The sequence below is a fragment of the Nicotiana sylvestris genome, chromosome 3 (genome assembly GCF_000393655.2).
Source record: "Nicotiana sylvestris chromosome 3, ASM39365v2, whole genome shotgun sequence".
NCBI classification, from domain to species: domain Eukaryota; kingdom Viridiplantae; phylum Streptophyta; class Magnoliopsida; order Solanales; family Solanaceae; genus Nicotiana; species Nicotiana sylvestris.
This window is the reverse complement of record NC_091059.1, coordinates 198,068,416-198,212,594: the sequence shown is the minus strand read 5'-3', so window position 1 is coordinate 198,212,594 and position 144,179 is coordinate 198,068,416. Positions and strand designations below refer to the sequence as shown.

Below are 144,179 nucleotides of genomic sequence, written 5' to 3'. Positions count from 1 at the left end.
TGATCTAGATAAGATTTTTATAATTCATGTACCATAGTCTAGTTTAGCTTTTTTGTATTTCCTTTGAAGTAAGGTGTAATAAGGAGGTCAGCAAGCAGTAAAAACAGCACGAAGCAGCAGTAACATCACAGTCCCACGGTAGTCCCAGCTACCCAAAACTTCCCGAACTACATTGACCTGATTCCTTTATAGCCAAGGATATGTAGGAAACCTTTGAAGCAGAGGTTCGGTCAAATCTTTCAAAAAATGCTTCCCACGGAGTATTCGAACGGGCAAAAATCGCTCGTGTCCGCTCACTTTATCTTTGTACGAAAACTCTTCAAGTTTCCGCACAAAGAGGGGCAGCTGTGAGCACGTAATTTTTGCCTTACGAAAAACTACTCCAAAATAAATCAAAAAATAAAATAAATTTCTTTTACTGTGTAATTTTTGAATTTGGCGTGGTGTTAAATGTTTGTGTTATGTCCGTAAATGTTTATTTTTGTCAAAATAAATCAAAAAATAAAGTAAAATACATATTGCATGCATATAGGATGCATTTAAGAGATAATTTAAATAAAATCGCAAAAAATACGCATTGGTTCTATTTTAAATGTTTCACTATGTAATTGATGTTTTTGCCTATGTGTTAAATAATTGTTATAGAGTAATTAATATATTTTTGTGAAGTTAAAATGGTTTTATAATTTTTAAATTAGAAAATGAATTAATTAAAAAATAAAATAAAGAAAACATACTAGTAAAAGATTGGACCTGGATTAAAATCCAGGCCCAAATCAAATTACCCCCCCACAGCCCAATCCAAACAGCCTGTCCGGTCCAATTCAAAGCCAAGACCAAACGACGACGTTTGGTCACACTTTATCAAGACCGTTGGATCAAAGAGAACCAACGGCTGAGATCCCACGAACCGTAATCCATAGCCCGTACCCGATCCGATACCCGGTTCAACCCGTCCCCCCAGCTTAAACCAAACGACATCGTTTGGTTAAGTGAATAAATCCTGACCTTTCATCCTACTAGATCTAATGGTCAACATCAACCCACCCCGTCCCTATATAAGCCCATAATCCTTACCCTGGCCCCCTAACTAAACCCCCCCTCTCTACTGTTCATCATCAACTTCCTCAGACCCACCCCTAACCCTAGCCGCCCTAGAATCCCACCGCCTGAAACCCGGCGGCATCAACGCCGCCAGTCACCAAAATAACACCCTAGAACCCCCTGAACATCCTCTACACAAATCTGACCTTAGTTTCCTTCGAATCAGAACCCAACTCTTCGAATACTAAATCGAAGGTGGGTCTGAAAACTCAAACCTTTCTAATGGCTTCCAAAATAACACCATAGTACCCCCTAGCATGCCTCGTTATGGATCTGAAGTTTGTTTGGCTCGAATCAGTTCCGAGCTTCTCGAATCTTCTTTTGAAGATTCGGACCAAACAAGAACAAACTCAGATCTGTTCTAAACTGACACCAAATGACCCCTAGGCTACCCTCACCCGTGTTTTGTATTTGGTCCCCCCCCCCCCCCGAATCTGACCAAAAATGGTTAAGTCCCAAATCGAACCTTCAAAAACCCTAGAAATACCAGACTTTTGGATTTTTGCCCAAATTAGATAAAGATTGAGGTTTAATCGACCTTAGTCGAAGTATTTTCAGTGGAAAATACTTCGACTAAGGTCTGTTTGATTTCAAACAAAGTCCGAATCCAAGTTGAGTCCGAGTCGGAATAAAATTGAAGGATTCAAAGGTATTTTTTCTGTTTCTTATGTGTATTCTACATGTATTCTATGTTTGTTTCATTAGTCTGTTTAATTTTTCATGATTTTCTAGTCAATTCTGTTATACTGTCTCATACTCGTCTATTTGATCAGAATTATACTATTGTTTCTGTTGTTTATGAATGTTCATAATATGTGTAATCGACTCGATTAAGTTCGTCGATTAGTTGTTTTGTAAATTCTTATTGCCATTAATGCTGTTTGTAATACCCTGTTTATCTGTTTGGAATTGTTTATTGTCATTGAACTCAGTCAATTAGTTCTTCCCAATTAATTGATTCTCGTTTAATAATTCAGAAAGTTTGTCAATAGTGTGTATATATTGTTTTCTGAACAGGGCATTGTCAGTATATTGACAATGCTCCTGTGTATGTTTGATCTTGATTCAATGTTTAAGTCCAGTCTGAATTGTTATAATGATTTCATTGATATGTTGTTATGATGTTAGTTCTGAATTCAGTGTAATTTTACAAATGTTGATTAGATGTAATTGTGTTAGAAGGTTACATTCTTAGTTAGGATTCAGTCCAAAACTTTAGGATTGGTTATAGCTGCTTAAACAGATTTTAAAATCTGTATTGTTAGATTCTGAATTTAAGGCAGTAATAACAGTAATTACAGTAGGAAATCTGGGACATTTTCTGGGATAAAACAGTAAGGGTAATGTGACATAATAGTGGGCTGAAAGTGGTTTGTTAATGATTTTAATTTAATAGGATAGTGGGAAACAAAGGGTAATGGGCTGCTGAAAAACAGGATAATAGCACTCAATAGGATTTAAAGTATTCAAAAGTAGTTTTAATGAAAACTTTTTGATTTTAAAAGGAGAAAAGGGTCTAAGAAGCACTAAAAGAGTATAGGACCAGCCCTGTATAAATACAGGGAGCTGGACTGATTTAAGGGACAGACTTGAGTAGATTTTAAAGAGAGAAAAAGAGAGTGTGAAATTGGGGAAGCAAACAGATTTTTAAGATCAGATTTTAGAGAGAGAGTTTGAAAAGAAAGACAAGTTGAGATCTAATTTTTGAAGGCATTAGAGAGAAATCTGAAAATAGAGAGAGATACATTGAGAAAAATCAGAAATAAAAATCTGAAAAAAGAGGAAGCGAACAGAAAAGAAACAAAAAAAAATGAGAATACACACCTATACGCACAATCTGAAACAGATATAGAAACATGAAAGAAAATCAGAAACATACTTTTCTTTGGATCTGTCCGGGTCTGTTTGTTTGATATTACTTGGATTAAATCTGAAAGTTTTCCCAAAAATTCTGTTACTGTGCATCTGGGCTCCTCGGATCCTATTATTGTTCAAATATGCTGAACGCTGATATATTCTGCTGACTTTGTTGTTGCTATTACTGCTGAAATTTACTCCTTCTACCTCCATTTCCAGGTACATACCTTTTAAACTCATGTTGTGAAAAGCTTCAACACGGCAAATAAATGAAGTTTTGGAGTTATAATTCTGCTTTCTATTCATCTAAGTCCTGTAGTTTAAATTTCAGTTTTATTTCGTGTTGGTTAACTAGTAGTGAATTCAATACGATGGCTATAAGTTAATTGTCTTGTTTTGAAATTCGTATAAAAGTTTGTAATAATGTTGTCCATTTCGAAATCTCATTAGTATAGTTATATTTGAATTGTCAAAATAGAGAACATGGCAGAAAGTTAGCCATTATTTAAACTTTATGGTATTGTTAGTTAGGTATAGCATAATATGGAAATATCAAGGAAAAATACGTTATCAGTTTATTTTATTAGTTAAGTTAGTTGTTGTCTAAAGCTAGATGATATTGGTTGCAATTTACTCTATATTTTGGCATAACAATGGTTATGTTTATAATCAATAGTTGAAAGATGCATTAGTAAAATCCGCTATGTTCACAATGTCAAAATATGGCAAATAATGTTGTATGCAATATCATTTTATTAAGTTAACAGGTAGATTTGTTCTCTTTATTAATAACAAATGGCTTAGGAATTTATATAATGCGAAAGTTTGTGTTTAGCAATAATTCACATAGATTGAGAACAAAAAATTAGTTTGATTAAGTATATCTTGAATTCAATCAATAGCAATCAATCAAAATAATTAGGCCTATTAGATTAGGAACAAGCAATGTGGAAAGAGATTAGATTTATAATGTGTAACAAGTTTAACACTGTAAAAATAACATTTGTTGCAAATAAAATAACGAGAATTCTTCGAAAATATCATTTCCTTTCAAGAATTGAATTTTTTAAAGATTCATGAGCTATTCACCTTTTGAGTATACATATGTTGTATTTTTTTTAAAAAAAAGTGTTAATCATATGTTTATTCCTTTCTTTGGATTTGAATAGCTTGGAGGAATATAATTCATACGCGAAAAAAAATATAATTCGCAATAAACATTTAATAAATTGTGAATTCTTTTCAAGAATTTAAGGGTACCTTAAATGGAGATTTATCATGATAAAATGTATATATATAATAAACAATTTGTGGAAAATCCATAATACCATTACAAATATTTTGCGCGATTAGGGATGCGTTCGCGTAACCTGATTATATTTTTAAAAGCAAATTCGGATTATGCGTTCGCGCAATTTCGATCAAATATTTAATAAAAGGGATTTATCCAAGGATGTTAAAATAATTTCATATGACCCGAAATGTGCAGATCACTGTTTAATCATACAAGGGCGACGGTGTTTTTAATGTTATTTCTAACTTCGAACACATGATTTTTTTTTAATAAAAATATAAAAAATATTATCAACTTTTTGTGTACACGTATGCGTGACACGATTCTCTGCAATTATAAAAGGTATATAATACGAATATACGTACACGTAATTCGTTTATATAATTGTAAACAATAAATAAAATCGGTAACAAAATCATGCAATAAAAATGTATTTAGTAAAATCAAGATAATTAAGCCAAGAATAAAAACAGTTGAGCGACCGTGCTAGAACCACGGAATTCGGAAATGCCTAACACCTTCTTCCGGATTAACAGAATTCCTTACTCAGGATTTCTGGTTCGTAGAATAATAAACAGAGTCATATTCTCCTCGATTCAGGGATTAAAACTGGTGACTTGGGACGCCTTAAAATTCCCAGGTGGCGACTCTGAAACAAATAAACAAATCCTGTTTCGACTGTCCTTCAATTGGAAAAAACTCCCCACGCGCGGGCGCGGTAAAATGGAGGTGCGACACCAGGTGCCGGTCTCGCCCCCAGGTTTGGGGCGTGACACCAAACAGGAGGAATCCCGAATTTTGGTGCGAGTTTCACAACGATCACGGTCACAAAATGGCATATTGCAGATTATTACAAGGTGAAGTTGAACATCTATTAAAGCAAGGGTATTTAATAGAATTGTTTAGTGAAAAGGGAAAACAGGCATATATGAAGAATAGGCAAGAACCGTCGAAACCTCCATAACCAAATATAGCGGCTAAAGTCAAAAGTGGAGGAGAGAGATCAATGGCGTAACATACAAGGCAACAAAGAAGGTGACAAAAATCATAGTCACCTACGGGAAGTGTCACGACCCTAAACCTGGACCCGGCCGTGATGGCGCCACTCGTGAAGACAAGGCCAGCCAACTATTTCCCATTCGATGTGAAAATTGTTAAACAACAATAAAATAGCCTAAAACATGATTAATAATATGAAGTAGCAGATAATACCAATAAAAATGCGGAAGTACAACCCAACACAGCCCTAACCGGGGTGTCACTAGTCATGAACATCTATATAACCTAATGCAAGTCTGAAGAGTCTAAAAACTATTACAAATGTCTAAAGAGAGATAGAAAAGACAAAGAGGGAGAAACACGGGACTACAGATGTCAAGCAGCTACCTCGTAAACTCTGAATGTCCGTCGGGAGCTCTCAACTCGCACTGGCAGGATCCGCAATGCCTGAATCTGCACACAGGGGTGCAGGGAGTAAAGTGAGTACTCCAACTCAATGAGTAACAAATATAAATAACGATTGAAAGTAAGAAAACATATAAGGCACAATGCATTCTATAATGAAGCAGTAAAACCATTTAAAAACAGTAAATCAGTGCAGGATAGGTTAAATTCTTTAACGTAAATGTAGTTTCATGAAAAGCCTTTTTCAATGATTAAGCAGGTAATTAACAGTCAATTATGAAAAATAAACACATAAAGGCTCGCCCCTCGGGCACAGTATCAACAAATCCGCCCCTCGGGCAACATCTTAGAACAGTACTAGCCCCTCGGGCAATCACATAGAAGAATACCAGCCCCTCGGGCTCAATCTCACATCACAGTGGGTATCTGCGCTCATTGGGGATGTGTAGACTCCTGGAGGGGCCCCTTACGACCTAATCGCAATATCAAGCCATCTCATGGCATCATCACTAGGCCCTCGGCCTCATATCAATCAAGCCACCTCGTGGCGTACATATTTCAGGCCCTCGGCCTCATAATCAGTATCAAATGTTTTCTCACAACATAGGCCCCGGCCTTACTCTGTCAAGAATCCTTACAAGCCACTCGGGCAGTAGGAAAACATGTTTTCCAGCCCAAAATATCATTTAAAATATCATATAAGTTTTAAAACAAAGTAAACTTGTTTGAGTACAAAAAACAGTGAAATATAACATGACTGAGTTCAAGTATAAAGTCAAAACAGTGAGGAAGTATCAGTAAAAATCCCCGAAGGGTTCAAATAGTTGGCACACGGCCCAAATATGGCATTCAGCCGAAATAATGATGATAACAAATAGATTTCAGTTAAATACGCGGTAAAAAGATCAATCGAGACGGACCAAGTCACAATCCCCAATAGTGCACGACCCCACGCTCATCATCTAGCGTGTGCCTCACCTCAATATAGCACTACGATGTGCAATCCGGGGTTTCAAACCCTCAGAACATCATTTACAATAATTACTCACCTTGAACCGGTCAAATCTCTAACTCACAACACCTTTGCCCCTCGAATCGGCCTCCACGCGCATCGAATCTATCCAAAATTAGAACAAGGGCGTCAAAATATGCTAAGGGAACGAAGCCCAAACGAAAACAATCAATAAAGGACACAAAAACCCGACCCCCGGGCCCGTGTCTCGGAATTCAAAAATTTTTACATCAATAGATTCCTTATCTCCCCACGAGTTCATACATATCAAAAGTTCTCAAATCCGACCCCAAATGATCCTTCAAATCCCCAATTAAATAGCTAAATTTTCAAGCCCTAGTTCTTCAATTTTTGGGTTAATTTCCATAATTTTCTAGGTGAAATTCACATAATAATCGAGTTTTAAGTCCAAGAATTACTCTATGCGAACGCATGAAATCCCCCGCGAACGTGATGCCCAGGCAACTAACTCTATGCGATCGCGGACTGCCAACTGTGTTCGCAATGAACAAAAAATCCAGCCAAGACCCCAGGCCCACTTAACTCTAACCGTGTTCCAATCATCAAAACACCTCAAATAACATCAAATCACCCAAAACACATCGGATTCAAGCGAAACTTTCTAAAATCTTCCGAATTCAGCTTTTGATCAAAAACCCAACCAAACCACGTCCGAATGACCTGAAATTTTGCACACACATCCCAAATGACACGACGGAGCTACTGCAACTCTCAAAATTCCATTCTAACCCCTATAAAAATCTCTCTTACCAATCGAAAATCTCCAAAATATCAACTTCGCCAATTCAAGCCTAAATCTACTCCGAAACTCCAAAACTCATTCTGATCACACTCCTAAGTCCCAAATTACCTCCCGAAGCTAACCAAACCACCGGAACTCATATCCGAGCCTTCAAACACATAAGTCAACATCCGTTGACTTTTCCAACTTAAACTTTCTTAAAAGAGACTAAGTGTCTCAAACCTTACCAAATTCTTTCTAAACCCTAACCAATCTACCTGATACCACAAAACACGGATAACAAAGCATAAAGAAGCAGAAATGGGGGAAATGGAGCGGTAACTCATGAGACGATTAGCCGGGTTGTCACATTCTCCCCAACTTAAACAAATGTTCGTCCTTGAACGAGTTAAGAAGCATACCTGAAGCCTCAAACAGGTGAGGATATCTGCTCCGCATCTCCCGCTCGGTCTCCCAGGTAGCCTCCTTCACGGGCCAACCTCTCCACTGCACAGTCACTGAAGTTATATACTTTGACCTCAACTTACGAACCTGACGACCCAAAATAGCTACTGGCTCCACATCATATGTCAAATCATCATCCAACTGAACCGTGCTGAAATCCAGAACATGAGATGGATCCCCAATATACTTTCGAAGCATAGAAACATGAAATACCGGATGTACACTTGACAAGATGGGTGGCAAAGCAAGCTCATAAGCCACCTCCCCAATCCTCTAGAGCACCTCAAAAGGTCTAATGAACTGCAGACTCAATTTCCCTTTCTTCCCAATCTCATAACACCCTTCATGGGCGAAACCTTCAACAGAACCTTCTCGCCAACCACGTGTCGCGCCCCATTTTTCTTGCGAAATCGGGTTTATGACACTTGGGAGGACAACTCGTTCCCTTTTGGGAACTGGGTTTAAATTGAAGAGTCGCCACCTAATGATTAAAGTGCATTAGGACACTAAGAAGAGTTTGATTTAGGAAAACTAGAGATTGGGTAAGGCCTTAAAATTATCCTAAAGGGAAGGTGTTAGTCACCCTTCAAGATCCACTAGTGTGGTTCCCAGCCATGCTACAATTGTGACTTTAAGAAACAAGTAGGTAAGTAGAAGTCTCAAATAAAGGGGAGGGTTCACATAATAGTTGCAAATAGATTAAAGTTTAAAGGAACAAAAAGAATCTGAATTTTTGAAGAAAACGGTTCGAAAATTCTGAAAGTAATGAAAATAAACAATTAAAGGGAGGGGGGTCCTAGGTTTAAAAATAATATGGATCACCCCACACAACATCCGGTAATCACTCCTCAAAGAAGGGCTACATGAGATGTTATCGTGTGGTCATCATATACATATCTACCCTTTCCCACCCCGTTAAGGTATTAAAGCGCGGAATGGTTTAGTTACTTATTGCATGCTATTACCCGCCACATTCTTATCAGTCCCGGAGGTACTTGGGACTACTAATCCTAAAAGGGGAAGGGGGTATGAGGTTTTGCAGTTTTAAAAGGACAAAATTCTAAGGCCACAACCAAAACATGTATAGCAAGTATTGGGGAAAACACATAAACAGGTATGGCTCAAATAAACCTCCTCAAATCAAAGAAAGCATATAGTTTAGCATGTCTTACACGTACTGATTAGGGTTTAATTAAAACTTAAAAGGCTAAAGCAGGCTGATTTATCATATATTTTCAGATAAGAAGTCCGAATTAGACCTTCCCGCTAGTTGTAATTAACAAAAAAAGTGCAGTCATAATTTTTATCCTAAGGCTTGCCTAAGTGTTAGAAGAAACCTATAGGCATGATATCTACTGGTTTCAGAAAATATGAAGTGTACTGATTTTCGAAGAGGTCGTCAGTTATTCAGGGAAGACGAGTTTTGACAAAAGATTTTTCAGATGTTAGACAATGATATTGCCGATTTTAGACTTATAGGTGAACGAAAACGTTTCATACTAAGTTGTTAATTCCTATAGGCAAGCTTTCTAGGCGTTGTTGACTTTAAAAACATTGTTATTGACATGCAGAAATCCTATAGGCAAGTCATCTATATGTAGTTAGTTATTTAACTCCTATAAACAGGTTTGCCTAATGACAGATGCACATGCAAATTGCAGGAAGTCCTATAGGTATATTATCTGCAGAATTTCAGAAATGACTTATGGACATGGTTTCTATATAATACAAAAGTGCAGAAAACTATAGACATAGTATCTATATGAAATACAGAAGTACAAAAATATAATAATTCCCTATGAACATGATATCTACCCTTTTGCATGCATGATTCCCTCCCTTTCACTAGCCATCCCCGATAGTTATTACAAGTTATTACAGCCCGGAATGAAATAAGAAAAGTAAAATTAAAAGTACAACCAAGGGGAGCCTAATTCAGACTCCATGTCCGAAATATGAGATGAACCAACTCTAAAGATCATGATCCAAAGTCTTTCTCTCATCTTTGGATGTGTCAGAGTTCCCTAAGAGCCTCATATGGACTCCGGGCAGTGCTCACACCCAAATGTTACCAGATTAAGAACATAGTGAAGTGTGGAAGGGTCAACCCTCAAGTGTTCAAGTTCAGAGGGAACTCAAGGTCCCAAGGTTGGGCTCACAAGAGGGGGCAGAACCTAGAAGCTAGGAGAGAGTGCAAGTGCAGAAGGGAAAAGGGAACAACTTAAAAATCAGTGCATATAGGGGTATAGAGGAGTAGGGAATTTGCAAGAACACAAGAGAAGCAGGCTGATGGGCATACCCAGCAATGGGATATGCTGGCACACCCTCCAGCCTGTTAGAGGTTAGGACCTCACTGGTTCAGAACTCAAGCCATGGGAAACAACTCATGTTGCCATACCCTAAGTCACCACTTACAAACACATAGGGGTAATGGGGTAGGGAGCAAAGATTCACAGTAGAAACAGGCAGTAGATCATAGGCATGTTTAGTAAAATATTGAACTCTACATAAGCAGTAAGGTAGCCATGGATATAAAAACTTTAAGTAAACACATTGGAGTGATGTTGAAACTAAAATTAGGACATTGCAGTTCTAGAGAAAACAAACAAAGAGAAAGCAGTAGTCTTGTAAAGCCAAAGTGCAAACGAGCAATCAGAATGTTATAAGTTTAGAAGAGAATTGTGAAGTCTGAAGTGTAGAAGTATTGAGTTGAAGGTGTCCTAAAGTGCAGAAGGGTCGTGCCCTTTTATAGTGCAGAAAGCAAGTAGAAATAGGTAAGAAAATAGTTTGGAAATCAATTACACAAGGTCTCCCTTTAAATAGGGGATTCTGATTTCAAACGGGCAAAATAATTAAGGAAAGGGGTCAATCAAACACTTTTCTAGAGCAGTACAAAAGGAGTAAATACATAGAGGTTTATTTAAAGACAAAGTCTTGATAGTACACGGTTTGTGCAAATAAAGGAAAGGAAATCAGTTAACAGCTAGTAAATCAGAAATTGAGGATTTCGTATGAATGAACCAGGTCAGAAAGATGGGAAGGATTTCGACTTAAGGAAAATCAGTACCAATCAATTAAACTTATTATAAGGAATTCTGAGTCAATCACAAGTTGGAAAATCATTTTGAAGAAAGATTCTGAATATATAAAAGCACACAGACACGTTAAACATGAAGAAATTTGTCATGCTATTCAATAAAAGAGTCAAGTGTAGGAGAATCAGAATTGTGCGCAAACAAAAGAAGTTCACACTTAGTTCATAGACCCAGAAATAAGTCTGAAAGAGTCAAGGGTCCTCAAACATAACCCTAGTTTGATCATATGACCAAACTCGGAGGAAACCCCCAAATTCTAGGGTTTCCGACGCGAGTCAAATATAGAGATGAGGAGGCAACAGGCTCAGAGATTTCTTTTCAGAATCTCATGAGAAGACAAGCAAATACAAATAACATTCAAAGAAGACAGAGTGTAGGAGCATAATGAGAGAATAGTCACGACAGTAGAAGAAACGTGTTTAAGAAAACCTTTTCGAAGGGACTTAAACAGAGTTCAGTAGAAGAGAAAGCAATAACACTTAAGAATACAATAGGAGATATAGCAGAAGAATGTACTTTCCAGAAGGAACTTAGCCAAGGTTCAGAAGAGAAAAAAACTGGTATAACACTTAAGAAAACCGTAGAAGAAACGTGTTTAAAGAGGTCATTTAAAAGAACTCAGACAAAGTTCAGTAGAAGGCACACAAAACTTAAGAACTCAGTAGGAAATACATATAGTAGAAGAACAAAAATATTGGAAAAGCCTAGCAAAAGATCATATAGGAAAACACAGCAAGATAAATATGCGAGCATGGTACAAAACACAGTAGAAAAACAAAGCACAAAAGAACATGTATAGCATAAGAAAGCAGTAGAAGCACATGCGTGACAAATACACACAAAGAAAGGAAAAGAAGAGTCGGAGAAACATTTTAAGCTTTTTCAGAAATCCTAAATCGGAAAGAAGTAATTTTTTTGAAAGAAAAATTAGGGAAAACGTTTAAAAGAAAAAAATCAGAGAAAACCTCGAATAGCTTAAGGTTTCAAAGGAACCCTAAAACAAGAAAGGCTTTGAAAAGGTTCGATCTGAGTCGGGGAGGTTAGAACCATGCTCAAAACATCATTATATGCCGGAGCAAAACCGGCAAGGGCCATAGAACCTTGGATCTGTAGAGATCTGAACGGACACCTTCGAGGTCAGACCTAGGACCTTCGAATACCAAGTGCTTGAGAGTAGAGGGGGTTGAGTTTAGGCCATCCATGGCTTGAGAGGCTATGGATTCCGGTGATCTTGAGGTAGAAGACAATGAGAGAGGCTAGGGTTTCGAGAGAGTTTGAGAGGAGAGGGATTTCAGAGGCAGCTGATAGAAGAGAATGAGGGGATTAGGGTAGTCATTGGGGAATTATAAAGGTAAGGAATGATCGTGGCCGTTGATCAAAATGATTAACGGCCTGGATTAAAGAGAGGGTCGGGCGGATCGGATAAGCAGGTCAAGGGTCGGGTTAAATTGAAATTGGGCTGGGTAATTTATTTGAAATTGGGTTATTTGGGGGATCAATTTGGGCTATAATTGAAACAAAATGGGGCTATATTTTAAATAGCTAGTTTTTCCCTTTTTATTTTATAAAAAATAGTAACATGATTTCTGAAAATAAATTAAAGGTACTAAATTAATTAATAATATATAAATATTATATTAAAATGATGGAACCAATTTTATAATTATACGCGCAATAAAATCTTAAAATAGGCTAAAATTGCAATTAAATACAATTTAACTTTTAAAATACTAAATAAATTTACAAAAATGTGCAAAAATTACCTTCACTATATTTTGGTATAAATATGAGAATAAAATAAGTTATTCACCAAAAATGATGATTTTGGGAATAATTATTAGTTTTTGTATTGCTAAAATAGGGAAACAAATTGATTTAAAAAATCTTTAAAATTGGGAAAAATCTAAAACACTTAGGCATACTTATATATGCATACATGTACTATTTTGAAAGCATTTTGTATATAAAACATATACAGAAAAAAAATTGGGTATCAACAGTTGCCCCTCTTTACCCGGGAATGATGAAAGAGTAGTTGGGTAAAGATATGATGGTCAATTTGACCGAACGAAATGGTTTGAAGAATCTGACCATGCTCTAGTTCCTGAGCTGCCTACATATCCCCGGTCTTACAGGAATTAGGCCATATGTATTTCAGGATCCGTCAGCGGAATATGCCGATGGAGATTTTTTTCAAGAACGGGCGAGATGCTATATCATGGATGATAGGGTAGCCAATGCATCAGCAAATTCATTCTGGACCCTGGGGACATGCTGGAACTCTATCTTTGTGAACCTCTTTCTCAACTCCTGTACATGATGTAGATAAGGGAGTATCTTGGAGTTCTTGGTTGCCCATTCTTCTCGGACCTGATGTATAAGCAAATCTGAATCCCCGATCACTAGAAACTCTTGGACGTTCATGTCAATGGCCATTTTGAGTCCCCAAGATGCAGGCCTCGTACTCAGCCATGTTGTTGGTGCAAGGGAATCTGAGTTTGATAGACATCGGATAATGCTGACCGGTTTCTGATACTAGGACTGCTCCTATGCCAACTCCTTTGAAATTTGTTGCTCCATCAAAAAACATTCTCCAACCATCATAGGATTCTACAATGTCTTCTCCTATGAATGACACCTCTTCGTCAGGAAAATACGTCTTTAAGGGTTTGTATTCTCCGTCCACGGGATTCTCGGTAAGATGATCTGCCAAAGCTTGTACCTTGATTGCTTTCTAAGTTACGTAGACAATGTCGAATTCACTCAACAAGATTTGCCACTTGGCTATCTTGCTTGTGGGCATGGGCTTCTGAATGATGAACTTCAAACGTATCCATCCTTGATATGAGATACGTGGTATAGGCACAGAAATAGTACCTCAACTTCTGAGCTACCCAAGTCAGAGCACAACAGGTGCATTCTAACAGAGAATACCGGGCCTCGTACGGGGTGAACTTCTTGCTAAGATAGTAGATGTCCTGCTCCTTCCTCCTCGTTTCATCATGTTGCCCAAGAACACAACCGAACGCTCCATCTAGCACTACAAGGTAGAGTAATAGGGGTCTACCTGGTTCGGGGGGGAACAAAACTGGCAGTGTTGACAGGTACTCCTTGATTCTGTCGAAGGCCCATTGGCAGTCATCAGTCCATCTGGTAGCAGCGTCCTTCTTCAACATCTTAAAAATTGGCTCACAGATGACAGTATATTGAGCTATGAATCGGCTGATGTAGTTGAGTCTCCCTAGGAAACTCATCACGTCCTTCTTGTTCTTTGGCGGTGGAAATTATTGAATGGATTTAACCTTTGATGGATCTAGTTCTATTCCTCGGCGACTTACAATGAACCCAAGTAGTTTTCTGGCAGGAACCCCAAATGCACATTTCGCGGGATTCAATTTCAGGTTGTACCTTCTTAGTTTGTTGAAGAACTTCCTCAAATCTTCCATATGATCAGTGGCTTTCTTGGTTTTGATGATGACATCATCTACATACACCTCGATCTCCCTATGTATCTTATCATGGAAAATGGTAGTCATGGCCCTCATGTAGGTGGCCCCTGCATTTTTTAGGCCGAACGATATCATCTTGTAACAGTACATTCCCCACAGCATAATGAAAGTCGTTTTCTCAGCATCTTCTTCATCCATCCAGATCTGATGATACCCAGCGAAACAATTCACGAATGACTGCAATTCATGTTTGGCGCAATTGTCGATCAAGATGTGTATGTTTGGCACAGGGAAGTTGTCTTTCGGACTGGCCCTGTTGAGATCCCGGTAGTCGACACAAACTTTGACCTTCCCATCCTTCTTTGGTACTGGCACAATGTTGGCTAACCATGTTGGGTATTCCACTACCCTGAGAACCTTGGCTTTGACTTGCTTAGTGACTTCTTCCTTGATTTTCAGACTCATGTCAGGCTTAAACTTGCTGAGCTTTTGCTTTACCGGCGGACATGTTGGATTGGTTGGCAGTTTGTGAGCCACAATAGATGTACTCAGACCAGTCATGTCATCATACGACCAAGCGAATATGTCTTCATATTCCCTTAGAAATTCTGTGTATTCCTTCTTTTCTGATGGCGATAAGTGGACATTGATTCTCGTTTCTTTGACGTTTTCTGCATCTCCCAGGTTAACAATCTTGGTCTCATCCAGGTTAGACTTAGGCCTGTTCTCAAAATTTTCAACCTCTTTAACAATCTCTTCTGGTATGTCATCTTCCTCTGAATCTATGTCTGTTTGTTGCGTTGTCTTGTTGCATGTCACAGTCATTAGTTCATCAAGATAAGTAATAGTAATGTTGTATGAGTAAAGTAATGAGAGAAAAATAATAAGAGTAAGATATATAGGGAAAATTGAAATGTTTTGCTAAATTCCATAACTGTTTTGAATATTGAAGATCTTATTGCGAAAATTCAAAAAATGCGAAAGGAAAATCAACTAGTAAAAATGAAATATAGTGCATGATGCTTTGTTTAGCCTTGCTACCCCGAGGCTTTCCGGGCTCTGGTGGTTCTGATGGTCCAATTGTTGAGGCATGATCCTCGGCTTACAGCCTGTATGGAAGGGCCTTCCTCCCCCTTCTCATTAAAGATGACACAACAATCCATGCCATCATCTTGCACGAATAAATTCCTCATTGCTGTCAGTGTTTCCTCTTCTTCCGACTCATATATAACATCGGCTAGCTGGAAAGTCTATTCCAAATGGGGTATCGGCTGTTCCAGTGGGTAGTAAGGGCTGCACCATGGTGGCCACCAGTTGTTGAACTCTTCCCAAGTGTACTCGTATCCCAGACCGAAAGTGGTGCCATGCTTCTTCAGCTTGATAGGCTTGGCGATTCCTTGGAGGTTCTTGCCAAGTCCCTTGCCAGGTTCATATCCGCTCCCGTTCAATATGCTTTCGATTTTGTTGTCCCACCATTTGTCCTTATCAACCGCGTTGACTCGCTCGATGTGGTAATAGGTCTCTTCGCCTATCTTTCTTCTACCTTCGATCGCTGGGATGGTTTGGCGACTGTATATGGGATTGCTACTGTCGCCGTGAATGATCACCTCTTGGTGATTCCACTCAAACTTCACAGCCTAATGTAGGGTCGATGCTACAGCCCCAGCGGCATGAATCCAAGGTTGTCCCAAAATCAAGTTGTAAGATGTCGGAACGTCTATTACTTGAAATTCAACATCAAACCAAGTAGGCCCCATCTACAAACACAAGCTAATTTCCCCAATAGTGGACCTTTGGGAACCGTCGAAAGCTTTGACATTGATGGCCCTGTCCTTGATCTCATGCAGCCCTTTTCCCAATGTTCTGAGTGTTATCGACAGACAAATGTTGAGGTTGGACCCACCGTCAATCAGGATTTTGGTGATGAAATAATCCTCGCATTGCACAGTGATGTGCAACGCCTTGTTGTGACTCAACCCTTATGGTGGCAACTCATCTTCATGAAAAGTGATCTTGTGACTCTCCAATACCTGCCCTACCATGTTTTCCATTTCTCCTCCAGTGATGTTGCTCGGTACATATGCCTCACTCAGCACCTTCAACAAGGCGTTCTTATGTACGTCGAAACTTTGCAGCAAAACTAAAATAGAAATCTGTGCTGGTGTTTTGTTCAGCTGATCAATGAATGAGTATTCCTTGGCTTGTATCTTTCTCCAGAGATCATCGGGCCCAGTTTCAGTGATGTTCGGCCAACCAGAGGCCTGCTTACTCGACTCAGCTAAATGCTCTGGAGTATAAACCCTGCCGGTTCTTACCATACCCTGTGCTGCAACTGTTTCCCCGAATTTAGCTTTCCCTTTCTTTCTTGCCTCGGCTGTGTAGTCCCAAGGGATGGCCTTTGTATGGAATGGTGTTATAGCCAACACTGCTACTGGAATAGGCGCCTTTACCCCAAACGGAGCATGTATTTTGGAGGGTAAAACCGTAACTTCAAACGACGCGGGTGTGTTTGCTGGAGACCCGAACTCGACCTTAATAGGTGTTGGCGTCTTTGTAGGGGAGGGCGCTTCAAACTCAAGTGGTATGGACATATTCACCTCGGTGTCCCCAGAAGGCTGGATCTGAACTACAATCGGATTAAGGGTGAGTGTCAGTTTCTTTGGATCGTCACTTTCCGCGATCAAACCGATTGATCCCTTGGGGTCCCAATCATCTTCTATCTCAATCATGTGAACGCCTCCACCCTTGTCGTCGGGTAGAGGGTTGTTGCGGACATTTTGAGCAGGCTCCTTTGCCATAATAATCTTGTTATCAATTAGTGCCTGGATCTTGTCTTTTAGAGAACGACATTCATCAATGGTATGCCATTTCATACTGGAATGGTATGCACAGGATTTATTTGGATTGACCCATTGTGAAGGGTTTTCAGGGGTTATAGCAGGGATGGGGATGACATAACCAGTGGCTTTGAGCCTTTCATACAGCTGGTCAATTGGTTCAGCAATGGTGGTATATAGTTTGGGAGGTCTGCGGTCGAAATTCGGTCGGGGTCTAGGAAAGTTTTGGCGAGTGGGAGGCGATTGATAGTGAGAGGCTTGAGAATTGTAGGCTTGGTAGACATGTGCGGGTTGGGAATATCTGTATGAAGTAGGTTGATATGAGGGAGGTGGAGGTGATTGGTAAATAGGTGGTGGAGTTTGGTAAGAGGGCGAGGGTGCTTGGTAATTTAGAGTAGGTTGATATGTGAGTGGAGGCATCGGGTAGGTTTGGTATTTGATAGGGGATTTGGTTCTTTGTGCAACCATTAAGGCACTCACGTCAATTTTCTTGGACGTGACACCGGACTGTAGAGCCTTGTTAGTAGCCTGCAAGGCTTTAAAGTTTGTGACTATACCACTTTTTATGCCTTCCTTGATCCTCTCACCTAGCTTGACGATGTCGGAAAATTTCTGGCTTTCAATCAACATCAACCTTTCATAGTACTGTGGTTCTTGAGCTCGGACGAAAAACCTGTTCATTTATTCTTCTTCTAAAGTCGGTCTGACCTTAGCAGCTTCTGATCTCCAGCGAGTAGCATACTCACGGAATGTCTCCGCGGGTTTCTTCTTTAGGTTCTGGATATAGAACACATCTAGCGCATTTTCTGTGTTGAACCTGAACTTGTCCATGAAATCGGATGTCATGCTTACCCAGTTTGACCACTTCTTCGGATCTTGGCTAATGTACCAAGACAGAGCATCTCCCTTCAGACTCCTCATGAAAAGTTTCATGCAGATCCTTTCATCCTTTCCTACTCTGACTAGCTTGTCGCAGTATGTTCTCAAATGAACTCTCAGATCTCCTATACCATCGAACATCTCAAACTTCGGAGGTTTGTACCCCTAGGGCAATTCAACATCGGGATGTATGCAGATATCTTCATAGTTTAGCCCCTCAATTCCTTTGCTTCCTTCGATGCCCTGAATTCGGCTAGTCAACTTCTTAAGCTCTTCAGCCAGACTCTTGATGAGTGAGTCTTTATCATCAGACTTGGGTGTGATTGAAATGGGTTGGGTGGAGTGTGGCATGGTTTCCACGTAGATGGGGGTGTTAAGAGTGTGGAAATGGTCATTTGTGGAGTTCACCGGTTCTGGGATGAGCAGTGGAGTATTGTTGAAACTATGACAGGTGTTGCAGTGGTGGTGAGGAGCGGGATGGTTTTGTGATTTTGGGATATTTTGTGGAGGTGTGGGGTTATAAGCGTTAGGAAAATTGACATATGGGGTGGTGAGGGAAAATGATAAGCTTGCCAAGTTTCGGACCTGATCAAGTTCCTCCTGAAATTTCAACAGCTTTTGCTCGAGTTGGGACGCACTTTCTTTGGAGACCTGAGTACTGTGAGTGACCTCTACCCGTTTAGTTGAGTTGTTCAGATCCTCCATCTTTTCTTTGTTGTTGTTTTTGATAGGACTTGGAGGAGGAGTGGGTGGAGGGCTCTTTGATCTTGTAGAATATGATGACGATGCCAGAGTGCATGAACTAACCTTGAGGGAGGGGAATAAATAAGCAAAAAATAAAAACAAAAAGGTAACGAGTAAGTGAGGATTATAACAAAAAATGTTGTGATATTTAAACACATAGTGCAAGAATGTAAATCGTGTTCTAATTTTGGGAACCTCTTTGTGCCCGAGGTAGGCCTAGTGATAAATTGATTTGGAGAACTTAGAATGCTAAATTCCTCATTTTATTGATAAAAAGTAGACGAATCCCAAAACGACGCTAAATAATAGGAAATAAAATGTCACTAGTGGCCATGGGCCTCATAAAACGAAAAGTAAACTCCTATCTACTTGATCCCAGAAGGACCTTCCTCAGGTTGAATGTTATTGTTGATCAAATCCTCCAGTTCACGTAGTAGAAATGCCTTTGCCATGTGTTCTCCTTCGTTTCCTTCAGCGTTCTGGCAGTCGGTGACTCTCTTCCTCACTTTTCCTTCCAATTCCAGCAGATTGTACTCCAGATATTCCAACTTTTCGCTAGCTTTGGCGGCCCTCTCTTTCCACTCGTTGATTTGGTCATTTGATGGAAGACTCCTCCACCAATCTAACAAGAGTGGAGGCGTGCTAATCATACCAAAACTGGGGACCTCGTGCCTCATTTTCTGCAAAACAAACAAGGTTAGGCCCTTATCCCCCACCAGACTCGACTATTTAATACCAACAATTAGCATAAAAGCATTTAGTTCTCCAAATAAATGCACAAAACGTGATAGTGTCCGTTTGAATTTTTGGGAAACCAAGTGGACTTTTGATAAGGCTATCTTACAGAGTCATTATGCGGACAACATAACTGACTCGGCTAGGTTTGACATAACTAACTGGTACCCTTGAGCAGACAACTCAAGAGGGAAAGGCACAGAACCGTCAACTACACCATTAATCGACTAGTTTTACCGCAAATACGTCTCTGCCGGATTTAAAGGGTGAAAATATCAGAAGAGCGCAACCACTCATTATAAGTGTTGCTATGGTATTTGTTTGGCATAAGTGGAATATGATGTTGAAAACATGTTTATGCAATGATTAAACAAGTTGTCACATATTTGCACGTTCATAAAGTAATAATTACAATAATTTAAAACAGTAATAAAGGAGTGCAATAAAGGAAAGCAGTAAAAGAAACAAGAGACAAGTTAGTTTTTTGCAGTAGAAGAGGGAATTAAATGCTTAATGGTATTAAACAAATAAGGCACATAAGAAATGTAAAGTCACAATAATAGCTTGAAATGGTAGAAGCCTAAAAGATATCCCCCAGCAGAGTCGACATGCTGCCGAGCCCCCTTTTTCTCACGAAATCGGGTTTATGACACTTGGGAGGACAACTCGTTCCCTTTTGGGAATTGGGTTTAAATTGAAGAGTCGCCACCAAATGATTAAAGTGCACTAGGACACTAAGAAGAGTTTGATTTAGGAAAACCAGAGATTGGGTAAGGGCTTGAAATTATCCCGAAGGGAAAGTGTTAGGCACCCCTCAGGATCCATTAGTGTGATTCCCGGCCATGCTACAATTGTGAATTTAAGAAACAAGTAGGCTAGTATAAGTCTCAAATAAAGAGGGGGGTTTCTCGTAATAGTTGCAAATAGATTAAAGTTTAAAGGAACAAAAAAAAGCTGAATTTTTGAGGAAAATAGTTTGAAAATTCTGAAAGTAATGAAAATAAACAATTAAAGGGAGAGGGGTCCTAGGTTTAAAAATAATATGGATCACCCCACACAACATCCGACAATCACTCCTCAAAGAGGGGCTACACGAGATGTTATCGTGTGGTCATCATATCCATATCTACCCTTTCCCACCCCGTTAAGGTATTAAAGCGCGAAATGGTTTCGTTACTTATTGCATGCTATTACCCGCTCCATTCTTATCAGTCCCGGAGGTACTTGGGACTACTAATCCTAAAAGGGGAAGGGGGTATGAGGTTTTGCAGTTTTAAAAGGGCAAATTCTAAGGCGACAACCAAAACATGTATAGCAAGTATTGGGGAAAACACATAAACAGGTATAGCTCAAATAAACCTCCTCAAATCAAAGAAAGCATATAGTTTAGCATGTCTTACACGTACTGATTAGGGTCTGATTAAAACTTAAAAGGCTAAAGCAGGCTGATTTATCATATATTTTCAGATAAGAAGTCCGAATTAGACAAGCTCGCTGGTTGTAATTAACAAAAAACTGGTGCAGTCATAACTTTTATCCTAAAGCTTGCCTAAGTGTTAGACGAAACCTTTAGGCATGATATCTACTGGTTTCAGAAAGATGAAGTGTACTGATTTTCGAAGAGGCCGTCAGTTATTCAGGGAAGACGAGTTTTGACAAAAGATTTTGCAGATGTTAGACAATGATATTGCCGATTTTAGACTTATAGGTGAACGAAAATGTTTCATACTAAATTGTTAATTCCTATACGCATGCTTTCTAGGCGTTGTTGACTTTAAAAACATTGTTATTGACATGCAGAAATCCTATAGGCAAGTCATCTATATGCAGTTAGTTATTTAACTCCTATAAACAGGTTTGACTAATGACAGATGCACATGCAAATTGCAGGAAATCCTATAGGCATATTATCTGCAGAATTTCAGAAATGACTTATGGACATGGTCTCTATATAATACAGAAGTGCAGAAACCTATAAACATAGTATCTATATAAAATGCAGAAGTACAGAAATATAATAATTCCCTATGAACATGATATCTACCCTTTTGCATGCATGATTCCCTCTATTTTCACTAGCCATCCCCGATAGTTATTACAAGTTATTACTGCCCAGAATGAAATAAGAAAAGCAAAATTAAAAGTAAAACTAAGGGGAGCCTAATTCAGACTCCATGTCCGAAATATGAGATGAACCAACTCTAAAGATCATGATTCAAAGCCTTTCTCTCATCTTTGGATGTGTCAGAGTTCCCTAAGAGCCTCATATGGACTCCGGGCAGTGCTCACACCCAAATGTTACCAGATTAAGAACATAGTGCAGTGTGGAAGGGCCAGCCCTCAAGTGTCCAAGTTCATAGGGAACTCAAGGTCCCAAGGGAGGGCTCACAAAAGGGGGGCAGAACCTAGAAGCTAGGAGAGAGTGCAAGTGCAGAAGGGAAAAGGGAACAACTTAAAAATCAGTGCATATAGGGGTATAGAGGAGTAGGGAATTTGCAAGAACACAAGAGAAACATGCTGATGGGCATACCCAGCAATGGGATATGCTGGCACACCCTCCAGCCTGTTAGAGGTTAGGACCTCACTGGTTCAGAACTCAAGCCATGGGCAACAAATCATGTTGTCATGCCCTAAGTCACCACTTACAAACACATAGGGGTAATGGGGTAGGGAGCAATGATTCACAGTAGAAACAGGCAGTAGATCATAGGCATGTTAAGTAAAATATTGAACTCTACATAAGCAGTTAGGTAGCCATGGATATAAAAACTTTAAGTAAACACATTAGGGTGATATTGAAACTAAAATTAGGACATACCAGTTTTAGAGAAAACATACAAAGAGAAAGCAGTAGTCTTGTAAAGCCAAAGTGCAAATGAGCAATCAAAATGTTATGAGTTTAGAAGAGAATTGTGAAGTCTGAAGTGTAGAAGTATTGAATTAAAGGTGTCCTAAAGTGCAGAAGGGTCATGCCCTTTTATAGTGAAGAAAGCAAGTAGAAATAGGTAAGAAAATAGTTTGGAAATCAATTACACAAGGTCTCCCTTTAAATAGGGGATTCTGATTTCAAACGGGCAAAATAATTAAGGAAAGGGGTCAATCAAACACTTTTCTAGAGCAGTACAAAAGGAGTAAATACATAGAGGTTTATTTAAAGACAAAGTCTTGATAGTACACGGTTTGTGCAAATAAAGGAAAGGAAATCAGTTAACAGCTAGTAAATCAGAAATTGAGGATTTCGTATGAATGAACCAGGTCAGAAAGATGGGAAGGATTTCGACTTAAGGAAAATCAGTACCAATCAATTAAACTTATTATAAGGAATTCTGAGTCAATCACAAGTTGGAAAACCATTTTGAAGAAATATTCCTCGTATATAAAAGCACACAAACACGTTAAACATGAAAAAATTTGTCATGTTATTCAATAGAAGAGTCTAGTGTAGGAGAATCAGAATTGTGTGTAAACAAAAGAAGTTCACACTTAGTTCATAGACCTAGAAATAAGTCTGAAAGAGTCAAGGGTCCTCAAACATAACCCTAGTTTGATCATATGACCAAACTCGGAGGAAACCCCCAAATTCTAGGGTTTTCAACTCGAGTCAAATATAGAGATGAGGAGGCAACAGGCTCAGAGATTTCTTTTCAGAATCTCATGAGAATACAAGCAAATACAAATAACATTCAAAGCAGACAGAGTGTAGGAGCATAATGAGAGAATAGTCACGATAGTAGAAGAAATATGTTTAAGAAAACCTTTTAGAAGGGACTTAAACAGAGTTCAGTAGAAGAGAAAGCAATAACACTTAAGAACACAATAGGAGATATAGCATAAGAAAGTACTTTTCAGAAGGAACTTAGCCAAGGTTCGGAAGAGAAAAGAGCTGGTATAACACTTAAGAAAACCGTAGAAGAAACGTGTTTAAAGAGGTCATTTAAAAGAACTCAGACAAAGTTCAGTAGAAGGCACACAAAACTTAAGAACTCAGTAGGAAATACATACAGTAGAAGAACAAAAATACCGGAAAAGCCTAGCAAAAGATCATATAGGAAAACACAACAAGATAAACATGCGAGCATGGTACAAAACACAGTAGAAAAATAAAGCACAGAAGAACATGTATAGCATAAGAAAGTAGTAGAAGCACAGCGTGATAAATACACACAAAGAAAGGAAAAGAAGAGTCGAAGAAATATTTTAAGCTTTTTCAGAAACCCTAAATCGGAAAGAAGTAATTTTTTTTTAAAGAAAAATTGGGGAAAACGTTTAAAAACTCAAGTAGAGATCTAAGGATAAAAATCAGAGAAAACCTCGAATAGCTTAGGGTTTCAGAGGAACCCTAAAACGAGAAAGGCTTTGAAAAGGTTCGATCTGAGTCGGAGAGGTTAGAACCATGCTCAAAACATCATTATACGCCGGAGCAAAACCGGCAAGGGCCATAGAACCATGGATCTGTAGAGATCTGAACATACACCTTCAAGGTCAGACCTAGGACCTTCGAATACCAAGTGTTTGAGAGCAGAGGGAGATGAGTTTAGGCCATCTATGGCTTGAGAGGCTATGGATTCCGATGAGCTTGAGGTAGAAGACAGTGAGAGAGGCTAGGGTTTCGAGAGAGTTTGAGAGGAGCGGGATTTCAGAGGTAGCTGATAGAAGAGAATGAGGAGATTAGGGTAGTCATTAGGGAATTAAAAAGTTAAGGAATGATCATGGTTGTTGATCAAAATGATCAACGGCTTGGATTAAAGAGAGGGTCGGGCGGATCGGATAAGCGGGTCGGGTTAAATTTAAATTGGGCTGGGTAATTTGGGATTTGAAATTGGGTTATTTGGGGGATCAATTTGGGTTATAATTGAAACAAAATGGGGTTATATTTTAAATAGCCAGTTTTTCCTTTTTTATTTTATAAAAAATAGTAACATGATTTCTGAAAATAAATTAAAGGTACTAAATTAATTAATAATATATAGATATTATATTAAAAATGCTGGAACCAATTTTATAATTATACATGCAATTAAATCTTAAAATAGGCTAAAATTGCAATTAAATGCAATTTAACTTTTAAAATACTAAATAAATTTACAAAAATGTGCAAAAATTAACTTAGCTATATTTTGGTATAAATCTAAGAATAAAATAAGTTATTCACCAAAAATGATGATTTTGGAAATAATTATTAGTTTTTGTATTGCTAAAATAGGGCAATAAATTGATTTAAGAAATCTTTAAAAATTGGGAAAAATGCTAAAACACTTAGGCATACTTATATATGCATACATATACTATTTTTAAAGCATTTTGTATATAAAAAATATACAGGAAAAAATTGGGTATCAACACCATGTAGGACACATCTCGAACCTTCCTATCAGCATAACTTTTTTGCCTTGACTGCGTTGTTCGAAGCCTCTCCTGAATAACCTTCACCTTTTCTAAAGCTTCCTACACCAAATCAGTCCCCAATAACCTAGCCTCACCGGGATCGAACCAACTAACTGGAGATCTACACCACCTTCCATACAAAGCCTCATATGAAGTCATCTGAATACTCGACTGGTAACTGTTGTTATAAGCAAACTCTGCAAGCGGTAGAAACTGATCCCATGACACTCCAAAATCAATGACATAAGCACGCAACATGTCCTCCAATATCTTAATAGTACGCTCGGACTGCCCGTCCGTCTGAGGATGAAAAGATGTGCTCAACTCAATCTGAGTACCCATCTCTCGCTATACAGACCTCCAAAACTGCGATGTAAACTGTGTGCCCCTATCTGAAATGATGGAAAGTGGGACACCATGTAAACGAACAATCTCCCAGATATAGATCTCTACCAACCGCTCTGAAGAATAGGTAGTACACACAAGAATGAAGTGTGCGGACTTGGTCAGCCGATCCACAATCACCCAAATAGCATCGAACTTCCTCAAAGTTTGTGGAAGTCCAACAACAAAGTCCATAGTGATCCTCTCCCAATTCCACTCAGGAATATCCATCTGCGGAAGCAAGCCACCCGATCTCTGATGCTCATATTTCACCTGCTGACAATTGAGACACCGAGCTATAGATCTCACAATGTCTTTCTCCATCTTCTCCACCAATAGTGCTACGTCAAATCATGATACATCTTTGAGGCACCAGGATGAATGGAATACCGCGAGCTATGGGCCTCCTCCAGAATCAACTCCCGAAGCCCATTTTGGGAACACAAATCCGGCCTTGCATCCTCAACACCCCATCATCATCGATGGTCACATCTCTAGCATCATCATGCTGAACTCTGTCCCTAAGGACAAGCAAATACAGATCATCATACTTGCGCTCTTTGATGCGATCATATAAGGAAGACCGAGAAACCACACAAGCCAATACCCGACTGGGCTCCGAAACATCTAATCTCACGAACCGATTGGCCAACACCTGAACATCAACTGCAAGAGGTCTCTCCCCAACTGGAATATATGCCAAACTCCCCATACTCATTGCCTTCTGGCTCAAGGCATCGGCCACCACATTGGCCTTTCCCAGATGGTACAATATAGTGATGTCATAATCCTTAAGTAACTCTAACCATCTCTGCTACCTCAAATTAAGATCCTTTTGCTTGAACAAATGTTGAGGACTGCGATGATCAGTGAACACCTCACAAGATACGCCATACAAGTAATGCCTCCATATCTTCAATGCGTGAACTATGGCAGCCAACTCCAAATCATGAATGGGGTAGTTCTTCCCATGGGGCTTCGACTGACGAGAAGCATAAGCAATAACTCTACCCTCTTGCATCAAAACGCAACCAATACCGACTCTTGAAGCATCATAATACATGGTATATGAACCTGAAGCTGATGGCAAAACCAACACTGGAGATGTGGTCAAAGCTGTCTTGAGCTTCTGAAAGTTCTCCTCACACTCGTCCGACCATACAATTGAAGAACCCTTCTAAGTCAACTTAGTCAAGGGCGATGCGATATATGAGAATCCCTGAATAAACTAGCGATAATAGCCAGCCAAACCAAGAAAGCTGTGAATATCTGTAGCTGAGGATGGTCTAGGCTAACTCTGAACCGCCTCGACCTTCTTCGGATCAACCTGAATACCCTCGCTGGACACCACGTGCCCCAAGAAAGCCACTGAACTTAGCCAAAACTCACACTTGGAGAATTTTGCATAAAGCTTCTCCTCCCTCAATCTCTGTAACACAACTCTCAAATGCTCTACGTGCTCCTCCTGACTACGCGAGTACACCAGAATATCATTAATGAAGACAATCACGAACGAATCAAGATAAGGCCGGAACACGCTGTTCATCAAATGCATGAACGCTTCTAGGGCATTGGTCAGCCCAAAAGGCATCACCAAGAACTCATAATGACCATATCGGGTCCTGAAAGCCGTCTTAAGAATATCTGAATCCCTGATCTTCAACTGGTGATAACCTGAACGGAGATCAATCTTGGAGAACACCCTTGCTCCTTGGAGCTGGTCGAATAAATCATCAATGCGAGGCATGGGATACTTGTTCTTAATTGTTACCTTGTTCAATTACCTATAATCAATGCACATTCTCATTGTGCCATCCTTCTTCTTCACAAACAGAATTGGCACACCCCAAGGTGACACACCAGGCCGAATGAACCCCTTATCAAGAAGTTCCTGAAGCTGCTCCTTTAACTCTTTCAACTCCGCTGGTGCCATACGATATGGTGGAATAGAAATGGGCTGAGTGTCCGGCACCAGCTCAATACCAAAATCAATATCCCTATCTGGTGGCATGCCCGGCAGGTCTGCAGGAAACACATCGGGAAAATCCCTCACAACTGGAACTGAATTAATATTGGGAGTCTCAGCACTTACATCCCTCACAAACGCTAGATACGAAAGACAACCATTCCCAACCATACGTTGGGCCTTCAAGAAAGAGATCACTCTACTAGGAACATAATCAGTCACAACTCGCCACTCGATCCGTGACACACTCGGCATAGCCAATGTGATTGTCTTAGCATGACAGTCTAGAATAGCACGACATGGAGATAGTCAATCCATGCCCAAAATGACATCGAAATCCACCATACTCAATAATAACATATCCACTCGGGTCTCCAGACCCCTAATAGTCACCACAAATGACCGGTACACATGGTCTACAACGATAGTATTGCCTACCGGGGTAGATACATGAATAGGTAAAGCAAGAAACTAATGAGGCATACCCAAATAATGAGCAAAGTATGATGGCACATAAGAAAATGTGGAATCGGGATCAAATAATACAGAGGCATCTCTATGGCAGACTAAAACAATATCTGTAATAACAGCATCTGAAGCAATAGCATCGGGTCTACCTGGAAGTGCATAAAAACGGGCCTGACCGCCTCCTGATCGACCCCTCCTGGGATGGCCTCTAGCTGACTGACCTCCACCCCTAGCTGGCTGGGCGGGTGGTGGTGAAATAATTGGCACTGAAGCCGATGACTGACCCCTCAGCTGGGATAAACTAGCAAAACAACGAGGACACTACCTCTACATGTGGCCCAACTCTCCACACTTATAACAACTCACGATATTCCGTGATTCTCATACAACTACGAAGCATAACATAACCTTTTCCTTTACTTGATCCATCTTTGATCTCAAATCTTTGTAAGTCATAACTGATTCTCTCGAACGCTTCAACCTGGAACCAACATAGCACATAATCGAGCAATCAACTAATCAATAGCAGACTCCCCCACTTGGCTCTAAGCCTTAGATCAAAACACACAGTAACTCATTATGTATATACTCTATTACTACCATAATACCACAGTGAGATTAAACTCAATCCCTCATAAGCTTGTGAAACACAGACCATATGGTACTTTAACTCTTGTGCAAATCTCGCATTCACTCTCATAATAGTTAAACCCACTCTCTTAAGCAACCCAAATTTAAATTGCAACACATATATTTCCCTGGTAACAAAGATATTCCAATAAATGACACAAGGGATTACGCAAACTTCAGAATAATTCGTAGGAGTTAACCTCACCTGCTTTGCCTCAAAACTAACATTTCTGTATATCTTCCACCGTCATAAACATTACACAGTCACTTAAACTTCTTGAGTCTGAACTCAGACCGCAACATGAAATCTACTCCACTCCCAACTAGGAAACATGGAAAGATTCTTCACACACCCATAACTCGAGGCTATAACTCAAATCAAGATGAAATCGAGTACCTAATAGTCCTTCTATCCTCCAGCAGACCCTTCTCGTCACTTCCAAATCACATGAATACATCTCGTAGTCTCATCACACTCCTCGCGTAACTATCCAGTCATCACCTCCCTTAATAGGGACACAACAGAACATGTGGATCCAGAAACACGCACTCACTAAATCAACAGCTCAAGGCTCAAGCTATAGACGAAAATTCGGCCTCGAGTCCTCCAGACTGACCCAACATCAACGCACAGAGATAACATCTCACCCTTCGATTAGGGAATCACAAGCCATCGATGTATATCCGATACCAAGCGCTCATGCGTGCATATGAACGCGTGGAAGGAATTTCAAGAGTTGCTTTTCAAGCTGAATCAAGGACGCACGATAAGAATTTCAAGAATGCGAAATTTTTTTCCTAAAGGTTTTGAAGCCTCTCGAGGATAAATACAGACATCTCTATACCGATCCGCCAGACTCTACTAAACCTGCTCATGACTCGTGAGACCTATGTAACCTAGGCTCTGATACCAACTTATCACGACCCTAAACCCGGACCCAGTCGTGATGGTGCCTCTCGTGAAGACAAGGACAACTAACTATTCCCCATTCGATGTTAAAACCGTTAAAAACAATAAAATAGCCTAAAACATGATTAATAATAAGAAGTAGTAGATAATACCAATAACAATGCGGAAGTACAACCCAACACAGCCCTAACCGGGGTGTCACTAGCCATGCGCATCTATATAACCTAATGCAAGTCTGAAGAGTCTACAAATTATTACAAATGTCTGAAGAGAGATAGAAAAGATATAGAGGGAGAAACACGGGACTGCGGACGTCAAGAAACTACCTCATGAACTCCGAATGTCCGCCGGGAGCTCTGAACACGCACTGGCAAGATCCACAACACCTGAATCTGCACACAAGGGTGCAGGGAGTAAAGTGAGTACTCCAACTTAGTGAGTAACAAATGTAAATAACGACTGAAAGTAAGAAAATATGTAAGGCACGAGGTATTCTATAATGAAGCAGTAAAACCATTTAAAAATAGTAAATCAGTGCAGGATAGGTGAAATTCTTTAACTCAAATGTAGTTTCATGAAAAGCCTTTTTCAATGATTAAGTAGGTAATTGACAGTCAATTATGAAAAATAAACACATAAAGGCTCGCCCCTCGAGCATAGTATCAACAAATTCGCCCATCGATCAACATCTCAGAATAGTACCAGCCCCTTGGGTAATCACATAGAACAATATCAGCCCCTCGGGCTCAATCTCACATCACAATGGGTACTCGCACTCACTGGGGGTGTGCAGACTCCTGGAGGGGCCCCTTACGGCCCAAGCACAATATCAAGCCACCTCGTGGCATCATCACTAGGCCCTCGGCATCATATCAATCAAGTCACCTCGTGGCGTACATATCTCAGGCCTTCGGCCTCATAATCAGTATCAAATGTTTTCTCACCACATAGACCATCGGCCTTAATCAGTCAAAAATCCTCACAAGCCGCTCGGGCAATAGTAAAATAGTGTTTCTCAGCCCAAACATCGTTTAAAATATCATTTAAGTATTAAAACTGAGTAAACATGGCTGAATATGAAAACAGTGGAAAAATAACATGACTTAGTTCAAGTATAAAGTCAAAATAGTGACGAAATACCAGTAAAAATCATCGAAGGGTTCAAATAGTTGGCACAAAGCCCAAATATGGCATTCAGACCAAATAATGATGATAACAAATAGATTTTAGTTAAATACGCGATAAAAACATCAATCGGGACGGACCAAGTCACAATCCCCAATAGTGTACAACCCCACGCTCGTCATCCAGCGTGGGCCTCACCTCAGTATAGCACTACGATGTGCAATCCTGGGTTTAAAACCCTCAGAACATCATTTACAATCATTAGTCACCTTGAACCAGTCAAATCTCTAACTCGCGACACCTTTGCCCCTTGAATCGGACTCCACGCGCGTCGAATCTATCCAAAATCAGAACAAAGGCGTTAAAATATGCTAAGGGAACAAAGCCCAAGCAAAAATAATCAGTAAAGGACACAAATCCCAAAATTACCAAAACCCGACCCCCGGGACCACATCTCAGAATTCGAAAAATTTTACATCAATAGATTCCTTATCTCCCCACGAGTTCATACATATAAAAAGTTCTCAAATCCGACCCTAAATGGTCCTTCAGATCACCAATTAAAGGTCTAAATTTCCAAGCCCTAGTTCTTCAATTTTTGGCTTAATTTTCATGATTTTCTAGGTGGAATTCACATAATAATCGAGTTTTAAGTCCAACAATCTTACCTTCAAGTTATTCCCCTTGAATCCCTCTTCAATCATCTTCAAAAAGCTCCAAAAATGACCAACTATGGAGGAAATAAACCCCACATTCGCGGACAAGACGACCTTTTAAACCTTCTGCCCAGGCCTAGTTTCCTTCATCACGATCGCGGGAAAACCTTCGCAATCGCGAAGCACAAAAACTCAGCTCCCAAAAATTACTCTATGCGAACGCATGAAATCCCCTATGAACACGATGCCCAAGAAACTAACTCTATGCGATCGCAGACTGCCAACCGCGTTCGCAATGAACAAAAAATCCAGTCAAGACCCCAGGTCCACTTAACTCGATGCGAATGCGACCACCTCCCCGCGTTCGCGATGATCCAGCTCCTTACACTATGCGATCGCAACTCCTCCTTCGCAAATGCATAGAATAAAATGGACTGCCCCTCAAAAAGCTCTACGCGATCGCAGGAACCCCTACGCGATCGCAAAGAAGGATTCTCTGCAACAGCTGAACCTGCAATTCTACAACATCACTAAGGCATGAAATGGTCCGATTGACCATCCGAAACTCAACTGAGGCCCCCGGGACCTCAACCAAAGGCACCAACATATCCTAAAACCTTATTCAAACTTGTTTCAATCATCAAAATACCTCAAATAACATCAAATCACCCAAAACACATCGGATTCAAGCCAAACTTTCTAAAATCTTCCGAATTTTGCTTTTGATCAAAAACCCAACCAAACCACGTCCGAATGACCTGAAATTTTGCACACACATCCCAAATGAGACAACGGAGCTAGTGCAACTCTCGAAATTCCATTCCGACCCCTATATCAAAATCTCGTCTACCAACCGAAAATCACCAAAATATCAACTTCGCCAATTCAAGCCTAAATCTACTCCGAACCTCCAAAACTCATTCCGATCACACTCCTAAGTCCCAAATCATCTCCCATAGCTAACCGAACCACCAAAACTCACATCCGATCCCTCTAACACCTAAGTCAACATCCGGTTGACGTTTCTAACTTAAACTTCCTTAAAAGAAACTAAGTGTCTCAAACCTTACCAAATCCTTTCCAAACCTTAACCAATATACCTGATACCACAAGACACGGATAACAAAGCATAAAGAAGCAGAAATGGGGGAAACAGAGTGGTAACTCATGAGACAACTGGCCAGGTCATCACAGGAAGCGAGTCCGTCAAGTTTTGGAAGAAGACAATATAACATTTGATGATGCAGATGGCGTGCTGACCCCACACAATGATGCACTGGTAATACTTTACTTGTACATGACACTAATGTAAAGCGAGTTTTGATTGATCTATGTAGTTTTGTGAATATCATTCTATTGAGAGTGGTGAACGAGATGCAAGCCAATGATAAGTTGATACCCAAGGCATGAACCTTGTCTAGTTTTGACAACTCAACTGTCGTAACAAAAGGGGAAATAATACTCACCACATTCACAGAAGGAGTAGTCAAAGATACCAAATTTCAAGTGATAGAAACGGATATGGCTTACAATATGATTCTCGGCAGACCATGGATTCACGAAATGGATGTTGTTCCATCTACACTGCATTAAGTTTCCTTCACAATGGGGAATACGGCAAATCCGTGGTGACCAACAGACTTCTCGAAGTAGTAACTCTGTGGCAAACTCAAGCGCAAAAAGCGATGAAAAATACCAATTACAGAATTCAGTCGAGGATGTGCAACACAAGCCTCAACTGTAGACGGGCAAACAAATGTAGACTCGAGGCCTGATACTATTCAATACCCAAAAGAAAATGAAAACATCAAAACAACAATAAAGGAACTAGAAGCTGTGGTACTATTTGTACATTGACCAGACAGAAAAGTCTACATTAGAACCAACCCCAGCCCGGAGATGAAATGTAAGTTAATTGAATTTTTAAAAGCTAACGCAGATTGTTTTGCTTGGTTGCATTTAGATATGACATGTATACCACTGTAGGTAATGACCCATAAACTGAATGAAGGCCCAACATATCCACCTGTCAAACAAAAGAAAAGGAAGCAAGGTTCTTTCAAGAATCAGGTGATTCAGGATGAGGTACAAAAGCTTTTAAAAATCGTGTCTATCCGCGAGGTAAAATATCCAGATTGGTTGGATACTGTAGTAGTGCCTAAAAAGAATTGTAAGTGGCGAGTTTGTGTAGACTATACTGATCTAAATAAAGCTTTCCCTAAAGATTCTTTTCCATTACCGCACATAGATCAACTAATTGATTCTACTGCAAGACATGAATTATTAAGTTTTTTTAGATGCCTATTGTCACGACCCAAACTGGAGGGCCATGACTAGCACCCGGCCATACTTGCCGAGCACCAACATACATTTTATCTAACCTTCGTTATTATCTTTTAGGGCTGACGAGATCAATATAAATAGTAGACATGGATCATGGACAACCAATAATAAAAGATGATGGCATGAACATACATAACATGGGATGACCAGACAATCAAGAAACTATATATAAGGTACGAGCTACCACGCTACCATGAAAGACTATACAACAAAAATCAGCCGACAAGGCATACCAAACTATACATGAGTCGACACCTATCTATGAGCCTCTAAAGGAACATAAATGCTGCAACATTTCCGGAACAAGGCCCCGACATACCTATAATGTCTATAACAAAAATGCATACCAAGACCACGACAAGTCCGAAGAAAGAATCTCGCCAATCACTGCTGAAGTGGACAACCTACTATGGGGGAGGGGCTACACCTACCTGTCTATCAGGACCTACAACATGGCATACAGCGTCCACAAATAAAAAGATATCAGCACGAATAAAGTACTGAGTATGTAAGGTAAGGAAACATAAGTACGAATAGTAATGTAAGCAGAGATAGAGAATATACAACCTGTAACATCTGGGTACCTCTGAGGGATACTGACATGAAATGCATGATACATACATATATATATATATATATATATATATATATATATATATATATATATATATATATATATATATATATATATATACATAAACTTTTAAAACATACGCCTCTGTACACATTATTAGGACTAACTCTTCATCATGAATCTTATAAGAATCAGGAAGTACCAACAACATTGATAACATAAGAATAAGAGAAGCAACATCAACTTTAATTGCTCCATAAGAAGGGAAACAATGTAAGTACTACTAGCTTCTAAGAGTGGAGTATCTTTGGAAGCTCGTTCATTATGTTAGGTACAATCAGAGTCGTGCAAAAGAAGGAAAGGTATAGCCTCACATACCTTGTATATTCTTCCCAACCTCAATCCATGCAATTTCACGACTCCTTAGTCTACAATAAGAGAAATGACACTACCGTTATCGTTTAGGCGTCGTAACTATTATGTATCGAACACAACCTATTTTACGAGGAAACGGGCAGCACCTCCCCTATTTATATGAATTCTCACAAGTCAAAACAATCATCAAACAGCCAAAACAACATCAATAATAATCATATTGAGCCTCCCAAAATAGTCCACCAACCAACAACACTACTACCAAGCCTTTCGATATATATTTCACAAGTTCTAGCTTCAACGACTTAGCCGAAACTTGGATAATATCAAATACATGTAGAGTAAGAGGTTACTTAACTTTAAACAGAAAGAACAACTCCAAGTTGACCTTAATTCTCCACGAAATATCCTTCCAATGCTGCCACAAGAACAAGGAAGCGAAACTAGCAATCAATTAGGGTTTTTCGGCACTAGAATCATTTTAGAAGACTTGAAATCACCTAGGGTTGATATTAAAAACTTGAGAAAGTATTTACAGAACATAAACCCCTGAAAAAAACCTCCCACACGAGCTGGAACAACACAAAAATGAGCAACATCAAGAAGAACAAGAAACTTACTAGCGCCACGAGATTCCCGACACTTGATTTGTGTTGTTTGCCCTTTGTTTGGGTCTTGGATCATTAGAGAAAATTGAGAGGATATTTTTAGGTTTCTAAGGTCAGAATATACTGGAAAACAATGACTTAAAATGGGTTGGAGGCATCATATATATATATATATATATATATATATATATATATATATCCAAATGTCTTAAACCGCCTAAGTGGGCCCCATAGAGAGGTGTTTGGCGCAGTCTCACAAAAATGTGAATATCTCTCTACTCCAAGATTGTATCGACAAACGGTTTAATGCGTTGAAAACTAGACTCATAGATATTCAATTTTGTGGGTATATCACCCCGTAATTTCAAGTAAATTGGGAGAAAATTTTAGTAATATTTGACCTAATGTTTAAGTAAATTATGAACCTAAGTTGTGACAACTTTTGTCGGACTTTGTTTTCATAACTCGTTTCACTTCAAGACTTATGATACGGATATTATATGATTCAAATACCTTAAAACACAACTTCTTGATTATATTAAGCTTCTGTAGGTTTACCCGAAAATACGGGTTACAACATCCTTGATTCGTTTAACTTTTAATACCTGTTAACCACCCTTATACACCCTTGTATCATACAAGACCAATGGGATTAACTTCTTACCATCTTAAAGATAATCTCTTCATGTATTTACGTTGACTACATTACGGCATGAACTAACATACATGAATATAGGTTGTAACACCCTCCCCCCCTTTAGGAACATTCGTCCTCGAATGTAACGATTTATGGGGAGTCTAAATCATCGTGGATTCCAACAGAAATTTCCGTTCGAGTTTCCCCTATAATATGGACACTAGCCAAACTTGCAAGCAGTCAAACCCAATGTATTGCCTCATTAGGCTACACAAAGCATTATGGATATGTACATTATCTTCATATCACCATTTTATATTAAGGAAGAGTATTCTCAAGTTATTGTTTACCTCATAGAGCTGTTTCACCTTATAATGTATCCGGCGTTCCACCGGCATCCTTGTTATCTTCATTCTGGGATAGGTAAGGGTATTTAGACTTCATATCCTCTTCTACTTCCCATGTCATTTTTTCCATATTCTTGTTCCTCCACAATACTTTAACGGAAGCTACATCTTTTGTTCTCAGCTTGTGGACTTGTCGATCTAATATAGCCACTGGCACTTCTTCATATGATAGATCCTCTGTAACTTGTACATTTTTAATAGGGATGACCCGAGAAGGGCCTCCAATACATTTTCTCAACATAGATACATGGAATACCAGGTGGACAAATTCCAATTCGAATGGCAATTCTAACTCATAAGCAACCTGTCCAATTCGTTGAAGAATTTTATACGGCCCGATATACTGCGGACTCAACTTACCTTTCTTCCCGAAATGCATAGCACCCTTCATTGGTGAGATCCTCAGGAAAACCCAATCACCAACTTCAAACTCCAGATCACGACGTCGGACATCGAAAGAAGACTTTTGCCTGCTTTGTGCCGTCCTCAATCGCTCATGTATCACTTTCACCTTCTCAATGGCTTGGTGAATCTAATCTGGTCCATATAATTCTGTTTCACCGACTCCAAACCATCCAACTAGTGATCTACATCTTCTCCGGTATAGTGCCTCATATGGGGCCATTTTAAGACTAGAATGGTAGCTATTATTATAGACGAATTCTATGAGTGGAAGATGGTCATCCCAATTCCCCTTGAAATCTAGAACACATGCCCGTAGCATATCTTCAAGTGTTTGAATGGTACGTTCAGCCTGTTCGTCAGTCTGTGAATGAAATGCAGTGCTGAGATTCACTTGTGTGCCTAAACCCTTCTGAAAATACCTCCAAAAGTTAGCTATAAATTGAGCTCCTCGATCTGATATAATAGATACTGGTACACCATGAATCCTAATAATCTCCTTGATATACAACTTCGCATAATCTTCAGCCGTGTAAGTTGTCTTAAATGGAAAAAAAATGGTCACATTTTGTAAGTTGATCAACTATCACCCAGATGGAGTCAAACATATGATAAAAGTGAGGTAATCCAATAATGAAGTCCATATTAATCACCTCCCATTTCTAGGTCGGAATCTCTATATTTTGAAGCAATCCACGGGGTTTCTAATGTTCGATCTTTACTTGTTGATAATTAGGATTCTGGGCTACAAATTCTACAATAGATTTCCTCATGTTATCCCACCAATACTGCTCATTGACATCATGATACATCTTTGTCGAGCCGGGATGGATGGAATATTGAGATTGATGAATATCATTCATAATCTTCTCTCGTAACCCTACCATATTAGGCACAAATAATCGACCCTGGTATCTCAGTGACCCATCTCCTCCAATCTCAAAAGTCATAATTTTACACTGCTGAATGCTCTCTCTCAATCTTACTAAGGTAGGATCTTAGTATTGTCATGCTTTTACCTCAGCTACCAATGATGATTATGTTGTATTCTATACAGTAACACCTCCGTCATCAGAGTCCAACAATATGATTCTCATATTGGCAAGCTGATGAAGCTCTTTAGTCAACCCTTGTCTACCTACCTCAATGTGTACTAAGCTTCCCATTGACTTATGACTAAGAGCGTCTGGCACAATATTGGCTTTACCGGGTTGGTATAATATCTCGACATCGTAATCTTTCAGTAATTCAAGCCACACATGCTGCCTCAAATTCAACTCCTTCCGCTTGAAGATGTATTGTAAACTCTTGTGATCTGTGTAGATGTCAACATGGACGCAGTATAAGTAGTGTTGCCATATCTTCAAAGCATATTTTACTGCAGCCAATTCCAAATCATGGGTCAGGTAATTCTTTTCATGCTTCTTCAATTGTCTTGATACATAAGCAATCACCTTCCCACGTTGTATCAATACGCACCCCAAACTTATACCTGAGGCATCACAATATACCACATAACCTTCTGTTCCTTCTGGGAGAGTGAGCACTGGCGTGGATGTCAATCGATTCTTTAGCTCCTGAAAACTTCGTTCACAAGCATCAGACCACTGAAACATAGTAGCTTTTTGTATTAACTTAGTCAATGGTGCTGATATAGAGGAAAACCCTTCTTAAAATCACCTATAATATCCTGCTAGCTCCAAGAAGATGTGGACTTCTGATGGTATTGTATGTCACGGCCAATTATTTACTGCATCGATCTTCTGAGTGTCGATACTAATACCCTCGTCATATACCACATGGCCAAGGAATGCTACTGATGTCATGCCCCAATCCTTGGGGATGCAACCAGTGTGCAACCGAGCAAACCCGGTCGAGCAAGCATATCTAGCCTTTCTTAACCAACTCATTCTATATCCGAAGAAGTAATACATTACCAATTATTAAACGTGGGAGAAAGAGTTGTTATATAAATGCATAAACATTGCTAGTTAGATTCTTACTTAAATACAACATGCCATAGTTAAGTTTCCACAAGTACATACAGTTGACAGTCTAGTGAAGAAAAGTTTCAAAATACAATGTGATCCTATGACCACTCTGGCACCCATACATGACCCACATAAACGTCTACGGAGCCTCAAAGGATACAAAAGACCAAAATGACAATGCTAGCAACAAGGCCCCGGCTATACCTCAAAATATGGAAATTTACACAAAAGAAGAACTACAAAACCCCTAGGAGAAATGGGGGCTCACCAAGACAGTTCTGAAGAAAGAAAAAGAGCACCACTATCTGCAATCGGCACTATCAGCAACGGAACCACCTACATCTATTCAAAGAAGTAGCACCCCCAGCAAAAGGGACGTTAGTACTGTCGAATATTACTAGTATGTATGGCAAACACAATTCTTAATAGGATAAACAGTGAACAAATAGAAGGCAGTTATAACTGTTTACCGTGAAAATGGTAACAACAATTAAATTTGTAAATAGGATTAAAAATGCGTGATCTATTTTTATGCTAGTTGTTAGAGCAGATGGTGCTAAAAATATGAAGTTAAACAATGAAATGCATGCTAAAACGAGATAGTGATCAGACCGAGGGGCTTACAGCCCTGGCTTCGGACTGGTCGATGGGAGACCTCGGGGTCGATACCTGGGCTCGATCTCGAGCTATCGGGGGTAGTCAGGAATGGGATAACAGTTAAGATATGATTAAACAAGTCTCTTTATGGCCAATACCAAGTAATAAATAAAGAACAAGTAGGAGAAAATTGAATGCCAAAGTGGCCTCAAGCCAATAAGAATGAGCGAGTTAGAGAGAAAAGGGAGAGAGAGATATAGAGAGATATTATTGATCTTGTGGAGAAATGGTTGGAGCAACATCAGTCCCTTACAAAATAGCGAGGGTTCCCTTTATATAGGAGGGGAACTCGGCTATAGTACAACATGCATTAATTACAAAGTATGGAGATGGGACAGCTAGACGCGACGCTTCGGCATAGGCTCTGGATAGGCCGGCTTTGTCAGACTTAGCTGCATGCCTTGGAAGCTTCCTCTTCTTTCATGGCCTTGACCTTCGTCTTCTTTGAGTCAAGTCTTCTTCGAGTCGAGCCTTGACGAGCCCCAAGGAAGGGTACTCGGTCGTGGCTCCCCGCCTTCGGGGTCTCGAGACATTCTTCCAAAATGACTTGATAGAAAGAAATTAAGTCCTCTAATTTCGCCGCATACAGATAGTCTCCGCGTTTCCCAGAATGAAGCGATGGGAAATGATTCTGACACTTGATTTCTCGAGCTTCTTACGGTGACATCATGCCAATGATGCAACCCGTGGCGCGAGCTTTTGTGGCAACCGGGGTATCCCATGGACTTGTGCATTTTGACTTCATTCAATGCACTGCTGATTCCCATTATCCAAGGTGAATGTACCGCCGTCGATTCAATTTTTCAAGAATGCAGTAATTGCATCCACCGGTCAATCTTCCAAAGCCTCGATGACCATGTCGTTACCCCCTATAAATGGGGGTGCCTTGGCGTTGTTTTTCCTATCCCAGTACCTTCATTGGCTGACTTGCCCATTTCTTCTTATCATCTTCTTCTATCTTCGAACATCATGCTTGGGGCTCATGGCCTCAAGGCCATTTGGCGGAATTCTCGTAGATCATGTTGTGGGATTTTGCCGGGGCTTCCCCTTGTCGAGCATAATCACGTTGTCATGTCACTGCTATGGTTGTTGATATGTTTGCCGTTGCTATTGCTGTTGTCCCGAGATGATGACGGACGGGGAGTCAGTCTTCCCCTTATGTAGACACTCATTCAGACTATGCACCGCTGCTCACTCTCCCACCTAGGCCTGGTGTGGCACTTCATCCCTTGGGTTTTTCCTTTTCCAAGGGATAAAATGGCACTACCAGCCGTTGAGGCTGGGGCCCGCCGAATCTTCAACCTTTGGCTTTGGCGGGCCATGTCTCTTATCTCTGCCTCCTCTGCATCCCTTGTTTTTCCTCTTCTCCATCTTTTTCCTCATCGGGAACCCCCCGGGGGATTGAGCTGGGAACCTAGAGGAGGAGGCGGTCAAATGAATCACACTCGAGGATGTGCACTCAAGGGGGCAATGCTCGAGAAGCCCTCAATGCCATCATTTAATTCGAGGCGGTACCTGGTCTTATGGTTTACCTTTCTCAAAAGAAAAATAAGCGCGCAAAGCTCCGATCATGAAAGCTCTAAGAGATCTTGAGGCATCACCTGAGCATAAGGAAACCCCTCAATAGAAGTCTATCCACTATGCTTTGAAAGGTTATCTACATCAAGTTCAAAGCAGGCCCCCAGATACCCGAAGCCGACCCTCGCTCAAGATACCACTCTCTGAAGCTCCAAAAACTCAACATACTATCTCCATGCAGCTCGGAGGTCCCGACAGCCCGAGCCTATCAGGTCAATTCAGGCTTGGTCCGGGGTACGACGATGGGCTCAAAAAAGAGCCATGTCAATCGGCAGAAGATCAAAAAGAGCACTCGCGTCCGAATTTGACATCAGCAGTTAACAACAAAGGGAAAAATTTGTACCGTGAAAATGGTAACAACAATTAAATTTGTAAATGGGATTCTAAAAATATGTGATCTATACCGAGAGTATTTGGTGAAGGGATCCCTACCGAGAGTATGCTGAAACTTCCTTTTCTAGAGCATGAGTTGTTGAAAGATATTCTTTATTGCTCGGCATAAATATATATATTGTTACATCATTATGAGCTCGGCCTGTGCGGGTGTGGCTCCTTGGACCATTTGGTTCGGTACATCATTTCCTATTGAAACTCAGTCTGCCGTTCCCCGGACCTTCCAAGCGGATGGCGCCCTCAAAAGAGGATCGTCGCTCGTTGTTTGACCGTAGAAGAAAGCCTATGATTTTATCGGACCCTCCTCTAGAGGTACGTTGCTCCGCTAATAACCTTGCTGGCGAGACCCTCCTCGGGGTAGAAGTCCGGCCAAGGGGAAAGAGCGCGACGGGTTCTGTTAAGGCCTTGGGATCTCTAGGTAGAGTTAGAACTTCTGAATGTCCTAGCCAATTGTTTGCATACAGGTTAGTGAAAAAATAACAAAGGAATGAAGCAGATCTTCCTTACTGCGGGATGTGTAAGCGATGTTTCGAGGTTTTGTATGTTCCTGCCGTTTCGAGGTGCGAGCTCTAGTACAGCCCTCCGCTATGTTTACTCGGGCTTGGTTGAAGATGTGGTTCGCTTACCCTTTGGCTCTTTCGAGAATGGAGATGTTGGTGCTGGCGGTGTGTTGTGCGATGCAGAATTTCCACTTGCCACGTGTTGCTTCCTGCCGATGGTTTTAATTCCATCCCTTGTGTGGAATTCGTCCCCTTTTGGTGAAGTGGGGACGGCTCTATCCTCAGGCTATGCGCCCGAGGTCGTCTGAATAAGGCGTTCGTGCCTTGCGCCTCCTTTGATGACATGGAGCTCGGCATTCCTGTTTGGCCGGTCATGCTGTGCAGCGGGGAATGGTCTTTCCCCCTTATTGTAATGATCGCCATTTGGAGTTCGTCAAGGATTTGGGAGATGGTTATGTTTTGACCCGTCGGTCCGACAGTGTTGATCGAGTCACCTGAACTCATGAGAACATGTATTATCAAAAATGGATCGATTATGGAAGAAAGATACCAGTACATCATCGCGAGATCGAGACGAGGTCTTGGTATCTTTTTGCTGACTGTAGGGGCGTCCCTGGAGGTATACCCCCAGGCCTACCTTTCTCCGGTGCCGATAAATTTTGCTCTCCTTTTTACAAGTTCTTGGAAAGGGTCGTCGTTCCTCCATCACCGTGGTGGTGCGCTATGGCCAACTTGTTTCATTCCCCATGGATGCCTTTCGTACTGGGGACCAATCTTGAATTCGATCACTTGCCAGTTCTCGGTGGCAATTTTTACGGAGTGACTTAGCGTCTTTCCTTTGGAGCTGGTAGCTACCTTTGGCCTTGCCGCTGCACTTGCTATGTAGTTCGAGCACCAAGCTGCGATTTCTGTGGGGGGAATTTGATCAAATTGGTCCGAGCCATTTGACGTCCCCGGTTTCGCCAATGGCGAGCATGATGTTGGTTATAGCGAAGTGGAAATTGTACTCTGGTGGGCGAGGCGCCCTTGCCGTCCATGCGTCCTCATCGACTCTGGTTTTGTTTACGATTCTTTGAGGATATTGCCCTCGAGCCATTCTTCGGTCGTTGTGAGGTAGATTGCATCTTGGGGCGTTCCTCCTGTCTGCGACGCACAGGTGGTACCTTGCTCTGTTTGGTTTCTTCGTTAGGAGCCTGTTTGGGTAAGTTAAGCCCGAGGAGGCTCCCAGACGGGCATCCTTGACCCTGGTTTGCGACTGAGGCCCGGTACGGGCATCCGACCAGGTCTTGACTGGGTATCAATCAAGCTTTGTTTGAACTACCCTGAAATCGTCGGGCTCGGTTTGTTGAGGCTTTGAGTGATGGCATGTATCGCCTAGTCATCCGAGACAGGGGGTAATCCCTTTTGTTCCATCGGGGAACGAGGTGTGAATCCCTATAACATTTCATTCTCCCTTTGCTCGGCTCTGATGCATCGGGCTTTCTCGCCGTCATTTGGATAGCACTGGCGTATGCCTTTATGAAGGAGTCTGACGGTACGGTAGGCGAGTTTATGGGATCGGACGCTAGGTTGTGACGCCACATCACGGTCCATGTCAAGAATGTTTCCCAGAACCTCTTTAATAAGAAGATCTCCATCTCATCATCTTTTGGGTCGTTGCCTTTTCCTGCGCATGTATGGGAGGTGATGTGTTCGTTAGGATTTGAGGTCCCGCTATACTTAGGGAGTTCCGGCATTCTAAACTTCTTTGGGATGGGCTTCGGAGCCGCTTCCTCAGGGAATGGCCTTTGTATGAACTTCTTTGAGTCCGATTCAATCCTTTTGGAGAGATCCCCAAGATTCTTTGCTATGGCAGGGTCGGCTACCAATCCGTTATTGCTTGACCTCTCGGGCATTTGCTCAGTGGGGAAACCACTTCCGGTGCTGCTGTGCTGGGAGTCCCCGGGTCACTTTGTAACTGATCAATGGCCAACTGTTGTACCTACAACATTTCAAGAACAACATGAAGACTAACTTCCTGTTCTTCCCGGGCTGGGGTTCTTTGGGCTTCCTGTCGGTCGCTATGTCGTACACTCCTGTCGGTGTGCGAGGTTTCGTCGAACTGCTGTGTGTCCTGTGAATCTGCGTCTGCTGGAATTGGTCCGGGCACGTCATTGGGATTTTACGGTTGTGTTACGGCAGCCGGAACAATAACATCAACAAGTACTTCACATGATTACAAGGAAAACACCAAATAAGGTTCACATGGTTCCAGTTAAGTCTTTCCATTCCTTTAGGTTAATATTCTTTAGTGCCGAGTGCTATAACCCGTAATGCCACCGTGATTTTACACTGAGTCCGGTCTCAGCCCGACCAGCTAGGCCATCCCAAGTGAGACATATCCAAATCCATAATGATAACCAGAAATCCAATATAAATGCCACCATATGTATAGCATGGCATCCGATCTCGGCCCTATCGGCTAAGCCATCTCACTTGGGACATAACCTCTTTCAATTATTCCTTAGTTCACATTTCTTTCCATTTTTCCATTATATGGCACCACACACCTCTTTTATTAGTTTATTTCTTGGCACTTGGATACATTGTTACAAGTCAAGTCTTCCCCTTATTTATTCGTGCATATAGCTTCATTATCCATGTCGATAAGGGGTTATCATATAAGGTATGCACACATAAGGAAAGATAAGAACACTTGGAGAACATAATCACATTTTCAACTATCATGATTTCAGAGTAAACACATAGAACAATTTTGGAACAAAAGTCTATCAACCAAACACATTAATGCAATCCATCTAGTATGATCAATCCGAAACTCACGCCAACTATTCGGACACCAAGAATTCAACACTAAGAAGAAGAGTATTAGCCTTACATACCTCAATGGAGATTTTTCTTAAATTCTTACATAAATTCCAGAACTCTTAGTCACTTCGATCTATTTCATGAGAATTACAAGTTGAACCAACAATTAGAGAGATAATCGAGATTCTAGCTCACTTGAGCACATTATCAAACACTAAGTGTGAATTATGAATTTTTAAGGTCTTTTTGTGGAAAAAGTTCTATCATCCTACACCTATTTGTTACATTATTAACTCACAATCTCCTCATACTCTTTTATCATACATGCATGCAAGACAATCAACCCTTATACCCATGAACTCATTTGTTAATTACTTATTTTAGTAGAAATTTCGAAATCGAATGTTAGAGCACAAGTTCTTACCTCTTAGGATGAAGGCCTAGTAACTTTTCTTGATATTCTTCAAGGATTTGGGCAAGGATTGAGTAGAAGCTTGGTGAGGATCACTTTCTCCCTCTAGAACTCTTGCTCTCACTCTAAGTGTAGTAGATATTAGCTTAAAAGGGTCTAATGGGGTATTTTAATGGAATGGGGTCATGTTTTAAAAGTTAGAAAATAGGAGCCCCGACTAGATCTGCGGTCGCATATGCGACCCCATAACTGATATGCGGCTCGCAAAAGGGACCGCAAAAGTGACCCACAGACCTGGATACTCTGCCCGGGTATGCGACCAATATGCGGTCCGCATACCTGTTTTACGGTCGCATAATGCACCGCAGAACTACCCTATGCAAAATCCCAAGGAGGTTACGCGACGACTATGCGGCCCGCATATCGATTATGGATCGCATAATTGGCCGCATAGTTGTCCTCAATTTTACCAACATACTGACTCACTCTATGGCAGATATGCGGCCCGCATTATTATTATGCAGCCGCATAATGGGCCGCAGAAACGCGCTCTTTTGAAAAATAATTTTTCTTAATTTTTTAATGCACAGATCAATCCAAATGGTCCTAACACATATTCTTAATTGTCACTACGATATTTTAGATTTTTGAGTAGAAATATCACGGGGCCTTACATCCTCCCCCACTTAAGATCATTCATCCTCGAATGAGGAATAAGGTTCACTTATCAGCACCTTATGCAACTTCAGCTCCACACCACATACCAACAACCCCCAAATTTGGCTAAAACTTTAGATTCCCGAAAATTTTGCCAGAGTTTCCTTTGTATTTAGGCCTATCCTCTTGCCAGAGATCCCCCGAAACACATCTTAACAACATATATATGATCAAATAGCATGACAGAACGCATAACAACATCAGTTGAGGCCTCATGAAGTATATGTAGCTAGAAAGGAATGTCTTCATATTAATTGAACAAGTAACAAAAAGATTTAAGGGAAACAACTTCATAGAACTATCACCTGGTTATTCAAACAGATGGGGGTACTTCTCTTTCATTTCATTCTCAGCTTCCCAAGTAGCTTCTTTGACTTGTTGATTTCTCCATAATACCTTTATGGATGCAATCTCTTTATTCCTCAACTTCCGGACCTGTCTATCAAGAATAGCAACCGGGACCTCCTCATATGACAACTCTTCACTAACCTTAATGGTCTCAACCGACACAATAGAGGACGGATCTCCAACTACCTTTTTCAACATGGACACATGGAATACCGGGTGCATTTGCGATATTTCAGGTGGCATCTCGAGCTTGTACGCTACCTGACCTATCCTATGAATGATTCTATATGGTCCGACATACCTCGGGTTCAATTTTCCTCTCTTCCCAAACCGCATGATACCCTTCATGGGGGATACCTTAAAGAACACCTAATAATCTTCCTTGAACTCTAAGTCTCTGTGACAAAAATCCGAATAGGATTTCTGTCGACTCTGAACAGTTTTCAACCACTCTTTTATAATTTTAACCTTCTCCATAGCCTGATGCACAAGTTCTGGTCCTATCAGCTTGGCTTCTCCAACCTCGAACCACCCAATCGGCGACCTACATCTCCTACCATACAATGCCTCAAACGACGCTATCTGAATACTGGCATGGAAGCTGTTATTGTAAGAAAATTCTATAAGTGGCAAATGATCATCCCAGCAACCTTTGAAGTCAAGCACACAAGCACGCAACATTTCCTCAAGTGTCTGAATAGTCCGCTCTGCTTGCCCGTCAGTCTGTGGATGGAAAGCTGTACTGAGATTTACCTGTGTACCCAAACCTTGCTGAAACTTCTTCCAGAAATTAGATGTGAACTGGGCCCCCCGATCGAAAATGATGGAAACGGGAGTGCCATGAAGCTTGACTATTTCCTTGATATACAATTGAGCATATTATTCCGCAATGTCGGTGGATTTAACTGGTAAGATGTGCCGATTTCAGGAATCGATCCAAGATTACCAAATTGAGTCGAACTTACGTGGAGTGCGCGGTAATCCCACCAAAAAATCCATATTGATCATTTCCCATTTCTATATTGGAATTTCTATACTCTGAGCTAACCCATCGGGCCTTTGATGTTCGGCCTTCACTTGTTGACAGTTTGAACATTTTGCCATAAAGTCTGCTACACCCCTCTTCATGTCATTCCACCAGTAAACTTCCTTGAGGTCATGATACATTTTCATAGAACCTGGGTGTACGGAATACCTAGAAGTGTAGGTTTCTGCCATGATTCTTTCTCGAAGACCATCCACGTTTGGAACACATAGTCGCCCCTGGTATCGCAATGTATCGTCTTCCATGCCAAGAGAAAAAGTTATAGTCTTGTGTTTTTGAATCCCTTCCTTCAGCTATGCCAACACCGGATTGTTGTATTGCTTTTCTTTGAACTCCGCCACAAGCGATGATTCCGCCATGTTCCGCACAATCACTCCCCCTTCACTAGAGTCCACAAGACGAACTCCCAAACTGGCCAACTGGTGAACCTTTCTGGACAAGGGCCTTTGACCTACTTCCAAGTGAGCCAAACTGCCCATATATTTCCGACTAAGAGCATCCGCGACCATATTAGCTTTCCCGGGATGGTATAGAATGTCGATGTCATAATCTTTGAGTAACTCAAGCCACCTTCCTTGCCTCAAGTTCGATTCCTTCTGTTTGAAAATGTATTGAAGTCTCTTGTGGTCTGTGAATACATCCACATGGACTTCATACAGGTAATGACGCCAGATTTTCAATGCAAAAACCACCGCCGTCAGCTCTAAGTCGTGAGTTGGGTTGTTCTTTTCATGATTCTTAAGTTTCCTTGAAGCATAAGCTATAACCATACCATGTTGCATTAATACACACCCAAGACCGATCCTTGAAGCATCGCAATACACCACAAACCCTTCTGTACCATCTGGCAGGGCCAACACCAGCGTCGAAGTCAATCTTGACTTCAATTCTTGAAAACTCCTTTCACAAGCATCGGTCCACTGGAACTTGGCCGCTTTATGCGTCAATTTGGTCAATGGAGATGTAAAAGTGGAGAATCCCTCCACGAACCTCCTATAATACCAAGTCAAACCCAAGAAACAGCGAATCTCCGTAGGAGTGGTAGGTCTAGGCCAATCCTTTACCGTTGCGATCTTTTGAGGTCTACCTTAATTCTTTCTCTGGAGATGACATGCCCTAGAAATGTAACAGATTCAAGCCAAATTCACATTTTGAGAATTTTGCATACAATTGGTGCTGATGAAGAGTCAGCAAAACTGCCCTGAGGTAGTCGGTGTGATCCTCCCGATTCCGTGAATACACAAGGATGTCGTCAATGAATACTATCACAAAGGAGTCAAGAAACGGCTTGAAGACTCGGTTCATAAGATCCATGAAAGTTGTCGGGGCATTTGTTAGCCCGAAAGACATTACCATAAACTCAAAATGCCCATACCAGGTTCTACAAGCTGTTTTCGGAATATCCTGCTCTTATATCTTCAATTGATCATACCTGGACCGCAAATCAATTTTGGAGAAGAACTTAGCACCTTGCAATTGATCAAACAAATCATCTATTCTTGGCAATGGGTACTTATTTTTGATTGTGACTTTGTTGAGTTGCCGGTAGTCAATACACATCCGCAGCGACCCATCTTTCTTTCTGACAAAGAGAACCAGTGCACCCCAAGGCGACACACTCGGTCGGATGAAACCCTTTTCTAGCAGATCCTTCAGTTGTTCCTTCAGCTCATTTAATTCTTCTGATGCCATTCTATAAAGTGGAATGGATATAGGTTGGGTGTCTGGAATCAGATCAATCCCAAAATTAATCTCCCTATCTGGAGGAATACTAGGGAGCTCGTCTGGAAACACATCGGGGAATTCATTCATAATTGGCACAGATTCAAGGGTAGGCACCTCAGCAGTGGTGTCTGCAACTCGGACCAAATGATAAATGCACCTCTTCCTGATCATCTTTGTGGCCTTAAGGTAAGAAATAAACCTACCTTTTGGTATCACATTATTCCCCTCCCACTCAACAGCTGGCTCGTTAGGAAACTCAAGCCTCATGATCCTAGTTCGACAATCGAGTTTGGCAAAGCATGAATAAAGCCAATCCATTCCCATTATTATATCAAAATCATTCATTCCCAGTTCAATAAGATCGGTCATGGTATCTCGGCAACGCACCATGACAACACAATCCCTATAAACTCGTGCGGCCGTAATAGACTTGCCAATCGGAGTAGATACGGAGAACGGCTCATGAAGCTATTCCTGTTCTATCCCGAAGCTTGTAGCAACATAAGGAGTAACATAGGATAAAGAAGACCCAGGATCAATAAGAGCATATACATCATGAGATTGAACAATCAATATACCTGTAACAATATCTGGGGAGGCCTCTGCACTCTAACGACCACTCATAGCATAGAACCGACTTGGTCCTCCCGAACTCTGTGCACCACCCCTAGCTGCACCCCGCCCGGTGGGTGTTGGAGAGCCTCGAGTTGGAGGGTGTGCTGAAGATGTAGCAACTGTAAGACTAGATGACTGAGTTATGCCTCTGCCTGCCCCCTGGCGGGATGCACGGCAATCCCTCTGAATATGGCATCTCATCCCGCATTCGTAGCATACTGGCATGTCTAGATAGCAGAATCCTGAATGTATCCTCCCACATTTAGGGTATAGGGCCCTCTACCGCTGCTGGGATCTTTCTCCCAATTGGCCCTGATGGTGGGACCCCCTACTGCCCTGGCTGGGCCTAAAGCGGTTCCCCTGCTGCTGACTGTGCACTGATGGCGGGGCACTGGCTGAAGACTGAGCATAAAACTGGGATAGCCCTGATGATCCTCCCCGAAAAGCTTATCTCCCGCCTCTGAATGAATCCCCAAGGTTGCCCACTGATCAGGCCCTGCAATTACCTTCTTGTTCCATCCTGTACTTTAACTTTTGAGCCTCGGTAGCTTGGGAAAAGGCCACCATCCTTCCATAGTTCATGTCAGAATTTAGAGTAGTTGTGGCAGCTTCATTAATAACCAAAGGGCTGAGGCCCTGCACAAATTGATGCACCCTAGCCTCCATAGTCGGCATCATGTGAACAGCATACTTTGATAGGCGCATGAATAGGGGTGTGCATTCGATTTATCGATTCGATTTTCACCCTTATCGATAATTACTTATCGATTTGTACATATTCTTATCGTTATCGTTTCAATAAGGTTTCGATTTTTTCAATTTTGATTTATCGCTTTTTGGGGCTTATCGATTCGGTTATCGATTACACCAATAAGAAAATTTGCGGGATTCCACGGAAATTATATTGATATAAACACGCCTAACTAATATGGACAAAAATAAGCTAAAATAAGACAAACACCATTTATAACATAAAAATTGTGTCAACAAGCACATGCAACGAAACTAAAGTAAGGGATCAAATGTATGCCACCAACACTCCAACGGTAAAAAAATAAATAAAAATACATCATCACGGCTAATTCTATTTTCCATTAATTTGAACTTCATTCCCTTGAGCTTTAAATATGATCATTTCTTAAATGTGGTAGATGAAATAATAGGGTTAGGGACTTAGGGTTAAGGAAAGGGTATTATAGAATAAGGGTAAATATATATATATATATATATATATATTGGAATATATATATATTTAGTATATCTTATCGGTTTATCAATAAACGATAACCGAAGAGGATAAAATTGAAATCGAAATCGATAACTCAATAAGGAAATTTCGAAATCGATAAACCGATAACAAATAGTCGATTCAATTTATCGATAAACCGATTCGAATGCACACCTCTACGCACGAACTACATATGATACTCCCACACACTCTTACTACCCTGTTTAAGGGTCTCAAACTCCGCAGCACAGGCTGACTTAGTCTCGGGAGGCAGGAAATGTTCTATGAAGGCATCCACAAACTCACTCCATCTCGTTGGAGGGATCCCCTCCTCACGGGAATCCTCCGACATCTCAAACCAGGAATATGCCACCCCTTTCAGACGATAGGAAGCCAACTCCACTCCCTCTGTCTCAGTAGTACGCATAACTCAGAGAGTCTTATGCATCTCATCAATGAAATCATGAGGGTCTGCTTCGGGATCAGTAACTATGAACACTAGAGGGTCTAACTGAAGGAACCTGTTTACACTAGAACTAGAAGAATACCTTTGCAAGCCAAATGAGGTGGTTGCAGCATTTGACCTGTGCGCCTGAGAAGCCACTAACTAAGTCAGCATCTGGATAGCTCCTCTAAGATTCCCATCAGAAATACCGGAACCAGAAACTGAGACTGGGAGTGGAGCAGGTGTATCGGCGGGAGGGATGGTGGTACCCTCCAAGGAACTGGGGTAGTCTGCTCTAAAGTAGAAGAACCAGGCAGAGTGATAGCAGGGTGATTGTCCTCACCCGCAATACCGAGTAAGGGACCTTCAGCCACTCCTGAGGTGGCATTGGCTTCTTGGCGAATTCTCACTTTCTTCTTAGGTGCCATTTACTAAAAGATAGAACAATGCACGAGTTAGAGGAAAGCACCCTCACATACCGCTTTAACGCACGATATAGAACAATAATGAAGGGTATTATTCCTATATGTCCAAGTAGCCCACTACTTATAGATGTGGTCGACAACACACTGATAAGAAGGGATCTACTATACACGGCTCTGAGACATCCTAGGACACTTTTAAAACCTTAGGCTTTGATACCAAGTTTGTCACACCATAATCCTCGGGGAGCGCGACCGGTGCGCAACCGAGCAAACCCGGTCAAGCAAGCATATCTATCCTTTCTTAACCAACGCATTCTATATATAGACAAGTAATGCATTACCAATTATTAAACGTGGGAAAGATAGTTGTTATATAAATGCATAAACATTGCTAGTTAGATTCTTACTTAAATACAACATGCAATAGTTAAGTTTCTAAAAGTACATACAGTTGACAGTCTAGTGGAGAAAAGTTTCAAAATACAATGTGATCCTATGACCACCCCGGCACCCATACATGACCCACATAAACGTCTACGGAGCCTATAAGGATACAAAAGACCAAAATGACAATGCCGGCAATAAGGCCCTGGCTATACCTCAAAATATAGAAATTTACACAAAAGAAGAACTACAAAACCCCTGGGAGAAATGGGGGCTCACCAAGAAAGCTGTGAAGAGAGAAAAAGAGCACCACTATCTACGATCGACACTATCAACAACGGAACCACCTACATCCATTGAAACATGTAGCGCCCCCGATAAAAGGGACGTTAGTACTGTCGAATAGTACTAGTATGTAAGGCAAACACAATTCTTAATAGGATGAACAATGAACAAATAGAAAGAAGTTATAACATCAACAAGTACTTTACAAGATTACAAGGAAAACACCAAATAAGGTTCACATGGTTCCAGTTAAGTCTTTCCATTCCTTTAGGTTAATATTCTTTAGTGCCAAGTCCCATAACCCGTAATGCCACCGTGATTTTACACGGAGTTCGGTCTCGGCCCGACCGGCTAAGCCATCCCAAGTGATACATATCCAAATCCATTATGATAATCAGAAATCCAATGTAAATGCCACCATGTATACATCATGGCGTCCGATCTTGGCCCGATCGGCTAAGCCATCTCACTTGGGACATAACCTCGTTCAATTATTCCTTAGTTCACATTTCTTTCCATTTTTCCATTACATGTCACCACACAACTCTTTATTAGTTTATTTCTTGGAACTTGGATACATTGTTACAATTCAAGTCTTCCCCTTATTTATTAGTTCATATAGCTTCATCATCCATGTCGATAAGGGGTTATCATATAAGGCATGCACACATAAGGAAAGATAAGAACACTTGGAGAACATAACCACATTTTCAACTATCATAATTTCAGAGTAAACATATAGAACAATTTTGGAACAAAAGTCTGTCATCCAAACACATTAATGCAATCCATCTAGTATGATCAATCCGGAACTCACGCAAACTATTCGGACACCAAGAATTCAACACTAAAAAGAAGAGAGTTAGCCTTACATACCTCAATAGAGCTTTTTCTTAAATTATTACATAAATTCTAGAACTCTTAGCCACTTCGATCTATTTCATGAGAATTACAAGTTGAACCAACAATTAGAGAGATAATCGAGATTCTAGCTCACTTGAGCACATTATCAAACACTAAGTGTGAATTATGAATTTTAAGGTCTTTTGTGGAAAAAGTTCTATCATCCTACATTAGCTCACAATCCCCCCATACCCTTTTATCATACATGTATGCAAGACAATCAACCCTTATTCTCATGAACCCATTTGTTAATTACTTATTTTAGTAGGAATTTCGAAATCGAATGTTAGAGCACAAGTTCTTACCTCTTAGGATGAAAGCCTAGTAACTTTTCTTGATAATCTTCAAGGATTTGGGCAAGGATTGAGTAGAATCTTGGTGAGGATCACTTTCTCCCTCTAGAACTCTTGCTTTCACTCTAAGTGTAGTAGATATTAGCTTAAAAGGATCTAATAGGGTATTTTAACAGAATGGGGTCGGGTTTTAAAAGTTAGAAAATAGGAGCCCCGACTCGATGCATAACTGATATGTAGCCTGCAAAAGGGACCGCAAAAATGGCCCTCAGACCTAGATACTCTGCCTGGGTATGCGACCAATATGTGGTCCGCATACCTGTTCTGCGGTCGCATAATGCACTGTAGAACTGCCCTATGCAAAATCCCAAGGAGGTTATGCGATGACTATGCGGCCCGCATATCAATTATGCGATCGCATAATTGTCCGTATAGTTTTCCTCAATTTCGCCAACATACTGACTCACTCTTCGGTAGATATGCGGCCTGCATTGTTATTATACGGCCGAATAATGGGCCGCAGAAATGCGCTCTTTGAAAAACATTTTTCCTTAACTTTTTAATACACAGATCAATCCAAAAGGTCCTAACACATATTCTTAATTGGCACTACGAGATTTCGTGTTTTTGAGTAGAAATTTCACGGGGCCTTACAACTGAGTTCAGCTAGAATTCACATTTGGAGATCTTATATAACTTATATCATGAAGCATCTATAATACTATCCGCAAGTGGCCTGCATGTTCCGCCTCCGAACGAGAATACACCAAAATGTCATCAATGAATACGATCATGAACACATCAAGATAGGGCTTGAATACAGTATTTGCGAGATCCATAAAAGCTGCTGTGGAATTTGTTAGCCCGAACGACATCACCAAAAACTCAAAGTGCCCATATCTTGTCCGAACGAAGGCCGTTTTTGGAATATCCTTCTCCTTAACCCTCATCTGATGATACCCTGAACATAAGTCAATCTAAGAAGAATACCTGGCACACTGGAGTTGGTCAAATAGGTCATCAATCCTTGAAAGTGGATACTTGTTCTTTATAGTAAACTTATTCAACTATCGATAATCGATACACATCCTTAATGACTCGTCTTTCTTCCGTACGAACAAAACTGGCACACCCCAAGGTGAAGTGTTAGGCCTAATGAAGCCCTTATCCAGCAAGTCCTTCAACTGCGCCTTTAACTCTCGCAACTCTGCCAGTGCCATCCTGTATGGAGGAATAGATATGGGTTCAGTGTTAGGAAACACATCAATGTTAAACTCAATCTCCCTTTCAGGTGGAAGGCCTAGGAGTTCATCTGGGAAAACATCTGGAAATTCATTGACCACGGGGATTGATTGTAAAGTAGGGTGCTTTGACTCCGCACCCCTAACGCGAACGCGATGATAAATGTAACCTTTTGAGATCATCTTCATTGCTTTAAGATAGGAAATAAACCTACCTTTCGGCGTCGCAATGTTCCCCTTCCATTAAATGATGGGTTCACCAGGAAACTAAAACCTAACCATCTTTGTATGACAGTCAACATTTGCATAGCATGAGGCCAACCAGTCCATTTCCATTATCACATCGAAATTAACCATTTCTAACTCAAAAAAAAATTTTGAGGTTTGACGACTACAAATCATCACAGTGCAACCTCTATATACCCTTCTAACAATCATAGAATCTCTTATCGGAGTAGATACCACAAGGGGTTTACTTATCAATTCAGGTTCAACGCCAAAATTATTAGCCACAAAGGGTGTAACATATGATAATGTAGATCCCGGATCAATCAGCGCATATACATCATAAGAAAACACAGATAATATACTTGTAACAACATCTGGATATGACTCAAGATCTTGTCGACCTACTAGAGCATAGGTTCGATTTTGAGCACCACTCAAACTCGGCATTACACCTCTACCTCTACCATGACCTGTCGACTGTTGAAAATAATGTGTTGGAGGTCGAACTGATGAGGAAGAACCAGACACAGATCCAATTGGCTGAGCCATACCACCACCTCCTCTGTTAGGACAATCCCGCATCACATGGTCAGGTTGTCCGCAAGAATAGCACGCATCAAAACCTCGACGGCACAGTCCAAAGTAGGCCTTGCCACACTAATCACAATGTGGTATTGGGGGTCTCGTCTAACTAGTATCCTTGTGATATTGCGAGCCTGATGCCCGCAAACTCTGACCCGGACCAGAATAGGCAAATCAATCATATCGAGGCCTCTAAAACTTTGGAGGATCACTAGCTACAGGTGGCATCGAACACCTCGAATACTGGGGCCTGACACTACCTCTGAAGTCATCAGAATACCCTGCAAATCTCGCCCTCTTATTCTGGCCCCTATCCTGCTCCATATCTGCCCTTTGCTTGCACTTAGATCCTCTAGGGTCTGGGCATAAGCCTGAATACGGAAAATATCCATGCCCTCCACCAAGGAGGCTATCGTGCACTTATTTATCAGATGTGGTCCTAACCTGTTCACGAACATATGCACCCTATCACTCATCTCAGTCACTATATGAGGAGCATATCTTGCTAAAGAATCAAATTGCATACTATACTCTCGCACACTCATATTACCTTGTCTAAGGTTCAGGAACTTATCAGCTCTAGCTCGTCGTATCTCAACTGGCAAATAGTGATGAAGAAAGGCCTCACAAAATTCCTTCCACATAGCTGGAGGGGCATTCGGACCCCTGGATCTCTCTCAACTATCATACCAGAAAGCTGCTAAATCCCGTAACTGATAAGAAACCAACTCTACTGCTTCTGTATCAGCAACATGCATAACCTGTAGTGTACAATGAACCTGATCAATAAAAGTTTGTGACTCCTCCTTGGGGTCTAATCCGGTAAACATTGGAGGGTATAGATTATTAAAATCATGAACTCTCATACTAGTCGGTTTATCAACAACACTGGTATTCTGCCTCTGAGCCTGAGCAGCTACCAAGCTAGTCTACAACCACACTGCACTCCGCATATCCTGGTCTGTAGTGCCAGACGGAGGAATTGGTGGTGCTGGGTGCCTCCTAATATCCTCTAGAGGAGACAGAGTAGATGAGATATAAGACGACATCTCACTCTAAGCTTCATTTTGGCCTGCTCTAACTTGAGGCACCTGACTGGTACCCTCTCCCGCAGCGTATGAAGCTGCCTACTAATCGCTTGCTTCCTAGTCGAAGGAATCACTGAAAGAAAACAAGGTGAATATTAAAGACGAACACTTACGACTCAACTCTACGTACGATCTAGATTCAGGAAGAAGGTAACAACCCTAGATGTCATGTAGCCTCCTGATTATAAATGTGGCACGCTACACATCCATAATCAAGACTCTACTAGACATGGCTCATAGACAACCCTTAGGATAGACTTGCTTTGATACCAAGTTAAAACCCAAACTGGAGGGCCATGACTAGCACCTAGCCATACTTGCCGAGTACCAACGTACATTTTATCTAACATTCTTTATTATCTTTTAGGGCTGACGAGATCAATATAAATGGTAGACATGGATCATGGACGACCAACAATAAAAGATGATGGCATGAACATACATAACATGGGATGACCAGACAATCAAGAAACTATATATAAGGTACGAGCTACCACGCTACCATGAAAGACTATACAACAAAAATCAACCAACAAGGCATACCAAACTATACATGAGTTGACACTTGTCTATGAGCCTCTAAAGGAACATAAGTGCTACAACATTGCCAGAACAGGGCCCTGACATACCCATAGTGTCTATAACAAAAATGCATACCAAGATCACGGCAAGTCCGAAGAAAGGATCTCGCCAATCACCGCCGAATTGGACAGCCTACTATGGTGGGGGAGTTGCACCTGACTGTCTACTAGGACCTGTTGTACAACATCCAACATCCACAAATAAAAGGACGTCAGTACGAATAAAGTACTAAGTATGTAAGGCAGGGAACCATAAGTATGAACAGTAATGTAAGCAAGGATAGAGAATATACAACCTGTAACATCTGGGTACCTCTAAGGGCTATTGACATGAAATGCATGATACATATGTATATATACATAAACTTTTAAAACATAGGCCTATATGGGCATCATCATCATCATATCGTACCTCGGCCATAATAGGCTCGGTAAAAACATATTCGGCCATAATAAGGCTCGATAGAATTGTACCCGGCCATGTGGAGCTCGGTAAAACCCAACTGATTAGTGGTTTCACAATAGGTGACGTACTTGGCCGTCTATAGCGCAACTCAGTAGAGTAAAATAGATACATATAGATACATATATATATATATAGATACATATATATATAGATACATATATATATACATATATATATATATAGATACATATATATATATATATATATATATGGAGCTCGGTAAAACCCAACTGATTAGTGGTTTCACAATAGGTGACGTACCTGGCCGTCTATAGCGCAGCTCAGTAGAGTAAAATAGATACATATATATATATATATACATATATATATATATATATACATATATATATATATATATATATATATATATATATATATATATATATATATATATATATATATATATAATGCATGCTGGACTCATTGGAATAATATTTTGAACCTTTCAGAGTGACGTAAGGTCGGTATCCTCTGTACACGTTATTAGGACTAACTCTTCATCGTAAATCTTACAAGAATCAAGAAGTACCAACAACATTGATAACATAAGAATAAGAGAAGCAACATCAACATCAATCGCTCCATAAGAAGTGAAACAATGTAAGTACTGCTAGCTTCTAAGAGTGGAGTATCTTTGGAAGCTCGTTCATTACGTTATGTACAATCAGAGTCGTGCAAAAGAAGGAAAGGGATAGCCTCACATACCTTGTATATTCTTCCCAACCTCAAGCTATGAAATTTCATGACTCCTAAGTCTACAATAAGAGAAATGACACTATTGTTATCGTTTAGGCGTCGTAACTATTATGTATCGAGCACAACCTATTTTACGAGGAAACGGACAACACCTTCCCCTATTTATATGAATTCCCACAAGTCAAAAAATTCACCAAACAGCCCAAACAATATCAATAATAATTATATTGAGCCTCCCAAAACAGTCCTCCAACCAACAACACTACGACCAAGCCTTTCGATATATATATTTCACAAGTTCTAGCTTCAACAACTTAGCCGCAACTTGAATAATCTTAAATACATGTAGAGTAAGAGGTTAATTACCTTTAAACAGAAATAACAACTCCAATTTGACCTTAATTCTCCATGAAATATCCCTCCAATGCTGTCACAAGAACAAGGAAGCGAAACTAGCAATCAATTAGGGTTTTTCGGCACTAGAATCACTTTAGAAGACTTGAATGGTTGATATTAAAAACTTGAGGGAGTATTTACAGAACATAAACCCCTTAAAAAAACCTCCCACACGAGCTGGAACAACACAAAAATGAGCAACAACAAGAAGAACAAGAAACTTAATAGCGTCACGGGATTCCCGACACTTGATTTGTGTTGTTTGCCCTTTGTTTGGATCTTGGATCATGAGAGAAACTTGAGATGATGTTTTTAGGGTTTTAAGGTCAGAATATACTGGGAAAAAATGACTTAAAACGGGTTTGAGACATCATATATATATATATATATATATATATATATATATATATCCAAATGTCTTAAACCGCCTAAGTGGTCCCCATAGAGAGGTGTTTGGCGCAGTCTTACGAAAATGTGAATATCTCTCTACTCCGAGATCGTATCAACAAAAAGTTTAATGCGTTGAAAACTAGACTAATAGATATTTAATTTGGTGGGTAGATCACCCCGTAATTCTAAGTAAATTGGGTGAAAAGCTTAGTAACATTTGACATAATGTTTAAGTAAAATTATGAACCTAAGTTGCGACAACTTTTGTCGACCTTTGTTTCATAACTCGTTTGACTTCAAAACTTATGATACGGATATTATATGATTCAAATACCTTAAAACACTACCTCTTTAGTATATTAAGCATCTCTAGGTTTACTCGAAAATACGGGTTACAACATCCTTGATTCGTTTAACTTCTAATACATGTTAACCAACCTTATACACCCTTGTATCATACAAGACCAATAGGATTAACTTCTTACCATCTTAAAGATAATCTCTTCATGGATTTATGTCGACTACCTTATAGCATGAACTAACGTACGTGAATATGGGTTGTAACACCTATTCAGGATATAATCATATCAAAATGGATCCTCTAGATGAGGAAAAAACTTCCTTTATTAAAGACATAGGGACTTATTGCTATAAAGTTATGCCATTAGGCCTAAAGAATGTTGGGGCCACGTACTATAGTCTAGTGACCAAAATATTACAAGAACATCTAGGAAAAACATTTGAGGTGTATATAGATGATATGCTAGTCAAATCACAACAAGCAGGGGATCATATTCAACACTTGTCAGATATATTTCAAATTCTTCGCAAATTTAACATGAAGTTAAATCCTGAGAAATGTGAATTTGGCGTGTTGGCAGGTAAGTTCTTGGGATTCCTTGTTTCTAACTGTGGTATTGAAGTAAATCCCGCGCAGATTAAGGCTATTGAAGAAATTCCGGATATACTTACAAGCAAAAAAGAAGTACAGAGGTTGACAGAAAGAATACCAGCGTTGGGGAGATTTGTTTCCAAGTCATTGGAAAAGTGTTTTAAGTTCTTTTCATCCTTAAAAAAGCAAAATCAATTCGAATGGTCTGAAGAATGTCAACAAGCGCTCAAAAATTTAAAAGCATACTTGTCAAATCCACCATTGCTAGCCAAACCAAAAGATGGGGAAAAACTACTCATCTACCTTACTGTTTCGAAAGTAGTGGTAAGTGCCGTATTAGTTCGAAAGGACCAAGGTAAACAATCTCCAATTTATTATGTTAGCAAGTCTTTACTGGATGCTGAAACTCGGTATCCTCATTTAGAAAAATATGAATTAGCATTAATTATGGCATCTAGGAAATTAAGGCCTTATTTTCAATGTCATCTTATCTCTGTAGTAACTACCTACCCCTTGCATAATATATTGCATAAACAAGAGTTATCAGGTAGGTTAGTCAAATGGGCGATAGAGCTAACTGAATATGACATCACATATCAACCTAGAACTGTAATAAAGTCACATGTTTTAGCATATTTTGTGGCAGAGTTTAGCCAAGGGATACAGGCAGGGGCAGAAAAAGAACTGCAGGTATTTAACAAGTCTAATCCAGGTACTTGGACCTTATTCCTATGGCTCATCAAATGTAAAGGGAGCAGGTTTAGGCATTGTCTTGATCCCACCTGTGTGAAAAACTATATGACAAGCCATAAAATGTCATCCTATTACTAATAATGAAGCAGAATATGAAGTTGTGATTGCTGGTCTGGAATTGGCACGAGAGCTCGAAATAGAGCAGGTCATAATCAAAAGCGATTCGCAGCTCGTGGTTAACCAAATGCAGGGGACTTATATACCTAGAGAGGCGAGGATGCAGCAATACCTGGAAAAGGCACGAGACTTGGTTAGACAATTCCAAACTTGGAAAATTACGCAGATACCAAGAGAAGAGAATTTTAAGGCAGACACTTTAGCTAATCTTGCATCCGCTGCAGAAGTAACAAATGAAGAAAATGCTTCCGTAATACATTTGTTTCATTCAGTACTTGATCAAGATAAAAACGAGTTATATTTCAATAATCTAACTTGGGATTGGAGGAACGAGATTGTCAATTTTTTGCAGTACGGAATACTATCTGAAGATAAGAAAAAGGCTCAGGCACTTCGTCAAAAGGCTGCTCGTTATTGTTTAGATCGGGGCAATTTATATCGAAAAATGTTCGGTGGCCCTCTAGCAAGATGTCTCGGACCTTCTCAAATAGAATACGTTATAAAGGAAATACACGAGGGGAATTGTGGAAATCACACCGGAGGAAAATCTTTGGTAAAAACTATAATTAGAGCAGGCTTGTGATGACCTAAAATGTCATCTTTAAATTAAATAATCATCTCGGTATTTTAAGACCTTGAAAAGTGATATCAATAATTCCTCTACTTGCGTGCGCAGTCCGTATAATTTTTCGGAGGTTTTCATGTGAAAAATGGATTAAATTGTGAATTAGAGCTGTAAAACTCAAAATATTGACTGTGTGATGACCCAAAATGTCATCTTTAAATTAAATAATCATCTCGGTATTTTAAGACCTTGAAAAGCGGTATCAATAATTCCTCTACTTGCGTGCGCAGTTCGTATAATTTTTTGGAAGGTTTTCATGTGAAAAATGGATTAAATTGTGAATTAGAGCTTTAAAACTCAACATATTGACTTTGTGATGACCCAAAATGTCATCTTTAAATTAAATAATCATCTCGGTGTTTTAAGACCTTGAAAAGCGGTATCAATAATTCCTCTACTTGCGTGCGCAGTCCGTATAATTTTCCGAAAGGTTTTCATGTGAAAAATGGATTAAATTGTGAATTAGAGCTTTAAAACTCAACTGAGTTGACTTCGGTCAATATTTTGAGAAAACGAACCCGCATCCGAGTTTTGACCATTCCAGTAATTCCGTATCGTGATTTAGGACTTGGTCATATGTCCGAAATCGAATTCGGAGGTCCCTAGATCAAATTATCGGCATTTAGCGGAATCTAGAAATCTAATGCTAAAGATTTCTTAAGTTTGACCGGAGATTTGACTTTTGAGTAAACGACCCAGGATTAGATTTTTTATGATTCCAATAGCTTCATATGGTGATTTTGGTATCGGGGTCGGAATCTAGTTCTGAAAATTTTCATAGCTTCCTTATGTCATTTATGACTTGTGTGCAAAATTTGAGGTCAATCGGACTTAATTTGATAGGTTTCGGCATCGAATATAGAAGTTGGAAGTTCTTGGTTTCATTACGCTTGAATTGGGGTGTGATTCATGGTTCTAGCATTTCTTGATGTAATTTGAGGCATTGATTAAGTTTGTGTCATATTATGGGACTTTTTAGTATACTTGGTTGGGGTCCCATGAGGCTCCGATAAATTTTGGAAGAGTTTTTGGAAGATTTTGGCGTTTTGAGCATAAACATGTAATGATCCAAAGGTCCATTTTTAGTTATAGAGATCGAAATTTGATTTCGAGACTTTTGGGATTTTGATAATGAATTATAGGAGTGATCTGAAAAGTTTGGTCTAATTTCATCAAGTCGCAATTGGGTTTTTAACGCGAAACATGAGTTAATTATTTAACGAGCGAAATGGGAATCTCACTAAGCAAATGAGCTCCGAATTGAGTTTCCATTGAAGGACTATGTTCGTATTATTATTTGTGACTCATAGGAACAAGAATCACCGAATTCCAAATTCTTATGATGGAGTTAGAGCCTTTTTAGTGAAATTAAAGACTGCTGGTGCAACATATCTGGTGTGCACCTTTAGCGACCAGATTTGACCACTTTTAGCAATGGGAATTGACTTTTAGCGACCAGAATCGGGTTTTTAATGTTGTTTCTGTTTTTTTTTAAGCCCATTTTGACCTTTTTGGTGAAAGAACACGGCTTGGGCCGATTTTTGAGCAAGAAATCATGGGAAATCTTGAGGTAAGTCACTTGTAATCATTTCTACTCCATAATATTGAATTATCATCGAATAATCCGACTAGATTACATGTTTTTGAGGTGTAAATTGAGGATTTAGGCCTAGGGATTTGAAAATAAGATTTGAAGATTTGGAGGTCGAATTGTTATCGGAATTTAGTAATTTTGGTATGGTTAGACTCGTGGTTGAATGGGTTGTCGGATTTTGTGAGTTTCGTCAGATTTCGAGACGTGGCCCACTGGCAAATTTTGGGTTAATTTCGGATTTTGTTCGAAAATTAGTGTTTTCATATGGAATTAATTCCTATAATTAGTGTTGACTTGATTGAATTAACTATGGCTAGATTCGGATCGATTGGAGGCCGATTCAAGGGGAAAAGGCATTTCAGAGTAGGGTTTTTGCTCGGATTGAGGTAAGTAATGATTGTAAATGTTGTCCTGAGGGTATGAAACCCCAGATTTCACATCGTTGTGCTACTTTGAGGTGACACACACGCTAGATGACGAGCGTGGGGTCATGCACCGTTGGGGATTGTGACTTAGTCCGTCTCGTATGACTATTAAACCACGAATTTGATTGAAAACTGTTTGATATCATTGTGTTTTGGAAAGTATTATCATATTTTGGGCTGAATGCAATATTTAGGCCTTGTGCCAACTGTTTTGAACCCTTAGAGGATATTTACTACTATTCATCATTGTTTGAACTTCATATTTGTATTTAGTCATGTTGTATTCTAATGTTTTCATAACTCAGTCATATTTACTCCGTTTTGATATTTTAAATGATATTTTAGGCTGAGCATCATGTTTACTGTTGCCCAAGTGGCATGAGAGATTTCTGACTGAGTGAGGCCGAGGGCTTGTGTTGTGAGGATATTATGGGATCGGGTTGCGCGCCACAGCAGTGTTATACTGATTCATGATTTTGAGGCCGAGGGCATGATTTGTTACGCCACAAGGTGGCTTGTTGATATAAGGTCAAGAGCCTATTTGATTATGCCACGAGATGACTTGTTATTGTGCTTGAGCCATAAGGGGCCCCTCCAGGAGTCTGTACACCCCCAGTGAGCGCGGGTACCCAGTGTGAGTGATATGATGTAGCCCGAGGGGCTGTTGTTGTATCATATTGTTGCTCGAGGGGCTGTTCTTGATCCATGTTTTGACCGAGGGACGGTTCTTGATTCATGTTATGCCCAAGGGGATGATTACGAGTGATTGTGAGGTAGCCTGAGGGATTGGTTCTGTTGATATTATGCCCGAGGGGCGGTTTATGGTACATGTTTTGCCCGAGGGGCTATTTGCATTTCTATCATTTTTACTCACTGTTTTATCACTCATTTGAAACTATTGAAAGTTGTTTTAAAAAGTTTTACTGAAATTGAGCTTGATTTACGAAGTAAATGGTTTTTGTACTGTTTTTGAGAAATATACGGTATTTGTTGTAGTGCTATGACGTGAAATTATGTGTTTTCTTACTGCTCAGCTTTCATTTACTTTTATTACTTACTGAGTTGGCGTACTCACATTACTCTTTACACCTTGTGTGCAGATTCAGGTATTTCTGAACCTGGTAATGGGTATTGATTGCTTAGTGGTAGAAGTATCGGAGTTAGCAAGGTACTTGCCCGACGTTCGCAGCCCTGCTCTTCTCCCTCTTATCTTCCTTAGACTGTTTTTAGTTTATTTTTAGACTCTTCATTATATTCAGACCCCGATGTCGAGCTGTATCTATTTCTGCACTTATTCTATTTCGCTAAATTTATACTTGTTGGGGATTTATTCTTATAAATGACTTAAATTGACTTATTAAATTATTAAAAATGAATTTGGAAATTGTGTCGGTTGGCCTTGTCTTCACGAGAGGCGTCATCATGACCGGGTCCGGTTTGTGGTCGTGACAAGGCTATTACTGGCCAAAAATGGAAGAAGAGGCGAAAAGGTTTGTGGCTAAATGTGACAAGTGCCAAAGGTATGGTAACAACATGCATCAACCAGCTGAATTATTACATCCAGTTGTTGCACCATGGCATTTTATGAAGTGGGGGATGGATATCATGGGTCCACTACCACAAGCCAAAGGTAAGGTACGATTTCTATTAGTAATCACTGACTATTTTATTAAGTGGGTAGAAGCAGGTGCCTTCAAACAAGTACGAGAAAAAGAGGGCAGAGACTTCATCTAGCGAAACATCATATGCCGGTTTGGGGTTCCAAAAGAGATCGTGTGCGATAATGGCCCTCAATTCATAGGTGCGCAAATCACAGAATTCTTCCAAAGTTGGCGAATTAAAAGGATTACTTTAAAGCCTTATCATCTCGTGACCAATGGGCAAGCTAAATCAACGAATAAAGTTATTATCAACAGCCTGAAGAAAAGACTAGAGGAATCAAAAGGCAAGTGGCCAGAGGTGCTACCTGGGATCTTGTGGGCTTACCGAACAACAGCAAAAACAAGTACGAGAGAAACATCATTCTCACTTGTGTACGACGCTAAAGCCTTAATTCCAGTTGAAATAGGGGAGCCAAGTACGAGATATACCCAAGCTATAAAAGAGTCAAATGAAGAGGAGATGCGGGTAAATCTCGATTTGCTTGAAGAAAGGAGAGAAACTGCCTTAATAAGGATGGCAGCTCAAAACAAGTTATTGAGCGATATTACAATCGGAAAGCTTGTCTCAGATACTTCAAGATTGGGGACTACGTACTCAAAAAAGTTTTTCAATCCACAAGAGCAGCCAATGCAGGAATGTTGAGTCCAAATTGGGAAGGACCTTACAAGGTTTGTGGTATCGCAGGAAAATGAGCATGTGAACTTGAAATCATGGATTGCAAGATTCTACCCTCGAGTTGGAATGATGTTCATCTGAAGAAGTACTATTTCTAAGGGAAGGAAATTCCCACGGCCAGGTATCTTCAATTACGATTTTTGTTTTTGAACTGTTAAAGTTATACTAAAAATTTTAGATGATAGGCAAAAAGCTAGCCCACATAAAATGATGAAATTGGACCTAAAAGACACACGGAAGAAACGTAATTCCTGATCTAGGGTTACAACTATTCTGGTGGAAATGTAATGGGTTAAGCAGTCTTCATCTACATTATACCTCCGAGTCCCGTATGTTTTTCCTTTTCAGAAAAAGGACCGCATGGAAAGAATAATCAAATGCTCAAGATTTCATACTTCAAAGCTCAAACACTTAGAAACTATAATATATATATATATATATATATATATATATATATATATATATATATATATATATATATATATATATATATAATCTATATAATTATATAAAGCACGGCAATATAAATCTGATGTGGCATCTCTCAAATGTCAGGGTTTCTATTTATCTCTTTCCTTAGAACTTTGCCTTTTTTAATTCCTACTGAAAAATAAGCAGTCCCTTCTTTTTGTAATTCCATCAATTACGGTAATCTGTCAAAAGGCAAAAACCCAACAGTCGTTTCTCCTTACATTCGTTTTGTAACAGACGCTCTTAATTACCGTACTTGCTTTCTCTTCAATCCTCTATGTTTTATTACTCATTATTTTTTCTCAATGGCCACATAGGAATTGTTTCTCTCAATTCTCAAGGTAAATCTGTTCTTTATGATTTTGGAATATAGTAATTCTCTTTCATATTTAGTTTGCTTTCTCTGCGTTCTACCTGCAAGATGAAGTTTTCTCTATTATGATCTATTCCCAATTTCATTATTTTAAGTTTTTGTCTTTTGTTATTCAATGAATATACTGAATTTTTTTTGTTGTTGTTGTTGTTAACTTTTGGAATATTTCACAAATTTTTTAACTATTGCTTATTGCAAGTGCTTACCAAGTTTATTCTATGAAAAAAAAATATCAAATTAACAAGGCATGTTGTGTTGACGCCTATGAAATGTTCGACAAAAAGCTCTATAGAGAGGTACAATTTCCACGGCTGCTGGACAAACCACTCAACAGATGCAGGTCGGTATTTCTTTTACACTCTTATATAGCTGCGGAGAAAAACAAAACCAACGGCCTTGAATAATTGTGGTCGTTCAATTATACAGTGTCTCTAAATGTTCATTATATAGTTTAGTCATATGGAGTTTCGATTATAAGATTTTCAACTTCCTGTTAATTCATATTTTCTTTTGATTATACTGAATTCTTGTATATTAGTATTACTATATTTGCCTATTATTATTTCATGATCTACTCTTTCATGTTCTGATTTATCAGTGACTAATGCATTTAACATATAAGCAACATTTTAATAATCAGAAAATGACTTATTTGCAGCAATATTGCAATGCTTAGAAAATTTATCTTTTTAATTTTCTCATATTCTTGCCTTTTTATCGAAGTGGTCTTTCTCTTCCTTCGATCATGTTGTTTCTGCCTTTTTGGGGGGTTTGACATTTAAATAAAGCATAAAGGTAACTTATACAGTGATCAATTTTTATACGGGTTGGGGAATAACGGAAATACCTATCTAACGGCTATTGGAATGATTGAAACTATTAAAATAAATGTGACAATTAAAGTTACAAAATCAATAGTTTCTCTTCACACCCCATTTTAACCTTAGCTTTTACTGACTATGCTTTGTGTTTACCTACCTCAATACCAATCTCTTAAGCACGTTCTCTTTTTTATGATACTTACAGCTGCCGGTATTAATTATATCATGAAAGGACTACTTCCAAAAATGATTCAGGTTAAAGAGAAAGCACATGGCAAACCTGTGGTCTATCGGCTACAAAATAATGAACGCAAGCACAGTCCTATCGAACACACTGATGAACTGAAGGACTCTGATTACAATGTTTTGGAGAAAATAAAATATTGTCAGTGACTTAGAGGAAAAGCGTTGTAGAAGAGGAGCAATAACAGAGAAGTCAACCCACTATAATTGCACACCACGATGCGGCAATATCAATCTAACTGGGACACAGATTTGTGATGCAGTTAAAATTGAGAGAATGAAGCTTGTGAAAAGAACACTTAATGGTGTGATGATATAAACAACATGCACTTACTCTTGCAAAAAATATAGTTTCAATATTTGACAAATTTAAATCAATAACTTGCTTTTCCTATAAATTTGGAGAGGCCTTCTTATCTTTTATCATACAGGATTTGACCATACTTGTCTTTCCCTTCTTCCTCTGTTTTTAGTACTCTTCTTTTTTTAAAAAAAATCACCAAAGAGAAGTTGTTTCTCTCATTCTCAAGGTAAATCTTATCTTTGTGATTTTGGAACATAGTTATTCTCTTTCATATTTAGTTTGTTTTCTCTACCTTCTATCTGCAAGATGAAAGTATCTCTATTGTTATCTACTCCCAATTTTAATATTTAGGATTTTGTCTTTTTGTTATTCAACTTCTGGAATAATTTACAAAATCTTTAACCGTTGCTTTTGATTCTTTTTGGGTATCAGACTTCTTAGTTTCCATTGTCTCTAACATTCGTTTTCAACAAAAACTTTGTGGTGGTTGATAACTTTTTCATTTGATTAGTACTAATAGATATTTAGATCTGTTATATTAGTCTTCGTGCTATGTTTGATTGTTCCTACTGTTTTTTACCTTCTATTTCGAGAAGATTTGATATTTTTGGGTTTTTTATCACTTTGTTCGATTGAAAATTGAAATTTATCTTTAACTTGGATTCCTAAGATGTCAGAGACAAACGTAAGGGCTTGAAGACACAGTCTCTGGGGTTCCACTTTCCAGGTATTTAAATAGTTCAAATTTTTTTATTTTTCACCAATCAAAATTTCATACTTCGTTAATGCTTCAGCTCCAATTTTCCTGCTTTTCTTTTTATATTTGAGTGTTTGAATAATTTAGTTGTAGCGTAATCATTATCACGACTAATTTATTATTCAAAATTCTCATGATGTCCCCATTTAGCTATCCTTGGAGCATTTTTCATCATGTAAGCATCTAAACTATCATATATCGTATATATTTTGTTAACCTTGCAATAATCAATCTGGAACATGATTTACTCACTGGTATATTTTACTCCTTTCATAGTTTGTTAATCAGTTATTTACATAATATTCTGTGAAATTGAGTCAATATTTGTTATTATTATGTGAAATTAAAGCCATAGTTATTTTTCTACCTCCAGGCAACGGAGTTTTGAAGAATTGTGTCGCCCGAAGAGATGTAGAGAATCAAACATCTATTATTTTTCTCTGAATTGTTTTCATTCTCAAGTTCATTCTTTCTGTTATCTCTAGAGTAGTTCTTCTCAACTTGACATTTTAGCTTTCACTTTCAATGATCACATTTAGAGGCTAATACTAGAACAAATGAAGTTGGCGGCAATTGTGTTAGAACCCCTTTGCTAAACGGGTTGAGTTTGAGAATAGGTAAAAATCACCAATAGATTTCTAAGGATCAACTATAGTTAGTTAGCTTGTGATTAGTTTTCTACCTGTTACGTTTATTCGTAGAGGTATATCATAGTCTAATAACTTGTGTTTGTGATTTACCAAAATCTTACAACAATGACATTTTCAGCGGAATTCAGTTTGCTAATTATTAAAAGAAGTCAGCATTCGTCTATTCTTATGGAAAGAAGATAGAAGTTCGTGTCTTTTATACATAAAAGAACTAGGTAAACTTGGCAATGAGAGAGCAAAAATCGTGTTTACCCTTTAAGATGGAAACAGAGATGGAGGCTCAGTGTGTAGCTGACTATATCTTAATAGCAGGATTTCCATAAAATTAAGTTTGGTTCCTTCTGTTCTTTAAAGTCTATTTGTAACCCGATAGGACTATCTTTTAATAATTAGTGCAGTTCATATTGTCACACGATTATCGTTTTTTAACTAAATTAATTTGACAAACTCAATAATTGTAGTTCCTTTGCTCTATTATAGTATGTTGCTTTTGTTTATCTCAAATACTGAGTATCTACCTTCCAAGAAAAAGAATTTAATATCAAATTTTTTATTTTGTTGACGTTAGTCTTTTTGAATGATTCTTTATTGCTAATTGGAACGTTTGTATATTATTTATATAAATCTAATCTTCTAATATACGATCAATAATATTTTATTTATTTGTTTCATTAGTAGTCTTAAGATGAATTTTCTGTAACTTTAAGGCGTATTAAATTAATTTTTTTATTTTATTTTAGTAGTCCTTTGAATTTTTTATACATAGATAAATCTTAAAATACTACAGAGGTATAAATTATACGGAAGTATATGTTCTAACTTCTAACTTCAAAGTTATGAACTAACGCATGAATTAAGTTTATAAAACTTTCACTAATCTTTTATAATCGCGCGAAGCGCGGAAAATTCACTAGTATATGTATAGGGAAGGCAAAGAAGACTGGAACAATTAACATTCAAGTCGAACCTAAAGTCTACTCAACAAATCTCAAGTTCGGAGCAAAGTCACGAGCCAAAAACACAAGCCCTGATTCAAAAACCTATGAAAGATACACTCGTGGATGTAAATCTTGAAGTCTTACGAATGTTTAGGTTAAAGGAAATATTTAGTTATGGGTTATAAAGAAACCCTTGGATTTTCTTTTTTACAAATTTGTTGCAAAGAAAACAGTTGCGGAAGAGTTATAGATGATACTTAAATATATGTAAGGTATTATTTAGTTCGACAAGTTCGAATGAAATAAAACTTTTCTCAAAGTTATTCCAAGAAACATGTGTGTTCCTATTTGTTATTTCGTATGTTTACACCATTATGAAGTTGAGACGTCTTCTTCATTAAGTATCGTATATAAAAGGGCCCTCTTTTATAATTCGTGCTTGATTCAAAAAGCCATGAAATAAACAAATCATTTTTAAATGAAAAAGGATAAAACAAAAACCCACATACTAAAATCAAAGTGAAAAACAAGGCCCTAAACTTAAAAAGGAAAAGGCAAGGGTAAACCACTTAGAGAGAAGAATAGAAAATCAAATCAAAGGCATCATAAAAGTTGAGCAAAAACTTTATAATATCTTAAAATAACTTAGTTGAAACTAAGTATGAACTTAGTCCTAACTTAATTGTCATTATAGAAACCCCTGAAAAGGACCGGGGTATGATGATACCAAAAAACATTACCCCCAAATGGGACCAGGGGTAAAACCATCAAGTGTTTCACCAACAAAACAATTAAAAAAAACTAGATAACTTCACAATCAAACTTTCACTATGGAGCAGGTTCTGAACCAATATTCAAGATGACGTCATTAGCAGCAGAAGGTTCAACTTGATCAGAAGGGGCTTGAACAACCACTACAGCAGGATTAACTTCAACACCATCGGGAGTATCAGCCATGGGCGAAGAACAACTTTGGGTTGCTGAGTTTTCTCAATTGTTTCCTTAATCTTTGCTACCTCAGCATCCAAGTTAAAAACTTCATGGCTTACCTCCATAAGAGTATCATGGCGCGTGTTCAAAATGGCCCAACTTACTTCAATAGCAGCCTTGTCTTTAAGAGCTTCATAATCTCTCTTCCAATGATCAATTTCATTCTTAAGCTCTTCCTTCTTGGCTAAAGCAGCATCGTAAGAAGCTTGTAAGGGGGAAAGCGAACTCTCCAAAAACTTAACCCTATCGGAAGACACTCGGAGATCTTCTTCGGCCTGGATGAGTGTTTGAACAAGCTCACCAACATAAACTTCTTTCTCATCCAATAGGGCCTTCAGACCTCTGATCTCTTCTGTAGCCTTGGAAAGTTGTTCAGCAAAAGACGACTCAAGAAGGTGTTTGTCCTTGCCCGCTTGGTTGGAAGAGGCTTTCTCAACTTTAGCTCCGCTGCCATGACTTTTATCTGCTGCTCCAAGGTACATTTGTTTTTTCTCTAAAACTTCCATCTCAAGCTGGAGACTTTCATACCGCTCTTTCCAATTATCAGCCTCAATCTGGTAATCATGCATCAACTGCTCTGTATGGGAAACCCTTTTAAATATCTCTGTGCCAATAAGATTGATCTATATAAAGAGAAAAGGATGAGATCCTAGTAAAAGGACAATTACATAAGGTAAAGAGAGAAGTCTATACCTTCAATAATGATTGCACAATGTCGTTCATCCAAGTCAAAGAACTGTGACTTTCCAGTTTTTGACTTTTCCACCGGACCTATCAAGGGTTTTAGCCATACGTCAGCCTGGCCTGACTTTTTCAGAAGATTACCATCAGCAGGAACCTCAATGGTAATTTGCTTCATTGCCCTGCTATCACTTGAAGAACCAATTTCATTACGAGAAGTATTGACAGTAGGAACAGTCGAATAAGTCATAATAGCTTCGGGCGGAGCAGAAATAGCAACGGTAGGAACATGCACATGGGATACCATTGGAACTGACATAGGAAAAGAGGCAAGAGGCGCTTCCTCATAAACCAAGTCAAAGCTTTCATTGTCAAACCCACGTGAAAAGAGGTGTTCGACAGAGTCACGAGGTGTCACAGGCATCTCTTCATCAGAACTCAATAAAATGGCTTCAACAAGCTCGGTCACAAAAACAGAACAAGGAGGAGGAGTAGCTTTGTCATCCGAAATGACACGTCTTCTAGCCCGTGGTTTACGGACTAAAGAGCTACCATCCCGCTCCTCTTCATCTTCAGAATCCTGTGGTCTGTCAGCTTTTTGTTTTCGATGAAGAACTCAAGATTATCTCCTGATCTCTTGCCAAAGAAAGTCTAGAAGCTGAGATTGACTCAACGCTCATACCTCGAATAGGAAACCCTGATAAAAAGAAGTGTTAATAAATTTTAAAGAGAGAATGAGCGAAGGAAAAAAGGAGAAAATAATTTTTTTTACCATGAGTCTTAACCTTCCAGCCAAACCTATCCGAAAGGTATTTCCAAGACCTTACTTCCATCGGAGCAACTGTTAATAATTTTTCTACCCAACTACAAAAATTGAGAATCTCTTCAACAGTTCCCATGGTAGCTAAAAAAGAAAAGTAAAACAGTCACGGGAAGTACAAACTCTTAAAAAAAAAGAGAAAGTTGAAAAGAAAACTTACGTGCAAAGTTCCACTTCTCAGGGAAGGGCATATTTTCTTCACCTACTAACCCTTTCGTGAGCAGCAACAAATCGCGCGTACCAGCCACGATCTTTATCGTCCTTGGGGATGACTAAAACCCTCTTACTCCTCGCCACCAGAGTAAACATCCCATGACGGAATAATTTAGGAGAATAGAGGTAGATTAGATGGTAGAATGTGAAAGGCAATTGAGCCAGATTAGGCAAATACCTTAAACATGCAACAACCCTCCATACAATAGGGCTAATTTGTCCTAAACACACATTGAAGAAGCGGCAAAATTCAATAATGACTGGATCAATAGAAAGTCTAAAGTCTAATGTAAAGGGATACGTATACACAAAAGAAAAGCCAGCTTTAAAAGAGGTGATCCTTTGATTTGCGTTGGGGATCAGAATTGAGAAATCAAACTTCCAATGACAATCTCTACAAAGAATAGAGATCAAACCTTCAGTAATTTGTGAAGGATAAAAATCAACACGATCATGAGAGGACATAGAGGAAACTTGGTTTCTAATCGACTCTCTGTCAGTATAAAAAGAAAGCTCGGCAGGGATAATCTCGTCTACTGTAGGTTCAAGCATTGGATCACTGGAATCCCTACTTCTAGCAGAAGACCTATGAGAAAGAGAAGGTCTAGTTCTAGAAGACGATGGAGGAGTAGGACTAGGTTGAGAAGAAGAACCTCGAACGGAAACTGACCCTAAGCTACACAACCTACCACATCTCCTTCTTCTAGTAGGAGCAGGAGAAAGTTCATCTATAATAAGAACCTTTTGAAGACCAGGGTTTGAGGAAGACATAGTTGTACGAATAAGTAAAAAGGATTGAATGGCAAAATATGGAAAAAGAATTCGTGAAAGAAAAGACAAAGGATATATTTATACTTGGAAGCAACCGTCAAACAAAAAAGTTATGATGGAAACGTCATTATGAAAACTGTCACTTGGTGATTGATGCAACCGTAAAAAAGCCCTAAAAGGCGCTGAGGAATTATAGAACCAATCATAGGGCACCACGTGTCACACGTATTAAATGGAAGTGACATACAAAACGTCAGTTCAGAAGAAGGTATAATGATATATGGGAAACGGCGGCAAAAATTTCCGCTTTAATGAGATCCACTTCCCAAATATTCAATTGCTGAATAAATGGCAAGTGGGGGGACTATCTGTATAGGGAAAAATCAATATAACACTTGGAATTAATTATGTGGCTGACATGGCAAGACACGTGGAATATTAGAAGAGTGACAGCTGACAAAGAGTACTTAAAGAGACGCGAGTCTTAATAGATACGAGCAAAGTATCTAAAGTACAAGAAGGAACGGTCACTCGGGTCTCTTCATAATTTGAAGAGACACTGGTGGAATGAACCAAGACAGCAAAAAGTGCATATTCGTAATATCTTCATTTAGTGAGCATAAATGATAGAAAACGTTATAGAATCTTCACAAAACAGTTACGATTGCCAATTATAACATTTTATTAATGTCATTAAATGCTCATAATGGCTCTATTATGAGAGGAAAGAAACGGTGTACTTAGAAATAACTATAAAAGGGAGGGAAATAATATTTGTATGGACATACTGATTATTATTGGAATATACTTATTTACATTGCTTTATATTACTTGCTCGGCTACTTCTCAGTCTAATTTTTCCTTTCTCGTAACACAATTATTTCTTTATTTGATTATCAGTAACCCGAGTTCTTCTAAAAATAAGCTTTGACCGAAATTTTTATTTTCTGGTTAAACACTAATTTTATTCAGCACGGTATGGGCGAAATATCCTTAAGGACAATGTCTTTGACACGCCTCAAGCTAAACCTTTTATTCTCCATAATCATTCAATTTTTTCCAACAATACTAATATCTAACAGCACAAAATGTTAAAACTCAGCTACGTACAATAATAATTACCGATTTGGTCAAAAAGAAATTGTAGAAATACCCCATTTACGTAGCTCAAAGTGGCACATATATTAGTAGTTGGTTTTGGTTCTAACAATTTGTGAAGGGAAACGGCTGCCAACTGATCTGAAACTAATATAACAGCAATTTACGAACTATTTTTTTTAGATAAAATCTTGCAGTGTACAATATAACCAGAGTGAGACATTTTTAACTCAGGCCTTGGTCACGCTTCGCATCAAATACATGATTTTGATTCGTGCATTTCAATGTTGTTGAAAAATTTAGCCAGTGTAATAAATGGATAAATTATTTAGACAATTAATGGGTTCTCATAGATTCAAATAATCCTCCTCCACTCCTCAAGGTGTGGGCGTGTGACTTCCCAATATCTACGTATAGAAGTTTTTTGTGAACGTAAACCAGATGCATAATTAATCTTGGGTTGTTCAATATTAGAGTATATATAACCTTAAGTTCTGAAGGCACAAAGTGTCGATATGTCCGAGTGGTTAAGGAGACAGACTCGAAATCTGTTGGGCTTTGCCTGCGCAGGTTCAAATCCTGCTGTCGACGCTCTTCATTTTCCCCCCTCAACCATCTTCTATCCACATTTTTTTCTCCTTTCAATAAGAACCTCTTTTCTTTCCTCTTTGGTTAATCTCAGCTTTTCCTCTATTTTGCGCTGCAGTGGCATCAATATGGGAAAATAAAAACTATGATCCATTACCTTTGACAATAGGTTTTAAATAGTCACTTAACTATCACCTTAACAATTTTGGTTCTTTAAATTTGTCATAAGTGATCACTTTTGATCTCTGTTAAATATTTATCTACCTATTTCTTTTTAAAATTAATCGAAAATGTAAAAGTTCAAAATATTTCACGAGAACTCTATTTGGAAGTGCAATTTTTGCAGTTTATGTTATTTTTGGTCTATTTATGGAGTATGAAGAAGCTTTTTGAGGTGTAATTTTTGTTATTTTTGGTCTATTTTTTGTGTCTAATGTAGCTTTTTGTGTTTCAGTTTGGGCGATATTAATCATACTTTCTAGTGTTTCTGGTTAGATCTTTTTCTCCATAGCTCGACAAAATTTTAGAATCAAAATTTGGTAAATATCTAGTGGAGACCAAAAGTGCTTACTTTAGTCTTGACACTAATCCGGATTCGCGCCGGAAAATCCCACATTGAGGATAAAGCGCTCCCTAACAGAAAACATAATCCGCGCCGGAAAGTCCCAGGGGTAAATGCTCGGTTAATGTACAAGAAAGTAGATATGAAGAATGCTTAGTTTTTGGACAAGAAACTATGCTTTGTTTATGGACAGGAAAGTGCCTATTAACGCTAGTAGCAGCTATTGTTATCTTTATACGAGTCTTACACCTCCGAGATGTAAATTCAAAAAATATTAGTTGCAAAAAAAAAAAAAAAAAATCCCCTTGAAGAAAGACCTCTAATTTTAGCATAACGTCAAGAACTTGGTAATGTATTTTTCATTAGAATCAAAGTTCAGCTGCATCATCACTGGTAAAAGATATTAAGGAAGGGCACAAAAACAATGTATACTAGTGTTAAAATTTACATGTACAATGGATAATGAAAAGAAAATCTAATTTCGTTCTCAAATTTGAGAATCTAATTTTTCCCCAAAACTACACGAGACAATCTTTGTAATTGTGCATCAACCTCATTAGCCAAATCATCTTTCCCAAACCTTTTAAAACCCCTCCTTAAAACCTTAGCTACATATTCATCAATTTCAATTCCAGAACCCCATCCACTCCTTTTCATCAATTCATAAACTCTAACAGTTGATTCAACTTGTTCACCTTCAATCAACGCCCTCACTAATCTCACCAGCGCCTTATCATCAACCTGAATTTTATCCTCTTTCTCCAAATCACAAATCAAATCACCAATATGTTCGGTCAAACCTGTTCTGGTCAAAGCTAAAACCATATCAGCGTAAAGACCCAAATCGGGAACGCTGCATTCAGATTGAACGGCTGGGAAAACTTTGACGGCTAAATCGGTAAGGTCCTGTCGTAAGAGCTCTTTGAAGGCGGCGATAAGATCTGCTTTGATGAGACGAGAGAGGGTTTTGGAAATTTGAGCTTCAATTTGGGACGGGTCGGTTCTTTGGGCTCGTTTTAGAGCTTGAATTGCTTGGATTGCTTCAATGCTCAGTATTCGACCCTTGACTAGAGGTCCACGGTTGCTTCTGGGGCCGCCACATCGCACTGAGAATTGTCTTGTGGTGGTAGATTTCAATGGACGGGTTACTGAAGAATGTGGTAAAATGAAGTTGAGGTTTGTGGATACAGAGGACGCCATGAATGCGATTACCTTACTGGTACAAGTGGGTAAAACTGTGAATAGGTTATGAAGTAACGGGTCTCAGAAACCCGCATTAGTTTTATTTTGGTTACAGTTTGGTCCCTATAGTTTATATATCCTACATTTATACACTCGAGTTTTTTTTGAGGGGGGGGGGGGGTTAAATTTTGTTTAAAGTTATTTTAAGCCACTGAAAATTTTCTAATTTCAGGTGTGTTTGGTACGAACTTTTCCATTTTTTTAATGTTTGGTTGGCTTTCCTTATGAACCTATTTTACTCCAATTGGAGGAAAATGTTTTTCTTACCAAGAAAAGGAACATTTTTCAAAACTCCTACTCAATCTTCCCTACCGTCACCAACCCACCCCACCCTCTCTCTCCAAAAAAGGTTTTTTTTTTCTTTTTCAAATTTCAGTTTTTCCGTTATCACTCACCCTACTATCCCACCCTCCAACTCCCGCAAAAAAAATATATTTTTTACCTTATTTTTTTGCTATTTCAAATTTCTATGTTTTCGTTTTTCTGTACCACCCACCCCCTCCCCCCACCACCACCACCACACAACCTTTTTTTTGTAATTTCAAATTATTTTTTTTCCGTTTTTCTGCACCCCCTCCCCCTCAGGAAAATATATTTTTCAGTTTTAGTTTTTTTGTTTATCGGTTTAAAGGTTCAAAATTTTACAAGTTCCAAAGTTATGAGTTCGGAGGTTTATGTGTTTGGAACTTTACGGGTTTATAAATTATAAAGTTTACAGGTTCGAAATTTCGCGGTTTCGAAAGTTTGGCGATTCCAAAGTTTATGAAATTTGTGGGGTTCGGAAGGTTGTTGGTTTGAAAGTTTATGGCTTCATGTTTATTATATCTAAATTATCTACGAATACTCTTGAGAAGTCATTTTCTTCTTTAATTTGTGTACCAAACACCGGAAAATAAATAAGATTACTACTTGTTTTTCAAGAAAATATTTTCCACGTAAAACATTTTTCGTTATACCAAACACACCCTCAGACAGATCATTTTTAATCAAATAGACCTTCAACGTTAAGAACATAAGATTAAACTCAGATAGCTAGTCTATTCTGAGCTGAAGTACGTAAAATGATAAAAAAGGATGTATCTTGATCATAGTTGAGCTTCGAGTCTTTTTTTGTTTTGGTTCCATGTTTGAATATAATAAGTTGAAAGAATCTCTTAATTTCTAAGTTGGATTGCGCATGGATTAGTGGAAACAAAATAAATATGCCTAAGAATGAATAAATGATAAGGTAAATTTTAATTATACGAATTAGAATACCATAAACTCAAGTATTTGACTTAACTTGAATCCTTTTTATCAATGATCATTCAAATTCAACGAAAAAATCGATAGAATCAACGAAAGAATCAGATAAAGAATATAAATAACTTCCAAGAAAAATGTTACTTAGAGCCCGTTTGGCCGAGCTGTCAATATCTGCTTATTTTTTAAAAAAAGTACTTTTTCCGAAAGTACTTTAAAAAAAAAATATTATGTTTGACCAATTCATTTAAGTATTTTTTTGTGACATTTGATAAACAAATTATGTTTGGCCAATCTTTCTAAAATGTGCTTTTGAGTGTCAAATTACCAAAAAGGACAATACAAAGGTCTTATTATTATTTTAAAGAGAAAATAAACTTAAATATTTATCGTAAGATACTTTTATTATTTTTTATTTAATTTAATTAAAATATGAAACGTAAAGTAAACATATATATTAAAGATTTAAATCAATTTTACATATATAGTTATACCAAAGCATATAATATTATCTTGTATAATTACTTATTGTTACATGATGATTTGAATAATCAAAATACAACATTCAATATGTAGAAGTCTATTCCACAAATTACTATATATTGATAATCCACCATGAATAATAAATAAAGTCACTTACATATGATAACATTTCTCAATAATTTCATGTCTACTTTCATCACACAACGCCTCTATATTAGTAGAAGACTTGTCTTGCATTTATAAAGGAATACCAGAAGGCTCATCTCGTTCCTCGGTCTCTGCAGTATGTCTTTATTAGCATAATAGTTGAATTTCTTATAATATTGTCGGATGAAATTATGTATAGTCATGATAGTTATAACTAGATGATTTTGAGTGTCAAACTTGAAAGATGACATTTAGCGTAAACTAGAAATATAATTTTAAATATATTAAAAAAATTTGTTTTCTAAAAAAGAAGAAGTTATGTATGGTTTAATTCAAATTGAAAAGAGTAACTAATTATTAATAACATATAATGTATAATTTCAGTTTTTAAGAATTTAAATTAACAAAGAAATTAATTATTACTTAACCTAACTAACTTTGTACTAAATTGCCAACTGATCTATTCTGAGGCTATCACTTGGTTTAATGTGGATGCATTTTCTTCTTCTTTTAATAATAATATAGATAGATTATGCGATACTATTGTAAATTTATTACCTATTTGTAGGTATGTAGGCATGCAAATTTTATTGAATATAAATTCAATAAAATAATTTGGACCATTTTAAATATATTAGTCCAAATAAATATTATGGGCTACCATAATTAAATTAATGATATAAGTCCAATATATATGGATTAAATAAATAAGTCTTAATCCATTGGGTTAGCCCATTTAATTGGGCTAAAAGTGATGAGCCCACTTCATTAAACCCAAGATGCCATCTTCTTAGAGGCTCAATTTGATGCTACGTGTCAAATGATGTGGCACGCCAAGTCAAGCGGAAGAGCCAATAGGATCATGCCACGTGTCAAAATGACAAGGCATGCCTAGTCACACTAAAATGCCCATAAAATCGCGCCACGTGTGCAAGTGACATGTTCTGGCCAATCAAATGCAGTCATGTCACACTTCCATTTGATTGGTCAGAAAGAGTTTGTTCTTATTACAACTCTTCTCTTCCACAACTATAAATAGGGGTCTTCATAACCCAGAAAAGACACCAGAAGTTATAACAAGAAGCAAGAAAGAGCTCGTGGATCAAACGCTGCAAATTCCTCCACCAGTTTCAGGCTTCAAGTTCAAGTTAAAGAAATCAAGTGCAAGTCCAAGAACGAAGAACAAATCAAGGTCAAGTTCAAGCTCAAGAACAAGATTATCGTTCGAGGCAACAAATACATATTCAAGATCAAGCTCAAAGGCCCTTGAATTTATTTACTATTGAAAAGAAGAATCAGAGGATTCATAGAGATTGTAACACTCAAATATTCGAAATAAAATACTACGATTGTTGCGATATTTTTCGATCTTGATTTTATTTTCTCGACGCAAATTTATTGTCTATAAATTCTGGCATGCCCAGTGGGACGATCTCTACCTCTCATCTCAACTTTTCAGTCACCAAAGTTCAAGAACATTGAAATGGCTTCGAAGAAAATCAACTCCAAATCAACATCCACCAAGGCTGCTAACTCCAGGTTCTATGCTGATGTGGAAAGCATCATCGATGTCACCTTTGGAAGCTTCGGACCAGTTATGAGGAGCAAAACAAGCTTTTTAGGGCAATAAGCACCCCAAGTGTCGTCTGCATCAACCCCTGTTTTCGGATCTTCATCCTCAAAAGGAGCAAAATCTTCCACAAATGCATCTGAAGGAGGAAGCGATGTTACTGAAAAGATCAAGAAAACTCTTGCTCTGCTTGACCTCTCCGGCTCCAAGCACTCTGCTATGAAGGAAGATGATGATGTTTCAAGCGATGGATCCTCCCCACTTACACCACATAGCGTGACCCAGTCAAGGATCAATCTGTGTGAAAATCCATGCTATTCTCCATCATCGACGATAATCATGCAAGCCATGGTGACAAACACTTCATTTATGGAGGAGCAGCTGGCAAACTTGATGGAAGCAATCACTGGCTTGACCAAATGCATGCAAAATCAAGAGGCTAGAATTGACAAGCTAACAGACAGGGTGGGAATCTTGATGGAAGAAGAATCTACCCATGCACCCGGCAAGCTCCCAGAAGTTCTAGAGAGTGACTCTCCCCCAAGACAAGCAGCATCCACTAAGGCTATCCCTGTCTCATCTGAAGGGATGATTCCAATCGATCAACTGAAGGAGTTCATCGAAGGAACCATTAAGAACAAATATGAAGTTGCTGCCAAATCCTCCCTTACATATGCAAAGTCGTACACTGCAAGGGTCGATATGTTGAAGATGCCTGCTGGCTATCAACCTCCGAAGTTTCAACAGTTTGATGGTAAAGGTAACCCAAAGCAACATATTGCGCACTTCGTTGAGACGTGCAACAATGCTGGGACTTATGGAGATTACCTCATCAAGCAGTTTGTTTGCTCGCTAAAAGGAAATGCTTTTGACTGGTACACGGACCTCGAGGCTGGATCTATCGACAGTTGGGATCAACTAGAGCAATAGTTCCTCAATCGCTTTTATAGCACAAGACGCACGGTGAGTATGATAGAGCTCACAAATACTCGTCAATGAAAGGGGGAACCAGTTATCGACTTTATCAATCGTTGGAGGAACGCAAGCCTCAACTGCAAAGACAGGCTTAGTGAAGCTTCAGGCATAGAGATGTGCATCCAAGGCATGCATTAGGGATTGCGCTACATCTTGCAAGGTATCAAGCCTAGCACATTTGAAGAACTTGCAACTCGTGCCTATGACATGGAATTGAGCATGGCTTCCACTGGAAATGAAAGGCTACCCATCTATGAACCTCGAAAAGTGAGTGACAAGCAAGAAGTCAGGAAGTGGGGCAAGTTCGTACCCAAGTCTGAAAGCAAAGAAGCTATGAATATCAATACATCACTTGTGAAGTTCACGACGAAGGAGAGCAAGAAGCAGAGTATGAAATCCACTTTGTTTCAAGATAAGCCAAGTGGGAAGTTGACTCTAAAAGAAATGCAGGAAAAAGAGTACCCATTCCTGGATTCTAATGTGCCAGCCATTTTTGAAGAACTCCTCGAGTTAAATCTCATTGAGCTTCCGGAGATGAAGCGACCAAATGAAGTTGGGAAAATAAATGACCCGAACTACTGCAAATATCACCGACTTGTAAGCCACCCTCTGGAGAAGTGTTTTGTCTTCAAGGATAAAGTCATGGACTTGGCTCGCGAAAAGAAGATCATGCTTGAAGATGAGAAAGCAAGCACAAACCAAATCTCTATCACCTTTGGCTCACTCAGTCTGGATGACTTATGTGGTTTTAAAGAATGTAAAGATGAAGAATTACTAGAGAGCGACAAAGCTGAAGTCAATCAACCTGATGACGATGAAGGTTGGACATTAGTGACTCGTCGTAGGCACCACAAAAAGAGCCCTAAAAAGAATCAATAGAACAACCAACAAGGAAGATGATGGTAAAAAGACCAACGAAAAAGAATCCAGTTAGGCATTTGAAGAAGGCAAAAGTGGAGATGCACCATCCTCAAAAGCCACGAAATCCAGTGACATTGGAGGAGTTTTTACCAAGTTGGTTCCGCACGAAGATTTCCCATGAGGGCATTGATGTCTCTTGTTGCCATGCTGACAAAGGGGAAGAAAAGATTGATGACCTACCGTTGGCACCACCTTCGGAAAAGCCCATTGAGTCTTTTCCTCAAGAATTTAATGCTTGTGAGGAAAAGGTCACGTTCACAAATGACGATCTTTTGCTAGGTGACACTCCTTATAACCGCCCATTGTACCTGGTTGGCTATATGCGCGATGAAAGGGTAAATCGAATTTTGGTTGATGGAGGATCCTCAGTGAACATTTTGCCAATCCATACTGTGAAAGAACTTGGTATTCCCATGAACGAACTCTCAGAAAGTCGGGTGATAATCCAAGGATTCAACCAAGGGGGGCAAAGAGCCATAAGCGCGATCAGGCTGGGAATCACTATTGAAAATATGCGATCAAGTGCATGGCTGCATGTGATCGACGCAAAGACTTCATACAATGTTTTGCTTGGGAGGCCTTGGATACATGAGAATAAAGTTGTTCCATCTACCTACCATCAATGTTTGAAATACTACGAGGGCGAAGTCGAGAAAACGGTAGTTGCTGATGATGAGCCATTCACCGACGCTGAGTCACACTTCGCCGATGCAAAGTTCTACTTGAAGAACCGCATTGTGAAGGAGCTGAAAGTTGATGATGGTATGAAAAGCAAGAATGACGAACCCATAACTAAAAGAGCTGAGGTGACTATTGGTAAAGACAAAGTTGTTACTGAGGAGATACCCGCCAACATGAATAAATCTCATAAAGGGGGTATTGCGTCTTATGGAAAGAAAGTAAGTCCCGCGCTCCAATATATCCCTAAAAGGAAGAAAGATGAGGGCGAATCATATAATATCCAAACCAAGACGCTAAGGGAGTTAACTCTTCCGGTAAAACGAATTGAGGCAGTAAAGTTGCCCTCAAAGTTGCTTGCAGGGTTTGTAGCCCATAATCGTTTGCAGAATGTGGCACTCCCTACAAAGCGAACAGATGAAGGTTTTGATCCTAACGCTTACAAGCTATTTGCAAAAGTTGGATACAATCCCAATGAGCTGTCAAAGTTAGGGAAGCTCCCATCAGAAGCTGCAACGAGGCAACCCCGTGAAGGTCTGGGATACAAGCAACCGTCACCAGTGTGCATCTCAATAAGAAGGGCAAGTAGCAATTATATCACTGTAGAAGACGAATCTGCCGCTTCCAATATGCCTTCTGTCTTTGATCGGCTTGGAAAATCAACTGTGAGAACTTCTGTATTTGAGAGATTGGGTCCATTAAAGAAGGGGAATAAATTCCAGAGAAATCATCGAAATACAAGAACACCCGCTTCAACCAAAATTCAGGAGATTTCTAAGGATTTCCAAAGTTTGGTTCCTTCCAGAATGAGGAAACAAACAAAACTGATGGTTTCATGTGAAGAAGTACTGAAGGTAAAGCCATATACTGTGGTCTACACTAAGAAACGTAACGAAGATGAAGAAAGTGTAGGTTCTTCGTATCATATCACTGTACAAGGCGAGAATGGTGTTTCGTCTTTGATGGAAGATAATGTGGAATTGGAGGATGTTTCGCCATGTTATCACATATCCTTCAATGATGGGGACCCTCAAGAAGATGAAGATGCGAAAGATGATCCACCTGAACTTGAAGAAGGAGTGAAGACGACAGTCGATGCCTTAAAAGAAGTTAACCTTGGCACCGATGAGGAACCAAGACCCACCTACCTAAGTGCTTTACTAGAAGCTGATGAAGAGAGCACTTATATTGAGTTACTCAAAGAATTCAGGGATGTCTTTGCTTGGAGTTACAAAGAGATGCCTGGCTTGGACTCGAAAGTAGCAGTCCATCACCTTGCAGTCAGAAATGGTGCTCTCCCTATTAAACAAGCTCAAAGGCGTTTTAGGCCAGACTTGGTTCCCTTGATTAAAACTGAAGTTAACAAACTCATTGAAGCTAGATTTATTCGGGAAGTTAAATACCCAACATGGATTTCAAGTATTGTCCCTGTAAGGAAGAAGAATGGCCAAATTCGAGTATGCGTTGACTTCAGGGACCTCAATAATGCATGTCCCAAAGATGAATTCCCGCTTCCTATTCCAGAGCTGATGATCGATGCTACTACTGGTTACGAGGCAATGTCTTTCATGGATGGTTCGTCGGGCTATAACCAAATTCGTATGGCACCAAAAGATGAAGAGCTTACTGCATTTCGCACCCCTAAGGGTATTTATTGCTACAAGGTAATGCCTTTTGGCTTGAAGAATGCTGGTGCTACTTACCAAAGGGCTATGCAGAATATTTTTGACGATCTTCTCCACAAGAATGTTGAATGCTATGTTGACGAATTGGTGGTGAAATCAAGAGAGAAGGGTGACCACATGAAAGACTTGAGGATGGTATTTGAATTGCTCCGGAGGTACCAACTTAGGATGAATCCGTTGAAATGTGCCTTTGGAGTTACTTCTGGAAAGTTCCTTGGTTTCATTGTCCGGCATCGAGGGATCAAAATTGATCAAGCCAAAGTGGATGCCATTTTGAAAATGCCTGAGCCTCGAGATATCCATGAATTGAAGAGTCTGCAAGGAAAGCTAGCATACCTTAGAAAATTCATATCAAACCTGGCTAGGAGGTGCCAACCATTTAGTCACCTCATGAAGAAAGGTGTTTCTTTCAAGTGGGATCAAGCTTGTAGCAATGCCTTCGAAAGTATCAAAACCTACTTGATGAAGCCTCCAGTTTTAGCAGCTCCTATACCAGGAAAGCCATTGATACTATACATTGCGGCGCAGGAAAGGTCTGTTGGAGCATTATTGGCCCAAGAAAATAGTGAGGGGAAAGAAAACTCTCTTTACTACTTGAGCAGGATGATGACACCTAACGAGTTGAACTATTCGCCAATTGAAAAGTTATGTTTGGCGCTAGTCTTCTCAATTCAAAAGTTGAAGCACTACTTTCAAGCTCATGTTGTCTGTCTTGTTTCTAAAGCAAATCCCATCAAGTTCGTGATGTCAAAACCTATTCTTAGTGATCGACTAGCGAGATGGTACCTCTAATTTCAACAATTCGAGATTTTGTACATCCCTCAAAAGGCTGTAAAAGGACGAGCATTGGCAGACTTCTTGGCAGATCATCCGATACTTGATGACTGGGAGCTAACTGATGAACTACCTGATGAGGACGCAATGGTCGTTGAAGTTCAACCCCCATGGAAGATGTACTTTGATGGTGCTGCGTATCGTGGGGGAGCCGGGGCTGGCGTAGTATTTGTCACTCCTCAAGGTGAAGTCTTGCCCTACTCCTTCACCTTGACACAACTCTGTTCCAACAATGTTGCTGAATATCAAGCATTAATACTTGGGCTTGAAATGGCCGTTGATATGAAGCAATTGCAATTGCAAGTCTTTGGTGACTCCCAGTTAGTGGTCAATCAGCTTTTGGGTAGTTACGAGGTCAAGAAGCCCGAACTACGCCCATATCATGATTACACAAAAAAGTTGATGGGGTGGCTCAGCGATGTGACTATTTAGTATGTACCAAGGAAAGAAAATAAGAAGGCTGATGCTTTAGCTGCTCTAGCTTCATCATTAACCCAGCCTGACCAAGCGCAAGTTACCGTCTGCCAGAAATGGGTAGTACTGCCGCCAAATGAGGTCGAATGTGAAGAAAACGAACTCAAGCATCTTGTTGCTGTTTCTGAAGTTGAGAAAGAAGAATGGCGACAACCCATCATCGACTACTTATGCTATGGGATACTTTCAGAAAATCCGAGGAGGAGGACTGAAATCCGTCATCGTGCACTTCGCTTCCTTTACTATAAGGATACTCTATACATAAGGTCATTCGAGGGAGTACTCTTGTGATGCCTAGGAGAAGAAGAAGCTCTCCAAGCTTTGCAAGAGGCGCATTCTGGGGTATGTGGGTCACATCAGTCCGGACTAAAGCTCCACTTCCATATAAAAAGAATGGGATATTATTGGCCAACGGTGGTAAAAGATTGCTTGGACTACGCTCGAAGATGCAAGGCTTGTCAATTCCATGTGAATTTTATTCATCAACACCCAACTGTTGCATCCTGGCCATTTGACGCTTGGGGATTGGATGTTGTTGGACCACTACCAAAGTCCTCTGGTGGGCATCTATACATCTTGGCTGCAACTGACTACTTCTCAAAATGGGCTGAAGTTGTTGCTCTTAAGGAAGTAAAAAAGGAAAATGTTGCAAGTTTCATCTGAGTAAACATTATTTATCGCTTTGGCATACCTCGTTACATAATAACGGATAATGGAAAGCCATTCGATAATAGGTTGATGAACAAGATTTGTGATCTTTTTGGCTTCAAGCAACGTAACTCTTCGATGTACAATGCTGCCGCCAATGGTCTAGCTGAGGCATTCAACAAGACTCTATGCAACTTGTTAAAGAAAGTTGTCTCCAAATCCAAATGAGATTGGAATGACTGTATGGAAGAAGCTATATGGGCATATAGAACGACTCATCGCACGCCAACACAGGCGACTCCTTATTCACTTGTTTATGGAGTCGAAGCTGTCTTGCCACTTGAGCATCAAATACCTTCGTTACGACTGGCTATTCAAGAAGGGATATCTGATGAAGAAAATGCTCGACTTCGATTAGCAGAGTTAGAAGCTCTTGATGAAAAGAGATTGGAAGCTCAACAGAGTCTTAAATGTTATCAAGCTCGATTGTCTCGTGCCTTCAACAAAAGAGTTCGTCCGAGATCCTTTCAAGTAGAAGATCAAGTCCTTGCCATACGAAGACCTATAATTACTTCCCATAAACCTGTACGGAAGTTCACTTCAAAATGAGGTGGTCCATATGTTGTACAAAAGCTTATTCAAGTGGGGCTTACAAGCTGGTTGATGCAGATGTTATGAGAATCGGCCCTATCAACGGCAAGTTTTTGAAGAAGTATTATCCATGAAGTTGCAAGTCATGACGCTCCTCGACGTATGAGCCTAAACTGCAAGTCACGACGCTCCTCGACGTACGAGCCTAAACTGCAAGTCATGATGCTCCTCGACGTACAAGCCTAAACTGCAAGTCATGACGCTCCTTGACGCACGAGCCTAAATTGCATGTTACTACACTCCTAGCCCACAAGAGTATAAACTGTGTACGGCCCAAAAAAATAGTCCGCTAGGTTGAAAATCTCGAAAGAAGTGGCCTAGGCAAAAGTTAGGATGTAAAAAAAAAAGTCCGCTAGGTTGAAAATCTCGAAAGAGGCAGCCTAGGCAAATCTACCCAGTCTGAACTACGGTATGACTTGATCCTCTTCACCGAGGTACGTAAGCAGCTTAGAGTTTCATTCTAAGTTCAGTCGCATAAGTTCAAAAGATACATATTGCCCCAATTGTTGTTCGAGTGAAGTATGGAGGAATGCAAAATCAAGCTGAAATGTCATTCTCCTGTCGAACTTTGATCTCATTTGATTTAAAGGGGGCAACCCTCCTTGGTAAATTGATATCTTCAATGGGCCGATTTTAGAAGGATGTCAAATATTTGCATTGAAGTCCAGGGATTCTCTATGTCTTCAGGTTCGCCAAACCTTCAAGTTTGTTGGTCTCCAAGTTCGCCCTCTGCCTAAAAAAAGGGGAAGAGAAGCGAGGCATCAAAAGGAAACACAAGTATAAGGAAATGATTGCTTGGCGCAACATTTCAAATTCAGTGAGATTTGAACCCCAAGATATTTGTGAGAATATGGCTCTTAAATTTCTATTTATGGCAAATAATACGTCTTCCGATCTCGAGGCTTCCATATCAAGATACAAAATATTTGGTGAAGTCGCGCAAATCTGAAATTGTTGGTGTATCAGAATTTAGTCTTGACTTCGAAATATTATCTGAATGTATATGTAAGACATCAAATCTTGAATTTTGGATGTGTTATATATTTTCAAGTTAAGTTTCCAGTAGATCAAATGGTTCATGATTTCGACGTTCCTACTTCAAGATACAAAACTTTTGGCGAAGTCACGCAAATCTGAAATTTTTAACGTGGTGGAACATAAAGTTGATTTCAAAATATAATCTGGGATGATCCTGAAGTTATTTGATTGAGAAATTGGATATGTTCTAGATTTTGAAGTCTAGTTTCCAAAAAATCAAACGGTTCATAATTTTAATGTTCCTACACCAAGATATGATTTTTTTCGTGAGACTGGGCAAATCTGGAATTGATAGCGAGGTGCAATATAAAGTTGGTTTCAAAATATTCTTTGGGATGGTTCTGAAATTGTTTGATTTAGAATTTTGGATATGATCTAGATCTTGAAGTCTAGTTTTCTTGAAATCAAACGGTTTGCAATTTCGATATTTTTACACCGAGATATGAATTTTTTTGGTGAGACTGCGCAAATCTAAAATTTTCAACGTGGTGGGATCTAAAGTTGGTCCCAAAATATTATCTGGGGCGATTCTGAAGGTGCTTGATTCTGAATTTTGGATATATTTTAGATATTGAAATCTAATTTTTGAAAAAATCAAATAGTTCATTATTTGGACTCTCCCACGATAAGATATGAACCTTTCGTTACAAGTGCGTAAAGTAAAAAAAAAATATGTAACTAAAGAGAAACAATCTTATCTAAGATGAAATAAATTTCCACTAGGTCAACCTAATATAAAAAAATAAAAGAGGAGATAATGCTAACAGTTTAATCTAAACAAAATTTGTAGTTGATCAGTTCTTGACAGCTAGTCTCCAAGTTCTTCTTCTTCTCCTCCAAATTGGCCGAATCATCAACAGTCAACAAATTTATGTTGTCATATGAAGAGACCTCAGTCTCGGCAGTTGAATTTTTTTTTTCTGAATCTCTTCAACCTCTTTTTGATTCGCTTCTATAACACCTTCGAGGTTCTCCCTCTCTTGTTGTAATGTCTGCAACTTCTTCACGACTCTCTTCAATTTCTTTTCACTAGAGGAAACTTTCTTGACTTTCTCACTTGCTTCAAGTTTGAATGATTCGAGACGCTCTTTAGCTTTGGAAATCAGCTCTAGCTTCTCATCTTCACTTGTCTTATCAGCCATATTGGATCGCTCTTGGTCATATGATGCGGCAAGTTCAAAAAGATAATTCAGTAAATCTTCTAATGGAGAAAAATCCAGAATATTCGTCTTCTTCATATCCTTGAAAATCTCAATGATTTGCTCCCTATAAGATGAGAGCAATTCCCGACGAGTTTTGGAGAGCCTATTGCAAATATCCTCCCAAAGTCCCAAAATGAATTCCTTCTTGCGATTGAAAACAATGCTTTTTCCTTCAAATATAGATACCGATGTATTTATCATTGGCGAAATGCGAGTTATCTCATTTGGAGTTTGTCTTTTTAGGGATTCGTCATGAGGAAGAGATGACGCCTTTGACGATGACTTCACTTTACACGTAGGTCCTCCAATAGATTCATCACTCACTTGCGACTTGTCGCATGGGGATACCATCGGATGCCCAATGGTGTTTAACTGCATAAAGAAAAGGCAAAAAAAAAAGTAAGTAACTTATAGTGAAGCTACTCCTAAAAAAAAGAAGAGGAATGAGCGAGACGATAGTATTTTACCTCTTTGTTACAAGCTGTATGCGTTCTTGAGGGACTATCAACACTTTGAACCTCTACGATCTCTACTGGGTTAGGCCGTTTCCTTTTCCAATTATGATCTTCATTGGTACTCTAGCTTGTGTCTTGAGGAACACGCGTGTTAAATAGAAGAACTAGAGGGTGTGTCTCTATAGCTGTTGAAGTGCACACCACTTCTTTCAAAGCTGCCTTTGAGGATTTAAGCTTCATTTTTTTAGGTTGCGTAACTACTTTTGGGATTGGAGTTGATATTTTTTAACTTTTGCGAGCGTCTTTCCAACACCTTGATCTTCACCTCCTAAAGGAGTTGTAGACTTTAGCCCAACATTGTCTACCAAAGCTTGTAAGTTATTCTCAAGAAACTTCCCATGCGCTTTCTCCCACCAAGACATATAATTAGTGGAGAAAGGCTTCTCTATAGGATCTCCCGCTGGGGGAAAAACCGCACGTGACATAGATTGATATAGTGTGCAAATCCTCCAAAATCTGATTCCTTCATCTAGAGAGGTGTTGCGGATATCGTTCTCCAAAAAGCCGGGGATGTTCTGGTAAAATCCAAATTGACGACCAAACCGATGCGGGCTATATGGCTCGATGATGAATGAGTTACCATACCTCAAAGGAAGGTAATTAAAACGTAAGCTCATGAAGTAATTTGATTCCAATTCTTGAGGGGCATCGTTATCCACGTAATAATAAGGACGGGAATTGGTTAACATTGTTGGTGCCCAAACTATATCCTCCCCATTGTGGATGCGTTTTCTTCCATTCTTCTCGTCAAAGTACCTTGCAGCCCCTTCTCTTGAGTATGCCACCATCAAAGGGACAAACGGACCCTTAGCAAGTGGATAGTGGGTTTTGAAGTAATGTGCAAGCCAGCCATAAACATAATGAATGGGAAAAGAAACTTTGACCTGATCGAGTTGGGAAGAACGCGAAATCTTATTCAAACCATGATAAATACACGCTAAAACTGGGACTGCAAGGCTAATCTGTCGCCCGCCTGCCATCATGTTTGCCATCTTAAAAGTCTCACGACGAATGGAGTTTTCTACCTTGGGGAACACAAAGGCACATAGCCAAATTGATAAGAATGCCACTACATATGTCTCATCTTTCTTGTCAGACCTCACCCTAAGCTTAGAGAATATAGTTTCTTGATCACTCGACCATCTCGTCGTCTCGGGAATAACTCCGTTAGGATTATGTGTTGACTTTAGGCGTGCAGATTTCTTTTCCTTTCGCAACAGGGCAGGCCTATATATTAAAGTTTTTTTATACCAAAAACTTGTCCACTTGATGAAGGAGACCTTTTGGGTAGCACTCGTACCCTCCTTAAGATGATGAAATGCGGCAAATAAATACTCGCAAGATCGAGGAATAAATCTGACTTTTTTTTCATTCAAACCGATGAGTTCCCTTGTCTCAGGTACCACTTCTTCGTATGGAGAACCCGCAATGGGCAAACCCCCAAGGATATATAAGTCCCAAAGAGATATAGATAGCTCCCCAGTTGATGTAAGAAGTGTGTTCGTCTTGGGGAACCAAGCCTCACAAAATGCTTACAAAATGTTCGAGTTTCGATCATAAGTGAAAAGTGAGGCATAGACAGCATCGTAAATCTTTGTTGTACTCAGAATTTGTTGGCTTCCACCAAGTACGTCTTCAGCCCATTCCCAATATCTTGGGATATGATAATAATCGCCCTCGATTGTTGTTGTGTTTTCCCAATGTACTTCGCCTTGAATTATGTGACTTCCTAAGTTTGGAAGGGTGCTAGCAATATTTACATGGCGATGGATTGGCGCTTGGAGAGACCACATCTTGGATAATGGATTAGAAATCGATTTGTGTTCCAAGGTCCAGTTCTCTACATGAAGGGAGTTCCTTAGAGGAGGCCATGGGGCTGCATATCGGCCGGCTTGCGAGGTGTGAACCAAAAGCTTGGTTTGTTCTATGCCATCTTTAGTCTCGATGATGAGGTATCTAAGTTTTGAGGAAGGTGAGGTATAGTCCCTGAAATTTGCCATCTCTTCGTGCTGAAAAAAAAGAAAGAAAAAAAAATAGGGGGCATCAAAATCCGAATCAAGAATATTAGAATGGGTACAAAGATCTAAATGGATGAAATGCTCTCCAAGAATCGGGCCACATCGAGAGTAATCTCTCCAAGAATTTGGCCATTTTGAGAGTGATCTCTCCAAGAATCGGGCCATTTTGAGAGTAACCTCTCCAAGAATTGGGCCACTTTGAGAGTAATCTCTCCAAGAATCGGGCCACTTTGAGAGTAATCTCTCCAAGAATCGGGCCATTTTGAGAGTAATCTCTCCAAGAATCGGGCCATTTTGAGAGTAACCTCTCCAAGAATTGGGCCACTTTGAGAGTAATCTCTCCAAGAATCGGGTCATTTTGAGAGTAATCTCTCCAAGAATCGGGCCATTTTGAGAGTAATCTCTCCAAGAATCGGGCCATTTTGAGAGTAATCTCTCCAAGAATCGGGTCATTTTGAGAGTAATCTCTCCAAGAATTGGGCCACATTGAGAGTAATCTCTCCAAGAATCGGGCAAGGATGGATACCCATCTCCTCACACCCCAAGATTATCTTCTTCATGCGTGGATCATCTTGTTGAACAAGAACATATCTTTCTTGCTTTATCTACAAAAAGGAAAAAAGACAACAAAGAAGAAAGCACAAAAAAGAGAGAGAAGAAATTACCTTCGTGTTGATGCTTCTACGTCTACAAAACTAGATTCAAGTGGCTTGCGAAAATTGCGAATTGATGCTTAACAATTACGAGCACATAAGTTTATATAGATGTCAAAGACGGATGCTGAAACGTGAAAGTATCGATGTGGGATAGCTGCTCTGATCAGACTCCAGAAAGGATTCAAATTATAAGAGTTATTCTCCAGAGCGGAAAGGATTGCTACGATATGGTGAATATCTACTGCTTACGAGCAGATTTGGAAAAGGACTCTGAGTTATACTTAAATAAGGAAAACAACTTAGTGGGTGTATTAGTATTGGCATGTAAGACAAATCCAATTCCTTGGATGATTGCAACTTACTTACGTGGAAAAGCTGGACTATGTCTCGAAAGAACTTGTTCTTAGGCTATCAAGATGATGTCTCTATAGATTTAATATTTATCCACGTGAAAGAAGTATTTTACTTTGTTGATAACTAAAGCATCAGTTGTTTTATTAGTGCATGTGAATAGAAAAGTGAATTCCTCACTACAAATTGCAAATGCAAAAAAAAAAGGGCCACCTGCAAATTGAAATCAATAAGTTGTCATTTCATTTAAAATGAGATTTGACATACTACTTCCGAAATAATAGCAAATAAAGTTATTACTCTTTTCCTTACTTTAACGGAATGAGTCATTTTGAGCTATCCGTAAATACTTCAAGTCTAGTCTTTGACAAGTCTTGAAGTAGGGGGCATTTGTAGGCATGCAAATTTTATTGAATATAAATTCAATAAAATAATTTGGACCATTTTAAATATATTAGTCCAAATGAATATTATGGGCTACCATAATTAAATTAATGATATAAGTCCAATATATATGGATTAAATAAATAAGTCTTAATCCATTGGGCTAGCCCATTTAATTGGGGTAAAAGTGATGAGCCCACTTCATTAAGCCCAAGATGCCATCTTCCTAGAGGCTCAATTTGATGCTACGTGTCAAATGACGTGGCACGCCAAGTCAAGCGGAAGAGCCAATAGGATCATGCCACATGTCAAAAATGACAAGGCATGCCTAGTCACACTAAAATGCCAATAAAATCGCGCCACGTGTGCAAGTGACATGTTCTGGCCAATCAAATGCAGTCATGTCACACTTCCATTTGATTGGTCAGAAAGAGTTTGTTCTTATCACAACTCTTCTCTTCCACAACTATAAATAGGGGTCTTCATAACCTAGAAAAGACACCAGAAATTATAACAAGAAGCAAGAAAGAGCTCGTGGATCAAACGCTGCAAATTCCTCCACCAGTTTCAGGCTTCAAGTTCAAGTTCAAGAAATCAAGTGCAAGTCCAAGAACGAAGAACAAATCAAGGTCACGTTCAAGCTCAAGAACAAGATTATCGTTCGAGGCAACAAATACATATTCAAGATCAAGCTCAAAGGCCCTTGAATTTATTTACTATTGAAAAGAAGAATCAGAGGATTCATAGAGATTGTAACACTCAAATATTCGAAATAAAATACTACGATTGTTGCGATATTTTTCGGTCTTGATTTTATTTTCTCGACGCAAATTTATTGTCTACAAGGTAATTTTCACAAATTAAATTTGATAAATATTTTAAAGATTCGAGAACTAATAGTATATAACAGAAGAAATTATAAATGATTATTTGTAGGAAGAGAATTGATAACCCAAAAAAGGATGTAGATAATTTGCTTTAGTGTGAAAAAGAAGAAAATAAATTGGAAAGTTACAAGACATTACACAAACAAAAAATCAAAAACAAGAAAAGTCAATAAAGAATTTGGAAAGTTACAATATGATTCATGTATAGGATATCTTTAATTTTAAAAGAATGGTAAAAACTAGAAAAAAATAAAAAGAAAAAACTTAAATCAGTAAGGGATAATTTGGACAATATAAATTTATGGTAAGGATAGTTTTGTCTTGAACAAATTAATCTTTTGCTTTTTGGAAGAAGCTAAATTTTTTTGTTTCTTGCAAAAACAGAAAAATTGCTTTGGGTGCTGGCCAAAAGAACTTCTTTATCTTGACTAAGCAATTTAAATTTTTTTAAAAATACTTTTTGAGAGAAAAAATTAATTTTAACCCCCAAAAAGCTTGGCCCAAAGATGCTCTTAGTAGAAGCCAAATGAAAACTCCTGAAAATTGAGGCATGACTGGTCGATAACGGGCTTCGCGAGTTTCAATAAATCTTGAGACTTTCAACAAATGGCTCATCGTTTTTATTGTCCGAGAGACGAAAATGCCCTTTTCCCCGCAAGAAAAACATTTTTGTAAAATAACCGCCAGAATCAGGCCTGCGCTGCGTTCTCCGAGAGATTTGCCCGCCAGTAAAGACCTCCAACTTTTTTGTCTAGCATATCTCTTCGCCATTGAAATTCAGCTGAAAGCAGTTATATTAGAAGATGGATAGACAAACCCTAGCTTCATCATCGTCGTCCAACACAATCAATCCCGCACTACCGCCACTCACTACCTACAATAAGTTACTGCCTCGCTCGCACTCTCTTGCTTCATCTCATCAGGTATATCCACTTTTTTTTTTGGCTCCATCTTCTTTTGTGCGTTTATATGCTTGATTTAGCAGTTAGTACTTGCAATAAGCTAGGATTGAACTCGTGACGTGTGTGATAATGGTGTATATTTGCTGATTCGTAGTTATAGAATTGTCTACTAGAATTTTATTTACTGAGTTGGACTTACAGATTTTATATTGCAGCCACTAGGCCAGTGGTGGATGCAACATACTGATACTGGATTCATCTGAATCTAGTATTGTCAGCGTGGATCATAGACTTATGTGTAAAAATGTACCAAAATTGCAACAAATAGTATATATGAGAATCCATAACTTTTAAAATACAATGGGTTCAATACTAAAAACGTTAAAGGTTGAACCCATAAAGCTTAAATCTAGGGGTGGGCATTCGGTATTTCGGTTCGGTATTTAAGAATTTCGGTTCGGTATTTCGGTATTCGGTTTATCAATTGTGTATACCAAATACCGTACCAAATTATTTCGGTACGGTTCGGTATTTCTTATTTTGGTTAGGTATGGTTTCGGTACGGTTTCGGTTTAACCAAGACCCATTCAGATTGTTGCATTTCAGTGTCAGAACCAATTGAGGCTGGTGAATTTACACTAGTAATAGTTCTGTCACTTTCTAATGTAACTGCAGCTAAGCAAAAGCTAAAAAGGCTAAAGAAGCCATTAACAATATCCTTTTCTAGCCATCTATAAATAAATAAAAAACCATGGCCATTACTACTCAAGTGACAAGTCCACAATTATTTAAATCTTTCCAAACCAGGCCATTTTAACAAGTGCACAATTCTGTGCAACAGTGCAGTATGCACAATTCAAATTTCAAAATTCAAAGGCTCAAAGATGCAACAGATGCAGCACCTAGAGCTCATCTATTGGCTGCATTACCAATTAACAGATGCAGATGCAGCAGTCTTAACCAACAGATGCAGCAGCTTAACAAAATTAACAATAAAAACAATAAATTATCAAGGTGCAACAGATGCAGCAGTCTTAACAAAATTAGCACTTAACAGATGCAGCAACTGTAGCAGAGTTAACTTAACAGTGCAACAGTCTTAACACTTAACACTTAAACACAGTGCAACAAAAACAGTCTTAACACTTAAACATAGTGCAACAAAAATAGAGAGGGCATCCCTCAACAAAAACAGTCTTAATTCTTAAATACGGATTCCGGGAAGACGCGCTAGACAACGCTTAGTATGCTTCCTTAAACCAATTGTTCCATTCCTCTTTGGATTAACATTATAGACTTGACCACAATGCTTGCACTCTACTTTGCGAACTTCTCCGTTATCTTCTTTCACCTCAAAGTGTTCCCAAATATCGGAGCGTACTTTAGGAGCACGGGGCATGATTGCACTTGAACCTAAAAAAATATAAATCATAAGTTAGAATATTATATTTTGATGATAATAAAACAAAACTACAAAAGTATTAAGTATATCACCAAACAAATAGAGTATTAAACTTACCACTCAAGATGCAAGTTGCAACTATACATTAAACAATGGTAGTAGTGCTTCCATTATTTTCCATATCTAAAGATAATTCGACCAAATATGTCATACAAATGAAAAAGCATGATATATTATTTTGAACTAAAATACACACAAAATATTAAAGCTTACCAAGCTCGAGTTCCTCAAGATACTTCAAGTCTTCTTCAACACTAATAGGATTCTTCTCTTCTTTAAGCCAATCTTGAACACAAATAAGAGCTTGCACACATTTAGGAGTCAATGAACTCCTAAATGAATCAAGAATACGGCCACCGGTGCTAAACGCGCATTCCGACGCCACACTAGAAATTGGAATGGCCAACACATCACGAGCCAACTCCGAAAGAATAGGAAATCTAGGAGCATGTGTTTTCCACCAATTTAAGATATCAAATTTTTCACTAAAAGGCTTTTGTTCTTCACTAATGTATTTATCCAACTCCGATTTAGCACCCCCACTTCCATTGTCTTCCTTTTGTTTCTTCAAGTGAAGCTTTGTCCTTATTAAAGTTGCACTTATAACACTCCCACTAGATGTATTAGATGTGTTGTTAGATGAAGTAGAACCAGATGGAGATTGAGGACAAGATTCGGTTGAATACTTTTTAGATACTCTCCAAACAAAGAATTCATATAAGCATACACCTCAACATTTATTTTCTTCCCTTTTTCCTCCCCAAAAAGTTCTTCAAGTGCTCCCTCAACATATTCAAATTTCTTACGTGGATTCAAGACGGAAGCAATAAAAATCATTTTTTTCATCTTTTCAGGCTCGCCCCAATACTTCTTGAACTTTTCTTGCATTCGCTCAGCCATTTTTCTCAAATGCTCATCCTCACTAACTAAACGCATTTTCAAATGACAATAAAGTTCAGATACATCCTCAAAATGAGAATTACAAGTGACATAACATGAACCTGAAACTTTTTTAGTTAGCTCGTGAAATCTTGCAAGAAACTATATCACATTCCTCACATTCACCAATCATCAGATTCAAGAGGACCTGCACTACTACCATCTTCACAAAAATGAGAACATTGATAAGCAGAAAATCCATCATCAAAAAGATGCAACTTGTCAAAGGCCTTTTCAAAGTGTTGTGCCGTATCCAACATCAAATATGTGGAATTCCACCTAGTAGGAACATCCAAACACAACGTTTTGGTACATTCTACCTTTACATATGCACAACACTGTTTAAACTTTAAGGTCCTTGCAGGCGAAGATCTCACATACCTCACAATATTTCTAACACGTGTCACAGAAGCATCAAGTTCTTTCAAACCATCTTGCACAATTAGATTTAGTATATGAGCCATGCATCTCACATGAAGATGTTTACCACTCATCATATTAGTTTTCCACATATCTAACTGTTTAGACAATTCTTTGACAGTGACATCATTTGAAGAAGCATTGTCCACAGTAATAGTGAAAACCTTGTCTAATTTCCATTCAAGCAAACAATCCCTAATAGCTTTAGCCATCTCTTCACCCTTATGACTAGTGATAGGGCAAAAATTAAGTATTCTTTTATGCAACTTCCAATCCCTATCAATGAAGTGGGCTGTCAAACACATATAATTTATTCTTTGTAATGAAGTCCATGTGTCTGTTGTGAGGCAAATTTTTGGTTGTGCTTCTCTAAAAGAACTTCTTAGATTTTCCTTCAATTCACCGTAAACTTCATAACAATCCCTTGTTATTGTTCTACGAGAAGGAAGACAAAATAGTGATTGAATTTTTCTCATAAACTTCATAAAGCCTTCATTTTCTACAAAGCTAAATGGTAGTTCATCAATAACTATCATCTCAATTAAGGCCCTCCTAACCACTTTTTGATCAAATTTCCAAATTGATCCTTCATTATTTTGGCAAGATTGAAAATTTAGCAATGTTTGACTATTATCTTTAGCAATGTTAAGTGGGTATTCTTTGCATCTAAGCAAATGATTCTTCAATCCTGTTGTTCCATTCTTAGATGAATTAGCAGCATAAGCTTGTTTACAATATCGACACCGTGCTTTCCCAACCCCATTAACCTCAAATTTATCAAAATGGTTCCAAACGTCAGACCTAGGTTGCATTGCTTTCCTTTTCTTGGAATCTTGAGTATCAATGGTGTTGGTGTTACTATCTACCGTAATAGGTAAACTTTCACTTGAACCAACATCACTTACTCTACTTGTATCTGCCATCTATACAAAATTAAACAAATATAAACATAAATTAACAATCAACAAATTAAGAATCACTTACAGACTCATGTTTTGCACATTAGTAACATAAGATATAGTACCACTAATCTTAGTTTTCACAAAAGGATTCACTTTCCTATCAGAAAAACCATCCAAACAAAGAATTTGCATCCAACCATTCCACAAAATTTTAAGTCCTATGCTGATTTTTACATCAGTGTACTGTAATATCCTTACATTACCTATAAAGATGAAGATCAAATGGAACAACAACTAATTTCCTAAGTTTCCACACTGAAATTCTTTAGTGCAACTTGGGGAGGATGTGTTTTGTCCTTGAACTGAATCAAAGCACCAAAAATGAAACAAAATGGAAATAAAAAACCAAGAAAATAAATCCATGATATACCCTTTTGGATTAAAAAAAAAGATAAAACATCAATAGCAAGTCAGCAACAATAAGATTAACAAGACTAAACAAGAATGTTTTTAAGAAAAATGAAGTTTGTAGAGTTTCTTTTATTGTTTGGCCAAAATGGAGTGTGGGACCTTGTGACTTTTACATAACGGAGAATTTTCTATTCATCTTCCTTCAACTGATTGAAGACCATCAGTGGTAGAAACAAGAATCAGCCATAGTAATTGAGTGTATATGAGAAATCGCAAGTTCGCTAGAAAGTAGAAATCGCTAGAAAGTAGAAACATACCTTTGAAAATTGAAACTATCGCAAGTTCGCAATAGCAGCGTCTTCGTTTGCCCAGAATTTGTGAGGGCTGAGGAGTGTGGATCGCCTAATCGGAGCTCGGAAAGACGGAAATCGCCTAATCGGACTGAGGAATTGAGGAATCGGACCGAGGAATTGAGGAATGGAGCGTCTTCGTCTCTTCGACTCTTCGTTTGCTGCTCTGTCTAATAGCCTAACGCCCTAACCTAATGAATGATGAAAAATTAGCTTTAGACAGGGTGGGCTGGGGCTTTGGGCTTTGGGCTTGGGCGTTGGGCTGGGGAGTACACTGGGTCAATAAGAAAATTAGAAAAATGTCTTTAAAAAAATCGGTATTTCGGTATACCAAAATTTCAAATATCTAATACCGAGGACCGTACCGAAATACCAAAATACCAAAATTGCAATACCGAATTAGACCAAAATACCGAAAAAACCGAAACACCGAATTAATTCGGTTCGGTTCGGAATTCGGTTTTATGGATTTTATGCCCACCCCTACTTAAATCTTGAATCCGCCTCTGCACTAGGCCCTCGCAAACTAAAGGTAGGCTATATGCTTCATTCCTACGATTAGGGGCGTTCATAAAAATCCGAAAAACTGAACCAAACCGAAAACCAAACCAAACCGACCAAAAAAACCGATACTTTTTGGTTTGGTTTGATTTTGGTTTTGAATTTTAAAAACTGATCAAATTTAGTTTGGTTTTGGTTTTAATCAGAAAAAAACCGAACCAAACCGACTATAGGAGTAGCTATTTTAGATTTATTATTAAACCTATATATATGTATATTTCTATACAAAGTTTCAAAAATTTAATGGTAAATGTTAATAGTTTGCACTTTTAGTATAGTTCTTTACCTTTACATTCTAGTTTGATTGGTAGTTTTCTTTTGTTAAGTGTAAGAATCCATTTCTTGTTAAAATAATATATTTTTAATCGAGTCCTTAAATTATTCATCACTATTTAATTTTGATTCAATTATCATCAATATATCTTGGTAAATAATAGATTTCTCAAAGGGCAATTGATTTGATAGTGTTACGTTGAAATGTGGTCTCCGAAATATGTGTGTGATAATGTATGTTCTTATATTTAAGAAAAAACCGAAAACCCGATAAAACTCGATATAAACCGAATCGAGAAAAAACCGACTTAATTGGTTTGGTTTGGTTCTAATATTTGAAAAACCGACTTACTTGGTTTGGTTTCTTTTTAGGGAAAAACGAATCCAAACCGAACCATGAACACCCCTACCTACGATGATTACAAAGGAAAGACAATGACAAAGACATCATTTTAGGGAATAGACTAAGCCATCTTATAGAAACCTTTAATGATCTGTTAGTGTGTGTTTCTTTGTGGAAACTGTACTTCTTTAAAGCTCATTTGAATTATTATGAAAAGTATTAGTATCTACATGCACAAAGGTTTTGAAAAAACATGTAAGTGTTCCCTTGTCCTTTTTTTTTTTGGAACCCCAGGAAGGGTGAAAGATGAATTAAGGAGTAGGTTTTGAGGTTTTATTTACTGACTTCTAATCTTTTATCTCCGACTAAAAAGTTTCCCATTGCTTACTTCTTTCAACAGTAAGCCATTCCTACTTCAATATCAAGAGTTAATCAGGTAGATGCAGGAAGATTGGACATTGAAATGTCGGCCATGCTAAAGGTACAGTTGGTTAAGGTCTTCTCTTTGATGAAGGTACATGTAATGCAACCTTCTAAATTATTGGGGAATTCATCTCTGCATTGTTTGGGCGATCTGATAAAAAATTGATATACATTCAATTTGCTTCTGTTTCTTCCCTTTGGGATTAGTCAGGAATGTTATTTCAATATGAGTCAGAACTTGATGCTTTCTTGGAGTTCCTTATCTGGCGGTTTTCTATCCGAGTTGATAAACCTACGCCGGGTAATGCGCTAATGAATCTGAGGTATAGAGATGAACGTGCAGTTGAAGTAAGAGGAAAAGGTTGGTTATCTTCTTTTACTTAATCCTTTTGTTCCTTTATGTAAGTTGCTGCTAACAAGCTCTTCTTTTACTGTTCAAATGAATAAAGTTGCTCTTACAAAAATCCTTTTTCTGTATTAATCAGCTGGATACTATGTCATTATTTACACTATTTTCTACAACTTCTGGTGTTGAAATTGTCCAAACTTGGAACATCTAATGTTACTAATCCTTGGGAGTTGGGGCGTGGAGAGACTAGTTGAAAAACTTTTAAAATACTTAAGTTGGCATGCAGGCATTCACTTCGATTTTGAGGCTGAGTTCATTGTTGATAGCATGAATAGGAGCATTTTCTTAGGAAAAAGAGTTACATTGCATGCATTCAGCCCTTTTCCTCCAGATAATGGTACCACCTCATTTTAACATATTTTCTTCTTCCATGGTTGGTCCACCATATTTTTTTTATTTTTTTTCTGTATGATAGTGGTCCTGAATCTCCCCCTTGGTATGTCTTTCTTTTGTCCTTTGTAAAGGGCAATAGGAGATTTTGTCTGTCTGTCAAACAGACATCATCTATTTGGAGTTTTTACTGGAAATATCTGATTGAGATGAATCTGAAAGCAAAGCATTTCAAGTCCAAATTGACTACCATGTATGGACTCTCATTGATTACTTAAGATAGCTTGATATCCCTGAGAGCTGTAAATATTTACTTTTATAGAAATGCTCAACTTTTCAGTAACTTTGGAAGCCAAATAGTATTTAGCAAGTGTATAATATCAATTGGGATGGAGGGACTTGAGGAATTGGCTTGGAAATCTTGCCTGTCGTAATTTCTACTTGAAGTTGCTAAGGTTGACAGCTTGATGCAATTGAATCTTTCTTTTGATCATATACCTCTCGCATCAGCCTTCATAGTTTCAATTGTAGTTTTGCTTTTCTGCATATCTTAGTTCGAACGGGATTGGAGGGACCTGGACTTACTGTTGCTCAAAAGATATGGTACTGTCGCTACTGTTGGCGGTATATATGTGGGGCCATCTTCAATCATTTTCTGCTTTTCGGAGATGGGGTGACTCTGAGCGGATAGTCCTCTCTTCTTCACTTTCCCTAGTTTTTTTACGTGCTCGTGTCCGTGGATACAAATATATGATTGTTAAGATGCTCTTTGCTATCTGCACTGAGATAGGTGGGATTAATGTGTTGTGAATTTGGTATAATGCAATTTGATAGAACTTTCCTTATAAAGCGGAGATCATTTTATAGACGAAATTGAGAAGGCATGAATGCTCAACGACATAAATAAGGTTAACTTTTCCTGCTTCCCGAGATACATAAATCTGAACGGTTCAATTTTAAATCTTAAGTTGATGTGTTGCCTAGTAAAAATTGGTCATCCATAATAGAATTGTTGTAGTAGTAATTTTATGAGAAGAATTTGAACAGGTAAAATAGTAACTTTCAAAACATTGACTTGTTAATGTTGTGGCTGCTACAGAGGTCTTTGGCACGCCGAGCAACAACAACAACAACAACCCAGTATAATCCCACTTAGTGGGGTCTGGGGAGGGTAGTGTGTACGCAGACCTTACCCCTACCCTGAGGTAGAGAGGCTGTTTCCAAATAGATCCCCGGCATCCTTCCCTCCAAGAACTTCCCACCTTGCTCTTGGGGAGACTCGAACTCACAACATCTTGGTTGGAAGTGGAGGTTGCTTACCATCAGAGCAACCCCTCTTTGGCACGCCGAGCATGGTTGTTAATACAACGGATGGAGGGGATCTATAAAGCAGCATCTTTCAGCAATCTACTTATATTTCTTTACACAGGAAGGTATATCTCTGATTGTATATCTTTTTTTCGTGTTATTTCTTTTGAAAGCATTGTTGGAAATATTTTTTGCTTTTAATCTTTGGTTGCACATACTTTTCTTATTTCTTTCCGTTGCACGACATGACCACTAAATTAAAGAAAATAAAAGGATAGACGAACTCCTATAGCAGTTGTATTATGTCATACTACTGATTTTAAAAAAAAAAAGAAAAAGATGAACTTATGCTACTTGAATTAGTGCACTAGCTTAACAATGGACATGCGTGGAAGAAAAGCAGAGCTGCAAGGCCGTTTGCTTTATCTTATGTGTTTACTAGAAAGTAACTTGTTCATGGAGACTAATGAAGTGAATGTAATTGGATATGTAGAATGCTTGGAATATGCTGAATAAATGGACCCCGTCACAATTAAATTTGCTCCTGTTTGATTGTATCCGCTAGTATATAGTGGTTACTCCATTCTTGTTAGTAAAAGGCCATTTTTTATGTTACTTAAGAAAGGGCCTCGTCTAAATTAAGCTGGTACTTCCAATTTTAATCTGTAACTGTAGTCAACTACTATCATTTTATCTATCATTGTCTTGCTTGGTCGGTTCAAGCATCGAAATTATATGCATCAATCAATTGAGAAGGGCCAGTTCTTGGGTTGGGGGTTTGGGCTTCCCAACTGTTAAAGAGTGGTGCCACATCATTGTAATGTTGAATTTTTATGGTATAGCTCTTTGTAGTCCCTTAATTGATTTTAGTAGCAGTATATCTGGTTTATGGTTTGTCATGACTTATGAGTTCATATATCAATAAGCCGGTGTAGGTTTTTAGTATTGAATTCTCAGAGTAAATGCAATGGAAAATTAACTGGTTAACTCCAAGTAATAAATTTCTGCATTGTTGTTATTCGCTGCCAACTAGGTCGAGCCAAGTTTTTGGTAAAAATTTGTTGCTGGACATTTTGAAATTTCTCTGTCCAGTGAAACCAGATATGTCTCCCGGGATGGCTTTGTTGTCCAGGAACAGGGTGAGACAAATCTCGAAATGATTGGCAGTGACTATAAAATAATGATGATGTTCAAAGGGTACTTCACCAAGGAAAAGGTAAAATAGCACAAAATAGAAAATACAATATAAAAGGCAAAAAGACTTAAGTTAGACAATCTACATGCATTCTTGGTAGAAGATGTTAACTGATGAACATGCTCGTGCATCCGTTGATTGCTATGAGGGTCCTGTACATGTGACATATTAAAGGGTTTAACTGTTGAGCATCCCTGCATGTATTGACTGCTATAACTATCCTGTACATTTGATCTTTAGATTGACTGGAATTAAGAATATAAGAGTGAAGTTACCTATCAATAAATAAAAAAGAATATAAGAGTGAAGTTACCTATCAATAAATCAATCAATAAATAAAAAAGAATATAAGAGCGAAGCTAGAAAATGTACCCAAGGCAGACAAAAGCTTGGGAATTTAAGTGGAGCAGGGTAGAGAGGAAGACTCATTACCCACCGAGCTTCGAACCGTGTGCCACTACCTCTCGGGGATTTCTCTGTTATGAAAATAAGCGGAAGTTAGAAAATCCAGATGCATTATTGGTACCAGGAGTTAACTGAGCATGCCCGTGCATGGATTGACTGCTGTATGTGTACTGTACATGTGACATTTCAAATAGGGTTTAACTTTTGAACATGGATTGACTTCTATGGATGTCCTGTACATGTGCCCTCCAAGGGACAGCCCGGTACACTAAGCTCCTGCTATGCGTGGGGTCGGGAGAAGGGCCGGACCTCAAGGGTCTATTGAATGGAATTAAGATTATAGCTTCCTATATATTTTGGAGATTTACTGATTATTCTACATGTATCAGTGGCATGCAGGTATAGGAATATCATTGAAAGAGCTTTAAGAGCCAGACTTGTTTATTGGAGTCCACATATGAACAGAACAGTGAGCTTCGAGTACATGAATCTCCAATTGGTGTGGAATGAATTTTCTGATTGTCCATCCATTAGTAGAGTGTTGCAGACTTTATATGGTCATTCCGAAGTGAGGAGAATATTGATGACAAATTATCTGAGAATCTATGTCTGCAATTTCTCTATCAATTATCTGTTAGGATATTGGTCCTTAACCTTATCAAAAAAGGGAAAGGGCCCTTAAAGAGCGTTGCTATGCTTTTAGCTTTTTTACATGCTTCCAAAGGGCTAAAAGATCTTTTTTCCAGCTAGTGTCATGCCTTGCTGGTGCCTGGTGGGTATGGGGATGAAGATGGTGCTCCAAAATTGGTCTTCTGCCGTTAAAAGTTATAGTTACTATAATTGTTTCATACGAGCGCAGCTGTTTAGCTAACAATGCGAATGGAGGTACATTCTCAACTGTTCTAATATACAGGAAATGCTGCTCTTGCTTCTTCCCCTTCTCAATTCAACATCTGTCAAGAATTTTATTCGTCCGTTCTCAAAGGACAAATCTTCAGACTCTTCAGTGGATGACACTTTGTGCCCAATCTGCCAAGGAAAGCCAACAATTCCATTTTTAGCTATCCCTTGTCAGCACAGGTACCAATATTGCATGCTTACAATTATGCAGTAGAATGGCAATGCATTGTATCTTTCAAATGTTCATGTCTTCAATAGGAACTCTATTATATTGAAGCTTAATCAAGATATGAGCTGAAGTAATAGGTTGAATTCACTGAAATTGCAGAATGACAATCTTATACTTATGCATGCATATTGTATATTTGGAGGTTTAGCCTGTACATAGGTATAACTTTATTGTTTCAAAGAAAAGAAACCTTGAGAGTTGAAACTATATAAAATGTTTCAGGGTTGTCTAGAAAAATAGTTTATCTTTTCAGAGCCTCGCATCCTCCTATATCCTTAAAATGAACTTCACATCCAGTGTTTTATAGACAACCATGGCATTCAAATCTTGGAGCTAGTTAAATTCTCAACTCAAGAAGCGGAACTGGAAGAACACTTTATCTCTCCAATTCATTTCCAAATAGAGTCAGGGGCTTTACCCAATCAATGAGTCAAAATAGGGAAATATGTGAACATCCAGGTAGATCTGATCTGATACCCATAATAAGTAAGTTGTCGTGTACAAACCAAGTTTAGACAAAGTAACTCAAATATCTATGGTAGTCAGTCCACTCTTAAGGCAATTGTATCTTTTGATATTGCAGAGGGGATATATCTTGTTTCTTCATCTTGTCATCCATTTGGGTTGACGTCATTCATGTGTCCATTTCTTGCTTTAGTGTGCTGTTAGTAACTGTTGTTCAGTGAGTTTTATGTATCTCCATTACTATACAGCTACTGTTACTACTGTCTTCAAACACGTTGCTCCGCTGCTCCGTCTTTCCGGTGCCCCCAGTGTGGCGAAGCAGTTGCTGCGATGCAACGACATGGTGGTTTGGTCAACAACATTAGTCAGAAACAATAATTGTTGTCCAAGGTGAAATGAAATGACGGGAAAGGCAAGCTTCAGTCAAACTATGGATCAAAAGTTGCCCAAAGATAACATATTGAACTAGGAATCAAGATCCCTCGATAAAGCAACTTGTTCTGCTTTATTGAGTGCATTCATTTGTTAAAGTTTCTTGTCTCTTTCAATGTGGCCTTTCTTTTTAATCTCATTTATATGCTTATTTTAGAGATTCTCTTAAAAGTTTGATCAGTCACAGGTCACAATTGATTCAATTTTTTTATCAAATGGCTCAAGCAGCCTTTTTAAAGTTTTGGTCAAGAGTAACATCCTAATTAAAACTTAAAAGAATAGACAAAAAAGAGAGAAATCTTTCATTTCCTTACAGTTTCAGATTGTAAGCCAGTGTGCGGTGTGTTACTGAATCTGCATGTAAAGTTGCCAAGTGATGTGCAGGTTATAACGCTTTTAAGCTGATAATAGCCGTTTAAGTATTTGAGCAGTAAAAGTTCATCATAACGTGTGATTTCATGGGGATTTAGACCATTAATCCTTACCTTTCTGTTCTTTCCATGGGCTTATAGGTAATAGGTGAATGAATTGCATTAAAGGTAAGTCCTCTCAATTTCAGCATCGTATTTCCTTTTTCTGCTTCTTTTTGGTTGGGTCTACAAGGTCAAAAAACCTCAAATAAAAACTACACTTGTCCATAATAGCAATCTAAGCTCGAAAGATAGGATAAAAAGGGTGTATGCCGTCAGCAATAAGACTCCTGAATTGGTCCGACAGGTACTTTATTATTGGAATTAGTTATATATGCTGACCATACAATAAATTGTTTTCACCATCACTGTAATTAAACCGAAGCCTTAGAGCAACAGCAGAGATGTCTCCCGTGTGACCATTGATGCTTACATTATATATGGTAGATTGATAGGATGTCTATATTACACTTTTGGGGTGCAGCTCTTCCCTATGTGAGTGCGGGATGCATTGATTGTTATCAGGTTATTTAGAGTACTTGTAATTGCTTTAAATGATCCAGTCTTGTAAATATTTTCTATAGAACTTAAATTCTTACTAATTGTCACCATTAGCTTTTCTTTTCTTTTTCTAGTCACCATTAGCTTTTTACTCGTTGTCAAAAAGTTGTGGATAGCTTCGTACTCTGCGTTTACTCTAAATTTGTTCTACCTGCCACGGTTATTAGGACGAACACCTCAAATCACTCTTTTGTTTTTATAGAAGAACCAATCTATAGAGGAGCTCAACTGGCAATTTTAGAGGGTTAAACATGCAGTATAGCTAGTTACATTTTAATAACTCAAGTAAAAAGGGCTTCATATATATGTTTTCTTTAGCAGCCACCTAACAATGGGATGAGAAAAGGTAGCGTTAGTGTATGTGTCAAGGGGTATCCAGATAGCCCAATTTGGCAACCATGACCAAACAAAACGAGGCAGTAGGCACGCGCATGTCGAGAAGTATTGGTTTGGCTACTATCAAAATTATTAAATTTAGCACTAAGTAATAATTCATATAGCAAGTTGCACGTACACATATCACGTACGTCTTTTTCTTTATTCAAGTTTTGTTTCTGAACCCAACAAAGTAATTTTAGCCGAGGGCTCGCTGGGTACACATTTGGACAATTTTTAGTTAAAGTTGAAAAAAAGAGTATTCGAAGTTAAAGTTAAAAGAGTATTTGAAAGTTTATCATATCTTTTCTTCTTTCCATTAGGCGACACAAGAAATAAGGGGGCATTTGCATCTATACCTGTTTTTTGGGTCATGTTCTAATTTATACCCGGTTTGCAATTTTTTTTTTTGAAAGCGTACCCACTTTTCGCGTAACTTCAGGCATACAGCCTTGAAGTAGCAAAGGCAATCACCAAACTTCAGCATTCTAGTAGACGGGCCTGAAGTAGCAATATTCTAGTAGACGGGCTTGAAATAGCAAAAATTGCTGAACCAAGTGTTGGCTGAAGTTTTATTTGTAATGGTTGAACTTAAGCATTCTAGTAGCTGAAGTTTTGTTCTCCATTTGTTGAACTTAACATGTTTTAGCTGAAGCTTTGTTATGTTTGTGATGAACTTCAGGGTTGAAGTTTGTTTTGTATTTAATAAACTTCAACATTCTAGGAGCTGAAGTTTTTATTTATATTTGCTGAAGTTCTAAAACAACAATATTAAGATCCAGTTGTTTATATTTGCTAAACTTCAGCATTCTTAAAGAGAAAAGAAGAAGAAGAAAAGGAGGAAAAGAAAAGAACGCAAAGGCCGCAGGAAGAAGGAGGCACATGAAATTGTAAAAATTAGGATATAAATTAAATAATTTTAAAAATATGGGTATAGGTTAAATGGGCGACCAAATAGGGCGTCCCGTGCAATTTTTACAGAAATAAGTTTAATGAGATAAACTTTTTAATTGAGGTTAAAATTGACTAGGATACCATGCTATTGTCTTCTTTCACTTTTTACTTGAAAATAAATTCTCTCTCTCTCGAGTTTTAACTAATACTTGTAAAGGTTGTTCTATTTTAACATCGATTATCAAGGGCAGCAACTGAGAAAAGTACAAAACGTCCGGTATAACATCAGATCTTTTTGTGATAGTATTCATATATAACAGTTGTTCACTATAAAAGTCAAAGTTTTCTCGAAATCGAATTTTTATGTTATATTATAATATATATTCTCAATAATAACACTTCACTATAACAACCAAAAAGTAACAAACAACACTTATAGAAAGCTTTGATTGTACATGGTCGTTTACTTCTATTACCTATGTGAAATTAATCCATCCACTTTTTCCCACAATTATACGTCAAAATGACTACGTAAGAGTGTACGAGTTAACTGTCTTAGCCGAGTAAATGTCATACAACTAGCCGTTTGCTTGAGCAATAAAAATTTTGTTTCAAGGTGTTAGTTACTTGGACGTTAGAAAGTAACCTCTCAAAACAGGAAAACAGACATCATTACTAAACTATATATGAACAAAAATTAAAGTACGCAGCAGATATTGATAACGTGTAATTTCATTACTTGTGAAAGCTCCACGTAAATAATCTTATAGTATAATTTTTTTTTACATAATCAAGTTAAAAGTTGATCGGTTAGTATACTTGGGAAAAGAGAATGCTCTCCTTTAGATGATAATAATATGATATGACCTAGCTATGAAGGCAGCTCGATATATATGTATAGCTAGTTAGAGAAATAAACAATCCCAAAGTTACCACACCCCCAAATCAAGGAATTAAAACCCCACGAGCATTTGTTTTTTAATAGCCTGAAAACACTCCCCCACCAGCCTTTCTTGCCCCCACTTTTACAATAAAGCTAAAGCAAGAAATTTTTCAAAATAAAGAAGAATAAGTACACATATAATTGAGCGATCGATGGAAGAGCTAGCTATATAGAGAGGAAAACAAAAAAATTAACAAAAGCTAGTCAACCCCACAAGTAAGAAATACTACTAAGTAAATAATTTGAAAGGGACATATTGGTTTCTTCAACCTCTTGTGAGAAAAGCAAATACAGCCCTGAAGGCTTCAACAAAGTTTCGTTTTGGTGCTCACACAAGGAAAGAAGACAGACAAAGCTAGCTAAAAAGAAAGAAAGAAAGAAAGATAGGATTTTTTTTCCCCTTGAATATTAAGATGTGCTTATTTTTCTACAATAATCAGCAGTAGAAAACTGATGGCTGGAAACCCTACAAATAACTGGTGGAGCATGATGATGAACGGAAGCATGCATCCCAATCATGAATCTCAGCAGTTTTCTTCTTCTTCTTCTTCGTCGTCGTCTCAGCATTTTTATGGATCTTCTAATTATTTGGCTGATATTAATATTCCAAGCCATGATTTCCCTCGCTCATGGAGCCAGCTACTTCTGTAAATCTTCTTATCTCTTTTGGTTTTTCTTGGTCACTATAGTCAGTTTAATTTGTGTACAACAACGAACCCAGTGAAATTTCACCTATGAAGTCTGAGGAGGATGGAGGTGTACGCAGACCTTACCTCTACTTATGACGGTAAAGAGACAGCCAGTTTAATTTGTGTAGAGGGTTTAAATATATGTTACCCTAAACATTTGTATGGTTATCTGGTGAACAAGAAAAGATTGAAAAATCATCATCGCAATCTCCCTAACTATTTCTGTTATATTTCCTTTTATGTGGATTATGTGTGTTTATCCAAGTCATGAGTCATGGTGTTTTGACTTGGTGAAACTTTAATTTTTCTTCTTCTTATTTTGTCCCTATTAATTTAAATTGCAGGTCTGGATTATCTGGTGAACAAGAAAAGTCAGGTATGAGTCATTATCATCAGTATAAGAAGCTGCAGGAGAAGTGGGAAGAAGTCCAAAGTTTGAATTCCATCAATCCATCATCTTCTTGTTTTAGGGTTCCTGTTGTTGATGTAAAACCACAAGTAGTGGGCCAAGTATTGTACGGTAATTACCAAGATTTGCCAGCAGCTTCATCACCAGCTAACTCTTGTGTTACCACAACTTTAAGCGATAATATTTTGAACTACTCTGGTAATAAAATTACCAGTAAGGTGGAAGCAAAGCATCAACATCCAGACGATTCATCTGAGGTAAGAAAAATAGGGGACCATTAGTCTATTATACATGGTTGGTCGGAATTATATACTGATTATACAGCTATTTTTAGTTTAAGTAGTTGGATGAACGACTGTTTAAGTTTATTTAAATTTTTTTTTCATGAAAAAAAAGGGAAGTAAAAAGTGAATTTTTCATCTTATCTTTGCATAAAGTCATTAAGTACATAAGTAACATTGGAAAAGAAAAAGGTAATTTTATGATAAATGCCAAAATATTCTATCATTAGCCAAACGAATTAACATAATAAAAGGAGAGTAATTCAGGGGTATTTACTCATTTTGCTAGTTGTCACTATTTTCTCTTTTTAGTACGTTCCCATATGTTTAGCTTAATCTATTTTTTTTTTTTTTTTAAACTTTGAAAGTGTAACAGCACAAGCAGAGGAGGGGTAACTAAGAAGGCTAGAGTTCAGCATTCCTCAGCTCAACCATCTCTCAAAGTAATATAATTCTCTATTAACTCCTTATTCCTCCATTAATCTTTAATTCTAATTCACCGTAATTAGATATTTTGTTAAACAAGTCTCTTGCACCTGCTGATCGAGCAAGTCACCGAAAAGCTATATTGCTTAGACTCTCCAAATATGCTACTGTATTCGTGTCGGATTCTCCAAAGATGCTTGAGAATTCGACATGCACCTGTCGACATTTTTGAAAAGTCCTAATAATGTTTAGCTGAAAACTATGCATCAAGAATACATGGAGTCCTCATTAATATGTAGTTTAATATTTTTTATATTTGAAGCTGCAGGTAAGAAAAGAGAAGCTAGGGGATAGGATAACAGCACTCCACCAACTTGTTTCTCCATTTGGAAAGGTAAACTAAATTAAACTTATTCTTGTACAGTCTCTTAATTTGTGCTACTTAGCCAGCAAGGAGAATTTATTGGACTCAAGAAATACTACAGCAGTAAACTAATTAATTTAATTGTGCTGACAGTTTATGATGAAACCCATAAAAGGAGATTACAGAAACAAATTTTAATCTTTCACTTTTGCTTTAATATATATACCCATGAAGCCTTGTCTTTAAAGTTATTAGCACAAAAGAAGATCTGACTAAAAAAGAAATTAAAGAGAATGAATTTGGGTTAATGCTAAGGCATGGCATATATGTTTACTCTTTTGCAGACTGACACGGCCTCCGTCTTGTCAGAAGCTATTGGCTACATCAGATTCCTTCAGGGTCAAATTCAGGTTTCTCTTCTCTCCCATTTCTTTCCATATATATATATATATATATATTGCGATGCGATGCATGACGCCCAGGCATACATGCCCTCGGTCTAATGGCTTCGATCGAGCAACTTGCATCTAAAGATTCGATAATTCATATGAATCCACAATTCACACAAAGTATCACATTTTGTTATGTTCTTTATTGATGTAAAAGCCCAGATATTCGTTTTCGAGAGTCATTCATTTCCATTTATAAATTTAATGTGCTTTTCTAAATATTTTTATTAAAGAGAAGGAAAAAAAAATTATCTATGAAATTACTTCCTCTATTTTATTTTAGAGTATGGCATTATTTCCTTATCAGGTTGTCTCAAAAAGAAAACACATTTTTGTATTTAAAAGAATTCTTAATTTTAAACTTCTTATTTTACTATATAATACGCTTGTGTAGCCATAAAATATCGTGATGCATATGATCACAAGTTCTTAGGATACTTTCAGCATGAACTAAAAGTCTTTTGTATTCTCAATTTTACATTTAATCAAATATCGTTTTATAAAATGAAATAAAAGGCATAGTTTCCAACAGCTTTTTTGGTTAAAATTTCTTTTTATGTCGTGCACAACATATGCAGGCATTGAGCTCTCCATACATGGGCAATGTAGAAGGAAGCATGGGTCACACTCACCAACAATCTGTGAGTATATATATATCGATCTCATGAGTTGTTCTTTTCTTCACATTTTCCAATAAACGACCAAGATTCCCTCCTCTTTCACATCCATCATACACGTGCATGTGACTAATCATAGTAGTGGATTATTAATTGATTAATTATGAAAAATAACAAATTTATTCAAGAAAAAATAGTTGTTTACTCCCCAAATAAGAATTTGATGATCGCTGCTTTATTGGATCCCTCGCCAAAAAAGCAAGCTTTGAGATGCTTTGCCTTAGTATCAAAAATTCTTTTTCAAAAGAAGTTGTCCTATAAGGTGCAAAAGTTGCCAACTTTATGAAAAACAATTATTGAAGTTTTTGAACGACATCATCTTTTAAAAAGACTTACTACAGTATTATTCTGCTCAAGAAACGAGCGATGAATTTTTTTAAATGAGTCCCTTTATTCATACTTGCACTAATAACAACAATTATCAAACAGCTTCATTTTTCCCGGCAACTATTAAATCTCCTTCAATTTTTTCATAGTTATATGATTTTGAAATAAATTTTGTAGGATTCTCAGGTCAAGGATTTGAGGAGTAGAGGACTGTGCTTGGTTCCTATTTCTTGCACACAACATGTTGGAAATGATACTGTTGGCGATTATTGGGCTCCAGCACTAGGGGGAGGATATTTATAAGACCAAATTATGTTAGTTCGGACTCTTTAAAATATTGTCGCACTCTGGATCATCCAATACGCATTAATTTTGAAGGATCCGACAGGTACCTAGTGACAATTTAAAGAGTCTGAACAATATAGATCACAAGCCAAATTAACGTTAATGATGATGAAGTGATGATATGATGGAATATATGATATAACATCAGAAGCAGTCATTCTCAATATATGCTGCTGAAGTCAGGGCTGACTGTTGTTGATGCTATATATTTTGCATTTCTAGGTAAGTGTGTAGGAACAATGATAAGGTGGTATTTTATGGTCAATGGCAATATGATCATTTTATTTCATGAATAATTATAAACAATATAAGCTAGTTCACAAGTGTTGTATATGTATCAATTGCTAGGATAAAGAATATTGAGCTTTCTTTTTCAAGCAACAGTACTAAACCTATTATTTTTGAGTTCCATACAGCTTCCAAGCTAACCTACGCAAATATGCAAGGGGTCGTATGTGATCTCGCCCAACTATGCCTCATAAAAAGGACACGCGGACGTTACAAATATAATCTGAGTATTTAGCCCAGAGTCGAACCCACAAGGAATTAACCTATCAATTATTATCGTTAGACTTACTAAATTCTATGGAACCAACTTTCCAAACATTCTGAATAACAATTGAGGATGTTTCTACTAACTAAGAACTAATGTAAATAAGCGACTGAATACTAACTATGATTAAGTTGTAAACAATTAAGAGAAGGTTCTAAGGTTATGATTTTTCCTATTGATGGAATCCCTTCCGGTTATGTTTCACATAGAATTGCCTAATCATCTCTATCAATCATGAACACTCTTATTACCGTAAATCTCTCCCGAGTAATCACGATAATTTACTAGACATACTCTCCCGAGTTACGCTAGCTGGCTTTAATTACAGCTCACTTAAGATTGCACCCAAGGCTTCGTTATCCCTAATCTCGCCTATAAACTCTCAGTTATTGATCGCTCATATACTTTGGAAGTGGTGTTGTTCAACAATTACCTAAATATGCACTCTCTCCCGAGTCATGCACACTAAATAGGCACAACTAATTGAGGATCCTATCAATTAACTACAACAAGAACATAGTTGAACAAATAGGATTAAACTGGGCAAACTATATTAACATAACAAGAATTTCATCCTTCAATAGGTTCCATCAAAACCTTAGACTAAATATTTAGCTACTCATACTAGTGTTCATCATAACAATATTCAAATTCATCACAAATAGTAAAAACAACAGGAAGAAAGGAAGAATTCGATGTTGAATTCTCCTCCTTGCCTCTTGCCTCTCCTTGCCTTGAACTAAGCGATGAAAACCTTGATAATGATTCCTTGGGCGAGATGGACCTTCTATAGGTTAAGTGGATTTACTCCCGAACTTCCATGTTTACCCCCGAAATGTAATTTTTCGGAACTGGGCTAGCGCGGTCGCGCTAGTGGCCGCGCATATGGCCTATCATTCTGCCTCGACATTCTGGGCTAGCGCGGTCGCGCTAGTGGCCGCGCTAGTCCAAGTCTTCATTTCATCTCTTCTTTCTTACGTACTCAGCTCCTAGGATTTTTCTTGCTTCAACTTAGCTCCAATCACAGTTTTAAGCCCTCATACATGCTACTCACTCCTGCAACGTGTGAAATTCATAATCAGAGCCAATTTATCATCATTTAACTATATTATAACAGTAAAACATAATCAAGCTGGGGCATATACCGTCGCCAAATTACATAAATCTAGCATATTATCAACATCCCATACTTAAATCATTGCTAGTCCTCGAGTAATCCACCACGCTCTATAGAGGTTCCTTCACTAAGCATTATTCCCTAATGCATCACACCAAGAACAAATCACATAAGTTACTCCTAGTAGTGATCAATCTTTGCCTCAAAAGCCGACTCTCACGTGTCGTGCAATATTCATACTTACTCAAATTACTCTATACAGAAGTCAAAACTTGTCTTTCCTTCGTGAATCACATGCCCTCACATCACATAAGAGAGTAGTTCCACATATAATGATATTTAGAACAATTAGGAACTTAGATAGACAAAATTCGCTCACTCTCAAAAAGAACATTCACGTGCCACAAAGGTGCACCATAGGCTTGCCCGTAGTGTACTACTCTACTAATCGAGCCCACTCAGTCTAAGATCAATAGGACTTCACTTGGTTGTAATGTAGGCTAAGGGACGGGTAGGATATATTTGGATGTAGTGACTAACCTCCCTAAGCACTTTTAATACAATTGCATTAACCTTCAAAACCATACTTATGTCAATCAACCACTCCACCACTCTTTATTTCCAATATCCCACTCCATTAGGTGCAATTGTAACAAACCACCACTTATCGATTACTACATTTACTCATTTTTTTCTAGTGGTGCTTATTATTCTACTTTTCCAAACACTGCACATTTTATCTATTTCAACGATTCCACTCAAAAACCAAACCACCACCCCACACTTTTGCTTTTGCATAAATTCAATACCCTTCAAGTGCTTATGGGCTGTACAGAGGTTCAAATGGATGTCCATTCAAACAATTGGGTAAGGTCCGCAATATGGTTGCCAAAGAAATAGGCTTATAGGCACAACGAGGTTGACTACGATGGATTACATTTAAGTGGGTATACTTTATATGTCTGGCTCAACAAAGAAATGCCTATATCACTTCTAAGACTGAATGAAACTACTATTTCGCTTTGCAAACACACTAGACAAGTTCTAGGCATCAAATGTAAAGCATGGAATACAGTATAGCTCACACACACATGGCATATGACTCACTCTAGATTGGCTTATCAAGACACTCTCGTCTAAGTACTCAAGTCAGTGAAAAACATACAATTTAAGGCACTTTAGCAAGAATCAACCACGGAGACTAAGCGTTACACTCTAGTGTCTATTGTGTTTGGGTGTATCAACGCAAGGGTTTCTCTCGATTTCAACTCGTGGCCCATCAATACTAACTAAAAAGTAAAAAAATAAAAACAAAAATTACCTATACCCGGTTCAAACTAAACCCTTGGAAAAGAACCGTGGCCCAAAAAAAAATCAAGGGGGAGTTGCTACACTACCTAAAAATAAAAAAAAATCTTTTTGGTCTTTTCTCTAGACTTACTTCCCTCAAGAAAACTGTCTAAAAGATCCGTCATCAGGAAGAGTCTCCATATTCCTTTTTACATCGACTTAGTCCCTCAAGAACCCCACCGAAAGAGATCTGTCGTCGGGACAAGTCAACTTACCTACTTTAAACTTACCTAAATTAACTACTACTCAAACCACAAAAAAAAGAACAATCAAGAAGAAGAAACATCAAACAATCAAATTTTTACATGTACATACATACGTTGAAGTATCCCCCACCCCACACTTAAAATGTAGACATGTCCTCATGGCATAAAAATTTAAAGAACAGTGAGGTAAAGGAACTTCTCTGAAAGATCACTCCTGATCGGAGACGGTGTCTGGGTTCAAATTGCAAGCACGACCCAGAGCTCTCAGCCAGCCTAAGATTTTCTTTTCCGACTTTACCTGCCGGTCAACCACTGCATCAACACGGGTGCCCAAGTCAGTGACTGAGGTACGCAACCCAGCCACTTCCTGCTCCAACGCGGTGAAATGGGAAACTCGAGCAGCTCCAGAAGGTGTTGCAACCCAAATGGTGTTATAGCTGCCGTAAGTTGCTCATGGGCCTGTGGCTCGGCCCCTACGTCCTCCTGCTTAGCCTCCTTATCCTCCGAGTCATCAGAGTCACTACTTTCCTCACCACCTGCTGCCGCCGGCTCCTTACCAGTGGTGACCTTATTAGCCCGGAACTTGCGGTTTTTTGGTACTAGCCTATCCACCGCTAGATTTTTCGGCACCCGAGCTTTCCTGCAAAGTGTAGTAACCAAAGAGGGGAAAAAGAATCCATACCTTTTGACTGGACAATGGATGAACATCTACTCATGAATTACTTTGGCCACGTCGAAGTTGTGAACATTGATGAAGCACCAAATCAAGGCCGCGCGGGGGCCATTTACCTCTGCAGTGTTGGAGGACGGGATTAGACGGTTGTTGATAATATACAACCAACACTTCCCTTCAAAGGTTAGCGCCGATGAGTGAAACTTCTGACCATACTTCATCCAAACCACCTCCTTTCCGGGTGTACAAATCGTTTTAAAGAACATCGCCCACTGCGTGTATTTTCTGCCATACATCTCATAAAAGTCTTCATACAGGTCCACAGCAGGGGGCAGCTGGTACATCGTTCGTATAGCCTTAATAGAGGAATCCACTGATTTCCTACACACCGTGACTATACCATTGACATGCTCCTTCACATTGGCGTAAAATTCTCGAACAACCATCACATTACCCTCACTTGGCTCGTCAATGAAAGTTTGCAACCCCCTCCTCATCATCTCAGTGTACATGTGAGGGCAGCCCAGCTGGACCGATCCTATATCAATTCCCCTTTCTAGTATCGGCTTTTTAGAGGCCTTATCCGCAAAGCGGTCTTGAGCCTTGGCAAAGACAAATCTATTACTATCATAGGGCCGGGTAGGGGCAACCCTGTGTGCTTTGGACTAGCCGGCTTGGCTGCTAGAAGAGGCACCTGTGGTGCGACATTTCCGAGAGGGAGCCATAGTACCTGAAAAATGGGAGCACATTAGCACAGCCCAACACAAAATTGTGACGCAATACGGTTACTCAGACTTCACATGTATAATTGGTCACAACTACACACTTAAGTTCACTGAGGCCTTTTCACAAACACCTGGTGGGCATTAGGCACTCACACCCCATTTTACACATGTTAGAACATCAACCACACTACAATATCCACCAAAATCACATACCAGGTGAATCTACACTCCACCATCTTACCACCCACAAACACTACATCCTATGTTACCAATTCTATTAATCGAAGAAAGAAAACAACTACCTAACTACAAAGCTAACAAAAACGAATTCTGAGAAAAAAAAATAAAAAAAAATAAGAGAAACAGGAAAAATGGACAAGGAACTCATACTTGTAGTGATAGATTGGGACGAAAAGATAAGAAAAGTGAAAGGGAATGAGGCTTGAGACTTGGGAAAGTAAGATTGGGAATATGTTGGAGAAGAGGAGAGTTCTTTGAGGAAGAAGGGGGGTTAGGGTTGGGGATGGCGTTTGGAGATGTTTGTAACGGTGGTGGTGGTGGTGGTGGGGGGGGGATTTAGGATTGAATAGAAGTGTTATTAGATGGGGGGGGGGGCTAATTTAGACTAAGTAAAAGAGTTAACAAAAACAAAAAAAAAATTAAAATAACAAACAAAACACATTAAACTTGGGCGAGACTAGCGCCGTCATAATGCGGTACGAGCGTCGCCGTGCTAGTCCAGGCAGAACACTAGACGATATGCGCGGCCTGTAGCGTGGTCGCGCTAGTAGTGCGTTCATATACGGGTTCATTAGCGCGGTCGTGCTAGTATTTTTGGGCTAAGGCATAACACTTGCCCATATACATGGCCTGTAGCGCGACTTGTAGCGCGGGCGCGCTCCTGGGCACGTTTTTTATTTTTTTATTTTTTTTTTATTTTTATTTTTCACTTGTTCTTAGCACTCTCGATGGCCTTATCACCCACCCATTGTCACCTGCATTGGTTAGTACTTCTCAAAACTCACAATTAACAACTACTACTATCGTTAGGTTGCCTCCCAACCAGCGCCTTAGTTAATGTCGTGGCACGACGATTACAACAATTTAATGGGTTGCGTCCCATGTAGCGCCTGATTTAACGTCGCTGCACGACGCAAACAAGCGCATTTAAGGCTCGCTCGACCTCTGAGGTTCCGTCAGGTGGATCTCTAACACTTCCTTTGGTTCTTTCATGCCTACCTATAACTTCAATCTCTAGCCATTGACTCTAAACGTGTGAGAGGCTTTCTTTGAGGCAATCTCTACAGCCCCTGAAGGTAATACTTCGACCACTCGAAATGGACCAGACCAGTGTGACTTAAGCTTACCAGGGATAGCCGTAATCTTGAGTTATAGAGCAATACCATGTCCCCGAGTTTCAAATGTCGCTCGACAATGTTCTGGTCGTGCAACCTCTTCATTCCTTCCTTGTACAACCTTGTGCTCTCAAAAGCAAGATGTCGGAACTCATCGAGCTCATGCAATTCAGTGATTCTCGTTGTGCCCGTAGCTTCAATGTCTAGGTTCAGCTGTTTCAGTGCCCACCAAGCTTTATGTTCAAGTTCCACTAGCAAGTGGTAGGCCTTCTCGAACACCAACTTATATGGTGACATACCAATTGGTGTTTTAAAAGCAAATCTATAAGCCCAAAGTGCATCATCTGGTTTTTTGCCCAATCAGTTCTTGTGGCATTTACAGTCTTGGTCAATACACTCTTTATCTTTCTATTAGACACTTCCACCTGTCCACTGGTCTGCGGGTGATACGGTGTTGCCACCTTGTGGCATACATCATACTTCGCTAGCAACTTCTCGAAGGCTCGATTACAGAAGTGGGTGCCTCTGTCACTGATAATCGCTCTCGGGGTCCCAAAATGGGTGAATATGTTCTTCTTCAAAAATCCCACCACCACTCTTGCATCATTAGTGGGCAACACTGCATCTTCTACCCATTTGGACACGTAATCCACAGCAACAAATATGTACTTATTGCTAAAGGAGCTAACGAATGGTCCCATGAAGTCAATCCCCCAGACATCAAACACTTCTACCTCTTGAATTGAGTTCATGGGCATCTCATGGCGACGGAAAATGTTCCCGATTTGCTGACATTCATTACAGCTCTTTACCCATTGATGTGCATCCTTAAACATCATTGGCCAGTAGAATCCGACCTCTAGAACTTCCGTAGCCGTCCTTGTCACACCTCCTTTTTACGCACCCGCGGGGGTGCAAGGGAGTTTTTTCCAATTAAAGGACAATCGAAATGGGATTTGTTTATTTATTTCAGAGTCGCCACTTGGGAGGTTTTAGGGTGTCCCAAGTCACCAATTTTAATCCCGAATCGAGGAAAAGAATGACTCTATATTATAGTCTGCGTACCAGAAATCCGGATAAGGAATTCTGTTAACCCGGGAGAAGGTGTTAGGCATTCCCGAGTTCCGTGGTTCTAGCACGGTCGCTCAACTGTTATATTCGGCTTGATTATCTGATTTTATACAAGTGTGAACTTATGTGCAAAATTTAACTTTTAACCGCTTTTATCATTTACTGTTTTTATCAAGAATTGCAACGTTGTGAAAATGTATCTCGAACCGCGTTACAATCAATGTACCCGTGGTCGTCGACACACTTTGACTCCGTTGAGATTTGGATTTGGGTCACATCAATGTGCACCCGAGTTTAAGGAAATTAAATTATTAAAGGCGCGCCTAAAGCGACTAGCGTATTTATTTTGGGTAAGACCGTGGAATTTTACTAAACGGTCCATCCCGAAGTCTAAACAATTTTTAAAGCAAATATTTACTGAGGGCCCCGCAATTTGTATTTTATTTGGTGAGGCTCATCTCATTCTTATTTTTTTTTAAATGAATTTGCAACGTCATGGACACGCATCTCGAACCACGTCACAATCAATGTACCCGTGATTAGAAACACATTTCGACTCCGTTGAGAATTGGATTTGGGTCACATAAATGTGCACCCGAGTTTAGGAAGGTAAGATTTATTAAGGCGCGTCTTAAAGAGTCTAACGTATTGTTATTTTAGGAAGAGGCCGTGAAGGTTCATTAAACGGCCAAATCCAAAGTCTAGTCAATGGTTATGTATTTTATTGAGGGCCCCGGCGGTTTGTGATTTATTTGGCGAGGCTCGTCTCATTTTTATTTTAAAAAGGATAAACCTATAGCGACTACATTTTTCTATTAAGTTTGTCTCTAAAATAAAAGAAAAATCTCCTAATTATTTACATGCTGAAAAACGCAACTTATTAGTTATTAAGTTACGGCTAATGTGAGCGGAAAATTGCGATCGCATTTGTACAAGGAAAAACTGCTTTCATTCCACATTTTATTATTTGCTAGAACATGAGATAAATACACAATAATATCAAAACAGATTAACTATTCTTCTATTAATGTAAACTAACATTATTAGATGAAGAAATCATACATATGCAGCCTCATTACTCATTAATTAATCGACTACATTTTTATACAAAGAGAGGAAAATTAATATTCAAACACAGATCCAAACAAAAGAATTCAACAGGAACAGGAGCCTGATTAATATTTCATTTTTCGCTTCAAGCCAAGAGTGTACAAATGTGTACCTGGAAACAGCAGTACAAGAACAAAAGAAGTAGGAGTCAGCAACAGTAATAACGCGGCAACAGCAGGTTCAGCAACACCGCAAAACCAGTAACAACCAGTAGAATGACCCAGTAACAGATTGAAAACTCAGCAGTGCAAAAGTACAATCACAATCAAAGCAGAAGAGAGAACAGATGCAAGAGGCAGTAGTTTCGGATTTTGAATAACCCTCGAGAAAAGCAAACGGAAATTATTCGAGTGAAAATTCAAATTGCATTTCTCTTTTACTCTCAAAATATTTCAAGTATGTCCGCTCTCAAAATGTAGAAAAATGTTTTATGTTCTACCTCACGTATTAAAACTCTCTCCCCAAAATCCTCTCAATAATATTCAAGTTCTCAAAACTCTCTCAAGAAATCCTCCCAAGGTTCCAGTTCTCCTTTAATGTCAAGAATAGTCCTCTATATATAGCAAGACAAGTCTTCCATTCCCAACCCCAAAATTATTCCCCCAATGGCATGCTTTGTCCCACTACTTAATGTTTTCTTTATTTTAAATATTGTCCCCCATACCTACATTAAATAAATAACACATTCCCAACCCATTACAATTTGTTCCCCATGCCTATATTAAAAAAGTACAAGATTCCTCCCCATTATGTTTTGTCTTGTCCCCCATTACATTAAACAAGTACATCAAAAACCTCACCCCATTATATTTGTTCCCCATGCTTAACATAAAGAATCAAAATAATGTTTAATTACCAAATTGCCCCTCTGACATTATTGCAATTACCATTCTACCCCCGAATGCAATGCAATTTACCAAAACTACCCCCTCAGCTCTAAACAAACAATTAATCATAACTCAACCAAAATATAGTCAAGATGACCAATTTCTCAACAATCTTCAACAACAATTATATGAACACGATGAACAACACAACTCAAAATTAATGGAATGAATTAACCATATCGGGAACCAATCCTGGTTAATTTAGACCATGAATGTATGAGCAAGAACACAACAATACAAACAACAATATGCATGATTCAAATTAAATCAACAAATCACAAAACAAACACAAACTCACATTAAATCACTGGATTTAAACATGAACTTCAAACAAAGATGAACATGAATTAAATCTATTTTTAAGCAACAAAACATGACGGATTCACATGATTCAAACAACATTACTAATTTCTGGAAAATACATAACAACATGAAACAAATTGAAGAAATAATTAATTAAATTTCAATTTGAATCCAACAAACATTAAACTAACAAATATTCACTTAAACAACAATACAAACATGAAAAATAACTAATTAATCTTTCATTTGAAATCTGAAAAATTAATTTAACAAACAACACATGAACATGAACTAAAAATTAATTCAAACGATAAACAAAACAAACATTTGCCAATTTTAGATTCGAAAATATCAAAACAAAATATGGACAAAATAAAACTCAAAAACTACTAACCAGATCGAAACGACGAACAACGACCAAACAAACAACGAACTTGACGATGAACTCACAACGTATAGGATCTTGACTCGACGAAAAACCCTCGACCTTTGCCGGACTTTAACCGGACTGCCTTGCGTCATCAACAACACTACGATGGTGAGCAACCAAATAGCAGACTCATGGGGTCGTCGACGGCAGTACGCAGCAGCGAAGAAGACGAAACAGCGGCGACTGGTAGGGTGTTGTGCGACGTGAGGAGGAAGATAGTAATGTGGGTTAGAGCTCGATGAAGACGGGGTCAGCCATGGAGGTGAAGGGGTTAGCCATGGAGGGAGTCGGGCTGGTTATGGCGTTTGGACGTGAGGGAGTGGGGGCTGTGACGACGGGCAGTGACGACGAAGGCTAAGCAGCAGTGTTCGTCGGATTTAATGGAGGATCGTTTGGGCAGTGATGATGGGACGACGAGGCTGGTGGCTGGGACAGAGGGATGATGAAGCAGAAAGCAGCGCAGTAGCAATGGCGTATGTTTGGACGTGAAACAGAAGAGGCTATTCCGATGAAAGCAAAGCACGGAACGGGCAGCCATGGTCGCCGGAGGTGAAGGACGTCGCGAAGAAGATGGGGCAGTAGCGACGGGGCTGGACGATGGTGGTGGTTGTGAGATGGAGGAGACGGAAGTGCTGCCATGGATGCTTGGTGTGTTTGGTATCTTGGAGAAGAAGAAGAGAGGGTGGGGGGCGGATAGTTTAGTTTAGGTTTTTAGGGTTTTTTGTTTGTGTTTTGTTTTGTTTTGTGTTAGGACAAAAATGAAGGGTTGGGTATTGGGTTAATGGGGCGGACCGGGTCGACCCGTGTGAAGTGGACTGGGTCGTGGACAATTGTTTGGGCCTGGGGTTGAAAATTGAAGAAGTGGCCCAATCCGATTTTTATTTGTATTTTTGTTCTCTTTTCTTCTTTTATTTTCTAAAACTAAATTATAAAAGTACTTAAATTATTATTAAGAACTAAATTAAGTTATAAAAGCGCAAATTAACTCCCAATAACAATTAACGCACAATTAAGTAATAATTAAGCATAAAATTGTATATTTGGACATTAAATGCTAAAAATGCAAAAGGTGCCTATTTTTGTAATTTTTAATTTTTGTAAAACTAATTTAATTACTAACAATTGTAGAATTAAATCCTACATGCAAAATGCGACATATTTTTATATTTTTTATTAATTTAACAAATAAGCAAACACAAACAAATACAAATAATTATCCAAAAATATCACAAAAATACTCAAAATTGCACACCAAGGAAAATCATTTTATTTTGCATTTTTTTGGGAGTATTTCTCATATAGGGCAAAAATCACGTGCTTACAGCTGCCCCTCTTTGCCCGGAGACACGAAGGGTTTTCGTGCAAAGATAAAGCGAGCGATTTTTGCCCATCCGAGTACTCCGTGTGAAGCATTTTTTTTAAAAAAGATTTAACCGAACCTTTGCTTCAAAGGTTTCCTACATATCCCTGGCTAAAGGGGAATCAGGTTAATGTAGTTTGGGAAGTTTTGGTAGCTCGGACTACCGTGGGACTGCAATGTTACTGCTGTTGCATGCTGTTATCACTGCTTACCGATCTCCTTATTACACCGTGCTTAAAAATAAAACAAGAAGCTAGGCTAGATTGAAATTTGTTCCTGTTGCCTTGCTTTCTTATCGGCTTGTATTTCATCCGGTGCTTTTCTTCCTTGAATTTTGGAATGATACTGGCCATTTGCTTTTCTGAATACCAGTTTTCATCATTTTGCTCGGTCCGCTGGGGACATGGCTTTCTTCATCAGACTTGTTATGCTGGGCATGATTTAATGTTCACCAGCTGCTTTTTTCAAGACGCCTCTTTCCTTCCTTTTGACTCACGCGCCTGAATTTGTGTTGGGATCTCTTGTTGCAACCTTCTGCTTCCCGATGCTGGGGATTTTTATTGTTTCCTGTAGGGGATTCCTGCTGTAACCCTCTATTTTATTGTCCTCTGACTTGATCTTGAAACGTATGCCTTTGTTGTATGGGCGGGCTCCCAACTTCAACACTTGAAAATTAAAGACTGAAATGTATTCCTCTGTTATCTGGGCGGGCTCCCAACTTCAATGCTCGAAATATAAAGACTGAAATGTATGCCTCTGTTATCTGGGCGGGCTCCCGACTTCAACACTTGAAATGTAAAGACTGAATGTATGCCTCTGTTATCTGGGCGGGCTCCCAACTTCAACACTTGAAAAGTAAAGACTGAATGTATTCCTCTATTATTATGGGCGGGCTCCCAACTTCAACGTTTGAAAGTAAAGACTGAAATGTATTCCTCTGTTATTATGGGCGGGCTCCCAATTTCAACTCTGGAAATATAAAGACTGAAATGTATGCCTCTGTTATCTGGGCGGGCTCCCAACTTCAACGCTTGAAAGTAAAGACTGAATGTATTCCTCTGTTATTATGGGCGGGCTCCCAACTTCAACTCTGGAAATATAAAGACTGAAATGTATGCCTCTGTTATCTGGGCGGGCTCCCAACTTCAACGCTTGAAAGTAAAGACTGAAATGTATTCCTCTGTTATTATGGGCGGGTTCCCAATTTCAACTCTGGAAATATAAAGACTGAAATGTATGCCTCTGTTATCTGGGCGGGCTCCCAACTTTAACGCTTGAAAGTAAAGACTGAATGTATTCCTCTGTTATTATGGGCGGGCTCCCAACTTCAACTTTGGAAATATAAAGACTGAAATGTATGCCTCTGTTATCTGGGCGGGCTCCCAACTTCAACACTTGAAAAGTAAAGACTGGAACGTATTCCTCTGTTATTATGGGCGGGCTCCCAATTTCAACACCTGAAACGAAAAGACTGAATGTATTCGTCTGTTATTATGGGCGGGCTCCCAACTTCAACTCTGGAAATATAAAGACTGAAATGTATGTCTCTGTTATTATGGGCGGGCTCCTAATTTCAACAACAACTTAGGATTGGGTAAAGCTAAACTTAGGAGGAAATGCATCTCCTATGGGTAAAACTAAACGTAGGAGGAAATGCGCCTCCTATGGGTAAAACTATACTTAGGAGGAAATGAGTCTCCTATGTAAACTTAGGAGGAAATGCGTCTCCTATAGGTAAAACTAAACTTAGGAGGAAATGCCTCTCCTATGTAAACTTAGGAGGAAATGCGTCTCCTATAGGTAAAACTAAACTTAAGAGGAAATGCCTCTCCTATGGTTAAAATATAAACTTAGGAGGAAATGCGTCTCCTATATGTAAAATTAAACTTAGGAGGAAATGCGTCTCCTATAGGTAAGACTTAGGAAGTGCGTCTCCTATTGGCAAAACTAGACCTAGGAAGTGTATCTCCTATTGGTAAAGACATGGAATGTATTCCCTTGTTATATAGGTGGGCGCCTGATGGTAAAGACATGAGATGTATTCCCTTGTTATACAGGTGGGTGCCTGAAATGAACAGACAAAAAAAGTATTCCTCTCGTTATTCAGGTGGGCGCCTGTTTTTTGAGAAAATTTTCGCGATGAGAAAATTTTCTGCCCCGGTTTGATGATCTTCTTTATGGCATGTTCTTCCGCCATCTGTAACATTTCTTTTCCCTGCTTCAAATCAAAGAAAGATTTTGTTAGTTTTAAAAGAAAAAAACATGGTTGCTTTCCCTTTTTTTTCTTTTTTTTCTTTTTTTTTTTCGGTGTTCCATTACACTATCAGAACTTGCTGGGGATGATACTATTTATTGGGGATGATATTACTGTTGGGGATCATGTCCCTGCTGGTGAACACATTCCCGTTGGGGGTGGTTTTCCTCTTCTTTCCTTGCTCCACATTGTCCGACCTTTTTGGAATTTGGTCGATGATCGGCCAAGGATGCTCTTGCATCTCGACCCCTTTTTCATTATACCCCCTTGACATTTAGGCCAACTCATCATTCGGTCTTGCAACAAATGTCTTTTCCGTTTCATTGTATTATCTTTGGCATGTCCTATTCGCCTTTTGCTTCGCAGCATTTTGGCAATTAGTAGTAAGCTCTGAAAAACAAAATCCTTCTAAAAACAAACTACTGGAGAAAAACACTATAAACCCAAAATAAAAAGTGATGACTTTAAAAAGATGAAAGAAAAAGTCTTTCTGAACAAATGTTGGGGAAAGAAAAAAGAAAAGAACTTATCCGAATGGTACAATCAATCCCAATGATCATGTCATGCATTTCTGGATTAACCAACTCAGTCTATTCATATCGATCAATTTTTCTGACGGCCTTACTTTGCTGGGGATGTGCAGAAGCCCAACTTTCGCCGGATGCGGATCTTATCTTGCTAGCCCCCTTTATATCCTTGTCGCCTCATAGTGCCCTTCGAGGGGTTTTCACTGATGAGGCTCTCTCATTTCTCTCAATTCTCGTCGCCTTATGGTGCCTGTGAAGGTTTTCACCGATAAGACTCTTCTCATTTTATTTTCTAAGCTGGAGATTGGAGTGTTACCGACATGACTCTTTGCTGGGGATGTGCAGAAGCCCAACTTTCGCCGGATGCGGCCCATTTTTTGCCAATCTTATCTTGCTATCCCCCCTTTATATCCTTGTCGCCTCATAGTGCCCTTCGAGGGGTTTTCACCGATGAGGCTCTCTCATTTCTCTCAATTCTCGTCGCCTTAGGGCGCCTGATATGACTCTTTGCTGGGGATTCTTTAGGTTATCAATTCGTTGCCGACTTTCTCTACTTTTATTTGCCTGACTTGGCTTTCATCGGATTCTGATTGGGAGGTCTTTTTTGGACATCAACATGGGTTTTTTATTTATGGCTAAAAGAAAAAGAGGGCATCAAAAAGGGTTCAAAATAATTCTGATGGGTAAAAACCATTACAACTCTTGGAATCGAACTTCTTTCCCAACATTACAAACACAACTTCTGCCCCAGTTTCTCGCTTGGGGATCCTTATTTTTTGGTTACACTATGACCGAGCCGCGAGGCGCCTACGTATCCTTCTTTGAGGAATTAGGTCAAACGTAGTTCACAACTCCCTTTTTCTTTTTTCTTTTTTTTTGTGACTTTTCTTTTGTTTTTATTATCATTATATTTTCTTCTCTTTTTTTTCTTCTTATTTTCATTACCGATTCCAAAAGAGGGGTATGAAAGAATAAATAAGGCTCAAAAGGGGAAGCAAAGTTTAAAATGTTTGGATAGAAGAAAAAATTGCCTCCGTCATTTCATTCTCCGATAAATGCCAAGTATAAATAAACAAACAACAATTAATAGCCATGTCGATGCATCTTCCCTCGACATCTGTCTGACATGAAGTGCAACTGGATAACATCTTGGTCACAATAGACGGCCACTGCCAATTCGGGACAAATTTGCCATTTTGTTTTGGCCTGATGTGGGAGGATCCGTTTCAACACTTGCTGTCCCTCTTTAAATTTCCTGATATCGTCTGCATCCTTTAAATTGATGTCTTATGCGTCATTTAAGTTGGGCTTGGATTTCTCTTCTAACTAGCTTAAACTCTCTGTTTGTCTCTTTGAAGGCTTTATTATCATCGTATCCCAATTCGTCATCGTGATTGACCTTTTGTATAATCAGTTCGAAATCAGATTGATTTTTAGACTAAGTTGAAGATCCGTTATGCATGCCATGTCATTGGAATCAGTATAAAGAGCATTGTTTAGAAAGAGAAAAGGAAGAAAAATAGACTCAAAACAAAATAAGAAGAGAAGCTTTCACTTTGTAAAAATATGGGATAACAGAGTTTCACACTAAAACAAAACTGGATTACAACTCTGCAATAATCCAAAACAAGAAAGAAAAATCAGAGCCCACTACCAAGACTCCATTCGGATAGGAAGAGGAGTAGCCGTCCAATTGTTGATTTTATTTTTTATTTTTTTTTTTATTTTTTTGGAACTATTTTCACTGGCACGGATCGTAATTAATGTTTGGCGGCTCTGGAACCTGAACCTCGATCCTATTTGTGTTGATGAGCTCTTGCACGGCATTCTTCAACTTCCAACATCTCTCGGTATCGTGTCCGGGAGCCCCCGAACAATATTCACAACTTGCTAAAGGGTCAAGATTTTCAGGAAGGGGATTTGGTAATTTGGGCTCAATAGGATTCAATAGGCCTAACTGCCTCAATTTGTGGAACACGGTAGTATAGGATTCTCCCAGCGGAGTATATTTCTGCTTCCTCTCATTCTTAAAAGCTTGATTCCCCCGGAAACCTGACCCTGGAGGATTTCTATAGGCCCTCGGAAGTGGATATATGTTTGGTGGAGGTGGGTATGTATTTTGGGGAGCCGGTGCACGCCATTGTGCGTGTGCTGGAGAGTGGGTATAGGTTTGTGCATGATGAACGGAAAAATGGGGATCTGGCAGTGAGTAATAATGTCGTGGAGGGCTATATGGAGTGCAGGGGTAATTTTGGTGGTAGGGTCGTGGGTGGCCATAGTAGGGTGACGGGCCTCCAGATCCGAACCAGGCTCCAGACTCAACGGTCGTGACATCTTCTTTCTTCTCCTTCCCCAGTACACCCTCAGTGCCGCTCTGGATGGCCTGAGTGGTTGCTTTGATTGCCGAATAGCTCAGGATTTTGTTGGACCTGAGTCCCTCTTCGATCATACCGCCCATTTTAACTACTTCATTGAAAGATTTACCAACTGTCGTCACTAGATGACCAAAGTAAGTTGGCTCCAAGGTTTGTAAGAAGTAGTCCACCATCTCTCCCTCTCTCATAGGAGGATCGACTCTGGCTGCTTGCTCTCTCCAGCGGAACCCGAACTCGCGAAAACTTTCCCCGGGCTTCTTCCCGGTCCTCAACAACGTGAGACGGTCAGGGACTATCTCGAGATTGTATTGGAAATGACCTGCAAAAGCCTGCGCCAGATCATCCCAAGTGTACCATCTGCTGGAATCCTGTTTGGTATACCATTCGAGTGCCGATCCGCTCAGACTTTGGCCAAAATAGGCTATCAGCAGTTCATCTTTACCGCCTGCCCCTCTCATTTTACTACAGAATCCCCGCAAATGTGCCATGGGATCACCGTGCCCTTCATATAAATCAAACTTAGGCATCTTGAACCCAGCCGGGAGTTGGACATCCGGGAAAGGGCATAGATCTTTGTAGGCCATGCTGACCTGGTTGCCCAATCCATGCAGGTTCCTGAAGGACTGCTCCAGGCTTTTGAATTTCCTCAATACCTCATCTTGTTCTGGGGCTTTAACCGGCTTTTCAATTTCGGCCGGTGCCTCCAAATGTGGATTGTAGGCATGTGGTTCGGGGGCATGGAATGTAGGCTCAGGGGGATAGTATTGCGTATCGGGAGCCTGAAGTAATGGCTCGCTGTTTGATCTTTGCAGGGTGGCTGATGTGGGTCCCATATAAGTCGGAACATTTGGTATTGGGAGAGGTTGATGGGGCGGTGGAGCTTGGGAATCATGAGGGCTTCTTTCTTGATGATAACGGGGATTCGGATGGCTTGTTGAAGGGCCGGAGTGAGGGTATTCCGGCATGTGTCCCAGTGTTTCAGGGCTCTTTTGTGTTTTGGCTAGGGCTAGTTGCATTGCATTCATCTCTAGTCCCATCCTTTCAATCTTTTCCATCGCTTCTTTTAACAACTGGCTCATCGGCCTTTCTTCCTCATTGCTATTCTCCGAAGTAGTCATGCTTGTTGCTACCGGTCCTTTGGATCTGGTTTGATAGGAGTGTGTTGCCAGAGTTCTTTAACAACTAACTTGTCTGGTTTCAGACAACAACAAGCTTTGTTAGCGTTAGAGTTTAACAGATTTGATCACAACACATAGAGGATGTAATGCTCCTAGGCAGTTAACCGTTTCTACATGCTTTGCTTCAAACAACATGCGTCATCCCGGCTTGCTCATTTGTCCCCTTTTAAAGCACTTTGGGAAACCCTGTATTTTATTTTATTTTGTATTTTCTTTTTCTCTTTTTTTCTTTCTTTCTTTATTAAAAGCGGTCGAATCTTATGGGGATTGCCTACGTATCATGACCCCGCATGAATCAGACCTTGCGTAGTTCGGACCAATAAAAGCTAAACAATAATACACATTTTTCAATTTTAAAACAAACTAGGTTTCAAAGGTTTGAAGATGACCTGCAAACTTGAAAATCAAACAACCCACATATTCTAATCAAAAGATTTACAAACTCAAAAACAAAAGGCTGACCCCCTTTCTCTGTTTGACAAATGCAACCGAACGGTTATTTTTGCAAACGTGGCCCCTTCCAAATTCAACATGAATTCGAGGCCGAGGAGGATTATTTTATGACACTTTTACAAACTTGTCCGTTCTTTTACGAAAATAACCTTTCGACAACTGAAAGATACTCTAAGGCTATTTCAGCAAGAACGGTTTAAGACGCGGCCGAAGCTGGGTCGGCTTATTTTGACCAAAAATCCGAACGGTATTCACCTAACTGCTGACTCTTTGTTTTTTTTTTCAAATTACAATGAAAACGTGGAGTTGCAAACACGACCCTTCAGCGCCTCGGGGACGAAGATTTTTAAGGCTGTACGGGTCAACTGGACCAAACTCCTAAACATGACCCAAAAGGTGGTTGTTTATGCAAAGTCAGCCTTCCGGCGTCCCTTTCGGGAACATTAGGCTATTTATGACAAAACAACATCACCTGGCTTATTTATGACTCTTTTTATCGATTTTCAAATTAGAAAACTCAATACTGCAAACACGGCCTTTCAACGTCTCGGGGACGAAGATTTTTAAGGCTGTGTGGGTCAACTGGACCAAATCTTAAATATGACCCAAAAGTGGCTGTTTATGCAAAGTCAGCCTTCCGGCGTCCCTTTCGGGAACATTCGGCTATTTCTGACAAAACAGCATCACCCGACTTATTTATGACTCTTTTTATCGTTTTTCGAATTAGAAAAGTCAATATTGAAAACACGGCCTTTCAACGCCTCGGGGACGAAGATTTTTAAGGCTGTGTGGGTCAACTGGACCAAATCTTAAAAAAATGACCCAAAGGTGGCTGTTTATGCAAAGTCAGCCTTCCGGCGTCCCTCTCGGGAACATTCGGCTATGTCTTGATAAAACAACGTCACCCGACTTCTTTATGACAAAATTAAAATTTGACATATTATTCTTTTATTATTATTTATTTGTTTTTGGCTTTTTAGCAAAAGGTGGGGTTGGACCCGATGAGGGTTGCCTACGTATCTCACATCCGGTGAGAATCAAACCCGCGTAGTTCGGGCAATCAAGGATAAGTAGATGAACTAACTTTTTTTTTTTTTTAATTTGCGAAAGAACTACTTTAAAAGAAGAAAAGAAGTATTTTTTTTGATTGATTTTCTTTTTTGAAAGAAAGACTTGTAAGAATTCCTTTTCTTTTGATTTGAACTTTGAAAATTGCAAAAGTAAAAGGAAGATATTTTTTGTCTGAATTTTCATTTGTTTTCTCTTATTCTAAAGAAGAAAGAAAATATTTTTTTGGAATTTTACCTTTAATAAAAGAAATACTTCTAAAAATATATATATATATTTTTTGAATTTTGAATTTTCTTTTCAATTTTTTAAAGAAGAATCAAAATATTTTCGGATTTTTTTTTAAAACGAAAATATTTTTTATTTTTATTTTTATATATATTTTTATATATATATTTTTTTTTTTTTTTAATTTTAAAAAAACAATTAAAAAGACTTTCTAAAGAAATCAATAATGGAAAATAAAGATATATATATATATATATATATTTATTTTCTATTTTTTGCAAGACATATCTTTTTGAAATTTTACTTTGAATTTTTTTGGTAAGACAAATATTCTTTGCAACAAATAAAGATATATATACATTTTGGAAGTAAAGAAAAATACTTTTTGGATTATATATATATATATATATATATTTTGGAAATATATATATATATATATATATATATATATATATTGGAACAAATAATAAAACCACGTTCAACGCACGACTCATTTTATTTTTATTTTTTGGCCTTTTCATAAACAAATAAAAAACTATTTTAAACATAAGACTCATTTTCATTTTCATTTTCATTTTCATGACAAACTATTTTTCTATGTTTTTTTTTTGAAAAAAAACAAACAGAACAACGACTTTTTTTTTCCTTCTATTTTCCCTTTGCTTTTAATAAAACAGACTAATAAGACATTTTTTCATTTTCTCAAAATTTCGGCAGAGTTTTGACAGTATTTGGGTATTGTTTTTTTTCAAAAATAAACAATCAATTCCCTAACCGCTATTTCTTTTTTTTTTCAATTTCACAATATTCATAATATTCAAACACCGGTCAGTGAGACAAAATAAATGCACGGAAAACAAATAGGATGCACCAGGATTGTCTTTTCATATCAGGTTGCTAGTCCTAGACGGACCCAACCCCTATGTTGAGTCCCTTAAGTCAAATGCAACGTGATGCAAATAAGCGTTCCTACTAGGGATCCGGCATGAAGTCACGTTATTCTATGTTCAAAAACCTGGGTCGGTGTTCTAGACAGTGCACCCGAGCGGACAACTCGAGTTGAGGAAGGAGCTCCTTTCCGGGAACCAAAAGGCCAGCCGGCTTAGAAACTTTCTGAGCCTCTTTTATTTAGGGTATGACAATAACAGAATAGGGAGTCTCAACCAGTAAGCACATCCCCGGAGGTAAGAAGAGTAGGTTTCGGCACAGTTTATATACAGTTCAGATAATATCAAAGCGGTAAAGGCAACATTTAGCACATTAGGCTCAAAACATGTAAAAATCAGATAAAGCCAAATATAACAATTTATCTAAGCTCGAATTTCTAACCCTGAACCAGTGGTTCTGGGTCAAAGTATTCCCCAGCAGAGTCGCCAGAGCTGTCACACCTCCTTTTTACGCACCCGCGGGGGTGCAAGGGAGTTTTTTCCAATTAAAGGACAATCGAAACGGGATTTGTTTATTTATTTCAGAGTCGCCACTTGGGAGGTTTTAGGGTGTCCCAAGTCACCAATTTTAATCCCGAATCGAGGAAAAGAATGACTCTATATTATAGTCTGCGTACCAGAAATCCGGATAAGGAATTCTGTTAACCCGGGAGAAGGTGTTAGGCATTCCCGAGTTCCGTGGTTCTAGCACGGTCGCTCAACTGTTATATTCGGCTTGATTATCTGATTTTATACAAATGTGAACTTATGTGCAAAATTTAACTTTTAACCGCTTTTATCATTTACTGTTTTTATCAAGAATTGCAACGTTGTGAAAATGTATCTCGAACCGCGTTACAATCAATGTACCCGTGGTCGTCGACACACTTTGACTCCGTTGAGATTTGGATTTGGGTCACATCAATGTGCACCCGAGTTTAAGGAAATTAAATTATTAAAGGCGCGCCTAAAGCGACTAGCGTATTTATTTTGGGTAAGACCGTGGAATTTTACTAAACGGTCCATCCCGAAGTCCAAATAATTTTTAAAGCAAATATTTACTGAGGGCCCCGCAATTTGTATTTTATTTGGCGAGGCTCATCTCATTCTTATTTTTTTAAAATGAATTTGCAACGTCATGGACACGCATCTCGAACCACGTCACAATCAATGTACCCGTGATTAGAAACACATTTCGACTCCGTTGAGAATTGGATTTGGGTCACATAAATGTGCACCCGAGTTTAGGAAGGTAAGATTTATTAAGGCGCGTCTTAAAGAGTCTAACGTATTGTTATTTTAGGAAGAGGCCGTGAAGGTTCATTAAACGGCCAAATCCAAAGTCTAGTCAATGGTTATGTATTTTATTGAGGGCCCCGGCGGTTTGTGATTTATTTGGCGAGGCTCGTCTCATTTTTATTTTAAAAAGGATAAACCTATAGCGACTACATTTTTCTATTAAGTTTGTCTCTAAAATAAAAGAAAAATCTCCTAATTATTTACATGCTGAAAAACGCAACTTATTAGTTATTAAGTTACGGCTAATGTGAACGGAAAATTGCGATCGCATTTGTACAAGGAAAAACTGCTTTCATTCCACATTTTATTATTTGCTAGAACATGAGATAAATACACAATAATATCAAAACAGATTAACTATTCTTCGATTAATGTAAACTAACATTATTAGATGAAGAAATCATACATATGCAGCCTCATTACTCATTAATTAATCGACTACATTTTTATACAAAGAGAGGAAAATTAATATTCAAACACAGATCCAAACAAAAGAATTCAACAGGAACATGAGCCTGATTAATATTTCATTTTTCGCTTCAAGCCAAGAGTGTACAAATGTGTACCTGGAAACAGCAGTACAAGAACAAAAGAAGTAGGAGTCAGCAACAGTAATAACGCGGCAACAGCAGGTTCAGCAACACCGCAAAACCAGTAACAACCAGTAGAATGACCCAGTAACAGATTGAAAACTCAGCAGTGCAAAAGTACAATCACAATCAAAGCAGAAGAGAGAACAGATGCAAGAGGCAGTAGTTTCGGATTTTTAATAACCCTCGAGAAAAGCAAACGGAAATTATTCGAGTGAAAATTCAAATTGCATTTCTCTTTTACTCTCAAAATATTTTAAGTATGTCCGCTCTCAAAATGTAGAAAAATGTTTTATGTTCTACCTCACGTATTAAAACTCTCTCCCCAAAATCCTCTCAATAATATTCAAGTTCTCAAAACTCTCTCAAGAAATCCTCCCAAGGTTCCAGTTCTCCTTTAATGTCAAGAATAGTCCTCTATATATAGCAAGACAAGTCTTCCATTCCCAACCCCAAAATTATTCCCCCAATGGCATGCTTTGTCCCACTACTTAATGTTTTCTTTATTTTAAATATTGTCCCCCATGCCTACATTAAATAAATAACACATTCCCAACCCATTACAATTTGTTCCCCATGCCTATATTAAAAAAGTACAAGATTCTTCCCCATTATGTTTTGTCTTGTCCCCCATTACATTAAACAAGTACATCAAAAACCCACCCCATTATATTTGTTCCCCATGCTTAACATAAAGAATCAAAATAATGTTTAATTACCAAATTGCCCCTCTGACATTATTGCAATTACCATTCTACCCCCGAATGCAATGCAATTTACCAAAACTACCCCCTCAGCTCTAAACAAACAATTAATCATAACTCAACCAAAATATAGTCAAGATGACCAATTTCTCAACAATCTTCAACAACAATTATATGAACACGATGAACAACACAACTCAAAATTAATGGAATGAATTAACCATATCGGGAACCAATCCTGGTTAATTTAGACCATGAATGTATGAGCAAGAACACAACAATACAAACAACAATATGCATGATTCAAATTAAATCAACAAATCACAAAACAAACACAAACTCACATTAAATCACTGGATTTAAACATGAACTTCAAACAAAGATGAACATGAATTAAATCTATTTTTAAGCAACAAAACATGACGGATTCACATGATTCAAACAACATTACTAATTTCTGGAAAATACATAACAACATGAAACAAATTGAAGAAATAATTAATTAAATTTCAATTTGAATCCAACAAACATTAAACTAACAAATATTCACTTAAACAACAATACAAACATGAAAAATAACTAATTAATCTTTCATTTGAAATCTGAAAAATTAATTTAACAAACAACACATGAACATGAACTAAAAATTAATTCAAACGATAAACAAAACAAACATTTGCCGATTTTAGATTCGAAAATATCAAAACAAAATATGGACAAAATAAAACTCAAAAACTACTAACCAGATCGAAATGACGAACAACGACCAAACAAACAACGAACTTGACGATGAACTCACAACGTATAGGATCTTGACTCGACGAAAAACCCTCGACCTTTGCCGGACTTTAACCGGACTGCCTTGCGTCATCAACAACAGTACGATGGTGAGCAACCAAACAGCAGACTCATGGGGTCGTCGACGGCAGTACGCAGCAGCGAAGAAGACGAAACAACGGCGACTGGTAGGGTGCTCGTGCGACGTGAGGAGGAAGATAGTAACGTGGGTTAGAGCTCAATGAAGACGGGGTCAGCCATGGAGGTGAAGAAGTTAGCCATGGAGGGAGTCGGGCTGTTATGGCGTTTGGACGTGAGGGAGTGGGGGCTGTGACGACGGGCAGTGACGACGAAGGCTAAGCAGCAGTGTTCGTCGGATTTAATGGAGGATCGTTTGGGCAGTGACGACGGGACGACGAGGTTGGTGGCTGGGACAAAGGGACGATGAAGCAGAAAGCAGCGCAGTAGCAATGGCGTATGTTTGGACGTGAAACAGAAGAGGCTATTCCGACGAAAGCAAAGCACGGAACGGGCAGCCATGGTCGCCGGAGGTGAAGGACGTCGCGAAGAAGATGGGGCAGTAGCGACGGGGCTGGACGATGGTGGTGGTTGTGAGCCGGAGGAGACGGAAGTGCTGCCATGGATGCTTGGTGTGTTTGGTATCTTGGAGAAGAAGAAGAGAGGGTGGGGGGCGGATAGTTTAGTTTAGGTTTTTAGGGTTTTTTGTTTGTGTTTTGTTTTGTTTTGTGTTAGGACAAAAATGAAGAGTGGGTATTGGGTTAATGGGGCGGACCGGGTCGACCCGTGTGAAGTGGACTGGGTCGTGGACAATTGTTTGGGCCTGGGGTTGAAAATTGAAGAAGTGGCCCAATCCGATTTTTATTTGTATTTTTGTTCTCTTTTCTTCTTTTATTTTCTAAAACTAAATTATAAAAGTACTTAAATTATTATTAAGAACTAAATTAAGTTATAAAAGCGCAAATTAACTCCCAATAACAATTAACGCACAATTAAGTAATAATTAAGCATAAAATTGTATATTTGGACATTAAATGCTAAAAATGCAAAAGGTGCCTATTTTTGTAATTTTTAATTTTTGTAAAACTAATTTAATTACTAACAATTGTAGAATTAAATCCTACATGCAAAATGCGACATATTTTTATATTTTTTATTAATTTAACAAATAAGCAAACACAAACAAATACAAATAATTATCCAAAAATATCACAAAAATACTCAAAATTGCACACCAAGGAAAATCATTTTATTTTGCATTTTTTGGGAGTATTTCTCATATAGGGCAAAAATCACGTGCTTACAGCTGCCCCTCTTTGCCCGGAGACACGAAGGGTTTTCGTGCAAAGATAAAGCGAGCGATTTTTGCCCATCCGAGTACTCCGTGTGAAGCATTTTTTGAAAAAGATTTAACCGAACCTTTGCTTCAAAGGTTTCCTACATATCCCTGGCTAAAGGGGAATCAGGTTAATGTAGTTCGGGAAGTTTTGGTAGCTGGGACTACCATGGGACTGCAATGTTAGTAGCGAGCAGCTGCTCGTCTGGAAAGGTTTCCAGAATATCCTCAACCTCAACTGAGTTTTCAGCTCCCTCAAGTCGTGATAGATGGTCTGTGACTTGGTTTTCTGTGCCCTTACGGTCACAAATTTCGAGGTCGAACTCTTGAAGTAACAGCACCCAACGAATCAGGCACGACTTAGGTTCCTTCTTCTCAATCAAGTACCTGAGAGCTTCATGATCAGTGTATACAATTACCTTAGAGCCAATCAGGTATGATCTGAACTTGTCGAAAGCAAACACCACAACCAATATCTCCTTCTCAGTCATAGTGTAGTTCAGCTGGGCTCTACTCAGCGTTCTACTGGCATAGTAGATTGGATGCATTAGCTTATCTTTCTGTTGTCCCAGCACTGCCCTCACTGCGTAGTCACTGGAATCACACACGAGTTCGAAAGGTTGCTCCCAGTTGGGGGAAACAATGATGGGTGATGTGACTAGCCTCTTTTTCAACTCCTCGAATGCGACCCTGCAATCATCAGAAAATAAGAAGGGGTGATCTTTTTCTAATAACTTACAGAGAGGGTTGGCAACTTTTAAGAAGTCTCTTATGAATCTCCGGTAGAAGCCGACATGCCCGAGGAAGCTCCTGATTGCCTTGACTGAAGTTGGAGGGGGCAGATTTGCTATCACATCTACTTTAGCACGATCCACCTCAATTCCTTTACTTGATACTCGGTGTCCCAAGACTATTTCCTCTTGTACAATTAAATGACACTTCTCCCAATTAAGAACCAGGTTAGTCTCAACACACCATTTCAGCACACGAGTCAAGTTTCTAAGGCACTCCTCGAATGAGTTTCCAACCATTGAGAAATCATCCATGAATACCTCCATTATATCTTATACCATGTCAGTGAATATGGCCATCATGCACCTTTGGAATGTGGCGAGTGCATTGTATAGACCAAAGGACATCCCCCGAAAAGCATAAATGCCATATGGGCAAGTGAAGGAGGTCTTCTCTCTATCCTCTAATGCAATGGAGATTTGATTGTACCCTGAGTACCCATCCAGAAAACAGACGTGTGACCTCCCTGCCAATCTGTCTAGCATCTGATCAATAAAGGGAAGTGGGATATGGTCTTTCCGAGTGGCTAGATTAAACTTTCTATAGTCCAAGCAAATTCTCCAGCCTGTGACTGTTCGTGTTGAGATCAGTTCATTGTTATCATTTTTGATCACCGTCATGCCACCCTTTTTAGGCACATATTGCACCGGGCTAACCCAGCTGCTGTCAGAGATTGGGAAAATAATTCTCGCATCTAACCACTTTATCACTTCTTTCTTCACTACTTCCTTCATGTTGGGGTTCAACCGTCTTTGGTGTTCCCTGGAAGGTTTGTGTCCCTCTTCCAGCAGAATTTTATGCATACAATAGGCGGGGATGATCCCCCTAATGTCTACCATGGTCCACCTAATGGCAGTCTTACACTCCTTGACTACCTGCAAGAGTTGTTGTGCCTGCACATCTAACAAACTAGATGAGATAATAACAGGTAATGTGGAGTTAGGTCCAAGGAACTCATACCTGAGATGGGTGGGCAGTGGCTTCAATTCCAGCTTTGGTGGTTCTTCAATGGAAGGCTTGGCTGGAGGAGTTTCTCTATTTTCTAAGTGCAAGGGCTCAAATTCAAGAGTTCTATCCCAGAACCCTCTGCCCTCTAACGCCAACACCCATTCTGCCAGTTCTTCTCCATTCACCTCATCTAAATTCATCAGACAAGCAGCAAGAGGGTGCTCAATAGTCAGCATCTCATCATCAGTTTCTACGATTACATCCACATCATCAATAAGAGAGCAATTGGCGAATTCACTTGGTCGCCTCATAGATTTTTGCACATTGAATGTTATCTCTTCATCGTTCAATCTCATCTTGATCTCCCTAGTTTCACAATCAATGAGAGCTCTCCCAGTGGCCAAGAACGGCCTTCCTAAAATTATGAGAATTTCTTCATCCACCTTGCAGTCTAGGATCACAAAATCTGTAGAGAACACAAATATCCCTACCTGAATCAATACATCATCCAAGATACCAGAGGGCATGGTCCTGTCAGCCAACTGCAACAACATAGAAGTGGGTCTAGCTCTTTCAATTCCCATCCTCTTATAAATCGTCAGGGGCATAAGATTTATGATGTCCCCTAGATCACAAAGCACCTTGGCAAAAGCAAAATTACCAATAGTGCAAGGAATTGTGAAACTCTCCGGGTCAGACAGCTTCTCAGCAATTGGTCTAGTCACCACCGCACTGTAGGTCTGAGTAAGAGTCATTATGGCCAAATCTTAGAAATCGAATTTTTGGGACATCAAGTCCTTCATGTTTGCATAATCAGGCATCTCCTTCAAGGCATCAATCAATGGAATATTTACTTGGATTTATTTTAGTATCTCCAAGAATTTCTTGTATTGTTCCTCTTTTTGGTACTTGGCCAGCCTCTGTGGGAATGGTGCTGGATGTCTTTTCTTCCCAATGATTTGGGTACTTTCTTTGTCAGACACCACCTCAACTACCAATTCCTGGGCTGTTTCAGCTTCTCTCTCAGCTTCATTCTGGGTGTTAGGTTCTTCCTGGGCAGGTTGTACTATCACCTCTGTCAGTTTCGTCGAATCATCTAGCTTAATGGAAACTAGTACAAGTGTCTCAACCTGTCTGCTTTCTCGATCTCTCTCTTGCTCCACGTCTAAATCTCTGTCATTTCGTAGACTCACTGCCATCAGCTGCTTCGGGCCTTAATCTTTTGGATTTATTTGAGTGTCTGCAGGTAATGTCCCATGAGGACGATTATTCAAAGACATTGAAATATGGCCCATCTTTACTTCAATATTCTTAATAGCTGAATCATGTGCATCTACTCTTTCACTAATTTTTTGCATTTGACCCAATAACCTACTGTATCATTGCCTCAAATCTAGCAAACCCATCTTCCTGCTGTCCACCATGCTGTTGTTGAGGAGGATGATACCTCTGCTACTGATTTTGATTATTATATCCATGTGGCCTTGGATAAGGTGCCATATTATTAGAAGGTCTCATACCTCCCATGTTTCCATTGTTAAACTGTGGCTTGACTGGCCTGTACGACTGATTTTGCTAGCCCCAATTCTGACTACCCTATCTTTGACCTCCATAATTAGACACATAATTCATGTCCTCAGGGTAATGATGATGATCATGTTCTACATTCCACTGGTTACCAATTGGCTGACTAATGCATGATGTGCATAAGCCCTCATTGGTAGTATCAACAATGTGTACCTGCTGCTTCTACCCCGACTCTTCCACCTTTTTAGTGAGTATACTCATCTGTATCATTAAGGTGGACATATTTTCAACAAGGGTGTTGGATGGATCTAAGGGCATTGAGTGAACCACTGGAGTGATAGGTGCATTTCTGGTTGTCCATCCCGAATTTTGCGCCATCTTATCAAGCAGACTCTGGCTTTCTCTCCATGTTTTACTAAAAAATGCTCCACCAGCTGAAACATCAACATTACCCTTCACGCCATCTGCCAAACCCATGTAAAACCGCTGCCCCAACATCTGATCTGGAATCCCGTGGTGCGGACATATCCCATGTTTCTTGCAGTGTATCCATTGGTCTCTGTTTGAAACTCAAGATTTCATCGATTTGTTGGGCAGTCTTGTTGGGTGGATGAAACTTGTTCACAAATTGCTTAACTAACTCCTCCCAAGTTGTTATAGAATTGATGGGGAGTGAGTTTAGCCAGGTCTGAGCAACTCCTGTCACTGAGAATAGAAACAACAACAGCTTGATTGCCTCCTGAGTTACGTTAGGCAGCCTCAGAGTTTTGCAGATTGATAGAAAGTTCTTCAGGTGCTGTTGAGGATCTTCGATTTGTGACCCCGAAAATAGTCCCTTGTTTTGCAACAAGTGCAACATGTTGTTCATGATTTGAAACGACTTAGCCTGTATCTGCGAGACTAAAATCGCCCATTAAATTCCCCGGCAACGATGCCAAAATTTGATCTCGCCCAACTATGCCTTATAAAAAGGACACGCGGACGTTGCAAATATAATCTGAGTATTTAGCTCAGAATCGAACCCACAAGGAATTAACCTATCAATTACTATCGTTAGACTTACTAAATTCTACGGAACCAACTTTCCAAACATTCTGAATAACAATTGAGGATGTTTCTACTAACTAAGAACGAATATAAATAAGCAACTGAAAACTAACTATGATTAAGTTGTAAATAATTAAGAAAAGGTTCTAAGGTTATTATTTCCCCTATTGATGGAATCCCTTCCGGTTATATTTCACATAGAATTGCCTAATCATATCTATCAATCATGAGCACTCTTATTACCGTAAATCTCTCCCGAGTAATCACGATAATTTACTAGACATACTCTCCCGAGTTACGCTAGCTGGCTTTCATTACAGCTCACTTAAGATTGCACCCAAGGCTTCGTTATCCCTAATCCCGCCTTTAAACCCTCAGTTATTGATCCATCATATACTTTGGGAGTGGTATTGTTCTACAATTACCTAATTATGCACTCTCTCCCGAGTCATGCACACTAAATAGGCACAGCTAATTGAGGATCCTATCAATTAACTACAACAAGAACATAGTTGAACAAATATAGATTAAACTGGGCAAACTATATTAACATAACAAGAATTTCATCCTTCAATAGATTCCATCAAAACCTTAGACTAAATATTTAGCTACTCATACTAGTGTTCATCATAACAATATTCAAATTCATCAC

General features: G+C 38.9%; 5 protein-coding genes and 1 non-coding gene across 10 annotated transcripts; 4 read left to right on the top strand and 2 right to left on the bottom strand.

Annotated features, from left to right (window-relative positions):
• Window positions 1-37,536: 37,536 nt before the first annotated feature.
• LOC138888557 (uncharacterized) lies at window positions 37,537-46,113 on the bottom strand. The gene is made up of 4 exons (XM_070170441.1): window positions 45,940-46,113; window positions 43,519-43,587; window positions 38,007-38,094; window positions 37,537-37,802 (listed from the first exon to the last, which is right to left on the bottom strand). The coding sequence occupies exons 1-4, from the start codon at window positions 46,111-46,113 to the stop codon at window positions 37,537-37,539; spliced, it is 597 nt and encodes a 198-aa protein (XP_070026542.1).
• A 13,386-nt stretch (window positions 46,114-59,499) lies between these two features.
• Window positions 59,500-65,617, top strand: LOC138888556 (uncharacterized). Its single transcript, XM_070170440.1, has 5 exons — window positions 59,500-60,346; window positions 60,446-60,511; window positions 60,606-61,222; window positions 64,414-64,481; window positions 65,230-65,617. The coding sequence occupies exons 1-5, from the start codon at window positions 59,500-59,502 to the stop codon at window positions 65,615-65,617; spliced, it is 1,986 nt and encodes a 661-aa protein (XP_070026541.1).
• Window positions 65,618-75,289: 9,672 nt separating this feature from the next.
• TRNAS-CGA (transfer RNA serine (anticodon CGA)) lies at window positions 75,290-75,371 on the top strand. Its single transcript has one exon. It is a non-coding gene; the product is annotated as a tRNA-Ser (tRNA).
• A 1,060-nt stretch (window positions 75,372-76,431) lies between these two features.
• LOC104211586 (protein THYLAKOID ASSEMBLY 8, chloroplastic) lies at window positions 76,432-77,130 on the bottom strand. The gene has a single exon (XM_009760665.1). The coding sequence runs from the start codon at window positions 77,128-77,130 to the stop codon at window positions 76,432-76,434; it is 699 nt and encodes a 232-aa protein (XP_009758967.1).
• A 17,997-nt stretch (window positions 77,131-95,127) lies between these two features.
• LOC104221719 (peroxisome biogenesis protein 2-like) lies at window positions 95,128-107,428 on the top strand. 4 transcript variants are annotated; one of them, XM_070171361.1, is made up of 6 exons: window positions 95,128-95,454; window positions 101,495-101,608; window positions 101,725-101,878; window positions 105,554-105,633; window positions 106,078-106,244; window positions 107,007-107,428. In XM_070171361.1, exons 2-6 carry the CDS (start codon window positions 101,558-101,560, stop codon window positions 107,134-107,136), a joined length of 582 nt encoding a protein of 193 aa, XP_070027462.1. In that variant the 5' UTR covers window positions 95,128-95,454; window positions 101,495-101,557; the 3' UTR covers window positions 107,137-107,428. The 4 variants fall into 4 exon arrangements, with proteins under 4 accessions (XP_070027462.1, XP_070027463.1, XP_070027464.1 ...); XM_070171362.1 differs by having other exon boundaries at window positions 95,129-95,454; window positions 101,495-101,575; XM_070171363.1 differs by lacking the exon at window positions 95,128-95,454 and having other exon boundaries at window positions 101,489-101,575; window positions 101,729-101,878.
• A 3,101-nt stretch (window positions 107,429-110,529) lies between these two features.
• On the top strand, window positions 110,530-114,749 carry LOC104224594 (transcription factor bHLH68-like). 2 transcript variants are annotated; one of them, XM_009776278.2, is made up of 7 exons: window positions 110,530-111,020; window positions 111,407-111,728; window positions 112,121-112,195; window positions 112,501-112,572; window positions 112,887-112,952; window positions 113,570-113,632; window positions 114,173-114,749. In XM_009776278.2, the coding sequence occupies exons 1-7, from the start codon at window positions 110,827-110,829 to the stop codon at window positions 114,296-114,298; spliced, it is 918 nt and encodes a 305-aa protein (XP_009774580.1). In that variant the 5' UTR covers window positions 110,530-110,826; the 3' UTR covers window positions 114,299-114,749. The 2 variants fall into 2 exon arrangements, with proteins under 2 accessions (XP_009774580.1, XP_009774581.1); XM_009776279.2 differs by having other exon boundaries at window positions 110,531-111,020; window positions 112,507-112,572.
• Window positions 114,750-144,179: the final 29,430 nt, after the last annotated feature.

Bases quoted from the DNA above. Each gene is read 5' to 3' on its own strand.
- LOC138888557 (XM_070170441.1), bottom strand. From the start codon at position 46,113: ATGCACCCGGTATTCCATGTGTCCATGTTGAAAAAGGTAGTTGGAGAT. The intron at 38,095-43,518 runs GTTTCCCCACTG...ACTATGTTTCAG, and splicing joins GCACAGCAGCACCGGAAGTG to TGGTCTGATGCTTGTGAACG. The intron at 37,803-38,006 runs GTTATGTGGTAT...ACATCTACACAG, and splicing joins TCTCCCAGAAGGAACAGAAG to ATCACAAGAGTTTACAATAC.
- LOC138888556 (XM_070170440.1), top strand. From the start codon at position 59,500: ATGGATCCTCTAGATGAGGAAAAAACTTCCTTTATTAAAGACATAGGG. The intron at 60,512-60,605 runs GTACTTGGACCT...CTATATGACAAG, and splicing joins ATTTAACAAGTCTAATCCAG to CCATAAAATGTCATCCTATT. The intron at 64,482-65,229 runs GTACTTGCCCGA...TATTATCAACAG, and splicing joins GAAGTATCGGAGTTAGCAAG to CCTGAAGAAAAGACTAGAGG.
- LOC104211586 (XM_009760665.1), bottom strand. From the start codon at position 77,130: ATGGCGTCCTCTGTATCCACAAACCTCAACTTCATTTTACCACATTCT.
- LOC104221719 (XM_070171361.1), top strand. From the start codon at position 101,558: ATGTCGGCCATGCTAAAGGTACAGTTGGTTAAGGTCTTCTCTTTGATG. The intron at 101,609-101,724 runs GTACATGTAATG...CTTTGGGATTAG, and splicing joins AGGTCTTCTCTTTGATGAAG to TCAGGAATGTTATTTCAATA. The intron at 101,879-105,553 runs GTTGGTTATCTT...TACATGTATCAG, and splicing joins AGTTGAAGTAAGAGGAAAAG to TGGCATGCAGGTATAGGAAT.
- LOC104224594 (XM_009776278.2), top strand. From the start codon at position 110,827: ATGGCTGGAAACCCTACAAATAACTGGTGGAGCATGATGATGAACGGA. The intron at 112,573-112,886 runs GTAAACTAAATT...ACTCTTTTGCAG, and splicing joins TTGTTTCTCCATTTGGAAAG to ACTGACACGGCCTCCGTCTT. The intron at 113,633-114,172 runs GTGAGTATATAT...TAAATTTTGTAG, and splicing joins GTCACACTCACCAACAATCT to GATTCTCAGGTCAAGGATTT.